This window comes from Ochlerotatus camptorhynchus, unplaced genomic scaffold, assembly GCF_037179485.1.
Source record: "Ochlerotatus camptorhynchus isolate MF236.1 unplaced genomic scaffold, CSIRO-AGI_Acam_v1.1 ptg000295l, whole genome shotgun sequence".
NCBI classification, from domain to species: Eukaryota; Metazoa; Arthropoda; class Insecta; order Diptera; family Culicidae; genus Ochlerotatus; species Ochlerotatus camptorhynchus.
The window spans coordinates 95,060-239,238 of NW_027040784.1; the positions used below are offsets into that span (position 1 = coordinate 95,060).

Here is a 144,179-nt window from a genome sequence, read left to right on the forward strand (position 1 = left end):
GCAGCAGAGTTCGTTTTGGCAAACGATAAGCTGAATTGATGTCCTAACAATCATATAACGCGAAGGAGCTTGGGATTGAACCCACGGTCTTCTGCTCAGTAAGCAAAAACGTTTGCCACTAGGCAGACGAGCTCTTTTTTATCATCGAGTTGCTGTTATTACCATGTAGTAATGTTAACAAATAAAACGATTGACGAATCTTGAATGTGGATGGGCTTGAGATTAGACTCATGATATTCTGCTCAGTAAGCAAAACCGGTTGTTCTAAGGCCACCGAGCCCCTCATATCACATTATAGCGTTACTCAAGTTTTTATGACTATTCAGACCCGGCACCGACGACAACGAAAAGTTTTACGAAATACACGATAAACAAGCGATCTAATCATACATTTTTAATATGAAAGGATCTGGGACCGCGTTTTTCTGCTCAATAAGCAAGCCACTGCAACCGACGATCTTTGAAATCCGAAAACTAAAAGCTATGAAAGAGGCCTTCATTAAGATCCATTTTCACTCGACCTGGTTGAACAAGCTATTCAAATGAAATTACGTTCTCGAATTTTACTTGGCATGTAATGAACAACAGAAATACGCGATAATTCATATTTTCAGCGGTTGGTGGTTAATTTTAAATATACACACTTAAAATTTTTCGCCGAAATTCCAACAGCCGAGTAGTTCTGCAATTTATTTTGCTGAAATTCAGTAAAACAATTGCCGAGACTCAGCTAACAAATATCATTATGCTGAGATATCAGCTAACAAACAGATGTTTTGCAGATATATCAGCAAAAGTAAATGCCGAGGTAATCGGCTGTTGGAGATTTTACCGAGCTAGATTAAGTGTGACTAACGGTACTGCCTACGACTACGACGGCGATTACGACAGCGACTACGACGGCGCCTACGACAACGACAACAGTGAATTTGTAACTTACCATTTGTCTAGGATAAACTTGCCCGGCACCTCCACTGGTACTTCATGTCTGCTATCTGTCACTGTTTACAAAATATCTAATAGCAATTACCTTCCAATACCAATACTTCCTGTATTGCCATGGTCATCTGGGAGGAGGGTCGCATCTAGTGCTTTCCCCAGGAACCGTTCACGGCCACCAGCTACTGCCCGTCCAGTCTTGGGCGTATATAGCGAGGCATCCTTCAGATTACTTACAATCTCCGACACTCAATGCAAATCGCAGGCACACTTACGCTAGTTACAAAAAAACACATCCGTGCAAAGAAACGGATCAAATATACGTCACTCTCGCGAAAGCACACCCGTCGTCGTCGAACGGCAAAAAAACATACCCAACTACGAAACACGTTCAGAAGCACTTTTGGTACACTTTCGTTCGAAAACGCTTATTTTTTTTTCAAAAATAGTTGCGAGTGAACCAACATCATCACCGCGTAAATAAACTAAAATTAAAATTATCGCTCACGATGCCCCAAATTTCTGGACCGGGAGAAAAAATCAAACAACGCAGATAGCCTTTTGCCTCAATACCGGGGTTCAGCCCAATAACCCAAATTTGAGTAAATCGCATATAGTAGTTTCCATTTAACACCAGCAAAAAAAATACCTATTCTACCCAAAATTAAGTTTAATTAACGTAAACTTGAGAATATGCAATTTACTCAAAAGTAACTTATTGGGCTGAACTATATCGTTGGGTAGAATCTCTCGTTTCTTTTTTGACAACAATAAAGAGTGCAAGTGAGAGGATGAAGTCAATATTAAGTAAAAAGAACTCAAATTTTGGGTTCAATGTTTTTCTCCGTGTCCAATGCAATGTTCAGTTTGACATGATGCGTGAATACTGTGGCCTTATCGATACACGCTATTTCAAACTCCCCAAGTTTGGGTAGAATCCATCCAGATCGGTCAATACTGAACCTACCCAAAAATGGGTAAACTATGTTGCGAGTTTACAAATGAACAAAGTTGATCGGATTCATGTCGATGTTGTCCATTTGTCAACTTGTCACTCAAAACATAGTTTACCAATTTTTCGGTAGGTTTAGTTTTGACCGATCTGGGTGGCTTCTACTCAAATTTGGGGAGTTTTGAAAAAGCATGTAAGTCGACTGTGAACTAATCGAGCTGTCGCTTTTATTCAAGTCGTGAAAATCAGTGTGAGAAATGGCGGAGGACAGCGGCAACAAGAAAATCACGATTAACGTGAAAACTCCGAAGGATAAGAAATCCATCGAGATAGCAGAGGATGCCGAAATCAAAGAGGTAAGCTATGAAGATATTTTCCTGCTGCTTCCGGCGTGATATAGCGTCTGATTACTTGGATCAAAATCGGCTACTACATGACTGTCGGAAATCGAATAAAAACATGAAAAAGTGACTCACACAAACACACGGACGACGTGTAAATTTATGCCGCAGCAGCACCAGCAAAATACACGTAAGAGGAGGAGGTTGCTGATGCTGCTGCTCGGTGGTTCTGGAAACCTTCGTTTCGTGTTGTGAAATTCAAGGCAATTTCACTCTCAGTTACGACAGCTGCTGGAATTGCAATGAGCGATCGGTGTGTGATGCAATACCTAGGTGATACTAATTTTGAATTGCTTGTTTCGTTCATTTTTAACAGCTTCGGGCCACTGTTGCGGAGAGGTTCGAATCGGATCCGGATTTAGTATGTCTGATTTTCGCCGGAAAGATTATGAAGGATACGGATACGTTGAAGACCCACAACATCAAAGATGGTCTTACGGTGCATTTAGTCATAAAAGCTGCGCCGAAAAACGAACCGGAAGGTCCGAGTCGTCCGCCGGCTGATGTAAGCCAAACTCCGTTCGGTTTGAACCAATTGGGAGGATTAAGCGCCCTGGGAGCACTTGGTGGAAATCAGACCAATTTCATGGATCTACAATCGCGCATGCAGCATGAGTTGTTGGGCAATCCGGAATTGATGCGCACTGTTCTGGATAATCCACTAGTGCAGCAGATGATGAATAATCCGGACACGATGCGCCAGATTATTACTTCTAACCCACAGATGCAAGATCTGATGCAGAGAAATCCGGAAATTTCCCATATGTTGAACAATCCGGAACTGCTGCGCCAGACTATGGAATTGGCTCGCAATCCATCGATGTTGCAGGAACTGATGAGATCACATGATCGTGCCATGTCCAATCTGGAGAGCGTTCCGGGAGGATACAGCGCATTGCAACGAATCTATCGGGATATCCAAGAACCAATGTTGAATGCAACCGCTAGGAATCCTTTCTCCGGAACATCGGATTCGGGAAGTGCTGGTAAGTTGTTTTTGAACATTTAGTTTTGATTATTATTTATTTAACCTTGATGTATGCAAATGCAGAAAATCCCCAGCAGGGATCGGAGAACCGTAGCCCTTTGCCAAATCCCTGGGGCGGTAACCAAAGCGATAACAATCGATCATCCACAGACAACCCACCGCAGAACGTCTTGAATACGCCTAGCATGCAAAGTTTACTGCAGCAAATAGGCGATAATCCGTCTTTGATGTCCAACATGATGAGTGCGCCTTACACGCGCAATATGCTGGAAGCATTGTCTGCGGATCCGAACATGGCTGCTAATGTATTAGTAACAAATAATGTTATTTTTTATCCAAATATTCAACGAATTTCTTCCGCACTTTCAGTTGATGAGTCAAAACCCACTCTTGGCTAACAACCCGGCAATGCAGGAACAAATGCGCACGATGATGCCGCAGTTTCTGCAACAGTTACAAAATCCGGAAATGCAACAGATGATGTCTAATCCGCAAGCGATTGAGGCGATTCTGCAGATCCAGCAAGGTATGGAACAACTTCGTACGGTCGCCCCGGGCTTGGTCAACACGATGGGAATTCCTCCGCCGCCTCCGGGTGCTGCGACAACTTCTGCTGGCTCTGGAACTACTACAACGACCAACACCAATACACCGGCTCAGTCGAATCCAGCGTTGTTTTCCGATTTCATGTCACGCATGGTCAACGGAATGGCCACTGGATCGAACACAAATATTCCTCCGGAGGAACGCTACCGATCGCAGTTGGAGCAGCTGGCCTCTATGGGATTCGTCAACCGTGAAGCCAATTTGCAAGGTGAGTTGAATATTTTTCTTTAAATATTTGTGTACCGTAAACCGAGGGGAGGAGCGGGGTTTTTGATAATGAACTAGACTATTTTGTTAACCATATGTTCGATAATCGCACAAATACTTCGATCATGTACTGGCAAATGACGTTCTAATGTATGTTGGTAAATTTTTAAGACGACGTCATCAGCAAAGCCAACGATGTCTAAACCTTTGACGAAGACAACATATCAATAAGACTGGTAACTTTGCCTGCATTCAAGCGACAGACATAGCAGCGTTGCGCTCTAGCGAAGGTGGAAGCAACGCCTAGAAAAATGAGAAAATACACAAACCTTTCTTCTGAGGATGGAACCTTTGCTATCCAATCCGTTCGGAGCATTTACCTTTGAGCGCTCGTTGAGAAAATGGAAGAGTTGCCAGTCTTCTTGATATGTTGTCTTCGCCTTTGGGCAGCTGAAGCGTGAACACGCTGTTTAACATCCCGTTCCATAGCGTTCGATAAAGGATAGAGTCTTGTAGAACACCTGACGTAATTCTAATCTATCTCTGTCCCATTTCTGTGCCGTAGACCAGTACCCGGTTCTGAAAGTAACTGCTCAGAATTCTACAAAGGTGGTCAGGGACCCTCATTCTGTGCAACACATCGGCACTGGCTTCCCAGCTAGCGGTATTGAATGCATTCATGACGTCTATCGAAATCGAAAAATCGATTTCCCCTTCGTTTCTGTGTGGACGGTTTGGCTCTCTCGATCACTGTCCGGAGTTTCGTTCACCGTAGATCTTTCTTCCAGAATCCTAACTGCATCTTCGACAATCTATGCTCACTCTCCGTACATTCCGTTAGGCTGCTGAGGATAATCCTCTCCATTAGTTTTACAAGTGTATCCAGCAAGCATATAGGCCTATAGGATAGGACGCTGGATCACTTGGAGGTTTTCCTGGTTTCGGCGGCAATACTAGTTTCTCAGCGATACTGATTATTTTTATTTTTTTATTAATTAATTTATTTGTACAGGCTCAATCGAATAAACTTTACAGAGCCAAGTTATCATTTGCGTTATACATAATTGATGTCTTAAGTCTAGATTTAAAGGAACTGAACCGATTACTCGCGGTCATCTCGAGGTTAGTAGAGATTTACAGTTTTATGGATGGGGAGAGGGAGGAGGAGGTTTGAGTTATGATTTACGATACAAATATTTCATTATTCCTAAAACATGAACTTATTACTATTCAATTTGGTATCCACAGTGTAATTATACAATTATTACAGAAACAAACATAAAAAAAAAACCCACACGAACAAAACAAAAACTAAACCCAAGGTTAGTCAAACTTACAATCTAAGGTTAATATTCTTGAAGAAAACATATATAAGTTTCATAAACTCCAGATCGCGTCTACCCAAAATATCTCGAACTGGAACATTAGGTTGTCTACCTCGAGCCCGAAGGGAATCGTACAGTTCAGATCTGACTCCACGATGCTCAGCACAAGACCAAATAATGTGATCTGCGTCCTGGTAACCTTGTCCACATTCACAGAGATTGCTGTCCCCCAGCCCAACACGGAACAAGTGAGCGTTTAACGAGTAGTGATTGGACATGAGGCGAGACATCATACGAATGAAGTCTCGACCCCCATCCAACCCCTTGAACCAAGGACTCTTCGACACCTTAGGGATGATCGAATATAGCCATCGTCCCAAACTTCCTTCGCTCCATTTATTCTGCCAGCTGACGAGTGACTGTTGACGATAAATGAAGAAAAATTCATCGTAGGCGATTTGGCGATCGTAAATATCGCCTTGCATAGCGCCCACCTTAGCAAGTGAGTCCCCCATCTCATTGCCCGGAATCGAGCAATGAGATGGGACCCATGCAAAGGTAATGACAAAAGATCTTAAAGATAAAGCACTTAGATGCTCTCGTATTTTCATAAGAAAATACGAGGAGTGCTTTACCGGCCTCATGGAGCGAATAGCCTCGACAGAACTGAGACTATCCGTAAAAATAAAATAGTGATCTGGTGGAAGTGAGGCGATCGTTTCTAGCGTATAGTATATAGCCGCCAACTCAGCAATATATACGGAACAGGGAGCTTGAAGCATTCGAGAGGGGCTATGAAATTCGTTAAAAATACCAAAACCAGCGGACGCCTCTATTAATGATCCATCTGTGAAGAACGATCTTGCGGAATCAACTTGGCCAAACTTTGCAGCATAAATTGACGGAACAATCATGGAACGATGATGTTCTGGGATCCCACGAATCTCCCGCGTCATAGATAAATCAAAACTAACTGAATTGCCGAAGTCGGAGAAACATACACGATGAGGATTATGCTGTGAAGGGCTGACATCCAGTGTTATGTACACGTATTACAATGACATAAAACGAGTTTGAGGGTTCAGCTCGAGAAGCTTTTCAAAGTTTTCGATTACCAGTGGGTTCATAACTTCGCAACGGGTGAGGAGCCTGAGGGACAATTCCGAAAACCGATCCGATAGTGGCAACATGCCCGCCAACACTTCTAGACTCATCGTATGAGTCGAGTGCATGCATCCTAACGCGATACGAAGACAACGATACTGGATACGTTCCAGTTTGATGATGTGAGTTTTAGCCGCCGACTGGAAACAAAAACTACCGTACTCTAAAACCGATAAAATCGTTGTCCGGTACAACGTTAGAAGATCTTGCGGATGAGCTCCCCACCACGTTCCGGTAATTGTTCGGAGAAAATTGATCCTTTGTTGGCATTTTCGTCTCAAATACTCAATGTGGGATCTCCAGGTGCATTTTGAATCGAACCAGACCCCAAGATATTTGAAGGACATAGAATGAGTGATCGGTTTACCCAAAAGTTGAAGCTTTGGTTGTGCTGGGCTATGCTTCCTAGAAAAAACGACCAACTCAGTTTTCTCCGTGGAGAATTCGATACCTAGCTGAATAGCCCAAGTAGACAAATTGTCTAAGGTATCCTGTAAGGGTCCTTGCAGGTCGACCCCTTTGGGCCCTGTCATAGACACTACGCCGTCATCTGCAAGTTGTCTCAACGTGCAGTTGTCACTTAGACAAATACTAGTTTCTGTATCTCTCATCTGTCGGGAAGTGACCTTTATTCAGACATTTATGTAGCACCACGAACATGACCGGGAACGCCATGCAGATGGGGCTGACTTGCGATAACCGGCAGTACAGCCCAGTTGAAGAATTTCCGATTCTTCCTTGCAGAGTATCGGCGACGGTTAAGGCTCTGAAAATATCTCTTCGGATACGTAAGGGCTCGATATATTTCAATTGGCAGCGATTCTCGTAGCTTGGAAGACGAAGTGGGTATCTCCAGGAGCGCGAAGCGAAGAAAACGTCGTTGCACAGATTCAATTCGCTCGACCCCATTATTGTAGTTCGGGCTCTAGACTGCAAAGCAGTATTCCAACGTACTTTGGAGGCAAACCAGCCCAAGGCTGAAAGCCTCCCTAATAAAGATAAATAATAATAATAATATTCCAACGTAGATCGTACGAGAGAGCAATAGAGCGACTTCAAGCAGTAAATGTCTGTGAAGTTCTTAGTAATCTTTGCGGACTTAGCGCAGAAGCTTGCTGAGCTACAAGTACCCAAAGTTACTGTCAGTTGACGCTCCGTGAGGTATGAACGAAACCATCTCAAAAGATTTCCACTGATCCCTAGCCTATCAAGCTTAGCGATCGCAATTTCGTGGTTCAGCTTATCGAAGGTTACCGTGAGATCTGTGTAAATAACGTCCGTTTGGGTCCGAGCAATCAAACTGTCTGTGATGTAAGACGTTAGGCACAGCAGGTTCGTAGTTGTGTAACGCACAGTTATGAATCCGTGTTGATCTATACTTAGATATTGCTTGATATAGTTGTTTACGTCGCGTTTGCTTCCCTTCTCATGAACAGGAAACATATCCGCAGTCTTCCAGTAAGTTGACAATGTTGACGTCTACAGCATCTAGAATATGCTCCCAATCTATGTTAGACAGCACATGGACAATACTGCGATGGTCAGCTCTACGGAAGTCATATGACACAGCGTTTGGAGTGCTCATGAAATCATGGATAATATTATTTTCTATCACGATAACTAAAGCAGGGTGATGATGCACTTCCTTGACTAAAGGTTCGGGTGCCGTGGAGAGGAAAGGAGCCGTATCACGAGCACTCACAAAGCAGAGATCCAGGGTGCGCTTGTTTTCATTCAACATGCCATTGATTTGTGACAGCATTGCAGTACTATAACTATCCAGGAGCTTGATGGTTCCAACGTGGAAAGATGAACGCTCGTGATCAGGGCAAAAGAAACCACTATGGGTTGGTGTCCATGCAATGTCCGGTAGGTTAAAATCGCCAAGAACAATAACTTCGTCGGAAGGGCCTGCTTTGTCTGAAGCGACCAAGACGGATCAACGATGTGCGTCAATAAACTCCAAGTCACGGGTTCGATCTGGAGGGATGTACACTGCACAGAGAAGCAATTGACGGTCACCAAGTTGAATAGCCATCCAGACTTGTTCAACCGTGTTCCAGGAATCGTCCTCGATAACTTCTGCTTTCAGCTTGGAATTAACTGCGATAAGGACGCCTCCCCCAGTAGTTTTCCAACTATTATTCGTGTTTCTATCACAGCGAAATATTTCGTAGCCAGCACCAAAGACATAATTTGAAATGTTTCGATAATTGAGCCATGTTTCGGTCAAAACTATAATGTTGTAACAGTGATCCACGACGGCCAGATGATGATCATTCACGATGCCGTTCATACCGCCTACGTTCTGATAGTAAATCGTTATGTCCGACCTCCGCTGTTCAAGAACAATGGAAGGTTCAGCGTGTGGTTTTATTTAGGAGCTGGTAGATGTCACTTGACGGAGGAAGGATGTTCGAATAGGGCTGCTGGAAACCAAGATACTTTCAGGCGATAATAAATTCGTCGGTTGAACATACTTGCCAATAACAGCAGTGTGGAAACCCCTTTCTCCCATCTCAAACGCAGGGCCGGGACCACTACTGGTCGCTGGCAGGAGGGGCTCGACTGCGATGAGCGGAATAGGGGCTTGCTCAGGGCAGACGGCAACAATGCGTCCCGGAGAGCAGTTTACTGTGATGGCTCTGGAGAGCAGTTGACTGTGAAGGCACTGGAATTATGATCATCATCAGGCAGTGAAAGTTCGCTATTAAGTGTGTACTTGCCTAATATAGCAAGCTGGGAGACCCTCAATCCACATCTAAACTCAGGGCCAGGACGACTTGGATAAACGTTGACTGCAATAGGCACGACTGATTTAGAGGAACTGGGGACTTCTAAAATGCTTTCTACTACCAGGACGGTAGATAAGTAATTTGGCTCAAGAGATTTTCAGAAGGCGTCACCGAAAATTCGGTTTGGTCAGAATAACCTGAGTATGGGAGAACTCATCACGCAACGATAAACTTAAATCACAGAGGTACTTGTCTATGCAAGCATGGTGGAAGACCCCCTTTTCACCACCAACTACAGGACCGAGACGGATTGTTTAACATTCCACAGAATACCATTTCCCAGAAAACCATTCCCCAGAATTCCATTCCCCAGAATTCCATTCCCCAGAATTCCATTCCCCAGAATGCACAATTCCCCAGAATGCATCATTCCTCAGAAAAGCCTTTCCCAGAATGTACCATTCCCCAGAAAAGGTGATGAAATTAGTAATTTATTACTTTTTTTTTGGTCATTTGATATTATATTTCTGTTTTATATTACAAAACAGCCGTCCATAAATAAACAGGTCCGCAAGTATCTTGCACACTGAATAATACATCTTCTGAATACCAATTTTGTCGATAAATTTTACACATTTGATTTAATATATTTTTCATGATAAAACTCTCTGATTAGTTTCACTTTACTATTGATGATACACTTCAAGCTTTCGAGCACTTCGTTCATCATTTAAAAAGTCAAAGGGTCTATTATGCAACCCAATTCAACCAGTCGGAAACTGTTAAACCTTATCGAAGAATTGTTCGACCTGTGTTGAAGAATTTCTCGTGATGGATTAAAAAATCGGTGCATGGAACGTTGAACTACCGATTACAAATTTATAACATTATTCCACACGTTATTATCCCAAATGGTCATTATCCCGAATCCCTAACAAATTAAGAAGTTCTTCGAAAGAAGATTCCAGGAGTGACTATAATAAACAAAAAAAGACAATCTAATACATTGCATACTTTTCTGGGGAATGGTGCATTCTGGGGAATGGTTTTCTGGGGAATGTTATAGAATCCATAGGATCATTTCGACATGATAACATGATGAATAACGGTTAATCGATTTTCTGATGATTTTTCTTCCTTTAGGATTCTATATATTGCACTAAACTCACTGAACATAATTATGAATACTAAATGATGCAAACATAATTTCCAATATAACCTTGCAAAAACATGACAAAATTGCATTAATAGTATCGGAACATCGATGAAGCTTATGTTCTTCCAGTTAATGACGAGTTTACTATTAAAACATTTTTTTTTAACACGAACCCGATAAAACCTTATCAACCAACTTCTTAGCTTAGGCAGATGAAATCTGACGCATTTGACAGATGCAAAAAAGACTATCCACAAACAGTTTTTCGTGGCGAATGTAAAGGTTGACTGTTTATAAAAACTAGTGGTTGATTATTGGGAACTATTTCGGGAAATAATTCTCTGAGTTCGAAAAATAGTACAAAAGTGGCCAAGTTTGGACCTGCGTCAAATGTGGTGCCTTCACGGTATATCATTTAATGGTTTCAATATTCCCTAAAACATTTTTTTATATAGCTATTGAATGGCAGCAACCCTGCCTGATCCAGAAATGGTTTTGATGTTCAAACGTTTTTTTTCCATGCTTCGTTGCTAGTCAGTGGCAGGAAAGTTATGAAGAACTTGTTCTTAGTTCGAAGTTCTTAGAAACTTCGAGAGGAATTTACAAGAAATTCCCTGGAGAAATTGGAAGAATTTTGCGGACGAAGGTGCAAAAAGTTTCAGAAAAATGAATTATTTTCATTCTTTTTCTAGTAAAAGTAAATGTTAATAAAAAATTTAAAATTTTTACCGTATTATCTGCCTATAATATTCATTAATTTTGAGATCACAACGCTATCCACTATTAGCATCTACTTTCATATTTTGTCATAAAAGGCTTTGATCGTGCGAAATGTGATAATAACATCAAGTCAGCCATCAAGTAAAGTAATCGTATATCAGTCCCATTCTGAAGTTCTATTGTCCGGAAGCCAAGTTATAGTTCTACTTTTCGAATTAACATATTTTTAAACAATGCAAAATTTTTAGGCCATCAACATTTGGAAGCGCTTTTCTCGATATGGTGATTTTGGAATTCCGCCCTTTTCAAATGTTAGTCTAGATATATTACACCTTTTAATTAATTGTTTCTCTTGTTTCAGCTTTGATTGCATCCTTTGGCGACATCAACGGAGCTGTCGAAAGGCTTTTAGCCCTAGGACAGCTTTCATTGAGTTAACGCGTTTGAGATGGATGGTTCATGACGCGGAATAACAACCATATATTTGTAATACTTTCCTACTTTGGCTAGATGATAAAAAAAGAAAAGCAAGAATCATTGTAAAATTAGGTAACCTCCGTATGATAAAAAAAAATAATAAAATGTAAAGTCTCCAAATTCTATACTCTAGATAACTTTCTAGGTGGAACCGTCTTCTTGCAAAGAACAAAGAACGATAATAGTTGGGCCAGTTTTCAGTATTGCACCGTCGTGCGTGGCCTCAGTGTTCTCGGAAGTCATTGAGCATTTGTCGAAAGTACTGTTCCACAGTTTGTTTGTAACTTCGTATAAGTAGATTGTGCAGCGTGTGTGGAGGTGACGCCTGAAAAAAAAGAGCAAAAATGGTCTGAAGTAGATGCAAAGCATAGGATTCTTATTCAACTCTAATACATTACCTAATACATATACATGTTGACGTATGATCAGATCAATGCGACTACGATGCATTGTGGCAAAGCAAAAATAAATAGAAATAAAGTAGACGGAAAATAAAGTGAACTATACTTTAGTAGTCAGTTACAAACAGCATAACAAAGACACACACTAGATATCAGGCTTAGCTTCGATGATGATCGATAGTCTACGATCGGAAAGCATTAGATTACTGTGGCGTTTATGATAAAAAAAGGAAAATTTATCTTTACAGTTTTCTGCGAACAGGTTTACCCATTCAAGACAGGATATATAATAAAGGTGGTATAAAGCTAAAGAACTTGGGATCCGCTGATTGTATGCTTGTAGAACTTAGGCCCCTGGCAGAGTGAAAGCTGGCGACCGAGCGGACAATTTTTTTTATTAACAATTGTTATTCAGTCTGCCAGGCGCCTTATCACGTTCTGTTATGATGACATAATCATTGGTTTACTGGCTAAGCAAGTCTGTCCTCACTATTTTTAAATAAATGATAATAGAATTATCAAGTCTCCGGCAATGCTGTATATAGGAAAAGCATCACAAGTATTTGGCGAGTATCGGTTTGGGCGTCGGCTAACTCTACCCGCAGAGAAATGATTTTTAAATTCAAATGGATATATTTTTGGCTCAGGGCCTAATATATTTTTGGTATTGATTCAAATATATTATTCGGTTAATTCAAAGAAACCGGTTGTAGAGTCAATAATCTGTTTGTTGATTCTAAAAACCATTTTGTTGATTCAAAAATATGTTTTGTTGAAATAGTGATACAATATGTTTGAATCAATAACAAAATACATTAGGCCCTGAAACAAAAATCAATTTTTCTGCGTGTATAAGGCCTAATTGGATATGCAGAATATTCAGTTTCCCTTCTATAGCAAAAAATTGCCGAGTTGGGAGCGTTAAGTACGTAAGCAGTTTTGAGATTTTCAATCCACCCCGTCCCTCCATTGTAAGACTTAGTCAAGCCTATTATATGCGGTGTGTGAGGTGAGGTGACAGTGAAGTGACAATTGTCACCTTCATTTGATTTGCATGGAGAGTCACCTCACCCGAGGTGACAATTGTCACTTCACTAGTGACAGCGAGTCACCTCACCTCACACGCCGCGCAGAATAGGCCTAAGTAATATTTAATTAAAAAAAAAAAACATCCCGGGGCTTATTACGGATGTTACTTCACGGTGAAAACTTGTCACTTGTCGTTACGGTGAAGTGATTCCCATTTGATTTGCACGGCAATCACGGCTCTTATTCTGAATATCACTTCCTTATCACCGTGTAGTGATACCCGTAATAAGCCCCCTTCTTCCCTTGCTAATACCATAGAGGTAAGGGGCTGTTCATAAACTACGTAGACAGCTTATGGGGGGGGGGATGGGGGGTTGACAACTATGCACGGTCCATACAAATTTTAAAATATTTGTATGGACAATTGTCTACGCAGGGGGAGGGGGGGTGTCAAGAATCCCAAAAAACCGTCTACGTAGTTAATGAACAGCCCCTAACTCTAGGACCAGAAGGTTCCGAAGAAACGTGCTCAACTTTTTGGCTCAGCTCTGGTACTCTCTTCGGTCCCAAGCTAATCGATGCATCCCTCGAAACATAGGAAAATCGACGAACCCCTCATTTTATCTGTCAAATTTTCATAAAGAATCAAAACGAACCTAGTGTCGTACTAGGATTTCGACTAGAATGGGATACGTTAATCGATTTGCGTGGGACCAATAGGCTAGTCAAGTAGTGAGCTAATTTAAAATCGTTAGTTTCCACCGGTTGTTAATACCATGTTCAGGCTAAAGAGCCTGAATTTATAAAGAGACGACTTGTCAAAATGGGAACAATCGATTATCTGTCAAAGTCATAAGAAAAGTTATTCCAATCGATCAGAAGACCTGTCAAATGGATAAGATGTTCACCCTTATTCTGTATTTCGTTTCGAACGAAATTCTCATACAAAAAAATATTTTTTTGTATGAGAATTTCGTTTGAAACGAAATACAGAATAGGGGTGGTTGTCTCTATATAAATTTAGGGTCTTGAGTTCAGACTACATAGTTATAAGCAGCGTTGCCAGATTTTACAGATTTTTTGTCATCTTTCTAGGTACACAGACAGAGAACGTTACTTTCCAGATTTTTGAAAAATGTTCCAGATGTTCCCAAGTTTTTCAAACATATTGTTTTCAAAATATAACTGTTCTTAATTCACCCTCTCATCCAAGAAAAATTGCATACACCTAAACTTATATGTTTTTAGATTTGAACACTGTCTTGCAGTACCACTTCTTACTTCCTATGAATTAAATCTCAGACAATACTTGCGAACGATTTTGTAAAATATTGCGCTTTTGAAGTTGGGAAATGGTAAGGTCTCCACAGCGTTTCAACCAGGCTTCCGGAAATCTCACGCGTACACAAATGCGACAGCGAGCTGTGAGACGGAGCGTCGCATGACTCTCAAATCCATGGTGTGCTACATTAATTGTACAAAAGAGAGACCAGAACGATGCGCGCGACAAGCTTCACGCTCTCAACAAATTCGAGCGTTTCAATTTGTTTTTGTCTCATCGCATTGCTCTCTCAATGTGACGCATGTATTCAATCATATGCGACTGTTTCATTGAAACATCTCAATGCGCTCTCTCAGGGTGCCATCGTCGTGCGCTGTTTCGCATGCCTTGACTCTCGCGGTCCAATCAGATGTGATGTTGTCGGGTGACGAGAGAAGGGACTGCAAGGGTTTGTTCACAGAAGACTTGTGTGCCCTTTTCACATGTGGCTTTTGAAATGGGGTGAAGTTTTTAGATGGTTCCAGAAATATCTTCTAGTATAGATTCAAGCAGACTCAACACATGGTTCCAGAGATCTATTGGAATCACCGAAGATCACCACTAATGCTCATAGGAAGACACAATTGCTTGTCGAAAGGATGCTAAAGGAAGGTAAAGGAAGACTGTGAGCGGTGGATGGCAACCTTACGGTAGTTGGGATACCGTTAGCATGTTAGCAAACCACATAATACCGGAATATCTCTGGAACTATGTGTCCTTCAACAAGTCTTTTAAAATACATTTTTTGGAAGCCTCTGAGCCCATTTGGTGGAAAAATAAACATGTTATTGCGCATTTGCACCAAATTGGACTCAGAATCCCTCAGAATACTTTTACTCAGACCAGTAAAAATATAAATTGACGATTTTGAATGTAAAACAGCACTACATTTTACTATACAAGATCATATGGTCGGCGTTAAGTCAGAAGGGACTAAGTAGCAAAATAAAAACAAAAAATGAGCTAATAATATCATAAGATCAAGAATTCCCTCTGCTACATTTACATAAGAAACAATATTGAACAGCCAACTTTAAATTCGGTTTTCTCGAAATCAAAAAAAAAAAAAAACGTCACTTAGTTCGGTCTGACTTGACCGATCATATCGACACGCTTTTTTTTTTTTTTCCTCTTTTCGGGACCTAACTCTACTGCGACCAGTAAATTGATCTATTGTAGTATATCCCGTGTCCTTAGTTTAGTGCATGTCGTATTACTCCATCACTATTGAGAAATGATGAAGTATTCGATTTTTTTACAGTTGCCACTCTTGCATTTATCGCAAGGATCCGACTCTAATTGAAAGGTCCCGCTATTTATACCCTTCGGAGTGTTGAAACACCCTCCAAAGGCGCGCCCCTTTGTCAGTCAAAATTGGATTCCTTAGCAACAAAATTAAGGTATGACACCGATAATGACCATGCATCAGAAACCTAGTCTTAACCACTTCAAACTAGGGAACAATGATTAGAAGATTAGGAATCACATAGATGAAGACAACTAACTCACTTTTTCCTTGTTTCAAGATCATCCTCGGTAGACAAAACCGAGTCTTGTCACTATGAACAAGGCATAAAAAGTAACAAGGACTAAGATGTGTTCCTTGGATTACTGAAAAATTCTATTCCCCTAGTTTGAAGTAGTCAGGAACTAGGGAACAACGAATAGAAGATTAGGAATCACATAGATGAAGACAACTAACTAATTTTTTCCTTGTTTCAAGATCATCCTCGGTAGACAAAGCCGAGTCTTGTCACTATCAACAAGGCATAAAAAGTAACAAGGACTAAGATGTGTTCCTTGCATTACTGAAAAATCCTGTTCCTTTAGTTTGAAGTAGTCAGGACTAGGAATCGGTGGTAGATCTTACATCCCGTAACGTACCACGAAAAGGTGATCTACCCACGTTACGGGGAAAAAAAAATTCACACGCTAGTAATGATAGAACTCTAAAGATTAATATTTGTATTCTGTCTGGCTTGAGTTAACACTATTTTAAGGGATTATTTTCAACGCAGAAGTGTACTTTGCTGCAAAAACGTTGGTGGTGACTTCTCATTACATACACACAAGTCTACACTTAAAAATTAACCAAGTTTAACATGTTGTAAATTTGTTCTGTTATGATCCATTGAGCTGAAATTTTGACTCAAAACTTGCTTTTCCATTGACCTTTGTCCGATCAGCTATGCACAAATTTTATTTTTATTGTCACCTTCCAGCAGGTGCTTCAAAAAATTTGGTGTTTCTTACACGTGAAATTCAACATATCTGTAGTTTTGCGTCAACATTTCAGCTCAATTGATCATAACAGAACACATTTACAACACGTTAAACTTGGCTAGTTTGTATGAAAACGACCTTTGTCCGATCAAGTTTGCACCACAGTGTACGTAGGTACAAAATGCTGGATTAAGGTTAATGTAATAAATTTAGGAAAAAGTTGTGTCATATCTTTATTACGGATTGTTGCTAAGCTTCTTGCTTCAGGAATTGTATTGAATACCTGTCAATCAACAAAACTTGCTATGGCAGCATCTGAATTCTTCAGATGTGTTAGTGCTCACAGGATAGTTCATACCAGCCACCATGATGCTGAATTGCAACAATCAATTTACGACAACAGATTTCCAAAAAGTCCTAGTGTTAGTACCGTGGACCCTCGGTGACATTAAAAAAAAGTATATTAACGAGCAAATAAACCACAACTTGATAGTACATTTCGCTTACCAAAGCCACATCTCTTCCTTCGTTCGTTATGAATGGGCTATTTTTCAAGTTAATCCTTTAATCAACGAAAATTGTCGCTAGGAAAACTTTGTTGGTCATAGCCATCTGACACCTCTTCTCCATGTTCGGTAAGAGTGTAGTAGCTAGGTCACTTTCCATCGTTTTCAAAACAAAACAACACTTTTCCCACATCAAGAACACGAGTTGGGTTTCCAGTTGAGTTTGTTATTTCGATGTCGCATTGAGACGTCGCTCTCTTTGAGAAAAGCGCGTGAGCTTCGCCTCATGAATCATGCTCGTTCTCATGAAACGTTCTCGATACTCGTTCTCATGAAACGCATACATCCGGAAATGTGCTGTGCTTACAAAACAGTGCGACACACAGACATTATGAGAATGTGAGATGCGACAAAACTGAAGAGAGAGAAACAAAGTGCTACAAATCTCTTGCGCACGAGACTGCTATGACTATGAGACTATTCTTATTGCGTCTCGCATACGGTAGCGCGCGCACTGGAAGCCTGGTTTCAACTTAAAATTTTTGCATGATGTGAAAATTCCATTACTTTTGGTATTATAAAAAAAAGGTTACTCGAGTAATATTTAGAAATTTGACTTTTATTTAATTTACCTAAAATCTACTTGAATGGTATGTATTATTCCCCTTTATCTGCGCCAACAAAAGTCACCGCGAATGAGGTGACTCTCCGTTTGATTTGCACGGAAAGTCACGTCATTCGCGGTGACTTTTGTCCCCTCACTAGTGACAGAGAGTCATCTCACCTCGCTCGCGGCGCAGAATAAGGGGTATTGTTTTAAACGACATGGACGTAGTCAGAGTGAGGTTGGCAAGAGCACATGCCTCATAATTTTAAATTTTTCAACTTCCGTGAAAATTTGTTAGGCTCTAATATGCAACTAATTCTACTAATCTAAGAATTTAGCCATATTTTCAAAGACAAAAATCTAAAAAAATAAACTACAAGGGATAGCCCAATGGGGTTGTAAGAACTGTTGATGTAGGATTACGCTACTAAACTATTTTGAGTAAAACATTATTTCTTGTAAGATTCCTCTAAGATTGGTGATTGGTTAATTGCATCATCCAATCAGGTTGCAGCACGTAGCGGGTGATTACTAGAATTTTTCATGACTTCGACTCTCGGAATAATCCTTTGTTTAGTTTTTCATCGTTACGGAAAGCCAACAGCACTTGACGAGGGATAATGTTTGTCTTCTTGTTGTCACAGCCGGCGTTTCTTGCCAACTCAGATATTTCAGCAGTCAAGTAGACTGGACCGGTACCATCAGGCTCGGCGTAGTTGCCCTTCCTGGTGATCTCTATGCAAGAAGCAGCCAACTAGGTTGGAATAAACCCTATCCTGTGGGTGAGTAGAGTTAAGGTGATCCGTTCGCCGTGCGATCCAATGCAAGAATGAGCGCGAGTCGCCGACATCACTTTCTTTAAAAGAGGCTGCTGGTTGTCTGCAGCCATGCCAAAAAATGATTGGTACAGTATATTGAGGTCTCAGGTTAGGAATACACTTTAGACCTAACATAATTTTAAATCCCTCGTAAGTATTTTTAAGTATTATAAACCAAGATTTAGTTTTCATTGCAGTAACACTTGGTTTTTTATGACGGGTTGCTTGTGTAGTATTTGTTGTTCACTTGTTGTATGCTAGGTCGAGTCATTTGTAACCTCATGTTAATGGGTAAGTATTTTTATTATGTCTAGTAATAGAAACTTAATTTAAATTTTCTAGTGATTCACAATGTAAAAGTGAGGAATTAAAAACGTGTCGCAGAATCTTCCAAAAGAATTCAAACTGACCAAGCGAAGTCTTCGTGGAGGATGTGCTGATAAATCGTCAGGAGCGCGAAAACGTCTGATCGAAAGCAGGAAGAAAGTTTGTCGATCTGAAGTGACAAAAATGTTCCATTTATATTATAATAAATAATTTACAATACATTGTATAGCTTTTTTTTTATTCTACGTACGAAAACATAAAAATTAAATCCGATTATTTGAATCATTCCCATAATAGTTTCATGTTATCGTTTGACCATACCGTTAACGTTGTCTCGAATACCTCTTGAGCCAACTAACAATTGCAGATTAGAATATACAGCAAAAAATAGGCTTATACAGGAAATGTTTGCCTGTATAAGCCAGTCTGCAGCTAACATTGTTTGTTGCGTAGCCAATGATCATATCATAAGACCAAACCATTTTTTTTAGCAATAAAAGTATTAAGAGAATATGGAGTCCAAAATCACCTTCAGTGAAAACATACACGCTATTTCAAAACTACCAAAATTTGGGTAGAATTCACCCATATCCGTCAAAACTGACATGAATCCGATCGACGTTGTTCATTTGTCAACTTGTCACTTCCAACACAGTTTACCCATTTTTGGGTAGGTTCAGTTTTGACGGATCTGGGTGGATTCTACCCAAATTTGGGTAGTTTTAAAATAGCGTGTAGAGTGTGGCTCTGTGGTACATTTTGCATTTTGATAGGGAGATAAATAGCACTAAGCTATCTATATTTCGATGGGGTAACTGATAATTCAATTGGATTTATTCTATATCAAAAAGTAATGAAAAAGTCCCAAAAGAGCGATCTATCCCTGGTTCTAAGTAAATCATCAATCGCCGCGCAGAATTGTCCTGTTTATCAATCTAGAAAATCGATACAGGCTTTTGCATACATTTCGGCGCAATATCTGGTGCCGTTTCGAGCTTTATTAGAATGTTAAGAAGTAGCAAGGCACTTGGCACACTGCTCGAATAATGAAATGGATGCTCGGCAATGCCAACGATGTTCCTCCTAAAAATACAAAACTGAATTTTTATCCGTTGGCGCACGAGGCATGAATCTACAAAAATTGGTAATGCGTCTCGGTTGGTTGTAAACGAATAAACCCTTTTCCTAATCTCATCCTTTTATAACACTTCTTCCTGAAGGATGATTAGGCTTTCTGTTGAGAAGATGAGCACTGATAATTGATAGCCGGTACCGTACCTGCTCTTTTGGTACTATAATCTCTACTTATGCTTCGGTGGTTGATTTATGTTTTCACCAATACAGCCGATCGGTGTTGTAACGACACTATCCGTGATGCTTCGCTTATGCTTTTTGAATTAAATTCCTTTCAGTTGTTACTTGTTCCGTGCTTTTCTCTACTCTCTTCTCCTTGCAATGCCAAAAGCAAAGCAGGTTTTGGTTAGGGGGAGCGCATTTAGTTGCACAGTGGACGTTGATCGAGCAGCGTCGCTCGCATTTCTGATGGCCGCGGTTAGGTGGTAGTTTCATCGTTGCCACTTTTTTGTTGATGTTTTGGTTAGTTTCCGTTGGACGATACTTAGCTTCGGAAGTGGAACAATATTTCGGTTGTGTTGCGACGGTCTGAATTGTTCATTCATGATTGTGTGATGCGTTGAACATAAACCAATATTTTCAAGCATGTCAACGAAGTGATTGTGAGTTGAAATCAGAATTATGATATAAACTGTATGAAATTTAGTTTTAACAGTTCAGATGTGTACCTGTGTTGGCTTAGTGCTTGGACCGCAAGAAAAAAAAAAAGAATCATGTTTATCCAATTCATTGTCCATCATAGTACTATGGAATATAAATAAAGTCACGGAGTTTGAAGACGTATATGTTTTGGGTGAGTAAATCTACCTTATAATGCTATATATCATGAATCTTATCTGAAAATAGAGGGTAAAGATGCCACTGTTGTACATATTGCGTGCCATTGTGATCGGTTTCGTCTCGTTGGATAATTTGCCTCTGTTCTACGGTACCGTTTTGTTTAGCGGTCTAAACAGTATCAAAATCCAAATTCCACAATTTCTTACCCTGATGAACCAAAGTGGTTTGTATTTTTTTTTCGAGCTCTAAATGATGAAAACATTCGTCATAAGAAAACCTGTAAAGATGTTAAGGGAAATTAGACTTCATCTGCTGTACAATGTTACGCAAACTGACTGTTTGTCTGCAGTTTCTTGAGCGTCCCATACTTTCTCGATGGAGCAAGATTTTGATCTAACCACCTAGCTCGCTCGCACCTACACAAATTCATCCACCATCACGAGCTCATCTCCGTTGATTATCACACTTCTGCCTAAACGGTTCATCCAACCAACAGATACTTTGTCTTCGACGTATTCACCTTTAATCCAACCTTTTATGCTTCACATTTGAACCTGATCGACTGCTCTGCCATCACCTGGATCGTTCTTCCGACAATATTCACGTCAGTAGCGAAGCAGATGAATTGCCTGAATTTATTGCAGATCGTGCCTCGCATGTTAAAGCCGGTGCTTTTCATAATATCTTCTAGCGCAATGTTGAACTGAAGGCAGGAATGACCATATTTGCTGGTTTCAACCGAGTCCAACGTCCCCGATATCTTCACACGGCACTGTACACCATCCATCGTAGCCCTGATCAGCCTGGTTAGTTTCCCGGGATAACCGTTCACGTCCATACACTTCCATAGCTGTTGACGACTTTGGCGTAGCTAATGTGGGTGTTTAGGTTGCCTGGCCCCCTCCAGATTGTTTTGGTGATTCTAATACCGAAAATTTAAATTATGATAATCTTTAAAAAAAAATCTGGGCGGGGCCTAGATCATTCTGGAGGAGGCCTGGCCCCTAGGCATCCCCATTAGTGAGAGGTAATTACGCTTACCACTACACAACTCCTTATGTCTCGCAAATAAATAAAAAATCAAAGATGTTCACTAAAATTCTTGAGATTTTCTTGAAGTTCATGAAACCCCTCTTCACTAATTCATAATTTTTCCAATATTCTAGACTTTCCTGATGTTATTGAATTTGTCCAAAATATTTCTGAATTTCCTTAAAGTTCTCTAGACTGCACTGAATTTCTCAGTAGTTTTTAAAAATTACTCGCAATTTTACTAAAGTTAATTGAATTGTCTTTAATTTTCCATAATTTTCCAAATGTTTTGTAAACTTCATAAACGCTCACGGAACTTTGCCTTAAATCATTAATTTTACCTGAACTTCTGTGGACATTACTGAAGTTTTCTATGCTTCTCTGAGGTCAATAATAAAGTCAGTCCAGATCCGAGAAGCTTCCCTATAGCTCATAATTCTACAATATCTTGGTTCTGTTCTGAAATAATTTCTCTGAAGGTTTCATAAGTACTCTGAAGGTCTCTGTACTTCCCTGAAATTCTCGGCACATCTAAAAGGTTCTCGTATTTTTTTTTCTTGAAGTACATGGAGCTGCTCTGAATTTATCTAATCTCACGTTTATAGATTATTAAACTCATCAAAAAGTCTGGACTTTCCTGCTGTTACGGGAACTGCCCTTAAGATCTATGAAATTCACTAAAGATCTCTAGATCTAGCATTTCTGAGGTACTTAGAACTTCTCAAAGTTTCCACAGTTTTTCCAAAATTTTCTCCACATCTTTGAGTTTATTTTGACTTACATTAAGTTCTCTGAATGTTCATGAAAATATTTTTTTTTGGCTAATCGAGCCGCTTTGCTGGTTTAAGGCTTCCATGAAGTTCCCAATATTTTCAAAATGTTTTAAGAACTTTCCTTATGTTTCCGCAGCTTGTTTATTAAGGTTTACTGAAATTCTTACCATTTTCTTTAATTCTTCAGATCTTCTGCATTCCTACAAGTTCCTACAAATGAAGTTAATGGTACTTCACTGAACATCTTTAATATTTCATAAAGTTAAATGCAAACTTGAAATAAATATTTTTTTCCATAATTATGGCACTTTATTTTCTTCAATATACTTAAATACTTGTACTTGAAATACAAAACTTCAAGACATTGCATATTTTGAGATCATCGAGTTACTATAATTAAGTTATTGTTAAACTTCAACATTCAATGGATTTGATTGTAAAGCTGTTTCTTTAAAACTGTTTGTCATAAAAACGATTACGTTAATTGCAGTTGTGGATGTTTTACCAAAAATATTATATTTTTAACTCAAAAAATAGCTTTCTTATTGTAAACCTCCATTAAAGTTCTGTAAAACTCATTTATTTAGCTAACTGAGAAAACACCATGTATGAAATAATAGACGGTATTCATAGAATGTGTTTGAGGTTAATGTTTTAATAAATTTATTCCTAATGCTTGATTACATTCTTTTAGTGTTAATCAGGATATAAATACCACGCATCAGTGCAATAGATAATTTATTGGTTTTTTTTTATTGATTTTAGTGCTTAGTAGTCAATAGCTTCCCGCGACCACCCCCAGGACTGTAGTGATCAGGACTATTTTCTGATAGTTGGATTGAAGCATTAAATATGTTTCGTCAATAAATTATTATCTCTTTCAGATTTCCCCCGGAATATTTTTCCGACATCTTGTTTTTTATTCTGAAAAAAGGTGGTTATGACTTCTCTCGGAAGTTTCTTCCAACTTATCTGAGGAGATTTTTCCATTTTATCCCGAATTTAGCGGAAGTTTTTTTTTTCTACTCTAACAAAGTTTTTCAGAAGTTTCATTAACCTATCTTTCAGAAGTCCTACTGGCTTCCTGTGGAAGTGGAAATGGAATCCTATTTCACCCGTAAATTCCTTCTGGCTTTTTTCGGATGACTCTTCTGATTTCTTCTGAAGGCTTGCTTCACAAAAAAAAAACATATACTAGAAGTAGTGGTTCTGACGTTCCTGCCTGCTTATGGAAGTGATTACTGCTTTTTCAGAGCTCCACCTGAAATCGCTTCCAAATTCTCAAAAGTATCTTCTAACTTCTTTGGGAATTTTTCTCAGCTTTTTCACAGAAGTTTCTACCCATTTTCCATGGACGATTCTTTGGCTTCTGGCGGACAAGTTCATCTTACTTCCCATGGAAGATTCTATGTTTGCATATGTTTGAACTTTCTTTAAAGTTCCTCTAGCTTCTCTGAAATTTAACGAGTAGTTTTTTTTTAAGTTCTCCTTAAACATTGTTTTCGACTTTTCTTTGACGTTTTCTCAATATGCCCCATAATTACTGCCAGCTTCTTTCTAATGTCTCCAAGTAAATCTTCAGGGTGGCGTGGTCTATTTTAGTGGAAATGTTTGTTTAGCATATCATCTGTATAATAAAGCTGGTTACCAGGTAGCTACAGCAGTTTCTTGAGAATCAGGACAACTGGATTTTGGTGAATTTCGTTCACCGGCTTCCTGAGATTTCCCGGGTATGAAACACTACTAGGTTGATATTCAATCTGATCTTCCACAACTTTTTTTATGTAATCCGAGATATGACAGGTTTCTTTTTGTCCATGCAAGGCTTTCTTCAGAGGTCTTTTTAAAATTTTATTAATTTATTTTAGGATTCTTCCCTTCAAGCTTTCTCCACATCTTTTTTTTTTAATTTTTTTCTGCAGGAAACTCTAGAAATCGCCACGTGAAAAAAAGGCAAGTTGCTTCAATCTTGGGATCAAATATGTTATGTAGTATTTTGGACGTTTATTTTTCAAACAGCGCCTAGTCCGTTCTCTGCCTCACTTATATCAATAAGTCCCTCGAAACCTAATGAAGAGGTCTGCGCATGCCTAAGCTTGCTTTAACTTGCGACCTCGACTAGATAGAAGTTGGCGGTATTGAACAAAGTTGTTGAGATGAATAAGACCTATTGGATGGTAGACAGCTCAGATCAGAATTCACCCACCAGGTGACGCTAATGTGCAATTTGACATCTTATTGCTTGTCAAGTTAAAAGACAGCACGACTAGATAGAAGTTTTGCTGTCTTTAGTAAAGTTGATATGTATGATTAGATCTATCGTATGGTGGGCATCTCAGGCAACACTATTGCCATTTGATTCTAATGGCTTGTTTAAGTTATCATCTTGACTAGATAGAAGGTTGCCGTCTTCAGTAAAATTCTTCAGATGATCAAGATTTATTGTATAGTGGGTAGTCTAGTTCAGAATTCTCATACCAGGAGCGGGAGTGTACGATTTGAATTGAAATGGAGGCAAAATAGGTCAAAATGTCAGTTAGCATATATCTGCCTAAGTTGAAACCATTTTTATTGGATTCTTGATATATTTTTTTGATTGAAAACCAAATAAGAATAATTGTTATCATCACGATTTAAAATTTTAAGAGTTATGCAAACCACAACTTGTACTATCCTGTCCAAGATGAAATCACTTCCATTCGATTCCTGAGACTATTTCAGTGTGAACAAGAGTTATTGAATTTTGATAATTTTTTACGTTTTTGTCCCCAACGTGCGCCGGGAGGTTGAATGTACAAAGTTTTCGGTTATCACAAGTACCTATAATACAGAATTTCCAGTTGATATCAGCCTGCATTCATTTAGCATTTCTATCAAACGTTAGCAAAACAGCTCGGTGAGAAACATGAACCTCATTCAACAGCGAAATTCTCGCGCAACACTAGAAAAGGGCCTAATATAAATTTTATCGATTCCCTTTAGCGAATAACCCGACTGCAAATGTATTTTCCATTGAGTGTGTTGTTTCAGGTGCAAGCTAACACCATCTTCTGTCGAACTGTGCTGCGAGCTTAGCAAGAAATTCGTTTATGTAGCCGTGGTAAACCAAATAGAAAGTCAATTAAGAGAATCGATCAACGAGGATAGGCCCTTTTCAAATGTTACGCGAGAATTGTCATTTCATATCTGCAATATACCTGGGCCGTTGGAGTGTCGGATTGGGTGATTTGGAGACGAGGCATAACATATGCGAACGAAAGGTACAAACGGGAGAAAATAATGAGAAACAGTCTCTTTTTCTTATAGTTCTCTAGCTGCACGAACCTGACACAAACACATGCGGATTTGGGACGCTAGAGTCAACTGGAACCGGGCATCGCAGGCCATATCATGACGTTCATGTCTTTTGAGCCGGTTCATGAAAGATTCCAGTCACGTCCGAGTTTCATAACTTTGTTATTTGTATTTATCGTTCTATACTGTAAACACCGTAAACACATTACCTATTTCAAATCAAGGATGATAACCGAGAGATTACACAAATTAGAGTGGTGGCAAGCTAACTGTGTAAAAAGGGCACCACACGAGGAATAATATTGTCCATGCCCAAATGTATTGTCAATTGATGTAGCAAGAGCAAAATGAAAATATTTATGCAACTATTGATGCAGAATCAAAAAGCTTGATTTCGTGTTTCAATATTTTTGTTGTGATTTTAAATGGAAGTGGACCTATATTGATTACCCCACCGAAATCTAGATAAACATTTCAAAAGGTCCAATATGCTTTGATCGATTCTCTTCATAGAATTTCGTTAATAACTCAGCTGCGAGCTCTCCTTTCCCTGTTGTATTTGACGTTTTGGACGCTAGATAAGAACCTCCTTTATCAAACTATGAGGTATAATGAGCACAAAATCTGTTTGCATAGCAGTGGTAAACAAAAGAGAAAGGCGATGAAGAGAATCGATCAAAGCAGATAGGATCATTTTAAATGTTCATCGAGAAATATTGTTGACTCTGTAGGCTTTAAAATATTGAGGGAAATGTTCACAAAATTTCTGTTGTTTGGGGTGTGAGGTTAACTTAAGTGGTTTCTAGACCTGTATGTGAAATGTTAGTAAGCTTTCGGATCATTAGCAGTAATATGGAAAAGTGAGATCAATATACATACGTAGTTTGTTTTGCACTTGTAGCAACGTCCTCATCCCATATTCTTCTAGTTCTTTTCCCGACCTGTAGTAACAATACATTTGTTTTGTGTTGTGAACCAGTCTACCATACATTCCTACCACCACTGTTCCGCTGGCCATTGGACAGGGCGAAAAATCTTTTTCATCTCTTCAGCATGAAGTCTCACCAGCTCAACCCAGTTGGCTTGACTCAAACAGGTTCACGTGGGAAGAGCTGCTCCCTCCCGTGGATCGCCTTCTGGTGTTCAAAATATTTATTCATTTAATCTTTGATGGCGTGCTTTTTTCCCTTCTACTGCAGAACCGCTATTATGTATGTTGTTCAAGCTTAGCTCTACTCCTTTTTGTATCATCAAAGCCTGAGAGACTGATTTCTCAGTGGGATTGTTTTATTATTCTTTCCTATGCTGTTATCTTTCGCGAATCTATACATGTTGTAGTCAGTTGAGTCAGTTGGCGTGGCAGTCGTGTAGTATAGTGAAGATGCTCCGGAATGTCTGAAGGCCGTCCCATAGTTAGACATTTCCTATGGGAGAACGGCATTTGTCACACTTCGCTGATTTTTTGTGAGCCTGAGTAGTGAAAAAAAAAAAAGAAATAGTAAAATCCAAGCTGAAATGCATTGTGTTATCAATTAGTGACCAGATTGAAGTTTTTATTATGTTAAATAAAACATTGATTGTTGTATATAGGCCCGGTCAGTAAAGGGACGGTATTATCCAGCCCGAGGTAGTGGACTCGATTCCCGATCCGGTCGTGGACATATGCCGGGCTGGATATTTTCTCGACTTCCGTGGACATAGAGCAGAAGCGGCAACTTATTTAATTTATACGATGTTTTTGAAAATAATAAAAAAAAGAGGATCTAGTTAGCCTGACAGAACTGATGTGGTTTTTTTTTCAATAACGGTTAGGTTACTATTTTCTGTCACTCTTGTATCTAAAAAACAGTTCATGAAACGGCGTGTATGATGTTTTGTAGTAACATAGAGTGAAAACATCTAAGGCTATCGTTGTGGCGAACCCTTTTTTATTTATTTATTTATTGTCGTCAATCAGATTTAGACTGGTTTGTTATAATAATAATTACATTCTTTGTTTTTAAAATACTAAATGAATAAAAAGAAAAACGACATAAAATAAATTAAGCAGTGTTTACCTTGATAATATTCAATTTTTACGGGTTAAAATTCGAATTAAATTGAAGTGTTGTTTCAATTTGGTTTTTGTCCTTGTAAAGTCAATGTTGTAAGAAGTCATCATTTGATTTAAGGGTCCAAATTTAGCATACGACGGTGGTTTTTAAAAAAAATATTCCGATTGCACAGTTCTCGAGAAGGTACATACAAATTTAGTTTTGATAAGAGTTCTACTAAATCATTACGATGCGAAACGGTGTCGTTTACAAATGAGACTATTGAAAATTCACGACGATCTTTGAATTGTTTTTGTGCTGATTCTATTCGTTCTTCGTACGTTATTGAATAAGGTGACCAAACTGTGCTGCAATATTCCAGTATTGACCTTAATGTACAGCGTTGTAATTGTGTATGGATCATGACAATTACAGCTAAATCGTTTAATAAAACGAATCACCCAAAAAACAATCGCCTATTGAAGAAACGACTTCTTGACGATTTTATTAAACTGCATGCTTAATAATAGTTGTACAATTTTTAATAATAACTTCTGTTCAGCCTTTGTTCACACACATCTGGAGAATTAACTCAACTTAACTCATGGTGTTGACTAAAAAGTATGTCTTGAAGCTCTTTTATTTCACTTCCATGAGTTGTAACAGAGCTCTTTATGTAATGTATACGCTTGATTATCATGTGAAGTAACGTTTAAATTAGATTCTATTAAACATTTATTAGACGATTATTCAACTGCAGGAAAATTAACCAATTAAACCAATTAAAAAAAATTGGGGGCCTCCCTTAGCTCAGTCGGTAAAGGCGCAGCTACAAAGCAAGACCATGCTGTAGGTGGCTGGGTTCAATTCCCGGTCCGGTCTAGGAATTTTTCGGGTTGGAAAATTTCTCGACTTCCCTGGGCATAGAAGTATGATTGGACTTGCCACACAATTATACCAATGCAAAAATGGTACAGGCATCGAAAGCTCTCAATTAATAACTGTGGAAGTGCATCTAGAACACTAAGTTGAGAGCACGCAATAAGCTAATATGCGATATGCAATAAGCTTGAAATGCGAAGAAGAAGAAGAAGAAGAAGAAGAAGAAGAAGAAGGAAAATTAACCGGAAAATAAAGAACGGTAGAGACACAGATAGAGGTGTCTTTTCCTTTAGTGATTCTGACGAAGCACGAAACCACACAGAACTAGAAAAATTTATTACATACATATAAACATATATACAATATTCAATAAAAGCTTGCTTGAAACAGAATACCTATCAGCACTCCCGATCGTCCCAAGGTCCAGTGGGAATCATTAATTCATTCATCGTTGTTTTACATGAGACCTATTCTATCTCTTCACCTCTCCAATTTTCAAGGAAAGGATGCTGGGTAAATAAATTAAACCATATCAATGAATTTGCTGCCTCGATATTTGTGTGATCGAATTGAAAGAGAAAGTGACTTTCATAGATATAATACTAGAAACGCGGTTGAAATAAGAACACCACATTTCTTGACTTGTGCTTCACAAAATTCATTATATTATAAAGGAATAAATGTTTTCAATTCGATGCCTAGACATATCAAACGTTTAGCAACACTTACAGAATTTAAAAGACACTGCATTTCACACGTTAAAACTGTCTTTTGAACAGTTATCCAGTGATTTTTTTTATGAATTGACAAATTATGTATCTTGACGAAGTTATCTCTAACGGATTATTTTATATGGATAGCTGTCATAACGACTTTTTAATAATTATTGTAGCACTGTAAAAACTATTTCTGTTCGCCACGAGGGTGATGATGGGTTTAATATTTGATTTAATAGTAGATTAATTAAAAAAAAAGTAGTCTACAAAGGTTTGAGCCTCGCGCGCGTATTACGGATATAAAGGACTGAATTTAATATTTGATAAAAAAAAATGCAGTTTTGAAGCTTATTTGAAAGATACCTTGAGTTAGTAGTAAGTTTTCTGGCAAATGTTGGGGGTTCGTGAGCATTCCTGACATTGCTGAAAATTATGATAGCATCAGATTGCGGGGTTGCTAGTGTAATAGGATGCTTTGTTGATTGTTCATTAACTCTTGATTGCTTGTAATACTTATGAATATTTTAGGTGGACAAAAAGGCGAACTAAGAGGTGGACGCCTGAGCTTTTCCACATTTATATCGCTGTGAAGCAACTGTAAACTCTAGAGGGAATTTATATCTGTAACTGAAACCAGTTCGATTTTGTTTGCCAACCTGGTTAAAATGTCATATATAATTATCTTAAAGATAAATCGTCCAGCTCAAACCTTTGTAGGGGTAAGAGGTGGGACCATAATTATATTTGTTGTTGTTAGCTATGTGATCCATGATTAAGATTTAGAACACAAATAAAGAAAGAGTTGTGCTTGGCATTTAACTCCCGACCTTCTACTTGGAAAGCAAAAACGGTAACCACTACTTACTGACTTTGTCTTGTTGTTAGACTGAACTAGTGTTGTGGAATAATGAATCTAATACGTCGTTTATAAAGCATTTACAAAGCATGCAATTAAAAATTGGACGCATAGTGGCATAAGAGCTATTTTTGCAGACTGTACTCATCTTTTTACAGCAATATTGTAAAGCAATGAAATGAAATCTAATAATGGAGCTAGAAAACATTTATAAAACGTCTAATAAAGCATTTTATTAAATCAATTGAAAACAGTCGCATTAAAGCGTCAATGTATGTGCAAATTACACTTACTCAGTTGCTGCTGGGTCTGAATCACGAAGACAGTCAACGTTTTTAAAGATTTAATAAGTAAATTAATTATATCAGAGCAAACAGTGGAATAAAGGCGCATCTTTCGATCTCAATGAGCTTTCTTTCAATTTGATTCAGATTTTCAAAACTTCTAGTTCAAACAATGAGTAACAACGTTGCTGAAGACTACATTATAAATCCGGTTAGTTTTATTGAGATATTCGCTTTTGAATGTTGCCAGTCTTTTTGATTTGTTGTCTTCGCTTTTATTCAGTTTTGGAAAGAGCTTTCCAAATGTTACATATTTATGATGATTTCAATGAAATAAGTTGTGTTTTTTGATTAAATATGATTTTTTACAATAAAAATCGTATTTTATATTTGTAGACGCTACCTCATTGACCAATAAAATTACCCTTCTACTCGCCATAATACCACTTGTTTTCTATATAATCTTGAGGCTTTCAACAACAAGTCAACATTTACCTATTTGAAGCCATTTTTTGTGTAGATGTTTGTATGGAAAAATGTATAAAGAAACACAATTATTTAAGTTTTGCCGATAGGTGACGTTGCAAACGTCCCAAACACAAAAAATCTTATAAGAATGTATATGCTCAACAACTTTGTCAAAGACCAGAAAGCGATCAGAGTTGATCCTGAAAAGTTATTAGAATTTATTGAACCAAGCAATTATTTAACTCTTTATTTGTTCCAAATTCAAAATTAATTACATTTCATTTTTACCAAGAAAGACAAGGTACTATCTGGGAGTTTTTTTGATGAGGATATTGAAAATTCCATCATCACCTGGAGCTTTCATATTATGAAATTTTTTAGTTATAGATCTTACTTCGTCCAAATCAGTCCCCCAGGAATCATCAAAAATATTTTCCCGAGAGAAAATATTCAGATAATCCTGAGCAACCTGATTCTCAATAGGACTAGTAAGATCCAAACTGAAATTATGGGAACTCTCGAATTGCTTAGCAAGTTTCTGAGCTTTTTCCAAATTTGTGATCAAAATTTTACCACCTTCTTTAAGCGCTGGAATAGGCTTTTGAGGTTTTTTCAAAAAATTTGTGAGTTTCCAAAAGGGCTCTAATTTAGAAACATTATTTTCAAAAGTTTTGTTCCTCAGGACAGAGAATCGCTTTTTAATTTGTTTTTGCAAATCCCGCCAGATAACTTTCATGGTAGGATCGCGTGTTCTTTGATATTGTCTTCACGGACATTTTTAAGACGGATCAAGAGCTGAAGATCGTCGTCTATTATATTTGACTTGAATTTAACCTCGCATTTTGGTACTGAGGCAGCTCTTGCTTCAACTATAGAAGTAGTCAGAGATTCAAGAGCATAATTAATTTCATCTTTGGTTTGCAAAGGAATGTTTGGATCGAAGTTATATTCCATAAATGTTCGATATTGCTCCCAATCAGCTCTATGGTAATTGAAAGTAGAGCTGTTGGGATTAGAAATTATTTATTACGATATTTCAAAAGTTACTGGAAGGTGATTAGAACCGAAGTCAGCATGGGTAACCAATTGACTCCGAAGTTGCCATGAATCAGTTAAGACCAAATCAATAGTTGAGGGATTTCTTGCTGAAGAAAAGCATGTTGGGCTGTTTGGATATTGAATAGTGTAATAACCGGCAGAACAATCATCAAACAGAATATTACCATTGGAATTGCTTTGAGCATTATTCCATGAGCGGTGTTGTGCATTAAAATCACCAATATGAAGAATTTAGACCTATGACGGGTAAGTTTCTGAAGGTCACCTTTGAGAAAATTCTTTTGCTGACCTACGCATTGGAATGGCAAATAGGCAGCTATAAACATAATTTGTCCAAATTTTGTTTCAACAGAAACTTCCAAAGTTTCAAAAACTTTGGTTTCAAATGAAGAAAGAATTTTATGTTTGATTCGTCTATGAACAATGATGGCAACGCCACCACAGGCTCCATCAAGATGACATGACTGACGTTTATTATTATTATTTCCCCAGCTTCGTTATTAAAAATAAAAATCAGTCAGTATCGCTTCCATAAAATCAAAGACAACAAATCAAGAAGACTGATAACTCTTTCATTTTCTCATACGAACGCTATGAGACAGGTACAATCGCGTCATCTGCCGCTCAAAGGAAAATGCTTGGAACGAATTTGATAGCGAGGATTACATCCTCAGAAGAAAGGTTTGCGTATTTGCTCATTATTCTATGCGTTGTTTCAACCTAACTCAAGCGCAGCGCTATTGTATCTGTCGCTTGGATTCTGGCAAAGTTGCCAGTCTTCTTGATACGATGTCTAATAACTTTTAAGGGTCAACTCGGATCGTCTTCAAGTATTTGACACAGTTGTTGAGCATATAATTTCCTATAAGAATATTGGATTTGGTTCCCGAGCAGGAGAAAATATCTAATGAATATCTAATTCTGTTCTGATACCAAAATTTGGTGTTGATAAGCATGACATAAGAAGTAAAATACCAAAGAATAATACCAAAAAAATGCATACAAAATACTTTGTAAATATAAAAAAATGATATTTGGATACCAAAAGAATAGTTGAGTGGTATTGTTTTGTTATTGCACTATCATAATTTGGTATTGGAATGGTATTGTGGGAACATTTTTTTGGAATTTTACCTCTTATACCAGGCTCATCCATACCAATTTAAGGTATCGAGATATTCGTTCCTGCTCGGGTCACAGCAGGTCACTTAAAAAGTTATTTTTTTATTTGTAGCACTGTGTTTTTATTGTAAGTTTACATGGCAGCATATAGATATCCTAGCCGGTAAATGCACGGTATTATCAAGTGGGTTTTCTCTTCCGTGGGCATAGAGTATATTTGTTCTTGCCACACAATATACAAATTCATTAATTGGTTGCCATAGAAAGCTCTCAATTAATGATTATGGAAGTGCATCTTAGAACATTAAGTTGAGAACCGGCAAAACGCTCGCTACGGAAACGTAAAAAGACTCAAAGCACCAATTTGTGAATGCCGCTCTGGAGGTAATCACAAATTAAAGGCAGATCATCAACACAACTAACGAATTGAAAAATCCGCATGGCGTACCAAATTAGAGAGTCATTTACGAAAAAGCTGCATGCCAGGTAAATAAGTTTTGTTCAAGACTTGTCGAGTTGTTAGGGGCACACTCCCACACACAACTCAATTTTCAAAAAAAATGAACTTGGATCGTTCGTTTGGCCAACGCCTCCTCAACCAATACCGGAAGAAGTTAATTCTTCATCTCACACATCATGTGAAGTAGGCGATGATATCTCATCCAAACATCTTAACAGTAAATCAGTAGGAATTTTTCTCTCTTACCTTTCCTCACTATATGGTAACATGCGGCATCAAAGTTAGTACTTGCTGCCCACGTGCAACATCAGATTATGGTTTTTCAAATGCAATACAGCATATTTTCCAATCAAATCGATCGACTGGTAATGATTTGATTTGCCAATTAAAAATTAAGCCGATGGAGCCAAATTATACTGAAGCTCATTTTCGCTTCGCTTGCACCATCAGCGCATATAGCCATAGCCATACTGTGGCGGTTAGCCTCGGATTGAGCGTGAAATACAAAACCAAAATACAGTTTAAGCAGCATTTCACACCTTGCACAAATCATAGACAACCACGAGGTTCTCAGGTTCTCAAGTGGATGTGCTTTTCGGCAATATGTATTTTGGTTTAAAAAATACATACAATAACACGCTTGATTATGATTTCTTTAACAAATTCAATGCAAGCTAGATGAAAATGAAATATTTTCAGCTAAAATCGGCATTTTCAAATATAAATATTGCACCCGTTTCATATAGCAGTCAAGCTTTTTTACAGAAATACTTTTGCACGCTATTTCGTTGTCAAAGCAAACACTGCACTAATCTTTTCAGTGCAAGCCATTCGATAATAATCCATTTACCGCGAGTACCTACTTTTGACGAGGGCCTATCTGTATTATGAATTTAATCATACTTCAGAGGTCAAACGGAAATTTATACACACCACGGATAATCTAATTATGACACTCGATAGCAATGATTAAAAGAATAGTATAAAAGATATATGACTACAGCGTTGATTATTCTGATGAATACATAAAATTTTCCTGATGGAAACAAATCACTGATACAATCACATTTTAGCAATCTCTATAGGAAAATCCAGAACATAACATCTGGATATATCCACCTATGGTTCGTTAAAGTAAAATTTAATAACACAAAGAGCGTTTATCGTATTACCTCCCAACCAACAGACTTAAGAACTTAATACATTCAAAAATTGTTTTCCCTAGATCATATATGTATGATAAGTTTAGATTACGCATTGATGCAATTCAATGTACTAAATTTTGTTTTTTTAAGAATTAAAAAAGTTATTTTTTACACCGTTTTCAAACACCCCGGGGCAAGATGAGCTCCCTGCGGTGGAAGACGTGCAGTCACAGCAGAATTAGTTTTTGTATGATATTATTTAGATTTTAAGAATTATATTCCTTAGTTAGTCAAAACAAAATACCAGCCCCAGGTTGAAAAAATAATTGAAAGTTGTATTTAGTGAAACAAAAACAGGGTTTTAAGTTATTACAAATTCTTATCACAAAGAGAGATTTTTTTTGTTCGACAAAAGTTCTTCAATTTCATGAAAATTATTGAATATTATTGAATCATTTTTGGCACGTTGCATCTTTGGACCATGGTTGAAAAGTACGTGTGTGCAGTTTACAAAAACACAAGATTTTTTGTATGTAAACTTAAAGGGCGATCTTGCCCGTCTACCCCTATGTACCGTTTTTTAAATCGATATCAAGGCCATGTAGCACACTCAAATCATTTATATTTTTCTTTTGTTAATTGTTTTTAATGTTACAAACATTCAATTATTTATACTTCAGTCACTATGGTAAACATGTAAAAAACAATGAAATATATGATTTACGTATATATATATATATATATATATATATATATATATATATATATATATATATATATATATATATGGTTCCATATATTTCTGATATTTTACCTCTTTTATATCAATCAAACTATTAGCTATTGCTGATGTTCTATTCCCCAAGTTCAATAGTAAAACTTGCTTTTGATTTGATATTCTCGTCCACTCGGGAACAGCACCGGAACTATAGACGTCTGCCGTTGAAACACACAAAAGGCAGCTGATTCGAATCGGTCACCACCAGAGGGCAGCAAACCTGCAGCGATGAGCGACCGAGATCTGATTTTTATTTATTTATTTATTTATGTCGTCAATCAATCGTAGACCAATTACAATGAATGCTTATTAACTATGTCTTAAATATTATTGCCTGGCTAACCTTGAAAAGAATGCTTTTTTTAGTGTTATTTTATTCATTGTTACATCAATTGATTGGGAATATGCGTTATAGCAGGTCATAATTCTATTCAAAGGCCCATTTTTAGCATAGTTTGTTCTTTGATTGTTAATGTAAAACAAATTCCTAATCCTCAGAGAGCGAGTGGGAGCATAAAAATTTATATTTTCTAAAATTTTCGGAACATTAACTTTTTGAGCAATAACGTCGTTTATAAATGTTACCATGGCAAAGTCTCTTCGTTTTTTCAGTCCATCTAAACTTATTAACAAACATCGCGATTCATAAGATGGAAGTGGTAATCTCGTCCAACCTAATTTTCGAAGGGCAAACAACAAAAACTGTTTTTGAACAGACTCAATGCGGTTTATATATGTATCCTGATACGGAGCCCACACTACGCTACAGTATTCAAGAAGAGGTCTCACATAGGCCACATACAATGTTTTAATAGTGTAAGGATCTTTGAAGTGCAGACTAAATCTTTTGATAAACCCTAGCATGTTACTTGCTTTATATATAATGTTATTGTAGTGATCAACAAATGACAACTTAGAGTCGAGAATAATGCCTAAGTCCCTTACTTGATTACACCTTTCAACTGTTTTCTCACCAAGGGAAATTGTGTCATTTACTATGGCATGCTTTCTTGTAAACGATATAGAATTACATTTACTAACGTTAATCTCTAACAAATTCTTCTTACACCAAGTGTAAAAAATGTCAACTTCTTGCTGAAATACTGCATATCAGATGCTTTAGATATTTCCATGAAAAGTTTCATGTCGTCTGCATATATTGAAACATGAAGCAGCTTCAAAATGTATTCTATATCATTGACAAATAAGATGAATAGTAGTGGACCAAGATGCGAACCTTGTGGCACACCAGATGTTACATGAACGACAGACGACAATTTTCCTTCAAATCTTACTCTTTGCGTTCTCCATGACAAGTATGACTCGATCCATTGCAGTAGCCTGGTATTAAAACCTAACTTGGACAACTTGAAAATCAACAGTGGTATATCCACTCTATCGAATGCTTTACTAAAATCAGTATATAATGTTTCTACGTAATTTTCCTTATCCATTACATTTAAAGCATATGTTACAAAATGTATCAAATTAGTGGCTGTAGATCGACCTTTAACAAATCCATGTTGTTTACTAGTAATGAGAGATTTAACTTGGGAAAATATGTTGGCATTAATGATGGACTCGAAAAGTTTAGGAATAGTAGATAATATAGGAATCCCGCGATAGTTTGTGATATCCGATTTTTTCCCGTTTTTAAAAATAGGGATTAAGAAAGATTCCTTCCAAATTGGAGGCAGCATACTGGCGTTTAACGATGAATTAAACAACCAAAATAAAGGCTTTACTAATTCATTTGAAAGTGTTTTTAGAAGAATAGGTGGTAAACCATTTGGACCAGCGCCTTTTGACGTATCCAAGGACTCAAGAGCATGCAAGATTTCTTTGAGGGATAAATTGTTAACTGTAATATCCGTCATTGGCTCCGGAAGGTATGAAAGATATTCATAATCGCGATCATTCTCGTCATGAGTTGTGTAAATGTTCTGAAAAAAGTCCGCAAATAAATTACTGATCTCACCAGATGTGTTCCCGGTTCTGTTATCTAACTGCATTTTAGAAGGAAAGTTCTTCGATTTTTGTCTCTCTTTAACATAGTTAAAAAATGATTTTGGATCTGTTTTAATATTATTTTCTACCTTGGTATTATGTTCTTCATATGCATTTTTCATTTCTTCATTCAGTTGATCGCAGACTTCTAGATAAAATGTAAGATTTTCTTCACTATGATTTCTTTTATAAATCTTATGTGCTTTCTGTTTCCTATTTTTAAGATTGATAACCTTTTTATTGTACCAAACTGGTGTCTTGGACTTTGTGGGTTTCCTCTGCTTCAAGGGTACCGTCTGTTGCAGAATTTTATAAATAATTTGATAAAATGTGTCCACTGCCTGTTCTATGTCAAGCTTACGTATTGTAGTTTGCCAGTCAATACAGGCTAATTTTTCTTTGAGAAGTACATAGTTTGTTTTATGAAAGTCGAAGTATGTTTCAGATAAATTGTTATCCAACGTTACCGTTTTTTCATGTATGAATATGGAGTATTCAATAGCAGTGTGGAACACTTCGTTTTTCCAAAGAGGGGTGGGTGGCTCTGATACCCAGAAATCATCAGTCATATTAGTGAATAACAAATCTAAGTAGCAGTTATTTTGATTTTTTATGTGATTTATTTGGTTGAGTCCAATTTCTGCACTTTTGTCGAACAGAGTACGAAGTGTTTCATTTTCTCCTATAATCGGTATCAACAAAGATTCGTTGTCGTCATCAACAATAAAATTCACTGAGCGTTGGTTAAAATCTCCGTATATGTGAACATTTGCTTCCGCCTCACATTTCGAAATAATATTTTCAGCTAGTTTAAAAAAAATTTCGTATGAATCTTGCTTTGCATATTCTGGAGGAAAATATACTGTCGCAAAAATATGAACTTCATCTCCAATGAAACATTTGACCCAAACGTGATCAAACTCCTTACACTTACAAGATGATATTTGTTCAGATTCATAGTCAACACTAACTGCTACTATGACACCACCACCACTTTTTTTGTTGGATAACGTTTTATCACGATCATCCCTAAACACATTGAATCGATCACCGAAAACTTCTTCGTTCTTTACTCCAGCATCCCAGCTGGTTTTCGTTGCTAAAATTGCATGAAAATTGCATGCTGATACTTGTTTATAAATTTCGTTCACTTTGAAAGCACTTTTCATTTGCTTTCATTTGTACATTGCGATGTTGTATTCCCTGAACACTTAAAACTATTAAAATTAATTACCTCTTCTTCTTGGTCCTGAGAGGTCGTTAAATCTTGAAAATCGGTCGGTTCTGCAACACTGTTGTCATCTACTTCCTCTGGAGAGAGCGTCAATTTCGACGAAAACACGAATGTCTACATAGACACGCTTCGTTCGATGTAGAGGGGTTAGCCAGCCAATGTGAATTCGCAGTACCGCTGACCGGGTAAGGGTTTAATATTTCACCTTTTTCAAATCGCATCGACGGTGTATAGTTAACCGGAGGTTTGGAGAAGCGATCCTTTTCCACAGTTAGAAGCTCTCGGCAACTTCCCATAGGATCATGATTGCGAGATATATAGCCCCCCTTCATAAGTAATATAAAATTGAAGTGCCTCTAGCGGCCTCGTTCCCAATAAAACATGTATTTTTTCATATGTTCTGCACTATGTATTGAACCTAGTATTGAATATTTCCTCGCCTTTTCCAGAGTGTCTATTAAGCTTTCGGTGGTGTGGTGCATCAAATTCTATATGGATATAATTTTAATTCTATGAGTGGAAATATGAACTCCGACATATCTGCTGCTCCTTTTTTCGCACAACTATTTCTGCAATTAAAACATGATTTGGCCTTTTTGTTGACTTTGACATGAAAATTTGTTTTTACCTGTTAAACTACTTTGTGTGAGATATGTTTGCTAATTCGCACTTGAATTTATTCGGAGGGGTATTTGAGAATGATTTTATGAACACTGGTTATCACTATAGTATTGAACTTATTTGGATGAGTGTAAGAAGTTGGAACTATTATAAAAATACAATCAACCAAATTTAATAAAATTTTGCCCATTTGTAGTCATAACGAAGAGCTTTCATATGCCGCAAATTTGACAAGCAAGTTCGGGTGTGGAGAATAGGATCCTGAGCACCTACCTAATATGACAGCTTGTGGTTGCATTTTCATGTGATTTGGTGTGTTGTATGAAGGTATTGATCTTCTCCCAGGAGGCACCTTGAAAATGAATATAAAATGACATTAGCTCAAATGACATTAGCTCAATTGTTAGGTATACAAGACTCGGTTCCTAAGCATTTCCCTGTAAAAGGTAAAAAATAAATTTATAAAAAAAAAAATACATGGCAACGATACATTTATAATCGTCTGCAACGATATAAAAAAACCCAACACCATATGTCATAGTGGCCACGTGCTACAAACGGTTTTTATAAAAAGGGACGCAATTCGTTTATGAATATCACATTCATGGGCAGGCGTGATCATTGGAGCGGAAATCAGGTGTAACAATGAGTATCCTATTGGCGTTGTTTCCATGTTGCTTCCCTTTTTAAGCGCGCACCAGTCAGGATGTAGGACAACATGTGTCTTTACTTTACGCTCGTAAGGGAGAAGCGCAATGCGTTTTATATCATATTTCGGACTTATTTTCGAAACCATCCACCTGCTGCTAGTCTGGAAGAAAGAACGCTATGATGTACCTAGCTATACATATGATTCATATAGTGAAAACGTAAACATACGGCAGATAGTTTAAAGGGCAATCGGTAAACAAGTTTTTCATTTTGCTATTCATTGCAAACACTTAGGGGCGATCCATTTAGTACGTCACGCTCCAAGAAGGAAGGTGGGTTTAGAAATCTGTGACAAGCAATGCATAAGGCATAGTAAAAAGTGACGAAAATGGGGAGTAATTTTCCTCAATTATGCATGACGTACTTAATGGATGCTGCCTTAATAGTTAGCTGGAAGGGATAGGCAGATGTACTAGTTATGGCTTATGAAAATTCCAACCGGTGGGATTTGAACCAACAAATCCCATTATTCTGTGAGTTCAAAAAATCAACCATAGAAAATATCAAATTAGATACCCTTACCCTTAGATTGTTAGCGGCTATCATTGAGGTGGATATTTTTTTGCATGTGGTGGTTCCTTTTTCGAATTTATGACGTGATAGTAAAGAGATTTTTATCCAGAAATTTTTCGCATTCATCAAGCTTACGTTCGAAGCATAACATAATTTGTTTGCTAACAAAATTTAAAACTTCAACAATCAATTCCTAGGGCCTACGATTTTTGATTTTCATGCACCATAATGGCCATGCTAATCCTCAGAGATAATCTCATTACGTTCGTTGTGCATAGTAAGAGGCAGAGGTAGATACTAAGTACTTTCTATCCAACTCATACCATAAGCGCAGACCAGTGACACCCTGACCAACATTTCCACCATACCAACGTGACAATGCCACTGGCATGACAAACATCTCGCGCTGTGTGGATTAACAACTCTTTTATAAGCTATGATAATTACCTCGGCTTCTTAATTACATAATTGGTCCCTGTAATTCATCCACTGCAGCGTACCTTGACCGTGGCTGTATTTCTCATGCTCGACAGAGCTACCGTTCCAATAGGTACATAGGCCTAAGACACGGTGATGGCTTGTATACTTATGTGTGAAATTTCCTCCGGTTGGAGCTCATCCGTCTTGCTAGTCATTCTTTTTGGTCTAACGGTTAACACGACGTTGGCTGCTGGGCAGTTCATCCCGGCACGCAATTTGGCCTAATATCTAGGTGATGTATGATTAGTTTTCCCAGTAGATCATTTCGACTGATTTACGGACAGAAAAGTTAGTAAAACGAATGAACGAATAAAAAATAGGCTCAAGCGAGAGATGATGCAGCGTTGGGGTTGGCCAGAGTCCGAGAGAAAAAAAGTACATAGGTACGTCGAGCAAAGTGTGTTAATCCACAATTCATCAGTGAACTCACGTTCCCAGCTGCAGCCATGGCTAAACCTGCGGAAAGTAGATGCAGCTATATAAAACGTCTATATCCGGCGAGAGCAGATTCAAAATTATGTTCCATAAAAAAGCAATGTCCATTGTTTTCCGGAAGCACAAAAACAGGTTCGAGGTTCAACAATAGTGGGACCATTTCTTCCAACCAGACAGTGGGTCGTGGTGGGAACAAATGTGAATCTTGAATTCATCGGCCCGAGCGATTTCCCACATTAGTTTTAAGAACTTCATTCTGGTTTGAACTATAGCTTGTTCGCGACAAAATCTGGACACAGAAATTTTGGAATAAAACAAATATTGTTGTTTATGTAGTTTATTTGTCGTCAATCAGTCGGTCATTTAGAATAGTGCTGTTGCCTAACATGCTATTTTAAAACATACGTTTTATTTGAAATTGTCAAATAAGATTTAGATTTTAAGGGGGGTGAACAGTGCTTGCAGGAAAACCAAGATTCTTGGCAAGTTTTCTGATCGAGAGATCTGGATTTTCATTGTGGTCGAACACAATTGCTTTTCTGACTTACTCTTATTTCGACGCTTTTTTCGACTAAGCTCTTCTAATGTAAACAAAGGTTGTATTTTCACGAACGCGAAATGTTTCACTCGTTGATTAGATATTTCAGGAGATTTATGTGCTTAGGGATTTTGTCGCGAACAAGCCTTACTTGGCTTCGATTTAGACTTTAGATTGCTGACGTTTATCGTACCCACACAACGTCACATATCGGAAAATTTTCCTGATGAAAACAAATCACTGACACAATCACGCTTTAGCAATCTCTATTGTGGCAGCAAGTTTTTTTTTAATTCATTAGATCCTAATGTACACAGGTAAATTTTAGTTAGTTCAAATTGGGAGAAAAATAATTTCAAAGGTCTCGAGTAGCTGTATTGACATTATCCCACACGTTAATAAAGTCACCCTTCAGGTAATGTTACTGCAATCACCCCCAGATGAAATTGGCTACATTATTAAATATCGTATACATCTCATCAAACAGCTTGTATGTATGTACCTTGCAATTATGTTCTCTTGTTTCAAATGATACAGAAGTACATTAGCGAAGTTAGGATTTTTTTCTGGAGGTGGCCTAGAGAGTTCCTATTAAATTGTTTTTTGTTAAACTACCTTTTAGATAAAAATTCATGAACATGTTATTCATTCAGTTGTGTAAATTTCCACTGTGACCAATTTTTTTGGGATCTATTGTAGGTGATGCTTATTTATTTATTAATGGTATCGGAGAGGGAGCAAATCATCGAACACAGTAAAAAATAATGAATTTTACATATCATGTAAACGGGAAGCATTTAAAATACATAGCTTTAAACTATCAATCGCGTTAGCTTTACGAAGCCGATAATTCATTGTTCATTGTTTGTAACAAAATTAACTAAATTCTATGTCTAGTAGGAATTGGGCCGAATACTCGCGGCTTACCCGAGGTTAGAGGGGTACATTGTCGAAGGATAGGATCTTTGTTGTCTCATCAGAGCGTTGTCGCCAGTATGAACAGTAGTGCGGTTCTAGATTCGTCTGGAGTTTGGCCGGCTATGGGTGAGCAGGGGGCGACGATGAGACTCATTAAGACGAGATTAAGACAAACAAAAACTAATAAAGAGGGAAAAAAGGCATTCTATGGAGATGCGCATCTAGCGAGTAGTGGTTGGACATAAGTCTACTGATCATGCGAATGAAATCACAGCTTAAGTCCAAGCCTTTAAACAACGCCTTCGAAGAAACATGAGGAATAATTAAATGTTTTCATCGTTCAATATTTCCAATCGGTTTGCCAACTTGAAAGCGTACTTTGACGCACTAAATTGTAAAATTCATCATGTGAAATTTGTCTGTCATAAAATTCGCCTTCCTGAGCGCCTTGGTTTCATCGATCGAATAGCCTCAATCGAACTAAGACTATCCGAGAAGATGAAGTAATGGTCTACAAGCATGTTGGAAATCATCCCCAATGCGAAGTTGATTGCTGTCAGCTCTTGGTTTGCGGAAGGTGCTAGAGTTTTCATTGAAGATATCGAAGCCACTGAGACGAGACCCGTCTGTAAAATAACTCTTCACGCAATTGAAAAAAAGAGAACTTCCCTACTCACTGGAACAGGAATTGATCACTCATTCCGTGGCACACAAAATACATCTTGATTATGTCCAATGTCGCTAAACATAAAGCCACGATTGTTTTTGGAGATATTCAGTCTCTGAGTTTGGGATCTAGAACATTTTGATAGCTCAATTTGATATCTTAGAAATTATTTATGCTAAATATTTAATAATCAGTGCTGAATTCTCTGCTCTTAACCTTATAAAATTGAAATAATTTTGAAAAATAATCATAAATTTTTGACCGGTTTGCTGATATTATAATGATATCTTACGCAGGTGTGGAAGCTGCCTTCCTGCACATTCTGCCGTCAATGGATGGCAATCGATGTCCGTCGGTGATTGGCACTTCAGGGGGGGGGGGGGGGGAGGTGGCTGTCAAATATGAACAATCGTCGCCTACCTCGCATAACTGGTTCCAAACGTAAACAAGCCATAAGAAACCAACAGCGTTTGTTTACGTTTGGAACCAGTTTCATACAAGAATGATCAGTAGGCTGATTTGACAGAACGTCCCTCCCCCAGTTGGCACTAGATTGCGAAACAGAGATCGACGTTACATAAAGGAATGCACTCCACTTTTAACGAAATTGAAATGGAAAAAAGAGAGTAATAGTACGTTCAGACTACAGAGTTATAACATGTTACAGCGCTACCTTGATGGTGGTTTCTGTGTTGCAATTATTTGACAACCGTTATAACATGTTATAACTCTCCAGTCTAGACAGCGTTTAAGTCAACTTGAATCTATCTCTGAGTTACTTTCAACGGGTGTGTGTCGGTTTTAAAATCACCGAAAAACCGGGGGAGGCCCCCCTAGCTACGTTAATGCAGCAGCAGCAGCAGCAGGAGGGCAAAGGTTCGACCAAAGCAAACGTAACGGAACCCGCTTTGATAGTAAAAATTAAACACTGCAACGCGATCCCAGTAGGCTCTGTATGTAGCAATAATTTAATAGAGACAGTCGCCTCTTCTACCTAAATGGGTGTTGCAGTCCCTTCGTTCGTTACTGCAATCTGTAGCACGGATAGCCGGCGGGAAATTATTCAATGAGATGTTTCACTCCCGTATGATTTTTTTTTTTCATTCAACCATTTATCCTATGCTTTTCTTAAGAAAACTCGTTTTTGTTTAATATGCATAGCCTACCTGTTTCGCTTGTTTCCACACAAAATTACTCCTAATTATTAGCAGAGAGTGCTGCTCGTCCATCAATACTGTGTCGTTGTTGTTGCTGTCCAGTCGATTACTTCTTCGTTGCAATGGATATTGAGTTATGTATATGGACACTGGGCAGGGCAGTGATGAAGAAAGAAGAAACTGTCATTATGTAAATACGGTTCTTGTCAGCAGCATCCATGCATGTCTATAAAAGTGCAGAAACATGATGAAACTTGAGAAAATTCCATGTGAGTTAATGTTAATGCAATTCTAAACTATTTTTAATTTTAAAGGTTTTGGAAACATATGATTTTAAATAACCGATATTTATGTTCCATGATATTTCCGGTGGACGAAAGAGAAAAGCTAAACATCGATTTCAACACACATCTTGGCTCATCAATGGGGTCATCTTGCCATGTGCGCCTGCACTCGGTTTCGATGGTTGAGCTAGCTCTTTTGAATGAAAGTCACGAATCTGACAAAACATGGTTACAGTTTACAACGTATAATAATAGTTTTTAGCTCAAGAAAACAAACAGCAACATATTCGACTCAAATTGGCAGCTGTGGCATCCACGCTCTGGGAATAATTCGCAGATAGCGTACGATATCGATCTATCTACCAGTCAAGTTCAATCGATTCCTCGCAACATCAGCGACAAAAATCTCGTGGTTTGCGTGCCTTTCTCTCTAAATATAACTGTAGTTGTATATTGACATTTTATTCCAACTTCTTCATTCGTCTCTGTTTCTCTCTCAATTCCAGTTTTTCCACATCGTAAAAACAAGATTTCAACCACATTCTTCAGTCGCTAGAACCGGCGCGGAACGATCTTTGGAGAGCATATTGTGAACGTCGCCGCGCGTAGTAGGCAGGCAGGGCTCGGAAGATCAACAGGCAGTATTGGCGTAACCATGGTGAGGTGGCAGTATTATTCACAGCATCGCGTCGTAGCTTGCTGAGAAGGACGGATGCGAGCAGTTTGAAAATGTGAGCGCACGCAATTAGGCGTGGAACGGTCTCTTCTTTCAGTATATACCATCACCTGAACGTGCAAGTGTGAATGGGCTTCTGCAGGAAATAGGTGTAACTGAATTTAGTATCTTTTCCTACTGATGAGCTGAAGAATTTCGAGAAGCCGGAAGAATAACACATTTATTGTGGTGTCCACAAAAAGGTGGAAATCCGTCACAATTATATTGAGAGAAGCATTGGTGGTTGATGGTTTTAAAAAATATGAAATTGTTTGTGATGAAGGTGTGTTTGAGTGAAGCAAAAGAAGTTCCGTGTCGTCATAAATGAGTTCAAGAAGACGTAGAAAACCAAATGTGCTAAAGTTTTCCAAATGTGCTCATTAGTGGAGATGAAAGCGCTTAATATGAGTGTAGTTGGAGTAGCAATATTACTAGCTAAAAGCGAGCAACAGTGGCAGCATCAGTACTTCAAGTGCCGTTATAGTGAAAATGTAATCCACTGGGAACTGGAACACGTTAAATGCTGAAACACATACACTCTGGCCCCGTGTCTGGTCAAAATAGATCTTCACGGGGTCTTAACCGGGCGGCTCAACCACTGAATGTGTCGACCGTGTCGGCCAATTCAGTGACACCGTGCTCAGCGAAACATATGAATGGTGGACCTCCTAGGTTGTTGTCATCATTCATAACTCCTTTACCGTCGGTCTCGTCGAATAGCAATAACCTTAATGCAACCAACAATAACAACTCAACAACGAACAACAACATCCTGAGTAGCACTACTGTAAATATCAATAAAAATAGACTAGGTGCGCGAGAAGCTTTAACAAGCTTAGGATTATTATGTCTAGGTGAGTACGGTTCTAGCTTTCTATTGAAATAAATCGATTCGATCTTTTTCTGGAAGGTTAATATTTAAAATACGGGCTTCATCACTTAAGGTGATACTCTAAGGAAGCCTTAGCGTGAAACTTTAAAGGCACAAATGTCAGCTTCCACAAAACATACAAATTTGAAATTGCTACTCTCTGTTTGTAGTAGCACTGTTTGTATTTAAAGATATTTGTAAGAAAAATTATATGATAATTTTAATGGGAATTCCAAGGGTGCCGGAGGATAAGCCAAGGAGTATTTCGAGAATAATTTAAATTTTTATTTGTGTCGAATTCAAAAGAATTTTAACCACAAATCACAATTCCAACCGCAAAGAAATCCAGACCTACAGGAATTGGGCAAAATAATCGGGACTCTCTGTGCCTAACTTAAAGTAAAGATTTTTATTATTGTCGGACAAAATGGGCCGGGTCTCATAATTTTATAAAATTTTGCCCACAGATAAATTAATATGAACGAAAACAAATTTCAAAATATTAGGAGTGGTTAATTTTCCCGGAAAATTTTAGTTGACGTTTTCAGATTTTCCCTACTTTGAAAATTTATAACTCATCGTAGAAACAGAATGAAAGTTGCGCAGTGAAATGATAAGGAAATTATTTCAGCAACCTGTAAAACATATAATCTGAAAAATATTTTCCACGAATATTTTCAATTTTGGAAAAATCATTCACAGGATAATGTCCATTTTTCAAATGAATTTTTATCAGGTTTGAAAGCTTCTTATCTTTCACTGGTGAAAATTTCAGAGTGGTGTCTCTTACCGTTTTTTAAGATATGACCGAAAAACGAACGATCAGTCATAGGAAAGCTATGAAAATGTTCGTTTTCATGTTTGTTTTATGAATTTCTTAGAGTGGCGCGTAACCGGTCATTAGTTTTTCGGTAAATACTCTAAAACGTTGAATTTTCACCAGCGAAAGATGAGAATTATTCAAGTAAGAGAAAAGTTATTGAAGAAACATCACTCGGAATATGGTTTTCCCAGTTTTTCTTTGCAATTTTCATCCACCATGATTACTTTCAAGGAAAACATTTTTCAGTTTATATTTTTTATCCTTATCATTTCACCAAAGAAGTTTTTTCTACGGTACTTTGTTCATATGTTATGAATTTTCAAATTATTTCAATTTCATAACATTCAGAGAAGTTGAACCAAAATTTTCCGGGCCGTTAGTTTTTTGGTCATAACTCAAAACCGGTAAGAGAGACCACTCTGAAATTTTATCCTTGCAGATAAGAAATATTGAATCCTTGCTTATACAAGAAGTTTGATTTTGTATTTGTTCCAATTTGGCAATGATGTAGGTTTGTTAGATCATCACCAATATCTGGAGAAGTCTGGTCTGTTTCCGTATGGAACCATGCACTTATTACGAATGATTTTAAATATAAATTAGAAGAGAGGCAGGGAATCTCAGAAATACCATAAGAAATCATGAAGAATACATAACATGTTAAGGTGAAATGGGACGTCAATAATTAGTTGGTTAGTTATCTTTATTGAGGAGACGTTCAGAGGTAATTAATTAAAAACAAGTTTTTTTTTAAATTTAAAACCGAAATTTTGTCAATGAAAATATGTTCACTGCGTTCCGGTAGGCAAGTAGAATGGTTTTTAGCCTTGAAACTGATGGAAAGAAACGTTTGGTGGGTCTTTTAAAGGTCTTTTAGAATTTTGTTCAGTTTTTGTTAGGAGTCACCCACAGTTCATTATTGTCGACTTCTTGCCTACACAGCAAAAAAATAATTTTGATATCACATCAAAGTGGATGCACTACAATCATGTCGAAAATTTCATGTAATTTTTATGACCACATAAATAAACAAATGCAGTAAAAGCAGCGTAATGTCAGTTCATGCATTGTATTAATGATAATTTTGTCCTTTTTAGCAAGTAATATTACACCATATTTTCGACATGATTGTAGTGCATCCACTTTGACGTGATATCAAAATTATTTTTTTGCTGTGTATTACATTTTAATTGGAGCTTTTTGCTATGTTCAGACTGGCGAGTTATAGCATGGCTATCTTGATTTGTTTCACTGTAATAGAGTCAAGAGAAAAACAGTGGAACTCGCATCACGGTTTTCGAAAGATTCCTTTCCCTATCATTTGACAACTGAGGACTTCTGCACCAACTTCTAATGGATTTTCGCGGGAAAGTAAATTAATGGCTCTAGTAAATTAATTATAAATAGCACTGATTTAGACGAATTATCTTATCAACAAATCAAGTCGAACAATGCATTAGCGTTCATCGATTCTCTTTATCGACTTTCTTTTCATCGACTTTCTTTAACGAAAACTTGGCTATACAATCGATTCTTGTCGTGTTTAGCGTATTAGACGCTAGATAATAGATTTTTTCACGAACTGTGTGTTGAAAATAACTGTAAATGTCTTTCAATGGCCATGGGGATGCAAACAAAAAATCGACGAAGATAATCTGTCAATGTAACTTAGGACCTAATCCATTGTTCGGCTTGAACTATTACAAATTCTCTTTATTGATCACTAGCTGAGCGTGGGTGTTACTTGATACTGCCCAACCGGATCATATATCCTTGGAAGCACCGGAATGTGATTCACGAGTGGAAATCCACCTCCTGCCGTGGAGTTTGCTGGGTACCCCGGAAAGGGTAGAGTTTGCTGTCCATCACCTGTTACTACGCTACCGGGATTCATTACGGGTGCCAATTCACCTCATGCATGCTATGATGTTTATAACGTATCTGGAAAAGGGTAGTGGTTGCTGTCTACCACATGTTGCACCGCTGTTCATCGCTCGCCCATGAAAAGCTGGTGAGGCGGAAACTGCCGACTGTACCCCTGGTTGACTCACGTTTGTTGCCACCCCCAGATAAGGCTGTAATTGTGGTAGCAAAGTCGATGGCTGACTAACTACTCCCATGTTGATTGGTAACCCCTGGTATGGTGAAGGAAAACTCACCGTTGGGAGTGTAGGACAGGCCATCACAACATTCGTTTGAGTGGTTCTACCTAGTCGTGGCAATATTGGTACTTGACTAACCAAACCTTTTGGTATTGCCCCAGCTAGACGAAAGCGATCGATTTTGGATTGTAAACCCGTGAGCGATTGTGAGTATGCTGAACTGGAGAAATAGTCACCGAATGAAGGTTTGCCGACCCACCTATCGCTCCTTGAAGAGTTGACGACAGAATCGGGTCGAACGTATTCGCTACAGCACCTGCAGTCGTCGAAGTGTAGCTGATGTCGTAAGTGGGCACGACCGACGATGCCACCTCTGCCAACACGCACCTTGGAGCGATCGAAAGGCAAGGTTGCAAAGACTCATTTCAGCTAAAATAATGTTTTTCGGAATAATAAAACCAAAAGATGGTATGATGGCATGTTTTACTTGTAACTTACAAGAAGAGGTTACAAAGTATGCGTTGGAAACATAAAACCTGCAAATTTTGCTTTCTATGAGTCACAATCAGCGATTTGCTGATCGCTGAGTGAGTGAGTGAGTGAGTGAGTGAGTTTGTGAAAAATCGCTGATTGTGACTCTCATGAAGTGAAATAAACAGGTTTAATATGTCAAACACATTCTTTGCAACCTCTTCTTGTATCCTACCAATTCAAAATGTGATCATGGCATCTAATTATTTCATAATTTAGAAAAACATTGTTTTAGCTGAAATGAGTCTTTGCAACCTTGTCGAAAGGTTCTTCATCCCTCCGACCATCCCTTGCATCCAGTTCTGCACCCTATTGACGCCTGCCACGACTGATTGCTCGTTCAAGCTGTTGTTGCCAAGATCTACCCAACATTCTTGGTAGTTGAAAACTAACAGTAATGTGTGTTTCTAGTGTTTCATTGAGCAGCATGACATTATTGACTGCTCTGCAACAGCCGTTGTATATTGATCCCATTAACTGTCACCGCAATTTGCAAACATGATTCCAGGTTCTCATCTGGCAAAGATGAACGACTATTATTTTCCAATGTTTTCATTTTTGAACTCTCACAGATTCCGAGCGAAGAAAACATCATGAAACTTCAATGTAAACTTAACCCTGCATTGTAGGTCGATAACTTACATTTGAAATTTGTGTTTCTGGTAATCTTCTAAGTGAATTCCTTCTGAAGGGCTATAGTTTTTTCCTGAATATTTTGCGACGAAAGAAATAGGAAAAATTGTACATTCAGGGTGGATTTATTCACCTACCCTTCCAAATTTAAACATATGGGCTCATGATTTAAGCACAGTTAATAAAAATCAGTAATTTATTATTATTATTATTTATTGGGTATCAAGCTGGAGCTGCGTGACAGCTTAGTTTTCAAGACTTGATCCATTTGAATAAATTTTGCTTCTATCTTTGACAATACAGCAGAAGGACTAGCCTATGGTGGCCGCTTGAACACTGGATTCCGTGTGTATTGTTTCAAGATGGTTATAGAAAAAATGCTGTGACGTGTGCGCGTAGATTCATCCGCGTAGTAAACCGATTGACTAAGTAAATCCGTTTCGAACGAAATATCTAAATTATGTATGTTACGAAAACCGCGCGAATTCCGATAGCCGTGCGAGACAACCGAAGCGAGAAAAAATCAATTATCATTTAAAGAGTGCCACCAAAATAAATGTGATAGCCTATGTTGGCAAGTTGATTAATTTTGGTTTCCTCCCTAGATATTCTACTTATTTTACTATTGAGCTTTGTTTCAATTTAGTTATTTCATCAATTTAGTATCAATCATTTCGCGACCGTACCGAACAAATTCTAAACTACATAAGCTCAAAACACTTTCGGCAAGCTCTACCGAATTGCGAATCACTTCTGCGTAAGCTCCGTAGACGTAGGCGCGTTGAATCCGACAGCCGCGAAAAGTTAAACATGCATCGATGCGGCAATACCACATAAGAAAAGCTCGATTTTACAGTCACGTAGGGTTTAGTTCATAGATTAACATTGACTGCTGTTTACAAATGTAAGTACTTGAACATGAAGAAATAAGTTAACTCAGCTGCTTTAACCGCATATATCAGAGATTTCGCGTATTGAGAGAATAATATAGTTATCGAGTACAATAAACTCAGGGGGAAACAATACCTACAAAAGATTGAAAGTTCATCAATTATCACGTACCTCTACTTTTACTTATTTCCTAAACTATTCCTTTCCTTGTTAATTTGCTAAATGCTATTGGTTTGCTTGCTTTTTCTTTTTGAAGTTCAAGACTAAATAGGAAGATTTATCCTACAACTTTAAAGGTTAGCTGCCTCCCTAAGCGGACCCCCACATCCTAATTCTTTCGCCAGTATCGCACCCAACGTCAGTGCCTATACGTAAGCGTACTACAACGCGGCTCTCAAACAAAGGAGTAACAAGTGTGATACTATCACTGCTGAACTAGATCTTTAGTTTTCTCATGCAGTGGTTCATCAGAGAGGGGAAGCTTAGTAATCCCCATTGCCTGCCCATGACGCCATTCTATCGCGGCATGAGCCAGCAACGCCGGCCCTAAACCTACCGTCTCCAACACTCCACTATAAAGCATGAAATTAAGAACGCCCACCAACAGCAAGGTGCAAAAACTAGCCAAGGGGAGGGAAACATCATTCATTTAGTCAGTTATTATTTCAAGGTTTTTTGAAAAAGCTAACATCCCTTAAGTCGACAACATAATTTTTAACACATTCTGGCCTTGCCTCTTCATTGGGATTCATGAGCTGTGTAGTACAGTCTGTGGGTCGGATACGAGTAATTTATCCAAACTCATCGTGAGCCTGCTTGAGGGGGGCGACTCTATCTACTATGCAGGAAAAATGTGTTTTGCTGTGGTTAGCTGAGTAGATATAAAGAAAATTGAAGACGATTCTGAACATTTCATGCAAAATTATGAATAGTGATGCAAGTAGATGCGAGAAATAAAAGAAGATTCCATCTAGAATTGAGATTTTGATCTGTCGCCTCCCTGCCCAAGGGCCAAAAAACTGGAGCACTAGTGCCAAAACTGGCACACTTACCCTAGCTGGAAACAATTATGTAACAGTCAGTCAGTCTAAAGAGTGTTAATCAAATGGGCGGTTACTGAATGATGAAAACTTAATGTTCGAAAGCGTTACTATCGCAATAATATAAAAATATAATGTTTGATCTGAGCAAGCATTATTTCGATTAATTTATCGACGATATTTCTATGTTAAGTTGCCTCCATAACTCAGTATTCTTGATTTTAATTTTTTCTCTCTTTCACGTTTCAGTGTCTCTTTTGTTAGCTTTATTATCGTTAATATTTTTGTTGAAAATTTCTCCCGGTGGACGCGAGCCACCACCACCGACTGTTGGACCTGCAGTATTGGAGGACTACGCGATCGTTTACGATGTGACGCTGGCGCTATGTGCCCTTTCGCTGTCGTTGAACCTGTGCTGCCTGCTGGTGTGTGCCATCCAGTTTTTGTTTGCTGTTAAATTAGTTCGTGCACCTGCAACCACCGGAAGGTAAGAAGAGCCTGATCACCAAAAAGTACGATAAAGATAAAGAATGCGCGTCCCTTGCACACTGGAAAATTGTATGCCCATGATACATACTTTCCCTTCATTCATCTTGCTGACCTGTTTTGAATGTCTGCTGGATTGCTTCTTCTGCTACTAAGTGACTTTTTAACGGAAAACAATTCATTCATCAACGACTAATATTTTCTACAACGTATGTAAAATTTATGTAAATTTCTGCTATATATAGCGCACACGTAATTAACACTAGATTTGGCGTAAATTTACATGATATTTCACGCAATAACGCCTATACTAGTAATGTTTGTTAATAAGCTTGTAAACAATTTCGATGTTTATGCCAATTATAGCTCAGTATTATGGGAGGGGAGATTTTACACAACTCCAAGCTGTGATGATTTGCTGCACCATTGAATTTGAATGTAGTTTATTTATGCAGTGTAATTTTAGATTGCAACCTTATATTTTGAGAAGATTTCAATCAAGATTTGATTGGGAAGCGATGGCAATGTGTGGAGCAAAATGGTTAATTTGATCCCGTTTGTTGGAGATAACTACAGTAAACATTAATTGCTGACACAAAGGATTTCCAGTGCGAATAAAGTAAACCTTTCGGGCTACCGACCTAACGGTAGTTCAAGGTAACTTTAGAAGTAAGCCTATAGCCTATAAATATGGGAACATATTCAAAAACCATAAGCATTCGTCTATAGTCTTAAATTAGCTTCAATTCAGTACTGGTTATCCTATGAGCTCAGTCGCAGCTACAAAGCAAGACCATGCTGGATGAAGGTGGCTGAATTTTTCGGGTTGGAAAATTTCTCGGCTTCCCTGGGCATAGAGTATGATTATACTTGTCATACAATTATACTTATGCAAAAATGGTACAGGCATAAAAAGCTCACAATTAATAACTGTGGAAGTGCATCTAGAACACTAAGTTCAGAGCACGCAATAAGTTTGAAATGTCAAGAAGAAGAAGAAGAAGAATTAGAAGAAGCCAGCACTGGTATACTTTTTATTTATAATTATAGTCACTTTAACGCTCTTGGGTCATTCGTGACTTGTCCGGGGGTGAGATTTGAACTCGTGACTTTGGCGTGAGAGGTATGGATGCTAACCACTACGCTGGGGTCGCCCCCACTGGTATACTAAGAAGCAGCACTTCAGACGCTAAAAAACATTTAATTAGCACTGATAATGCTAACAAGCCTTTAATATGAATTATTCAGTACTGACAAAAATAATGATGCTTTAGGCCACAGAAAGGTATGTAAGTTTTAACTTTTTATCATCCATAGTATCAATGTTTTTTTTACATTCTTACCATGTTGCTTTGTTTTTCTTTCTGTGATTATTTGACATGTAATTTTACTATTATTATTTTTATGATTAGTATTATTAACATCATTTGGGCTACAGCCAGCCTGTTGATGTATGGCAACAATAAACAATAAACAATAAAATTTATTCAAAATACTTAATTCGAAAATAGAGTCGCTTTTAGATTTCACATTATGATAAAAAATATGGTTTTCATTATGAACCTAGGTATAATACATTAATTTTCTACATACCTACCATCCAAAAACCGTTTGATAATTTGACCAAGTTTAACGAAATGTTTTCAAAAAAGCCTGATATATTTCAGAAACGAGATATTGTTATTTACTGCATTCAGTTCCAACCTTGCGATATAGCACATCCCATCCAAAAGTGGCCGTCTTACCCCGGTACAAGTCTTGTAATAGCTTTTGTAATACCTAATAATTTAAAGAAAACTTTCTATTTTGTTCTGTAAGTACATCGAGCAGACATATAACATTAAATTCCGTAAACACAAAATAACAAGTGACGGCTGTCGCCAACCATAATGTTTATTTTTGTTGTTCATTTTGACTTTTCACCTTGATAATCAAATGTGTTTTACAACATCAACTGTACTATAACAAAGAACTCTACATCATTTTTTTCAAGAGTTGATTGCTTCAATAATCCAAAGGGTGGCCGTCTTACCCCGGGTGGCCGCCTACCCTCATTGCCCCTATAGGTTGGTTGGTTGAATTGTACTTTAAGCTTAGGGCGACCGCCTTACCCTGTCTTACCCTAAAACAGTCGTCTGTAGTTGATATTTGTTTATAGTAGTTAGACATGTTGTGCTAGGAACTTGTTGCTGGGTTTTTTTTTTTTTTTTTTTTTTTTTAATTCTTTATTAAAGAGATTTTTAGCCTTAGGCTAGTTCATCTCTAACTTGTTGTTGGGGTTAGACCTCGGGTTAGACCTAATTGTGGGCCGATTAAACATAACCTGACCTTTCCCGCTATTTTTCGAGTGGATTTTGTCCCAAAATGGTATGTTGGAAACATCTAAAACACTTCTTCGAATGATAGGTGCAACCGGATGATGGTTGTTTTGAAATCAAATGATTTTCCTCTCGAATATAGAATGAACATTGTTATGAGAAGGTATAGGGCTTTTAGTTGAAATGCGTAATGCTCTCTGCAGAATGATTGTCATCTTAAATTGAAATGTATATGGTATTCGTTGAGCCTCATTCAAAACGATGATGTAAATAATTCTATCGAACGTCATTAAAGAAGAATATCAACTTTCTAATTAATTTATAACTAAATATCCTTCAGATTTTCAGCAGATTTTGTAGCTGAGAAAATTTCATATTAGTTCAGATAGCAAGCTAACACGTATATTATTATGACTACGACTACGACTAGAAGAACAAAAAGTTCACTTTTCCCATTGTAATTTCCTTATAAACGTCAAAGGGATAGTGCAGTGCGAGATCGCAACCAAATGAGCTCAAATTTTGGGAGAAAGATCAGGACCTGATAAAGAATCGATTGAGCTTGGCAGAGCAAAACCGATTTTGAACAACCCTAGAAAAAAACGAAAACTATTTGACGTCTGATAATGAGAAAAATTAAATGTATAAATCTGTGTTATGGGATTATTTTGACAAGGTTTAAAGGGTGGAACGAGCAAATAGTAGTCAGTCCAGTATTGGAAAAATATTAAAAGATCAAATCTCACCAATGAGCCTAATCTCATTTGAGTATCGTAAACAAAAATCAACATTCAGATAACAGCGGATGATATTACAAGCTGTGATACGGTTGCTCTAATATCATGCTAACAAAACTCACCAGCTACAATTCTCACCAATCCGTGGTGAGTTTGAGTTTCAAGATTTTTGCTGTACACCCTAACACCAACCGAAACTTCCATCACTGCTGACAGCAGTAACTTCGTGTCTGCTATCTGTGAAGAGTAAAGCGAACCCCACACGTAAAAATATTGACGCGGAGGGGAATTATTGACAATTATATTGATGATGTGAATACAGAATTATTGTCAATACGGATGTATTGACGTCAATATATTGACAATACGATTATTGTCAATAAAAACAATCGTGTAGGGTCCACTTAAAGAGAGATTGCAAACTATGCTTTGTCTAGAGTCGGTGTATAATGAGTCACGCCAAGAGAAAAACAGTTGAACTCGCATCACGGTTTCCGAAGGATTCCCTTTCTTTTCACTTGGCAACAGAGGACTTCTACATCAACTTTAAATGACTTCTAGCGAGAACCAAAAATAACGGCTGTAGTGAATCATAATATCAGTGATTTTGTCAAATTATCTTATCAAAAAATAGTAGAAATTCTCATTACTGATCAAAACCAAACGTATCCCATGACCATTTAATGCTCGCTGCGTGTTTACGATGATTTCTTCAATTTTATTTTATATTTCATTGCAATACCTTTCGTAGACCTTTCATAGCATCGTAATGTTTATTTACTTTGCACGATAGGTAGCCGATTTGACAGTTCAATAGGTAGACTTGGCTTCACTCTTGGCGTGACTCATTATACACCGACTCTAGCTTTGTCTTTCTAAGAAAACGATGTGCAACAGAATCATTGTTGTAGTACACTCAAAAAATAAATCACATTTCCAATGGAAAATATCCATTAGAATTCCACATAATTTTCATGTGATCCCATAATTGGGAATCGCACTACAAAATCACATGAACCTTATGTGTCAAATGAAATTTATGTGATTTATCACATAGAATTCATGTGATCATATGAATGTTATGTGAATTTCAGATACGAATCATTCATTTTGTTATTGGAAAAATATCATGTGCGTTCCCAATGGAAACTATATGAAAACTTATTTTGGTGTAAGTCAACTCGTAGCCGCAATTTTGCATGTTATGAATAGTCTCGCAATAGCAAAGGAGCTTGTAAAATCAATATCAAGCTTGATATTTTATTCCAATATCACACGTGATATTGGGAGCCCTTGAGAGCAAAACAAAATCATTTGAGTGAGGATAATGCCATCACTGGAGTCACGCAAAATTGAGTGTAGAAAATTATGTTTATTTGTTTCTTTGTTTATATGTATATTTGGTTCTACATCAACAGACTGGGTTTAGTCCTAATGATGGATTAAGCAATACTAGGAAATTCAATATAGTCAAGAAGTAACAAGCTGCAAAGGCCGTGAAGTCCAACTTAATTCCTAATTCTTGAAAATATATCACGGAATCTCTGACGCAGCGTCTCGCGTACCAAGTGAAAATCAAATAAGGAAGCAACACGATTGAAAACCCTTTGTAGCCCATTGATAGCACCATACGAACTATAGTTTGTACGACGAAAAGGTATCCTCAGCATTGCGTTGTTACGGAGTGCTCGTGGTTGAACGTTAACGTCGATTTGTTGTAGCTTTCGTAGCTTGGAAGGCTATGAGGATCCCTCCAAGGCAATCGTCGAAGGGCAAACCAGATGAATCGTCGTTGGATAGGCTCTGCTCTTTGTACACTGTTTTGGTAATTGGGATTCCATACAGGGCAGCAGTATTCTAACACCGACCAGACGAAGGAACAGTAAAGCGACTTCAAACAGTAGATGTCCGTGAAACTTTTAGCTATCCTGAAAATGAAGCCGAGCGTTCTGGATGCCTTGTCGATCACGTATCATGGTGGAATGACCTCAGAAATTTGGTTACAAAAAGTGCAATAACTTAAGGAGGATGGTGTGGAACAGTCTTTATCAACGGATAACCAGCCATAGACAAATGCCGAGCAGTATCCTGAGCGGTGACGAAGCAAAGGTCTAAGCTACGATTGTTCTCATTAACCACGTGGTTGATTTGCTTGCTTCAGAGTGGCGATACTGTAATGATCCAAAAGGCTTACAGCTCCAGAGTGAAATGTAGAACGGTCATGGTCCAGCTACATTAATCATCTATTTGATGTTATTTTGGCAGCTTACTCGCACATGAAGCCCCGATATTGTTGAGTCCACTCTGTGATAAGCAATCATATCACATTCACTTAGTGTTCTAGATGCTTTGCCAAATACCAATACACGAACTTCACGGTTGATTTAGTTTTGCACAACTTTATTGTATTGTTAAATTAAGTTATTTGACAATGTACGCCATTTTATTTGGATTTTTTTCACATTATCAACTTATTCTGGGTCTTTCTTGAGGTTTCTCTTGATGATTGTTCATGAAAATTTCATTTGATTTTTTGCCTAAGTTGTCCTGAACTAGTTCTGATCCGATTGCAGTATAACATTCTTGACCAGGAAACTGTTTAAAATCAGCCTTCACAAAGAAAGATTTGAATTTAACGAATATGTGTGCAGAACTTTAAAATGCTGGTTCTCTTGTTTGGAAGTCATCTTAAAAACTGAATGCAAAATTCCAAACCCAAAAATGACAAGGGATTTCGTAGACACACACCTTCGAAAATCAACGATTGTTATTTTTTAAAGTGCACACTAAACAGAAATGCACTATATTTGAGTTGACTATTTTTTGTTTGTTGCACCCTTTATACATATCATATGAATTACGCTTAAACTCTACACGGTTAGAAAAAAGTACCCAAAAGTAAGTTATTTTCACTCATCTCGGCACTATAGTGCAGGAACCTAAAAGTAGGTAAAGCGGGTCGAAGTAGTTTTCATTTACTTGTGTGCAATTCGTATGGAATTTTCCACTAGCTTTCAACGCAAAAATAAGTTAGTTGTACCCAACAGTAGGAAAATATAATTATACTCAACGTTGGGTTCCCACACTTTACTGCCCCTGTTGGGTGGTTTTGCTCCTCCGTTTTTGACAACATTAGAAGGAGAAAAGGAGACAAACTAGTCAACTAGAAGGTAAAAGTGAACTGGCCGTTGGGTACTTTTTTCTTACCATGTATATTAAGATAAAAATGAAAAAAAAATCTTGCTCGTGTCGCAGTGTTCCAAAAATCACTCTCAAATCTCATTCTTTGCGCCCTTCTGAGAGAATAAACTCGCGTTTGAATCTGCAAACCAAAACTCACGCATTCACATAGCTAAACATTCATTCCAATGTATAGTTCATTAAAAACAACTAAAACGTATACTACACGCAATCAAAAAATCTATTACAATGAATGTTAGTTCCGTTTCCTATCATCCTCTGTTCATGAACATCGCAACGAATGTTAGAAATTGACCATGCAGGCGATGTAATGGTTTTTTGTCTTTTTTTATTTCGTGTTCCATCTACGCTTTCGACTATACCAGTAAGCTTGTAGAACGACGCACATTGTAGAACATTGTAGAACGACGCACACACTTGTCTCGAATCTCTCCAACAGGAAAAGCATACGAAGCCGAGCATGCGAGAAAATGAGCGCTTCATGTTTGCTTTTAGGCTAACCATATTCAGAAGCATGGAGAGAGCAGAGGAGAAAGCACAGGTCTGATAGTCGCAACGTCCGTGGTTCGAGTCCAGTCGGTAACCTTTTTTCTATTTTTTTTCGACATAATTAATTTCACTCACTAATACACTCCACATTTTTCGGTCTCCAATTTTCTTACATCGGACCGCAGCTAGCTATATCGCATCCTCGGTTCATGCGGTCTCCACTAACATCCTCTGATGATGAATCACACATAATTGTAAGCGAATCTTACATCCCCGGTTGGGTGTAGCTATCAGAATAGTATCAAAACACGGTTTGTTTACGTTTCAGACATAGGCCTGTTTCAAATGTTACTCGAGATATCGCAAAAAGGGTAATTAATGGGCTTGTTGGCTACTTGGGATATGCTATGTGGACTCAATAATTTTGGTTGCATTGTTATTTAATTGGAAGAATACTGCATAATTTCTGATTATAAGCATTTATGGGCGATTTTGTCCGTGACTAGTTTTTTACTGGTTTTAAATTTCTCAATACCGAAAAACCAGTTTTCGAAAATAAACAAGACATAAGACAACTGTAAGCGAAATGACCTACTCCAGTGCACATGATAAATCTTTTTAGATAATATCAAAACTTCAGAAAACAACTTTTTTATGTGGGGCCTTCTGAATAGCTGACCTCTATGAATACATTAAATTAAATACAAATTTTGTGCTGTACACTCAAAAAATATTGGAAGCTAAATAGTATAAAAGTTACGCTAAATCGCAACTCTCCGTGCCGACGCAAAGGTCGGTATAAAGGGAGAGAATACAGACTTAGTATAAAAATGATTTATGCCTGCCATAGTATAAAATCGAAATATGCTTGCAATGCATACATACGGTTTATTCGAGGGAATGTATTTTCTGCTTCTTTTTCGTTTAATGCTTAATATGATTGTTTTAAAATAAAAATTAAAGTTTCAATTAAAGCAAAAGCAGTACCATAAAATTATCATTATCGAAACCCAGGTTTATCATTACCCAACGTTTTGATCTTTGATAGGCGGCTAAAACTTTGGTCCACCCGGAATGGTCATATTCAGCGCTTTGGCCATTAAGTCGAACAGATAGAAGAAATTACTGTGCATCAGCAGATTATTGGCTAATCGATACAGGGTTGCCATTGATGGCAGGCTCTGATTCCACTTCCGGCAGGCTTATATGCTTCTTTCGATCAATGAGCGGACGATGTTTGCAGAACCATTTGAGAACGTTACCACCTTCAACGTGAACTGAAAAACGACTACGAGTGCCATCGTGTTTAAAAATTGTCATTTTTGATCGTTTTTATATACACTGATCGAATTCCACTCCGATAATCGCACTTAGTATAGTTTTGAAGAAAATATTAATCGGACCAATGTATAAATTTTGATTAATAATAAAATGCATAAAATTTAATCAATATTAGTTTTGTAATATTTTTGAGTGTATGAGATTCCTTAAAATACACGCTTTCAACTCTTGCAATAGTCTCAATGTTGTAAACTTGTTCCTCATCACATTTTTCGTTTTCTTTTCCAGGGGTAACAAATATCTTCAGAAATCGAGCGTCAGCCGAGTGTGTGCTGTTGGTGGATTTTTCATTTCAATTCCAATTTTCTTAACAGGTAGGCAATTTCATTCTAAATAGTAGGTCTCAATATCTAAAGTTTTCCGTATTTTCAGGAATCATTCTCTACACCTTTACACAGTTTCACTCAACACCGGCAATAGTGACAAGCATTCTGATCGGCGTGGGTATCGTATTTTGTGGTGGTGCCATGGTGCACAACGTTTTCGTGTGGCAACGTGAAAAAACCATCAGTGTCCGCCAGTCTCCGATGAACTTGAATCTAACGCTTTCGCCGCAGATTAGCACGATTTCGCACCCAATGCAATATCTCAATCAAAACGGGCACGCGACCCACATGGCACTGCATCATAGCCACGCGAATCACAATCACACGCCAGTGACCCAGCTGACTCCGGTGACTCCGCTCTCGGGGAATCATTCCCATATAAGCTTCAACCACTCGGCGTATCTGCCATCTTACGGAGGCATGCGGGCAGCAACGGCAACACCACCGACTCCTAAGGTTAATGCATTGATGGGTCGAGATGCGACCGGATCTGTTAGTCCGGGAATGCCGACTAATCTCAATGCGACCACTCTCGATATAAGTAACGTAACTGCCACGAACTCACCGCACGAGCTCTCTACGCTGGTGTGAGACTGATGTCGCTCTCATGTGATTGGAATTATGAATGCAAAGCTGAAGGTTACATTCGAACGGAATGCTTTTCCAGCAGATCAGTTCCTTAAAAAGGATCAGTTTAAAATTGAGGATGGAAGTTGCATTTTATCTCCGATAAGACGCCGTAACAATACAAATTTGAGCATGTTTTACACATCATCCGTATTTTTTAAAACTCAGCGGTAGGATACCGATAAACGTAATGTACAAAGTACCATCGTAAGACGTCGACTTAGTGATATCTCATAAGTGTACAGCTCGATGTGTAAAGACATTTTAAAGTAGCTATTTATTTATCATATGAATGTTCTCTGTACCGCAGCTCGAGATAGGTTTTCAATTTTAAGGTTGATCGCCGTACAGGACAATTTTTAGTACGAATGTTTGGGCAAGTGATTGTGTATCAAAAATACAGAAATGCTGAAATAAACGTTACATTTTTACTATTTTATTTTCGGTAATTTGTGTGATAATTGTGAAAAAACCCATTTCTAGCTGAACTAGCATTTATGCTTGATAACATTACATATAAGGGATCTTTTGATCCTCCAGCACTCTTTTAACAATTTAATAATCCAGAATATTTTTCCAACCATATTTTTTACTTTATTTGTACAAGCTCAATCGAATAAACTTTACAGAGCCAAATTATCATTTTCAATTTACATTATTTATGTCTTATATTTAAAGTTAAAGGAACTGGATCGAATACGAGGTTAGTGAAGATTTACAATTTTTTGATGAGAAAAGGAAGAATGAGGTTTGAAATGTGGCTTACGATACAAATATTTAATTAATCCTAAAACATGCACTTATTTCTATTCATCTAGAAAACAAAAAAATACACAAAAAAACCCACACGTACAAAATACAAACAAAACACAAGGTTAATCAAACTTACAATCTAAGGTTAATATTCTTAAAGTAAACATATATGAGTTTCATAAACTCCAGATCGCGTCTAGCCAAAATAACCCGAACTGGAACATTAGGTTGTCTACCTCGAGCCCGAAGGGAATCGTACAGCTCAGATCTGACTCCACGGTGCTCGGCACATGACCAAATAATGTGATCTGCGTCCTGGTAACCTTGTCCACATTCACAGAGATTGCTGTCCCCCAGGCCAACACGGAACAAGTGAGCGTTTAACGAGTAGTGATTGGACATGAGGCGAGACGTCATACGAATGAAGTCTCGACCCACATCCAACCCCTTGAACCATGGACTCTTTGACACCTTAGGGATGATCGAATATAGCCATCGTCCCAAACTTCCTTCGCTCCATTTATTCTGCCAGCTGACGAGTGACTGTTGACGATAAATGAAGAAAAATTCATCGTAGGCGATTTGCCGATCGTAAATATCGCCTTCCACCGCCGCCCACCTTAGCAGCACTTGCTAAGGCCCACCTTTGCATGGGTCCCATCTCATTGCTCGATTCCGGGCAATGAGATGGGACCCATGCAAAGGTGTTGACAAAAGATCTTAAAGATAAAGCACTTAGAAGCTTTCGTATTTTCATGAGAAAATACGAGAAGTGCTTTACCGGCCTCATGAAGTGAACTGAGACTATCCGTAAAAATAAAATAATGATCTGGTGCAAGTGAACGATGATGCTCTGAGATTCCGCGAATCTCTTGCGTCATAGATAAATCAAAACTAACTGAATTGCCGAAGTCGGAGAAGCATATACGATGAGGATCATACTGTGAAGGGCTGACATCCTGTGTTATGTACACGTAGTACAATGACATAAAACGAGTTGGAGGATTTAGCTCAAGAAGCTTCTCAAAGTTTGCAATTACCAGTGGGTTCATAACTTCGGGTGAGGAGCCTGCGGGACAATTCCGAAAACCGATCAGAGAGTGGCAACATGCCCGCCAACACTTCAAGACTCATCGTATGAGTCGAGTGCATGCATCCTAACGCGATACGAAGACAACGATACTGGATACGGCCCAGTTTGATGATATGTGTTTTAGCCGCCGACTGGAAGTAAAAACTACCGTACTCTAAAACGGTAGATCTTGCGTATTAGCTCCCCACCACGTTCCGGAGAAAATTGATCCTTTGTTGGCATTTTCGTCTCAGATACTCAATGTGGGATCTCCAGGTGCATTTGGAATCGAACCAGACCCCAAGATATTTGAAAGACATGGAATGAGTGATCGGCTTACCCAAAAGTTGAAGCTTCGGTTGTGCTGGGCTATGCTTCCTAGAGAAAACGACCAGCTCAGTTTTCTCCGTGGAGAATTCGATACCTAGCTGGGATAGCCCAAGTAGATGCAGGTTGACCTTTTTGTGCCCTGTCATAGACACTACGCCGTCGTCTGCAAGTTGTCAGACGATTGTCAAAAGGGGGCTGAAACATGAGCCCTGGGGGAGACCCATGTAACTAAATAGAGAAGCTGTAGAGTTTCCATGAGAAAACCTCATATGTTTCTCTGACAGCAAATTGTACAAAAAGTTATTAATTAATGGAGAAAGGGCACAAGCGTGGAGTTTGTCTGAAAGGACTTCAACCGATACTGAATCAAAAGCCCCACAGAAGCCATTTGCTCTTTTTTAGCAAAAGCCAACTGAATTTCTGTGGAAATCAACGCGAGACAGTCGTTCGTTCCCTTGCCCCTATGGAAACCAAAATGAGTATCAGAGAGTAGATGGTTCATCTCAATCCATTTGTCGAGGCGAAAAAGGATCATTTTCTCCAACAATTCTCGAATGCACGATAACATCGCGATGGGACGATACGAGTTATGATCTGACGCGGGTTTTCCAGGCTTTTTAATGGCTAAAATCTCACTTGCCTCCAATCATCCGGAACAATATTGAGCTCCAGGAACTGACAAAACAAGTTCAACATGCGCCTCTTAGCGACGTCTGGGAGGTTCTTCAACAAGTTGAACTTGATCCTATCAGCCCCCGGAGCCGAATTGCGACACGAAAGAGTGAGAGCTCCATCATTGTAAAAGGTTGGCTGATCTCGTCTACTGGATTCGTCGTTTCGTGAGGAATCATCTGTGCCGGTACGGAATCTGGACATACTTTTCGCGCGAACTTGAGAATCTAACGATCCAAGTACTCCTCGCTCTCGTTGTTTGGAGACCGGTTACGCATCCTTCGCACCGCGTTCCAAAGCGTATTCATCGACGTTTCGAGCGATAATCCGTCCACGAATTGCCTCCAGTATCCGCGTTTCTTGGCTTTGATGACGCTCTTGAGTTCGCGTTCAAGAGCCGAGTACGCTTCGAAATGCTTGGGTGTTCCACGTTTCCGGAAAAGCTTAAACGCGTCGGACTTTTCACGATAAACCTCTGTGCATTGCTGGACCCACCAAGGGGAAGGAGGTTTCCTACGAAAAGACGTTCCTGGAAACGGCTGAGTTTGAGCTTGAAGCGCGCTGTCCAAGATCAGATTGGATAGAAAGTTATATTCCTCCAACGGTGAAAGCCCTTCTACCGACGTTAGGGCTTCATCGATCACAGTCTTGAACTTTGTCCAATCTATATTACGGGTGAGATCGTACGCGACGTTAACGGGTTCCGACGGACTGAACACACTGGCAATCGAAATTTTGATCGGCAATTGATCATTACCCGGGGGATCCTGGATTACAGTCCACGTGCAATCCAACGATAATGAATTAGAGCAAAATGTGAGGTCAAATCTGCTACCATTCGAGGATGGTCCAGCCATACGTGTTACTTCTCCATTGCTAAGAATTGTCATATTGAAGTTTTCACAGAGTTCATATATCAAAGTAGAAAGGTTGTCATCATACAGTTCTCTCCAGCCTGTACCGTGGAAATTAAAATCTCCCATAATCAACCGTGGAGTGGGAAGAACTGAACAGATATCTGAAAGTTGTTTTCGATTAACCGAAAATCGGAGAGGAATATACACAGAAGCAATACAAAGGCTCTTGCCTTTAACAATACCCTGACATGCGACAACTTCAATACCTGAAAGTTGTGGAAGATTCACTCTATAGAAGGAATGGCATTTTTTGATCCCCAAAAGCAGGGTGCCTTCCATTCATTTTGACTAAAAAAATGTTTTATGAAATTATGGAATAATAAGATAATATGATGATATTTTGTATGTGTAAGTAATAAGAAAAGATTGATAAGTTTGTGTTTGACACATCAAACCTGCAAATTTAGCTTTGAAAGAGTCACAATGAGCGTTTTTCTGATCGCCTCTTCGCGAAGATTGAAGAGCGAAGAGTGGGTGAGATAAATTACAAAATCGCTTATCGCGACTCTCATGTAGCAAAATTGGCAGGTATTATGTGTCAAATACAAACTTTACAATCTTTTCTTGTTGTTCACACAATCAAATTTTTTTCATAATATCTTATTATTCCATAATTTGTTAAACCCTTTTGTTGATTCAAAATGAATGGAAGGCACCCTGCCCAAAAGTACCCCTCCTCCACGCGAATCCTCACGATCCAGTCGAATAATGTTAAAATCATAAAAAGGAAGATCTATACACAGACAAACAGACATAACACTCGCAAATTGCTCATCGAACAAGCATATAACGGTAAATTTAAAAGTATCGTAGTTGGTAGTACCGCCACCTGTGTCGTAGTCAATTCCCTTGCGTTTGACGTTTACCCACTACTGCCATCTGTTCAGCGTACTACCCACCACAGTGTACTCAACAGAAATATTCAATATGTTATGTCTGTTTGTTTGTGATCTATATATGAAGAGAGCCAAGTTTCACAAAGAGCAAATGCATCACAATCATTATTGTGAACTAAAATCTTAAAAGGATCTAATTTAGGAATAAGACTTCGACAATTCCACTGTAGAACAGTGATCAAATCCCCGACCTCGTTTGGAAAATTATCCATCGAAGGAAATGATTGCTGCAAGGAGGGGCCACTTCAATGTCAATTGCTTCAAGAGTGTCTTCACAGTAAGAAGCATTGCAAGAATAATGCTTTTCAGAGGATCAGAAATATCAAGGTACTTGAGGATATCATCATAGAGGTAACTCTAAGACTAGAAGGTCCCGAAATAACGTGCTCAACTTTTTGGCTCAGCTCTGGTACTCTCTTCGGTCCAAAGCTAATTGATTCACCCCTCGAAACATAGGGAAAACCAATAACCCCTCTTTTTATCTGTCAAACTTTCATAGCGAATCAAAACAAACATTGCGTAGTACTAGAATTTCGACTAGAATAGGGTACGTTAATCGTTTGCTTGGGAGCAATAGGCTAGTCAAGTGGTGAGCCAATTTAAAATCGTTAGTTTCGTATTGATTGTTGATATCATAGGATACCGTCCACAATGTTATCAAATCAGAACAACCCAGATGAAGAAGGGGCTTCTGTTCTTCAAAATTGATCATCAGGGGTTTTGGATGTCCCCGGAAGTGGTAAAAAATAATGGGTATAGTCAGTTCTTTGGAAACCAGGAGGAGTTGAAACTTCCTTTTTTCCACCACTCCTTGATTTGTGCAAGCTGATTTGAGGTATCAGCGACTATCCGTGAACGGATGCGTCTTCGTTTCCGTGAAAAAAATTCCGGAAAACTTAAAGGAATTCCCTCCTTAGCCAAGTCAGAATCAGACTCGTCGTCTAACAAAAGAGCGAAGCAATTTGCATCGTTGGTCGATGGCTTGGCTGTCTTAAGCATTTCTGCAAAATACCGCCTGGAACATTCCTTAAGAGAGCGTACTAGTTTCTCCCCACGGTGTTTGTACACCGGGCACGACGAGAGACCATGAGGAGGAGATCATTTGCAGTACACGCATTTTAGTACAGTAGCTGCACAGGCGCCATCCTCATGCTTCTTCCCGCATTTGGAACAGCGTGCCTTGCTGCTGGAAATCCTATGTATGAGTACTCATTGCAAGACAGCCTATATTACGTGATATAGGCTGTAATGTGAACGGGGTATTATATAAGGTCCTGCCAACAGGTTAATTGATGTTAGTGAAATGTTCAAATGTTTAGTGGTGTTCGTATTTCATTGCAATGTTAATCCTTTTTACACGAAACAGCTGTTGCCAGTGACGTAAATCTCACTGTTCGTAGTATGGAATGTTATGGTGGAGTGACGTCGTCACTTGAGTGCTCAGTAACCCTAATAAAAATAACCATGCAAGAGAGCTTAACGAGGTGTTCGGGGTATCGTCCAAACCGTTGGATAGTTTACCCAACCCAAGTTCGTTATGGTAATTATTTATTAGGGAATGTTTACAATATTTTTGCTTCTAACACCAGCAGCTTGCCTGTTGGCGCGGACCTAATCGCATACTATTACAACTATTATTGTCGCGCTTATGTTAAATTCTCATTTGGTGACGGTCGAAACGCGCCGCTCATAAGTGCGATGCAACCCCGCCCATAAGAATTATACACAGGTGTGTAACTTAGATAGTATTTTATGGCAGCGGCTTGAGGAGCGAATCCTGGATAAATAGCCGTCGTGTGTAAAATCAATGGGCCCAGTCGTACGGCCATAAACAGAAAGCAGATGGTATTATCCCATTTTTAGAAATTATCCTGCAATACCACTCGCATACTATTATAATTTTGTTTCCAACAGATGGCAGGATATCTTCCCAGGTTCACAATAACACAGTGGTCGTGGTTATGCAATAGATGGAGTATCAATGTAATAGCCACACGACCACCTATATGTGATCTTCTATAGTTAACAACAACTGGAAACAAAATTGTAAGATATTTTCTATAGTTTCCTTTCGTCTTCTTTCCGAACGTTTCGAGCCCGAAATAAAAGTTGTAATCAGCCCAGTGGCAGGCGCGTAGGCAACATGTTATACAGTGACAGCGGGCCCAGCACAGCAAAATAAATTATTTGAGCCCGGGACATGCTGCCTACTGTCAAACGCTGCTGTTGGTATAGGCCTTGTCACTGGCCTGGTTGTAATCGAGTGATGCTCCTGTGGTTGCGGATTTCATCAAAAATTGGGTCATAATTAATTATATGATTTGAGTAGTAGCTATACTGAAGATCCGAGAGATGTCGCCCCTTCAGTGGTAGGAAAATCATTTTTGCAGTATGGAGAATATCAGAAAATCCACGATTTGTGACTAAACATGCTTTCACAGAAGGAAACAAATAAACGAGTGTTTACCTTATCACCATTGTAATGTACTCGTGCAATTTTTGTGCATCTAAAACTGCCCATTAAGACGATAATAAATAAAAACTGAAAATTCTCATGCATTTCCAAATGGTTTCCTACCATTCCCATTCATTCAAAGTGACTGGCCCTCTGGATGTGGATGATGTCAAAAACAACAAAACATGATTAATTGTTACTTACGAGTGAGAGAGGTGAAGCAGATCGTGAATTATTGTTGAAACCAAAAACAAACGTAAGCGGTAAGTATCGGTTTCACTCACACAACTTAACCGATTGCTTTACATCGGTAATCCAGCTCATTGTGATATAGCTACCGCGTTCATCGGGTTAAGTCCACAAATTTTAAACAGAGGAGAAATTAGTATTGTAAAGTAAAACTGCCAGGCCTTTTTTTACACGGGGGATACTTCTATACGGCAATTTGTGATCAACTCAACATAGGGGAAATGGCTCTAATGTCTCCTGCTATTTATCAATTTTATCTAGATGAACATAACATTGGGACGGTACTAACGAAACTAACTCAGAGTGTTACTTTTAATCATTCGTTCATTCGATTGAGGCACTATTAGAAATTTCTCCATACGTTCGCGCACGTTTTTACACGGCTAGTAAATATCACTCAGATGAACGAGAAATCTATCTTCTATCTATCTCTATATATATATATATATATATAAGTGGATGTATGTTTGTATGTTGATATGTTTGTATGTTTGTATGTTTGTATGTATGTTCCAGCATAACTCTGGAACGCATGGACCGATTTCTACCAAACTTGGCATATGTATTCCTCACTTTAAGAAGGTGTATACAGTGTACAGAAGACGGGGGGGGTCCGAAGATTAAGCCGAGGGGCTATCTAAAGTATAGCGTGCTTCGATTTTTTTGCATTTTTGGTACCTTTACACCACATGTAAAATGTTACAAGACATGAAAAATGTTGCATGACATAAAAATGTTGCACGACATAAAAATGTTGCGTAACATGAAGAATGTTGCACGACATGAAAAATGTTGCGCAACACGAAAAATGTTGCACGACATGAAAAATGTTGCACGACATGAAAAATGTTGCATGACATCAAAAATGTTGCACGACATCAAAAATGTTGCACGACATCAAAAATGTTGCACGACATCGAAAATGTTGCACGATATGGAAAATGTTGCACGATATGAAAAATGTTGCATGACATGAAAACTGTTGCGCAACACGAAAAATGTTGCGCAACACGACATGAAAAATTTTGCGCAACAAGAAAAATGTTGCACGACATGAAAAATGTTGCACGACATGAAAAATATTGTGCGACACGAAAAATGTTGCACGACATGAAAAATGTTGCGCGACACGAAAAATGTTGCACGACATCAAAAATGTTGCACGACATCGAAAATGTTGCATAACATGAAAACTGTTGCGCAACACGAAAAATGTTGCGCAACACGACATGAAAAATTTTGCACGACATGAAAAATGTTGCGCGACACGAAAAATTTTGCACGACATGAAAAATGTTGCATGACATGAAAAATGTTGCACTACATGAAAAATGTTGCACGACAAGAAAAATGTTGCACGACATGAAAAATGTTGCACGACATGAGAAATGTTGCGCGACAAGAAAAATGTTGCACGACCTGAAAAATGTTGCACGTCGCAACAAGAAAAATGTTTTACGACCTGAAAAATGTTGCACGACATGAACAATGTTGCACGACATGAAAAATATTGTGCGACACGAAAAATGTTGCACGACACGAAAAATGTTGCATGACATGAAAAATGTTGCATGACATGAAAAATGTTGCGCGACACGAAAAATTTTGTAAGACACGTTGCGTGATACGAGAAATGTTGCGTGACATGAAAAATGTTGTATGATATGATATGGAAAATGTTTCAGTGATTCACCGGACTTAGAATTTTTTTCGAAAAAATATTTTTGATGTTTCGAGTTTTCATTTAAAAAATAACGAGGAAATAGGCGATGAAAAGAAAAATTATTGAAAAAATCCTAAGTCAGTACCACCAAACTGTCAAAATTTGAGGTTAGCCGCCGACGGTGCAGTACCTAATAACATAAAACACTTGAGTATCCGTCGATAATTTTAAAATCACGTATGCAATGTTATAGACACGGTTCAGTTGTGTTGGGGGCCGTTCACGTAACGTGAAATATTTCATTTTCCATACAAAATGAAATGTTTCACCATACAAAATGAAATATTTCGCGTTACGTATCCTTGTGTGTGAACCCGATAATTAGCTTATTTGATATTTGATGCGTTTGCTTATAGAGAACTAATAACAGCAAGATTCGTAATAACAGCAAGCTACAAAAGATACTAGAAGCATGTTAATTTATTGATTCCTTTACAATTAACAAAGATGATAAAGTCTCGCAGTTGCTAATTAATTATATGATTTGAGTAGTAGCTATACTAAAGATCCGATAGAAGTCGCCCCTTCAGTGGTAGGAAAATCATTTTTGCAGTATGGAGAATATCAGAAAATCCACGATTTGTGACTAAACATGCTTTCACAGAAGGAAACAAATAAACGAGTGTTTACCTTATCACCATAGTAATGTACTCGTGCAATTTTTGTGCACCTAAAACTGCCCATAAAAACGATAATGAATAAAAACTGAAAATTTTCATGCATTTCCAAATGGTTTCCTACCATTCCCATACATTCGAAGTGACTGGCCCTCTGGATGTGGATGATGTCAAAAACAACAAAACATGATTAATTAATTTAACTAGCATGATTCGTATTGCTTGCGACTAAGAGGATAGGATTTTTTTTAGTCAGAACATGAACTTAAGGAAATATGGAATCCCGAGCAAAGCCGGGTACACTGAGCTAGTTTAAAATAAAACTTAGGTTACACTTATGTCGTTTTCGTTTTTGCGGTGTAGCTACACCGGTGCTACACTGCCGTACACCGAAATATTTTACGGTGTAGATATAGGATGCACCTTTGTTTACAAACAAACGATGTTGAGCTGTCATAGTCTCGCGCTTATTCCTGCTTACACTACACCAGTGCTACACCGCAAAAACGAAAACGACATTAGAGAGTGATTGATTTCGTTTTCATCTGAGCAGAAGTTTCTCTCTCTCTCTCTCTATCTCTCTCTCTCTCTCTCTGAGTGAGCTGAATTTGAGTGCTCGTGTGTAAGATAATTTATGCAATAGATGGAGCATCAATGTGTTAGCCACACGGCCAACTTTTCCTAACAATGCCATCTACCGGAAACCAAATTGTATTGGTATGCGAGTACATACTTGCACGGCCACTTGTGCTCATCTCGATTTGCAAAATGCAGGTTATTGCACTGCACTGCTAACGGAACTAGCTTGTGAGTCACTTTACCCTGAAAACGAATCTGGCGAATTTCAATGTAAAATTCCACATGATTTGCGCTATATATCGCTGAAATTTACACGATTTTTCAAATAATACAATCATCAATAAATTATCTCAACATTCAGTGGAAGTATATTAATAAATTATGGTAAATCAAGCTGGACATTGCATTAGGTCCTAAGTAACATTGACAGATTCTCTTCGTTGACTTTCTCTTTGTATTCCCACGGCCATGTAAAGACATTCCCAGTTATTTTCAGCACACAGATCGATAAAAGAAGCTTTTATCTAGCATCTAATACGACAAACACAACAAGAAACGGTTATATGCTCAAGTTATTAACGAAAGAGAAAGTCGACGAAGAGAATCGATCAATGTTAATACAATGTTCAGCTTGAAATAACATATACTCCATACATAATTTCTTATGCAAACGCTGATCGCTACGAGTGTATTGGAGCGTAGGAAAGAAGGAAAAATAAACTGCCCTTCGATTCTACAACAAAACCCACGCTTTTAGAAATATCTCCATACGAATGGATAACCGTACCTCACTCTCTGAGCTAGTTTCGTTTATATTTTGCAAATTGAGTGAGTTGATCACAAGTAGCCGTGTACAAGTGCGTTACACGTAATAGGCACAATTTTGTTACCAACAGATGAATAACTTCCCTAGTTCAGTGGTCGTCAACATAATTTATGCAATAGATGGAGTGTCAATAAAATAGCCATACGGCCACCTATATGTGAACTACGGAAGCTATCAATACAATTTCAAAATTTATCATGTTTTGTTGTTTTTGACAACAATCACATCCAGAGGGCCAGTCACTTTCGAATGGTAGGAAACCATTTGGAAATGCATGAAAATTTTCAGTTTTTATTCGTTATCGTCTTTATGAGCAGATTTAGATGCACAAAAATTGCACGAGTACATTACTATGGTGATAAGGTAATTATTTGTTTCCTTTCACAGAAATGTTTAGGCACAAATCAGCATGTTTAGGCACAAATCGTGGATTGTCTGGAGTATTGGAGAATGATTTTCCTACCACTGAAGGGGCGACATCTCTCGGATCTTCAGTATAGCTACTACTCAAATCATATAATTAATTATATGATTTGAGTAGTAGCTATACTGAAGATCCGAGAGATGTCGCCCCTTCAGTGGTAGGAAAATCATTTTTGCAGTATGAAGAATATCAGAAAATCCACGATTTGTGACTAAACATGCTTTTACAGAAGGAAACAAATAATCGAGTGTTTACCTTATCACTATAGTAATGTACTCGTGCAATTTTTGTGCACCTAAAACTGCCCATAAAGACGATAATGAATAAAAACTGAAAATGTTCATGCATTTCCAAATGGTTTCCTACCATTCCCATACATTCGAAGTGACTGGCCCTCTGGATGTGGATGATGTCAAAAACAACAAAACATGATTAATTGATTGTAATGCGAGATTTTTTTTTCCGAACGTTTCGAGCCCATTCGGGATATTTTTATATTTTTTTCCCTCTTCTTTCCGAACGTTTCGAGCCCATTCGAGATATTTTTCTTTCCTCTGCTTGTTGAACGTTTCGAGCCTGGATCACGGAATCACGTACACGGAGAAAAAATAATACCCAAAATTTGAGTTCTTTTTACTTAATTTTGAGTTGAGCTTCTCACTTTCAACCGTTATTGTTGTCAAAAAAGGGACGAGGGATATAATAATAAGTTACTTTTGAGTAAATTGCATATCCTCAAATTTACGTGAATAAAACTCAATTTTGGGTAGAATATACTTAAGTGTATAAGAAGACAACAAATCAAGAAGACTGGCAACTTTGCCAGAATCCAAGCGACAGATACAACGGCAATGGTGGAAGCAACCCATAGAAAAATGAGCAAATACACAAACCCTTCTTCTGAGGATGTAATCTTTGCTATCAAATTCGTTCGAAGCATTTGCCTTTAAGCGGCAGATGACGCGATTGTACCTGTCACATAGCGTTCGTATGAGAAAATGGAAGAGTTGCCAGTCTTCTTGATTTGTTTTCTTCGGAAAAATCCTTATTCTGATGTAAGCAAACGGTTTAGTTGACGATTCCTCTCGAAGTCGTCTGGTGGTGCATTAAAAAGGCCTATCAACTAAAACCCTATACTAAAAGCACAGAGAACAGACGTTTAGCCACGAACAAAATTTCTCTAAAAACTAGTGTAAAGATTTCTATTCGACTTAAGCGCCACTAACGGCGACTTCCAAGGGCGTAGCCAGGTTTCGAGCTAGGGACACAGAGAACAGACGTCCAACTTCGGTCAGAAACTTGTGTAAAGATAAGTGGGAACGTCGACTTTACGTGGCGCTAGCATCTCCTGAATTCCTCTATAAATTTTCCACTTGGCGCTACCAGCACTTAGTAAGTTGTGCAACGCCAGCGCCTTCAGGTTGTCAAAGAGAGTTTTCAAGAGGGGAAGTCACCGTTAGTAGCACTTAAGTTGAATAGGAATCTTTACACACGTTTTTACAGAAATATTGTTCGAGCCTCAACAACGTTTGTTCTCTGTGCTAGGGAGGGGCGAAAAAAAAATTTACTACACAGTTCGAAAAAGTAGTGTAAATTTCTGTTCAGTATGATGCACAGAAATGGAGCATCACATATCCTATAAGTTTACATTATATATCATGTAAAGTTCTGAGACATTTCATGCAATGTAGTAAATATTGTAAAAAATACCCATTGTTGTAAACAACATTGTTTACAAGTTGCTCGGATGCGTGAAATGAAATACAAGTTTACGTGAATGAATGTTTAAATATATGGAAAATTTGGTCGAATGCCATTTCACCGAACGCCTTTTCACCGAAAGTCTTTGTGTTGCTGAGTTTAGGGGAGCAGTGTTTGTTGTGTACTTACGAAAAATATAGTAGATCCTTACGTCGTCCCTTTGCACTTGATCAAGAACTTGATACATTATTCCGCGACTCAAATCCGATTTTGATTCACAAGACGAAAAATGACGGGTGAAAAAAGTGACAGCTGTATTACCGAAATTCGACAATGGATGCGGTCAATATCAACATCTCAGTAAACGCGATGGTTGATTTCTGTATCATCTCTATTTACTTCTACTACTACAAAAAATCTAAGTGCTATGAGGACTTCATCATTAGAGTGATTCAAAATTTGAAATTTTCGCTCCACAATACTTAAACGATTCCAAATCTAATCCTGACTAACCTCACAAAATTTGAACCCATTTGGTGAGAAACTGAGATGACACAAACCATTTGTAGTTTGTATGGGAATAACTATGGTAAAACTAAGACTTTTGTTCATGTCTATCTAATAATTCACCATATCGGTCTGCTTCAAAAGCTTTCAACTGTACTTGTAGGAAGTTTTCCCAGCTACAACTTTGCTCAAGACCACTTTTTGATTAAATGCAAGGATAGAAAGTTATCAATGGTTCAACGCGCTGATGTCTTATGATCATGCTCAATCAACTGTTCAGCAGGCAACATTGGTGTTTCTGGGGCGTTGAATAGGACACAAAAATCATGGCTACTATGTCACACTTCAAAATACAGTGTTGCCTACAGAGCAGCTGCTTGATCATGTCATAAGTTTACCAATCTCTTAAATAATTAATAACTTTTTCCTGTCTCGTTTTACATAGAAATGATCTTGAGCAAAGTTGTAGCTGAGAAAATTTTCTATAAGAATGGCTATCGAACTGTTTCGCAGCTCAATATGGCAAAAGACTAGAAGGCAATGAACAAAAAATTGAGATTTCCCATAGTAATTTACATGCTAACTTCAAATGGTTTGTGCGAAGTCTGTTTCTAACCAAATGAGTTGTAACTTTTGGAGGCTAATCAGGACCCGATTTGAAACCATTTAAGCACTGTGGAGCGAAAAAGTCAAATTTTGCATCAGTCTACTGCATCATCCTGCAAGATTGTTAATTTTATTGATAATTTTAAAATCTAAAATTTTAATATCGATATGCAGTGAAATTGATCAACCCCTAAAATTACGTCCTAGTGCATTTCTGATCTAATTTTCATCCTATTAAGCACAAACCGAGGTTTACCTCTCTTTTTCGAACGGATATGAACTGTAAAAGCAAGGAATGATTCCTCTATAAATGGCTTCTAAATGTATTTATCTACCGTTGAATTTGATAAAGAATCACAAATTGTTGAGATATTGTTAAACGTATAACACTGCTTCTTGATTCCAAATTCGTTCTACGAGTTTCAAAACCGTTCAAACGCATTGGAACGCCATTGGGTTTTCATCATCCAACGGATGAAGGTATATAAATTGGATTCGCTAGGAGTGCTTCTTTTGTTTTTTAGAAAAATGTGTGCAAATATTCATACAGGCCGCTCTAATATGCTTTGCGTTGTAGCTTTGGCCGGCGTTGAAGGTGTAGTGCTAAGCGTGGTCTCTGTTCCGCAACCGAGTGCCAATCACCGACGGACATCGAACTTGACTTCGGTGTTCCCCGAACAAATTGCACTACACTTTCTTTTAGCGGTGGAAACTATTGGTTCCAGATCAGCTCAAGCTGGAATATTTATTTCTTGATTTCCACTAGTAGGGTATACTTTAAGATTTAGCAACTAATTAAGTTCGAACGCTACGAGAATCCGTACAATCACCATGATTCAATAATTGCCTGTTTGGATCAGTTTTAGGTTAAGTTCAGCATAGAAATAGAATAATCAATTTATAGCTTACGTTTAGAGATTAGGTAGTTCTGTATGTAAATAATAACTAGTATTAGGAATTCACTTGTTGAATAATTAATTTTAACAAATTTTAGAGGTATTTTTCCAATTAAATTAACGTTTTTGTATATGAGACACCAGTCCAGCAGTGAATCCACTTCAGTTCGCCGTTCACACGAGCTTTTTCCTTTTCCTCCTATTAACTGTCATTCGTCACTCCTGTCATCGGCCGCCACTGTCAAGGTTCACCGGTGCTATCGGTTAGATGACCAGCGTTGCTAGTTAGCGTAGCAACATTCTCGCCCCCGTAACACTGCGTATCAGGAGTAGTTTTACCTGTATCGTTGACGTCCAACACGGCCAGCTTGCTGACTGCTCTTCGTAAGAATCCTGAGCTCGTCTGAACGGTGGCTCGTCGTATCCGGCCGTCGGATCCCGGCTGCACTTCCACTATTCGCCCCCGTATCCAGTTGTTCCGTTTGCAGCTATCCGCAATGACCACTAGGTCTCCTACTTCTATTTGCTTCGTATCGCTGAACCATTTCGTCCTTCTACAAATCGTTGGTAGATACTCTCTCAGCCAACGACGCCAGAAGATGTCTAACTGATGTCGGATCTGCTTCCAGCTGCTTACGACTGCCTCCCGGTGATTTGTGGGATTTGCGACTGGTTGCTTGACCCCACTGGAGCTCCCAAGCAGAAAGTGATTTGGCGTTAGGGCTTCTTGCTCTTCTGACTCCACAGGCAGATAGGTTAACGGTCTAGAATTGACCATACTTTCCACTTCGACTAACAATGTTTGGAATCCTTCGTCGTCAAGCTTTCTTCCGGTGTCGATACTTTCTATGGCGGATTTTATAGAGCGGACCATCCTCTCCCAAGATCCACCCATATGTGGAGCTGAGGGTGGGTTGAACAACCATTTGGTATTGGCATTGGTAAATGTTTCTGACAGGCCGTTGCAGATCTGTTCTCTAAGCACTCTCTCAGCACCTTGGAAGTTGGTGCCGTTGTCGCTGTACACTTCCAAGGGGGCTCCACGCCGCCCGACGAATCGGCGAAAGCACGTTATGCAGCTCTCCGTGGTCAGGCTATGCGCAACTTCGAGGTGAACTGCGCGAGTCGTCAGACACGTAAACAATGACACCCAGCGCTTTGCGTGGGTGCGCCCAATCTTCACAAGCATTGGGCCGAAATAGTCCACTACAACATATGAGAAAGGACGTTCAAAAGATGCTAATCTGGCGAACGGCAGAGGTGCCATTTTCGGCGTTGACGGTTTTGATCTGTAGACCTTACACTTTTGGCAAAGTTGTGAAGTCTTCCGTACGGCTGCCCGAAGATGAGAAATATAGAAATTCTGTCTTACCTCATTCACCACCGTCGGCACCGTCTCAGGATTCGCATGATGGTTTCTACGGTGATAGTAATCCAGAATCAGAGTTGTCATTCGGTGTGACTTCGGTAAGATTATCGGAAACTTTGCATTGAAGCCTGTGTTTTCTGCTGCTCCAATCCGTCCATCCTGCCTTAGAACTCCACACTCATCGATGTATGGAGACAGCTTATAGATTGGTGATGATTTGTCGACATTTTTCTTACCCGCCTTCAGTTGGGCGATCTCGTCCGGATAACTCTCCTCCTGACAGCAATGCCAAAGAATGTTTTCCGCTCTTCGAATTTCGTCAGAGTTCAATGGCGCTATGTCTCGCTGCCCTCTACTTCGTCGAGCATTTTGGATGAACCGGAGTGTGTAACCCATTGCTCGGAGAAGACGCATCCATCGAGAGAATCGTTCAAATTTCACTAGAGGCTCCAACGTCGAGCCTCCATGTACGAAACACGGCCGAAGTTCCTCCTCTGTACAGACCTTCTGCTTGAAATTCTGTTCTGGCCACTGCTCCTCAGGATGGTAGAGAAACTCTGGGCCCCGGAACCACTTCCCTTCCGTCGATAAGCAGGGTCCGTTTCCCCACTTCGTTGCCTCGTCGGCGCTGTTCATCTTGGTAGGCACCCATCTCCATTCGCTGCTTTCTGATAGGGTGAGAATCTCTCCGATGCGGCACGCTACATATTGTCGGTATCTTCGGGCGTCTGACCGAATCCAGGCTAAGACGGTGCTAGAGTCTGACCAGAAAACCCTTTTTTCGGCGGATCGAGTATGGGTATCTTTGACGAACGATGCAAGTCGAACCCCAAGGACGGCCGCTTGTAGTTCCAAGCGAGGTATAGATAGTGGCTTAAGAGGCGCCACTTTCGTCTTCGCCGATATTAGGCTGCAGATGATGGTCCCATTGACCAGAATGAAACGAAAATAAGTCGCTGCGCTGTACGCTTCTTCGCTGGCGTCTACAAATACGTGCAGCTCGACGGAACGCAGTGATGTAGAAGCAGTTGAACCAACGTAACAACGAGGAATGCGAATATTATCGACCTGCTTCAAGATTTCGATCCATTTCAGCCAACGGTTGAATGCTTCCTCTCCGATTTCCTCATCCCAGTCCGATCCCGAGCGCCATATCGATTGGATCAAGATCTTTCCGTGCACTGTGTACACGGCCAGCAAGCCCAGGGGGTCAAACAATGACATGACACACCGAAGAACTTGGCGCTTGGTCGGTCGTCGGCCTTCATCGATAATCGCAGCAATATCTTTTCGCATTTGAGTTGAGAATCCCAGTACATCCTCTATTGGGAGCCACAACATACCAAGAACTCTTTCTACTCCTTCGGTTTTATCCAGGTTCAGGTCCTTCACTTCCGAAGCCACCGTTTCACCTAGATGTCTGAGCACATCGTGGGAATTGGAGTGCCAACCTCGAATTTCGAAACCACCCTTTCCGTGGATCATTTTCACCTCTGCTGCCACTCGTTGAGCTTCTTCGATGGTGTCGAAGCTGTCCAAGTAGTCGTCCACGTAATGACACTTGATTATCGCCTCTGCTGCCCTGGGATAGTCGACAGCAAATTCGTCTGCGTTACGGTTCTTGATGAACTGGGCACTACACGGCGAGCAACTGGAGCCAAAGGTGGCTACGTCCATGAAGTACACATCTGGTTTTTTACTGGGGTCTGTTCGCATCAGAAAGCTTTGGGCAGAACGATCTGCAAGTCGTATACGAAACTGGTGAAACATTTCGCGTATGTCACCGCTTACCCCTGCAGGCTTCTCTCGAAAACGGCATAGAACCCCTGGCAGACAAGACAGCAGATCCGGTCCTTTAAGAAGAACCATGTTGAGAGATATGCCGTCCACTTTGGCCGCAGCATCCCAAATCAACCGGACCTTACCAGGTTTTTTTGGGGTTGGTCACAACGCCGAGTGGTAAATACCATGTTCTGCGTGGGTCAGCATTTTTCAGCTCCTCCTCAGAAGCGCGATGCGCGTAATATTTCATCTGGTAGTCTTCAATCTGTCGAAGGACATTTGTCTTCAGTTCGGGCTCACGAAACATCCTACGTTCCAAGCACTCCAATCGACGAAGAGCCATGTGGTAACTATCTGGAAACTCGAAATGATCGTATCTCCAGAGGAGTCCGGTTTCAAATCTACCGTCCACCCGAACCGTGGTATTGGCTAGAATCTTCCTTGCTCTCGTGTCCTCCGCTGATTCCAGTTTCATCATCGGCTTGGTTCCTGTATCTTCCTGCTCGAAATACCGCTTGACTACCTCGTGAAGATCCTTTTCTGGCTGAACTTCCGAGATATGGCAACTGACCCCTACGGACTTCGCATTATTACCTCCGCCGTATACACACCACCCGAGTCGCGTTTTTGTGGCTACTGGTTCGCCTTTGTGCCCTTCTCGGCATTTCAGCGGCATTGACAAGTTCAACTGGTCCAAACCAATAAGCACGCGAGGCACGGCGTCTTCGTATCGAGCTATCGGTAATCCTTTGAGGTGAGTGTATTGCAGCGAAAGTTGTTCGGGCTTCAGCGACTGAATTGGAAGGTTCAGCTCAGATACCGTTCTAGCTGACTTGACTTGGAATGATTTCCCACTGGATACTCCTGAAATGTGGAATGATATTTCTTGAGAATCCGCTTCACACCGGGTTACATTGCTGGTCCAATTTAGGTACAAGGCTCCTTTTGATCCGGACTCTCCCAATCGCTCAGCTACCGATTTTTCCACCAACGTTAGTGAAGAACCATCGTCCAAGAAAGCGAATGTGCTAACACTTCCACTTCTCCCCGTCAGAGTTACGGGAACAACTCGGAACAACGTTTTCGTTTCTTGGTCTCGATGTGAATGGTTTTCGGCAGTAACTGGCTTGACCTTGTTTTCCGTTTGGGAGTGTAACAGCGGATGGTGCTTGAACTCACACCCATCAATCCCGCACTTCGTAGACAATCGACAACGATTTCTTCCGTGCTGGTTGAGACAAGTCCGGCAAAGCTTCAAGTTGTGTATTCTTCGCCAACGATTTTCTACGTCGAGTTCTAAAAATTGCTTGCACTCCTTGACTCGATGATCCGGTTGACTACAGACTGCACAATTCCGTCCTTTAGAATCTGGATTCAAGTGGCCACCAGATGTACTTTCTACACTGTTCGAACCGAGGTTCGAACTGTGAGTGTACACCCGCGCTTTCTCCTTTTGCGTTCCCCTTTTGTGATCGCTTGTCCGGCGGTCACTAGAGCAATGAACTAATTTGGTCACTTGGCTCGCCGCAGTAACCATTTGTGACATGTACGTTGCGAAGGTCTTCAGCGTCACATCAGTCACGGTTTGTTTATGGATAGCCCATTGAAGTTTCAGCTGTGAAGGTAGCTTGTCTTCTAGCTCCTGTAACAACGAGGGATTGTTTAAATGAGCTATTTCTCCCACAGCTACTAGGTGATCGCAGAGCCCCTGCAGTTCCATCCCGAACTCAATCAGCGTCTCAAGGCGTTCCATCTTCGGCGCCGGTGCAGAACGCATTCTGTTCAACAGAGCATTTATAAGTAACCCGGGTCGGCCGTAGAGCATCTTGAGTGTAGTTATTACTTGAGGGACGGACGCGGGAAGAAGTAATCGGCTGCGAACCGATTCTCGAGCATGGCCCTTCAGGCATCGTTGCAGCCGAACAAGGTTTTTGGCATCGCTGAACCCACAACATTCCGTGGTGATGTTGTACTGGCTAATAAATATGGGCCAGTCTACAGGTTTCCCATCAAAATCTGGGAGATCCCGTGACATCACCCGACGAGCTGCAATTTGCACTGAAGAGGGTCCCTGTCCCTGTGCTAAAGTTTCATCTTCCGTATACGGTGTTGGACCAGCTCGGGGATTTGCATATCTCACGTTCGCCCGTGGCGGTATTTGCGACGCAGACGTACTTTGGCCAATAATATCCAGAGGCTGGGAATTTCGTACTGATGGCTGTGCACGTCTAACTCTGTCAACACCGTGATTAATACGAGGGGGAAGGTCAGCTTCCACCTCAGAAGGAACGTACTCGAAAGACATTGGCGGAATAATGATACTGGCGTCCTCATTCGTAGCGCTGCTAGGTGGAACTGATGGCACTGCTGGGGTAGTTAACCTTACACGTGATGGTTTGTACGGTACGAGTTTCTGATTTACCGGGGCGGATGCAGGATTTCGAGAATACATACGGCTACTCGAAGCAATATGCTGTTGAAGTGTCATAGATTGGTTGACTGCTGAACGTGACGAAACTAAATTTCTGCTGCGAGAGTGTTCACCCTGGAGAGTGATTTCCGGATTTGGTGCCATCCCGGTTTCATTTGGTGTACTGGCTTTAGGCTCCTTTGATCCGTCATTCCTCATCCAGTCGATAATTTTCTCCCGGCTAACACGACAGCGACTCCTATGACTTGCAACGCTCTTTTCATCGTCTGCGTCTTGTTCCGCCAACAAAGCGTACTTCTCAAGAAGGAAGGTCATCTCCATCTCTTCTTCTTCCACTATCCGCCTTTTCTCTCGGTCAATCAGCTCCTTCTCAAGATCCATTTCCTTCAGGAATCGATTACGATGGATTTTCTGTTCCTCCTCCAATCGCTGCTGCGCCAGCGACTTACTGATGGTGTTTCGGGTTGATTGGCTGCTGACACTGATTGGTAAACAATCGCTACACGCCCAGTGGCGGAGTTCGACAGACCGTGTTACACTGACGCATTTAAAATGGTACCAACCTTCGCATTCTTCGCATTGGACCATGTCGTCAACCCAGTCTGGTTGATCACAGGCCAAGCAGGCATTAGCATAGTTGTTCGAGGCAGTGTTGTTGTTATTGGCCATCTCCGTAAATTCTTGAGGTTTGTTCCCCGAACAAATTGCACTACACTTTCTTTTAGCGGTGGAAACTATTGGTTCCAGATCAGCTCAAGCTGGAATATTTATTTCTTGTTTAGTGTGTGCACGTTTTAACTATTTAAGGTAGATCAACTTACAATTTAGTGTAGGCTTCGTAGTTTTAGATTATATCCAATTTGATTTCCACTAGTAGGGTATACTTTAAGATTTAGCAACTAATTAAGTTCGAACGCTACGAGAATCCGTACAATCACCATGATTCAATAATTGCCTGTTTGGATCAGTTTTAGGTTAAGTTCAGCATAGAAATAGAATAATCAATTTATAGCTTACGTTTAGAGATTAGGTAGTTCTGTATGTAAATAATAACTAGTATTAGGAATTCACTTGTTGAATAATTAATTTTAACAAATTTTAGAGGTATTTTTCCAATTAAATTAACGTTTTTGTATATGAGACACCAGTCCAGCAGTGAATCCACTTCAGTTCGCCGTTCACACGAGCTTTTTCCTTTTCCTCCTATTAACTGTCATTCGTCACTCCTGTCATCGGCCGCCACTGTCAAGGTTCACCGGTGCTATCGGTTAGATGACCAGCGTTGCTAGTTAGCGTAGCAACATTGGACTTGACGGCAATCGAGTAGTCAGCTTCTCGAGCAGCTTCTACACCTGGGTAAATTTCGCACTGTCAACTACATGGGTCGGAGCCAACGGCTTTCCTTCCCCCTTCCGTAGGAAGACGTGACCAGAGATTTTTATGCCTTGAAACATCCCGGCGGTGCCGACTGGTTTTGAACCCAGGCCTGCTGGGGTGAGAGATAAGAAGCAGAAGAAGTTGTAGTTTATGAACTAACGCATCGAAACAAACGTATTTTTTAATTTGTGCATGGAGAAATCATTGATATTATAGGAACATAGGAAAATCCACTAGCCCCTCATTTTATCTGTCAAACTTTCATAGCGAATCAAAACAAACATTGTGTAGTACTAGAATTTTGACTAGAATAGGGTACGTTAATCGTTGGCTTGGGACCAATAGGCTAGTCAAGTAGTGAGCCAATTTAAAATCGTTAGTTTCGTATTGATTGTTGATCCAACTACTTCGCATAGCGGCGCCGGCGGTGTAGTAGGTAAGCGTGATTGCCTCTTACTCCAGCAGGCCTTGGTGCAATCTTAGTCGGTGCCACCGGGATGTTCTGAGGCATAATATCTCTGATCACGCCTTCCTTCGAAAGGAAATTAAAGCCGTTGGTCCCCGGTTCATGAGTTCATGAGTCAATAGGAAGGGGCCAGGTGTGGGAGCTGCCTCCCTGGCGTCGGTAGCATTGGTGCTCAGCATGGAAAACAAGATCGACGGAAAACAAACCAAGGAAAAAAGTAGAAGGGTCTGTGCCTAGGGGCACGAACGGAAGCTTGACGTAGGACCGCTAGTGGACGGAATAAATGTGAAGAGCATTAAGTTCTTTTAATTGATCAAATCAGGCATAACATTTGATATCGGCACAAAAGCATTTGTAAACAAACATTCTAAGGCCCTTTACACGCGAACTAAAGTACGCCCACGCAAACCAATACCACTTACAGAAAGGTGATAGTTGCCCCTATGCGATGATGTTGTTGGTTTGCGTGGGCGTACTTTGGTTCGCGTGTAAAGGGCCTAAGAAGGTTTGTTTACAAATGCTTTTGTGCCGTTATCAAATGTTATGCCTGAAATATCTATTATCTCAACTCTTTCCGGTTTTGAATTGTAGGCGATCCAAATTTGTAGTAATCTTTTTCAAAAAGAAAGTTGATTACGAGAATCAATCAGGGTGGCCAGTGAATTTTCATTTTGAAAATCCCGGTTTTCCCGGTTCAAATCTTAAAAATTCCCGGTTGTTAATATGCAACAAAAAAAAAAAAAAAACAAAATTTACTGATAGGATAAAAAAAATGTGATTTAAGAAGATTCCCAAGATTCTGGAGCTTTGAAATTTGTGTAGAGTCTGAAACTAGAACTTTTCTTCAAAATTTGTGATTAATAACATGCTTCGTGATGCAAGATTTGGAAAAACAATAATTAAAATGTGAAATTTTGAATTTTTTTCAAGAACACAGATTTATAAAAAAAAAACATCATACTTATGAGTCGTGGAGTCAGAATTGTCACGCTCTGAGACTTGGAAGCATTTTAAGGGTAATAACAAATTACATAGCAATCTGTAGAATCTGGCGGACAAACCCTGGAATTTTTAGTAAAATTCAAAAGAATTCAAAGTGTTGATTAAAAACAAATATTGAGAAGAGCAGATTTCCAGAATTATTTATGAAATCCATAGAAATTGTTAGATGAATTTGGAAGGATTTCTTTGGAGAAGAATGCAAGTTCTAAATTAAACTGTTAGGTAATTTTATTAGATTTAAAAAAGAATTGTGAAAATAAAAATAAAACATTGCAGAAAATTCCTACGTGGTTCTGATGAGATTTGTATGGGCATCGTGAGGAACATGACAGATGAATTTTAAGAAGAATTCCAAGAGAATTATGATCGGAATTCAACAAGAAACAGAGTTCTTAAAATGTTCTGGCAATAATTTCAACCCTAGTGCGAATGATTCCAAAAAATTTGCTGATAATTAGAAAGAAATTCTTTAAAATACTCCAAGGGGTTTATAAATTAATTTTCGAAAGATTTCTTTTGTTTTGAATAGAGTTAAAAGAAATGTTTGAAAAGATTTTTAAAGGAATCAAAGTCTCCGGATAGGCGGGAACGGGAATTATATGAAGGATTCCAATAAATTCTTAGAAGGGGTTGGAAAAAAATTCCTAAAAGAATTCAACAGTAATTATTACGCGGAGTGTTTTCTGGTTTATTTCAGAACAATTTCAAGATAATTCAGAGCAGAATTCCAAGTTAATTCTGGAATTCATCATGAGAATTTTGAACAACGAAAAATTAAAACCCCGGAAAAGAATAATTCAGTTTCGGTTTTTACAAATATTTGTTTCCAAACTCCAGCATCTTCAATATTTTCTTTAGAGGACCATGCACTTTACACCTGAAATTGAAACGACAAAAATCAATTTGCAATATTGCTGAGTGATTAAATTCTAAAAACAATAAGACGGTATACTGAAGAAAATTATGCAACAAATAGAGCAAGACATTCATTTGCTAAAGAATCACTCTGTTATAATGGTTTATTCTGAAATTCTGATGTAATAATTTGTTCCTGATATGGTTAATTTATTTTCCCGGTTCTCTTGCAGAATTCACGGGTTTTTCCCGGTTACTTTGCAAATTCCCGGATATTTCCCGGTATTCCCGGATTTTCCGGTTTGCTGGCCACCATGAATCAATCAATCAGAATCACTTGCACCCCTGCTTCCAAGTTTGTGTGGTCGTTGGGGGCTTGTGGTTCTGAATATGGACAAACAAGCATAGATAAATTCTATTCCAACTCTTTACTGATGTAAGCTTGATGGCCCTGAAAAGAGCCGTTTTATTGAAGAGGACATCCATGGCCATTTACGCTTGGCGTGTTTAGTGTAGGTGACAGCATCACGGACCTCATTTTTCACGAACACCTTCAGCATACCTCGTAGATCAGACCGGACATACGTCAGACACTGCGACGGCGAGCCAGACGACGGATGGTGGTTACCTCGAAGAATTTGCGATGACGATTGGCACCTCCTTTGCCACGACCAGCCACGACCTACTGCTACTGTTGCTCACCACGCCGTCCGAAGCGAAAATGAGCTGATACCACACAGCAGCGCTGCTTTATATCTTTTTAAGTTAAAGCAGAATGATGTGCAACCAAGTGGTATAAAAGCTACAAAGACTCCTCCCATTATGTGTAGTTTGCTATCAAGTAGCGACACTGGCTATTTTCTTTTTGCGTACACGGCGAATGAGAACGACCCAAATTTGAGTTTAGTCGCCAAAAGGGTAGGAGCTCAGCGACGAGAAAATTTGTCCCATGGTTTCCTGTGGAAAACCTAAAAATCTGCCAGAAAATGAGGAAATTGACGAAAATTTTATTCAGTCTCGGAGTAGTACCAATAGACTGAGTGAATCCAATCTTTACTTTTCTCAAATTCGGGAATTTTTTCCTGGAAAATCCTGGAAAAACTTGGGAAAACATGAGGCAAATTTACTCATCGCTGAGTTCCTGCACTTTAATTCTTATTTCTGAGATAAGTAAACTCAAATTTGGGTCGTTCTCATTCGCCGTGATAGATATCGGCACCGGTGGTTAGCGTGATTAACTCTCATCCCAGCAGGCCTGGGTCCAATCTCAGTCGGTAGCATTGGAGCTCAGTACGGAAAACAAATCTCGCGTCACTTTTCAATAGGTCCTATCTACATTGATCGATTCTCTTCATAGACACTCTCTTTTGTAAATAACTTGGCTTCACAAATCTGGATCACCAATAGAACAGGGCCCATCAGCATTTGTAAACAAACCGTTCCAAAGCCCATTCCTCATAAAGCGAAGGCCACCCACACAAACCAACACCATCATCGGATAGGGGAAACTTCTACCTACACGATGATGGTGTTGGTTTGTGTGAGCGGCCTTCGATTTGTTAGGAATGGGCTTTGGAACGGTTTGTTTACAAATGCTGATGGGCCCTTTTCTATTGTTGATCCAGAAATGTTTCCTGCCGTCTTCGTCGAATTAGATGCTAGATTGTTGCTTCTTCCATCGAAAATATCCGGCCGTGGCGATTCAAAGATGATCAAGGTTGATCAAAATAATTTGTACCCCTGCTTCCAGTTTGATTACACGAGCATTTTGTGTGATCGTTGGTTCTGAATATGGACAAACAGGCAGATGAATTCTATTCCTACTCTTTACTGTAATAAGCTTGGTGGCCCTGAAAAGAGCCGTTTTGTTTCCAATGTTGATGATTTAACCTCTGAAACCAAACAGAGTGCGTTTCTGTCACTTCAAAAACGTAGATGACATCCATGGCCGCTTACGCTTGGCGTGTGTACGTCAGACACCGCCATGGCAATCCAGACAACGGATGGTGGTTATCTTGAAGAATTTGCGTTTGGTTCTGAATATGGTGATGAGTGTGCAAAATATTACGCAATTCCATCTTCCCTATTCGCACGCGCCCGAGGATCGGAGGCGAATGCCACTTCGACTTGTTTCGTCTACTTACTACTCTCTGACGACTGTGCTGGGGAAACAGCATATGCATGTAGGTAATTGGTCAATTTGATAGTTAATTTGACGCTTTTGGACAATGCTGGACATTTACCAGTTTTTCAATAGTTTCTTGTTGAAAATCAACATTTGGAAGCATTGTTTTCGATGCGTAGCCATATTTCTGATCGATTGGTGATAAAATTATTGAAATTGGACCTGGGGCAGCTGAGTTATTAACGTTCAAAATCTTTCTAAATTTGTTACATGTTCCATTTTCAGTTTTCACAAAGTGTACCCCCATATAGAAATCAAAGACGTAGTCCTACGTCAAAAAATCTGCTGCGCATGTAGCGAAAAACATGTAATTACTCAGTGTCCAACGTTCGCTAATCTTCCGGTAAATAAACGGCTGCAGCTTACCAACTCCAAGCGGCTTTGCAGCAAATGCCTGGGCCGGAATCACTTAACGTGAGATTGTCCTTCAAAATATCGTTGCAGAACGTGCTTGAAGAAACACCGGTCGTTGCGAGGTTCGTTGCTGCATCCTGGTTTCCCTGGATCCGGTTCTAATCCCACTCATACTTCGACACAGATATTCTGTTCCAGAGACCTCTCGCTTCGACCTCCCGCTTCGACCCCTCGCTTCGATCTCTCGCTTCGACCGCTCGGAAATTTAGTTATGGCAATTCTTATTATTTTTTACGGTACTTCATCCATTAGGTATGGCAATTATTTTTCAAATTTTATTCAGCCATCCATCAGGTCATGGCTATTCTTATCTACGATGCATCAGGTCATGTAATAATTTTTCAAAAAAATTCTCCGGTTTTTTTTTCACTATACTTACTTTTACACTAAGCCGGCGCCGGTGGTGTAGTGGTAAGCGTGACTGTTTTATCCCCCCCCCCCCAATGGGTCTGGGTTCAATCCCAGCCGAGGTCAGTGGGATTTTTCTGAGGCATGAAAATCTCTGGTCACGTCTTCCTTCGGAAGGGAAGTAAAGCCGTTGGTCCCGGCCCATGTGTGTTTGAATGGGTGCGATATCCTACGCAGGTGTGGAAGCTGCCTTCCTGTACATTCGATTGCCAATTCGAAATGAACATCAACATAAAATATTTTCGATTCCGGCACAATAACTCATGCGAACGCATCACTTTTATGCATGAATGGCGTCTTTATTTAGATTTGAATTCCTATGCTAAATGGGTTTGACTTGATGTCACACACTTTAAACGTGCTATTGATTCTCTTTGGCGAGTTAAACTACACATCCTTGCTCCAAACCATGACAGAGCAATAAAAAGCTGTATTTGGGGAATATACATGGAAATTGGCATCGCATTTATGCTCCAGGCGATTGAAGCATCTTCATTTATAGAAACTTTTTTCCCTTCATTGTGTTCTGTATATACCATCACGCATCACTAACGCAGTTCGAGGGGGAATACATCACGTTCCTGATGGGATATGAGACTAAAGGATTTACTGACTCGTTTGGAGAAAAAAAAATAGACAGCGGAAAATTGCCGATGCTTGTTAAATTCTTTGATTCGATGGATGCCTTGCCATGAAAAGAGGGGAATAGATACATAAATAAATCCTTCAAGTCATGATGGAAATAAACACCCTTTTAACGATGTTAGAGCTGAAAGTTTTTTTTTCATATACATTAACATCGTAGATAACAAATCATATTTCTAAGGATCATAATATGTTTGTTTATTTGCAATATTCTTTATTGGATAAAAAACATATCCTTTTTCAGACATTTGCAATTCATGAGCTTTTTCAGTAAATGATAGTAATAAAAGTATCAAGGCAACAACCTTCACCGACGAACATATTCTTTCCCTTGACGTCTGAATTTGAAACCACACTATTTATGAGCATCGCCTTAGATACCTAAACCTCGTAGCATGTACAAATGGATTTAAAAGAAGCGGATTGCGAACAGAAAAGGCTCTCTATGCTTCATCTGAATCACAGTCCTTTGCATTCAAATGGGGCATAGAAATTTGCGAGGATGGTTTTCTTTGTATTCAAGGTGGTTGCAGCTTGAGTAGTTCTATTTACAACATGTGTGACTTATGAATAAATTATACCGATCGAACTTCAGCAGGTATGCAACAAGTGAATAAAAATATAGAATAATTCTTGTTAAGTTACTATTTTGAAGATTGTTAATCATAACGTGCTACCTTAAAAGAGTACCAACTCACTGGAAGTGCACTTCTTGCTTTATTTTTTTGCAATTACGTTCCAACTGGAATCATGCGTGTGGCTATAACTTTTTTTGTAACCATAAAATGTGGGACAAGCACAGTGATACCAACAATCAATTCGAAACTAACGATTTTAAATTGGCTCACTACTTGACTAGCCTATTGGTCCCAAGCAAATCGATTAACGTATCCCATTCTAGTATAAATTCCAGTACTACACTATGTTTGTTTTGATTCGGGACCTTCTTGTCTTAGATTTACCTCTATGCTTATACGGTTATACTCTATGCCCACCCAAGTAACAATTTTGGTTTTATGAGGGTTCTGTAGACTATGATTCAGACTTGTAGCATGTTTTAAAACCACTATAAAATTTGAAATGTTAATTGGGCTCGTAAGTTGCGAAAATTTACCAACCCGGAAGATTCCTTGACCATACTGGACATTTTATTTTATTTACTTATTTATTTGTTTATTTATTTGTCGTCAATCACTGTAGACCGTTTTACAATTGTTGTCTTAAGTGCTATTTTTACAATTATGTCTTAAGAACAAGTTAAAACATTACTTCTAGTTGACGTTGAATTTGGTTTTTGTCATTGTAAAGTCAATGTTATCGCAGTGCTTATTATATGTATCCATCATTTGGTTCAAGGGTCCAAATTTGGTATAATTCGTACGATGACGATTTGTAGCAAATATATGTCTATTTCGTAAATGCCTAGATGGTGTATATAAATTTAAGGATGACAACAGTTCTATTGAATCAATGCGATGTGATACGATATTGTTCACGAAAGAAATCATAGCAAATTTACGACGCTCTTTTAATTTTTGGATATTTATGAGCATACACCGAGCTGTGTAAGATGGCAGAGGAAATACAGTCCAACCTAACTTGCGGAGTGCATACAATAGAAACTGCTTTTGAACGAACTCTATTCTTTCTTCGTGTGGGATTGAAAAAGGAGACCAAACTATGCTGCAATATTCTAATATCGACCTTACATAAGCAATGTACAATGTTTTTATCGTATACGGATCGTGAAAGTTATAGCAGAAACGTTTTATGAAACCAAGCATGTTGTTAGCTCTGTTAATAATTGTGTTATAATGATCGGTAAAAGTAAGTTTTGAGTCCAAAATAACACCTAGATCCCTGACTCTATCACACTTTTCTACGATCTGTTTTCCTAAAGTGATTGTTATATCGGGTAGGATTCGTTTTCTACTAATGGTAATTGAGTGACATATTTTTATATTTAATTGTAGCAGGCTTTTTTGACACCAAGTATGGAATATCTGAATTTCCTCTTTGAATGTGATGATGTCTTTGGCATCTTTTATTTCCAGCATATGGTCAGCATATATTAAAACTTTCAATTTCTTAATAATGAAAGATATGTCATTGACGAAGAGAATAAATAAAAGTGGTCCTAAATGGGAGCCTTGAGGAACTCCTGAAGTAACATCCACGGGATTTGATATCTTTCCTTTGTATTTTACTATTTGATGGCGGTCAGTTAAATATGATTCAAGCCACATGAGGAGAGCGTAATGAATTCCCATTTTTTGAAGTTTAAAAAGAAGCATGGGTATGTCAATTCGATCAAACGCTTTGCTGAAATCTGTATACAACACTTCTACATGGTTTCCGTTGAACCCGCTACCTCCGGTGCAGCGCCTTTAATGACTTTAGGCTATCATGACACCCCGGAAGCGCATTTATAATGAAGCATAATTTGCAAAGGAGAGAAGGTTAAGTGTTCGTGAGAGAAAATGCAAATAGAAGCTTCACTTGCTTTCCTTCATAAATACCGCTATCCGGGGGCAAATTGATCGCTATAATAAATTTGTATAAATTTCTATTTTAACCGAAATTGACAAACTAATGGTATTACAATCAGAAGCTACAAGGTCTGTATCTGCATGATTGCTTATCATATAGAGTATTTTGTTCATTTTAAGGAAATTTTTGTAATGTCAAATTTTAAAATATCCGTATGGGGTGAAATTGATCAACCCTCAAATGACTTTCGAGTAATTTCCTAGTTATTCTTATTACATTTAGGTTCCCTGAATCCAAATCAGATGCTAAAATCCAGGCACCGGGTAACATCTATTCCAAAATTCGTGAACCACAAGTCACGAGTTGTAGAACAAGTCCATTTTTCGTTTACGAAAGTACACCGTAAATAAAAAGCATGAAATCGTGAACATTGTTTCACAAAATAAACGCCTGCGTTGTGATGTACCGGGCAATTAAGCAAGAAATAAGTGCTCCGAAGACAACAAAACCATGTAAGATATACCACCGATTCCTAGTCCAGACTACTGCAAACTAGGGGAACAGGATTTTTCTGTAATCAAAGGAACACATCTTAGTAATTTTTATTTTTTATGCACCGCCGATGATGATCTTGAAAAAAGGAAAAAATGAGTTAGTTAGTCTTCATCTATGTGATTCCTAATCTTCTATTCGTTGTTCCCTAGTTTGAAGTGGTTAAGACTAGGGTTCTGATGCATGGTCATTATCGGTGTCATACCTTATTTTTTTTGCTAAGGAATCCAATTTTGACTGACAAAGGGGCGCGCCTTTTGAGGTTGTTTCAACAATCCGAAGGGTATAAATAGCGGGACCTTTCAATTAGAGTCGGATCCTTGCGATAAATGCAAGAGTGGCAACTGTTAACAAATCGAATACTTCATCATTTCTCAATAGTGATGGAGTAATACGACATGCGTTAAACTAAGGACACGGGATATACTACAATAGATCAAATTACTAATCGCACTGGTGTTAAGTCCCAAACAGAGAAAAAAAATCACACGTTTTGCATTTTTGGAGCAGTTTACACAGTTCGAAAAAGTAGTGTAAATTTCTGTTCAATATGATGCACATAAATGGAGCGTCACATATCATATAAGTTTAATTTATAAATCATGTAAAGTTCTGAGACATTTCATGCAATGTAGAAAATATTGTTTACAAGAGCCCATCTTTGTAAACAACATTGTTTACAAGTCGCTCGGTTGCATGAAATGAAATACAAGTTTACGTGAATGAATGTTTACATCACAATTAAAATTCAGAATTTTTATCTGTGTAGTTTTAGATGCAACCAACAATATGTTTCATCCTATCTTTTTTATCTTTATTTGTTCTACATTTTTACGCAATACAGTATATTGATATTTTTGGGGATTTTCACAATTATTTTATTCAGTTTAACTGAGACAAAAACGTTTAAAAATGATCATATGTCCATTTAAAAAATGTTTTTTTCTGTGGAAAATTGAAAAAAATGTTTTTTAGTAGATTTATAATGTAATATCCTATCGATTGGCGAATTTGGATATTATTATCATTTATAAATGACAAAGTTACAAGTGTTCAAAACCTAACACTATTTCAATACACATATTTTTTGATTTGCACCCCAGTATAGTCGACAAAGACGTAGTTCTACGTCAAAATATTTACTGTGATTTTTTTGTTAATGCTAATTTGTGGATAAAGTGGATGTGGAACAAGGATATGTCGGTCTTCCTGGTCATTAATTGTTTTACAAGTCTTCTACAGAACAGTTTCTCTAAAAAAATATAAACGAAAAGAGCTAGAAAAATAAAATTACTTGATTTGGCCAACGGTCATTTCGCAGAACGTCGTGTTTCCGAAGGTAATTTTGTCGAATTTACATTATGAATGATGTATGGAATACATTGGAATAGGGCCTCCCTTAGCTTAGTCGGTATACACACAAAATTTTTTTTACAGTACACTGTAATTTTTCTACCGAATACGGCACAGCAGAACATTCGGTAATCGGTTCGGTAATTTTTTGTTGTTTTACAGTACATTCAGTAAATTTATTTTCGCTTTTCACCTGTCAAAATATACTGAACCACATTGTAAACTTTGCTGAATGATTGGTAAAGTGTACAGTGTAAATTTTCTACCGACCATTTTGTTAAAGTTTATTGTTTTTTTTGTGTTTTCTTTAAATTTGATGATAAAAACAATGCAATATGCATTATATTAGTTGTTTTTTCATGGTAGTTGAAGACTTTCGGTTGCTTATCGTCCATGATGACTGGTGACTAGAAGTTCTCGACTTCCCTGGGCATAGAGTATGATTATACTTGCCACGCAATAAATACTAATGCAAAAATTGTACTGGTAGCGACTTGTGTTACACTGTTATACTGATTTTCTTTAACAACGTTATAACAACCGTTGTTGGATGAGGCAGAATGTTGTGAAATATATCAATTTATAACAAAAATTACTTTAGTCCTAACAAAAAATAAAATCTTTTATAACAATTCTGTAATAAAACTATCAAACCAAATTATATTATTTTGAAATATTATAACTAGTTTATAACAGACTTCGAACACCCTGAGTTACCGAAAATATGATACTTTAGAACAACATCATAAATTATTAATTCTAAAATCAGTTTTGTGTAATAGTTTATAGTATAACTCATAAATAAATAGAAGCGCGTTTATAGTAGTTAACTGTTGGTATTTATTCTTAACATGGTTAAGGCCATCATGTTTACAAATTAAAATATAGTCATAAATAAGTAAAAAGCACATTAAATGACGAAGCAAGATAAAATACGATTCTACCCAAATTAGAAGGATTTCGTAAATAAACTTAAACAATTTCTTTAAAATTCAAATTCAAATATATAAAATATTGCTAAAATCAATCAATTATTGTCGTAGTAGGAAATAACCTGGGTCATAAGCCCACGGCAACCCTTCGCTTTGATTCCTCGACATTCAATATACGTAGATTTATTTGGATCGAGGCGAACCTTCTCTGAATACTCCTTTTCTTGAGATTGTTCACCTCCTTTAACTGCCGCTATTGGCATAACAGTCCCGTGTAGATTTTTTATCGATTTTGTTTTTTTACGTGAATAAGTTTAACTTTACCTGCAGTTTAAGAAGAACTGATAAAATAGTAGAAATATTCAAAAACAAACCCTACTTCTTTTGTCCCATGTTGACAATATCCGCATAACAGTTACACTTATGTCCGCTCGATATGCTAGGACACAAAAAGTTGGAATAAAGGCTTTTTTATCAAATTATTCTATCTTATCTTACACACTTAGAAATACCTAATTTTACACGTGACGGAATCCATCTTTGACATAAACGATGAGACGTAAACAAACATGTCATGTAAAATTAAGTGCTCCGAGACTGAAAAGTTCGTTACTCGACGAAAAGTACGTTTGATTGAGCTGAGTTTTGCGTCTATTACGACTCAATTTTGTGTCAAAAATGACGCTCGTATATGTCAGTCTCAGAGCACCTAAATTTACATGAATTTTTTTAAGTGTGTAGTAAGAGACCTCTAATTCGTGTCATCACGTATTTTGATTTGTTTCATGGGGTGCTCACACGAAATGGAGAGTATGGGTGGAGACATACGAGGTTACAATTGTCACCTGACTAGTGACTGAGAGACCCGACTCGAAAAAGAAGTCAGAGTGTGATTTTATTTTTGGAAAGTGGTGTTAAACTTAAATTTATTGAGTTTATTTTGAAGAATTTCTGTTCCCTTCCGTTCAGGGAGATTAGTCCAACATTGCTTTTGGTCATCTTTGATTGCGGGCAAAATTGCATTCAGTAGCGCTTGTTTGCGATCATTATATATGGTGACCGGATCGTTTCGACGTGTAAGGATGCTTTCAATACCAAAATCACTGTCAGTGTCCGTCTTCAGCTGTTTCTTGGAAAGGATGCAGCAAGTTTTCATTTCTTCGCTGTCATCCACTGATTTTCCTTATGCTCTCTATATACTGGCGTGGCTTACAGTGATTCAATGTGTACCGAGAAACTGTTAACTTTATCTCGAAGAAATCGGTATTTGCAATATCCACCGCAAGAACATTCTTCTTCGCTTTCTGGACCACATCGCTAAACTCTGAGAACGTTGATGTAGGTGGACCGTGACGCATGGCTTTCCCGACAGCCGGGTGAAAACTGTCGGCTGACATAAACGCACGTCTTCTTCTCCTTCTTCGTCTTCTTCTTCTTCTTCTTCGCCTTCTTCTTCTTCTTCGCCTTCTTCTTCTTCGCCTTCTTCTTTTTCGCCTGCTTCGCCTTCTTCTTCTTCTTCGTATTTCAAGCTTATTGCACGGCGAATGAGAACGACTCAAATTTAAGTTTAGTTCACTCATCATCGCCAAAAGTGCAGGAACTCAGCGATGAGTTAATTTGCCTCATGTTTTTCCAGGTTTTTCCAGGATTTTCCAGGGAAAAATTCCTGAATTTGAGAAAAGTAAAGATTGGATTCACTCAGTCTATTGGTACTACTCCGAGACTGAATAAAATTTTCGTCAATTTCCTCATTTTCCGGCAGATTTTTTAGGTTTTCCACAGGAAACCATGAGACAAATTTTACTCATCGCTGAGTTCCTGCACTTTTGGCGATTATGAGTGAACTAAACTCAAATTTGAGTCGTTCTCATTCGCCGTGTGCATATCGCATATTAGCGTGCTCTCAACTTAGTGTTCTAGATGCACTTCCACAGTTATTAATTAAGAGCTTTCGATGCCTGCACGCTATTTCAAAACTACCCAAATTTGGGTAGAATCCACCCAGATCTGTCGAAACTGAACCTACCCAAAAATATGTAAACTGTGTTGGCAGCTACAAGTTGATAAATTAACAACGTCGATCAGATTCATGTCGATGTTGTTCATTTGTCAACTTGTAACTGCCTACACAGTTTACACATTTTTGGGTAGGTTCAGTTTTGACAGATCTGGGTGGATTCTACCCAAATTTGGGTAGTTTTGAAATAGCGTGTGTACCATTTTTGCATTGGTATAATTGTGTGGCCAATCATACTTCTATGACCAGGGAAGTCGAGAAATTTTCTTACCCGAAAAATTCCTAATCCGGACCAGGAACTGAACCCAGCCACACCTTTACCGACTGAACTAAGGGAGGCCCCCATAAACGCATGGCCAGACTCGAAAATTTGAGGAAAACTTCCTTCACTTTAGTTTCCTTCGTATTGAGGAAGATAATTAAATAAAGGAATAGTAAATAGAAAAAATTGAAAAAAATCATATAATTTCTATATAAAAAATCACTTCTTGGAGGTCCACAGCAAATACGAGCTCTTTAGATCGAATTTCGTCTTCATCACTTCGGTAAGCTGATCGTGAAAGTGTTGCCAACCGTAAATGTTCAACATGCGACTTACAAGCAGAGCATATGCCGCGGATACACTTGTATGACAAACTATGATCATAAGCATAATAAATTATGAGCAAATCCATGGTCACACTTGTATAGTTTGTGAATAGTAGTTGTATAGTGATTATAATTATTATACTCATGGTCATAATAGGTCATATTATTTTGCTCATGCTCATAATAGGTCATACAAGTGTATCCGCGGCAATATAGTCATGAAACGATCTTCTTCCGTGTGTCCAGATGGCTCTGATGTAATGCCGCAGTAACACAAACCTCGCATAGTAGAATCCAAGTGAAATTTATGCGTCACTAGTGGCGGGAAATAGTACTAGTCAATGGCGATAAATTTATGACAGCCGGTTCAAATTCCAGAGTTCGAATGTAAATTATTTTAAAAAAAAAGTTCAAAATAGTGAGGTACGATAATTATTCTTAATGATACATGTAGAAAATTTGTCGAATAATGTAATGTTGCATGGTCATTGAAAGATAATACATAATGATGCACCGATATTATGTAGGTTATGTATGGTATGATTGCAGATTCCCATCCAGAACTCGACGTCCAAGTCAGTCTGCTGGATATACTGGACTATGTTGGGAACTCTGTGCTAGTGGATACAGAGACCTAGCATATTTTGTGCTTGGGCTACACCAGTAGATTAGCAGCAAAGCAAGAATTGAGGGAAATGGGTTTGTGCTGCAAAGTTCCATCCCGGGGAGCGGCCACATGAAAGTAATCTCAAATTACCCCTCAAAACAAACTATGGGACTTATATTCTAAAAAGTCTGCTTGAACAAAATGATGGGAGCATATCCGCTCTGTCTCTGTTCCGTAAACAGGGGCAACCTTTCTCTACTGCGTAAATTTATTGCTCCCCGAGTTCGGAACCCGAAAAAGTGGAAATTTGTTCTCGTTGCATCCGGGATAATGCACGATCCTGTAACAACAACGAAAATGTTAAGTGGTGAAGCTTTCTCTTACGTACACACTTAGAAATACCTAATTTTACACGTGACGGAATCCATCTTTGACATCAAGGATGAGACGTAAACAAACATGTCATATAAAATTAAGTGCTCCGAGACTAAAAAATTCGGTACTCAACGAAAAGTACGTTTGATTGAGCTGAGTTTTGCGTCTATTACGACTCAATTTTATGTCAAAAATGACGCTCGTATATGTCAGTCTCAGAACACTTAAATTTACATGAACTTTTTTAAGTGTGTAGTCTGAAAATCAACACTTTTTTCCTGATTGCAAGCGATTATATTATTGAAGCCACTTACCATTTTGAAGAAGACCACTTTTCCTAAAATTGGATAAGCTTTTTGATCACCAAAACGTTCAAAAAAAGGCAAATTTTAAATTTCAAAAGTGAAAATTTTGATGCGAGTCGCGTTTGACAGCTGTTTACATTTGTTATCACCGCTACGACAACAGTGCCACGGGTGTCCGGTGGATGGTTGGATTTCACTATATCTAATCTTTCTTAAACGGATTTGTATTAAAAAAAATGTGATGTTTCGTATAAGATTGAATTCTAATTCATGGAACGGGCACGAAAATCGATATCCAAAATACCCAACCGACAACTGCAATCGATTTCGAAATGGATTCCGTTCCGATAATACCCATCATTCTAAATTGAAATTCGCTTGGAAAATTCTCAAATGTGGATGTGCACTAAAAACACTTAGTTAAGGGTATCCTTAAAATTCCAATTGGAACATAAAACTAAATCAAAATAAAAACAAAAATATCGATATTCTATCGTTCGACCTTTCGACGACGTTCACTGATAAAATAAATACCTACCCCGCCGTCGGTGGGTGATTTTGAATTTGTAGGCAAAGTGTTGCCTGTCTATTAGACCTGTTCATTTTAAACAAAATGTTCGGAATGTAACGGGTCAACCGTGATTCCTGTTCGTCATGTCAATTTGAACTTTTGTGCAAATTTTCAGCAAAATCGGTGTTGATTTAGAGGTGCTTCAAGTTAATTTTATGTTTTCAAGGTAATTTACGGCTTATAATATTTGTATCTCGAGACTGAAACAACGAAAGCTGCTGTAACAGCTTTCATAGCAAAGCTTAATGTGTTATCTACCAACTTTGTGGCCAAAGGTTGACTATTCGAAGTGATTTTATTGAATTTTGACTTAGTTTCATGCTCGAAGATATCTTAAAATGTGAAGAATTTTAAAGTATTTGTTCTACGAATTTTCCACCCCATATGATATAAAAATGTGTAGTGTACGGCATAATGTTCCTCATATTGTTCTAGAAGTTTCGTTCCAACATAGTTTTCGTGTATATTTCATAGATTGAGAGATAAAAATCAGAAAAGAGGCCGTTTTAGCTAAAATTCACAAGACAACAGAATCAATAAAAGTCAATTAGATTGACAGAACATAGTTGCATTGCTTTTCAATGACGACCGATGACTGTTTCATTGATAGGTATATGATTTTTTTCATAAATATGAATCCTCAGTAGACGTGTTTTTTTATCAAAGGCAAGCGTCACTCGAACCATAACAGCAATTTATAAAATAACGAACATTTGAATGGCTCGAGTGACACTTGCCTTTGATAAAAAAAACACGTCTACTGAGGATTCATATTTATGAAAAAATCATATATCAATGAAACAGTCATCGGTCGTCATTGAAAAGCAATGCAACTATGTTCTGTCTATCTAATTGACTTTTATTGGTTCTGTTGTCTTGTGAATTTTAGCTAAAACGGCCTCTTTTCTGATTTTTATCTCTCAATCTATGAAATATACACGAAAACTATGTTGGAACGAAACTTCTAGAACAATATGAGGAACATTATGCCGTACACTACACATTTTTATATCATATGGGTGGAAAATTCGTAGAACAAATACTTTAAAATTCTTCACATTTTAAGATATCTTCGAGCATGAAACTAAGTCAAAATTCAATAAAATCACTTCGAATAGTCAACCTTTGGCCACAAAGTTGGTAGATAACACATTAAGCTTTGCTATGAAAGCTGTTACAGCAGCTTTCGTTGTTTCAGTCTCGAGATACAAATATTATAAGCCGTAAATTACCTTGAAAACATAAAATTAACTTGAAGCACCTCTAAATCAACACCGATTTTGCTGAAAATTTGCACAAAAGTTCAAATTAACATGACGAACAGTAATCACGGTTGACCCGTTACATTCCGAACATTTCGTTTAAAATGAGCAGGTCTACTGTCTATACACATATACCTATATTATCAATGTTGGCTACCTGGCATCAAAATCTCAGGATTGAATTCATTAAGGGGGGTGAAATGCCTTTGGCAAATTGTGGCCGTACTGTATGCGCTCCGAAAAGATAAGAGAGTTAGTCAAATACCTTCTACTAGAGGAATCAGACTGCCTACGTGAAGATTGCATACGAAGTGGATCTTCCATATTTGTCGTATTTTCCTCTGAAAATTCCATCAATGTTGATGACGAGGATTGTCAAAACAAACTTGGCGAGACATCCACTCACTTTCAACAAGCTCGAAATGCTTTTAAAGGAGATAGGTGTTATCAGTGATGTATGTAGTCCTAAAATTTGAGCCAGTAGTCGCACTAAAATTGATATCCGTCTATCGAAGATAAGTCCACCTCCCATAGCAATGCGCCACATTGAAGTCCAATTTAAAGTAAAATCAACGCCTAATCAAACACGAACAAAATAACGACACCATAAGGGTTACTGTGCACTATGGGGAATCTCCACACAAGGAGATGACCAAAAATATTTTCATGAATTTGCCTCAGTGTACCGAAAGGCTATAATACCTATCACTTGAAAAGACACATTTTGGATCCGAGCCGGAGGCTGAAGTATCATACCAATCAATTCATCTCGACGAGATCGGAAAATGTCTGTGTGTATGTTCGTGTGTGTGTAACAAACACTCGATTTTTTCGGCGACAGTTGAACCTATTTGAGTGGAATGAAATTTAGTTTGTGTATTTCTGGCATCCACAGAATGCTATTGAATTTTATCCCGATAGGACAAACAGTTCCGGAGATATGAACATAAGCGTGAATTATAGGTACCTCCGGGGAAGTGGCCAGACTCTGAAATGAGTGAAAACCAGTGGGAAGCGAACAACAGTATTTTGCCTATGCATCATAGATTTAACGTGGCATCTAATGTTTTTGTTTTGATTATTTTGATGATCGTAAAATACCAGTAAAATATTTTATTGGGCTTCCAATCAATCAGTTTAATGTTCCTCAGTACTCATTTTCTTGAAAAAGCACTGAAAACACATTGAAATTTTTATTTTTATATTGATTTTCCAAACAAAGTTCATTGATCTCGATGAGTCCTTTGCCCCATTGCACCAGATTTGGGGTAAACCAACCAGAAAATGGGTACCAAAATGCAAAGTATCGAAATCAATGTAAGCTAGATGCGTTATATATTGGATTTGATAGCCATGCATACTCCTGGTGAAAACCCATCATGCAATACATCAAATCACATGTGAATGCAAAAATAACTTCATGAAGTATCCAGGAGGGCCACATCCGAACATGTTCAACGTGGCCCCGGGGAAGTGTCCCGAAAATGACTAGAGCCCAAATCCATCATCCGACACATATATAACATCACATCAGAATGCGAAAACAATATCATTGGAGGCAAGATAAAGTATCCAGGATCACATTGGTCAGGTCACATCCGGACATGTTCCGGTACCCTCGGACTTAAACCAAAACCTATCATGCGGCATATCAACTCACTTAAGAATACTAAAACATTATCATTGGCGGTTAGATGAAGTATTCAGGATCACATTGGCTTCATTCGAATATGTACCAGGTACCCTCGGGGAAGGAACTAGAGTTTGATCTGCGCAAAAACATCATAGCAACACATTAAATCACACTAAAATTCAAAAACAATGACACTGTCACCGGGCTTTTTCCAAGTACCTTTAAGATTATTGCGTTCAAAATATGTGCCCATTGGCCACATCTGGATACCGTCAGGAAAGTGACTAGTATGTATCAGTGTATCAAATCGCATGAGGATACAAGAACAAGAAATCAAGGAATATTAGTGGTTGAGTTCAAGATTATTCCATTTAGGAGGTTAAACAGAATCTTCAATTTGATGGCAAAAGCAGCATGGGAATGAGGAGGAAAAAAAAACTCGACTAGTGCTTTGGATTTGATTATATTGGATTACATTGGAAACGAGACCATTTAAAGGGACATCGTGGGATTCCTTGAATTTCTTGTAAACAAAATAAAAACTGTCTATGGGGCCGCTCAATACGATTGAATATCCTCTAAGCTGGAATAATCTAGGTTGTGTCCCCAGTATTACATCGGCCATACTCTGGTTTCCTTTCTGGATACTCGCTTGGATATTGATAGAAACTGACACGATTCAAAACTTATCACGCGATATTTTACATTAAATCACATCAGAATTCAAAAACAAGCCTTTTGGCAGTCAAGCTGAGCGTCCAGGACCATATTTATTTATGTATTTAGCCACATCGGTGTATGATTTCGGCACCCTCGGGGAAGTGGTTGGAATCTGATATGATTACAAAATTATCATGTGAAACACCCAGTTGCATTGCACTTGATCAAAGGTTGAAACAACGGATAGAAGAATGGGGAAATATGCAAATTTTGACGCATTTTCCTTTGAGTGGAAGATTACGCAATGGTCCTGTCTCATAGTGGGTGATAGGATGCTAATTGCTTAAGAAAATTGAACTCGCCAGACTGCATAACCGAAACTCTCATATCCCATCAACGAATAGTCGGGAATTCAAATAGGTAAAAAAAGAGATTCATATTATTTTGGGGGTGTTCTATCTAATCTTAAATTGGAGCTTGGGGCAACGGATTTTGTTTTTGTTCCTTTATTAAAGAGGTTGTCAGCTTAAAGGTTGGTTCGCCTCTGAGGGCCACGGATTAATTATGGCATAGGAAATTGAGGAAAAATTTAAACCCCCACTTCCAATCAGTTTTTCCATTAGCTAATGCATTGCTTGTCACCACTCCCTCCCCTCATAGAGTATGACATAATAAATAGATCAACCGAATTTTAGTCATATTGATTAATTTTACCAAAACAATTAAGGATTGTTCCCGAAAAACAAGTGCACTCACATAAACAGCTGTAACATTTGTTTATATACCGGCAAGCTTGCAAATGCTCACTACAGCTAAAATGCTACTTTTGAAAATATGGAACTATGAGATTTTTTTTATGTAAGATGCAAGAAGAAGAGGTTATGTTTGTGTATGACACATACAATCAGTCAATTTTGGGGGAAATTTTCATTTTTTTTTTCAAATGGTCAGGCCCTAGATTTGTGCATTCATCCTCGTGTCTTTTGGTGCGATAACCACTCTCTAATTGTTTCAGATCTTTTTGATGTTACACGGGCTGGCGCTTTTGGTTTAATATTCATATAGGACATTTGGTCGACATTTTCATATACAAAATGCTCATATACATTCAAACGCGAATCTACAGTATGCAAAAAAAGTTTATCCACCCCCTACCAATTTACATTTTTTTTTTGTTTTTCTGGTGAAAATCAGTTTAATTTTATGAGTGTTCCTCCATGATTTATCAATTTATGTTTATTTATCACATTGCCATTGAAAATACGGCTTTTATAACTTTTCTTGAGATTTCATGTGATAAATTATGAAAAATGGTGAAAAATTACGCAAAAAAAGTTTATCCACCCCCAAACGGATACTATGATTTAAGTGTGTTTTACAGAGTTTTAGTGTGTATTCTGCAACTTTATCGAATGTAAACATTGTGCCTATCTGTCATTTAGTGCTCTTGAAGCTTTCGTGCTCAAAATTTCAGTTTTGTGTTCAAAATTGGAAGTTATTTGTTTCAAAATGCCCAAAAAAGACCAAATTTCGATCAGTATCCGAAATGTGATTATTGAACATCACAAAACTGACAAAAGCTACCGTGATATTGCTGATATTGTCCAGCTTCACAAAGATACGGTCGCTAGAATTGTGCAGATGTACAAAAAGCGTGGTTCTATCTCGCCAGCTAAGCGATCGGGGCGTCCTTCAAAGACAACTGACCGAATTGACAGAGCTATCGTGAAGAAGGCGGAGCTGGACCGGGGACTATCTATTCTGAAAATTGCAAAACAGATTGAAAGCGAGTTTTTTATTCAACTGACATCACAATCCGTACGAAATCGTCTTCATAAGAAAAGTCTTAAGGGCAGAGTAGCTCTTAAGAAGCCATGGTTGTCCGCAAAAAAATTAAAAAAAAGATTGAAGTGGGCCCAGGACCACATTTCATGGACCAAAATTTTATGGTATCTGATGGTATGGTCTGATGGTATCAATGGTGAACCAAATAGCATTACTTTCGTCTCGTCTAACCAGATAACCTTATTCCAGTCATCACTGGTCCAGGAAATGTGGTCCTGGGCCCACTTCAATCTTTTTTTTAATTTTTTTGCGGACAACCATGGCTTCTTAAGAGCTACTCTGCCCTTAAGACTTTTCTTATGAAGACGATTTCGTACGGATTGTGATGTCAGTTGAATGAAAAACTCGCTTTCAATCTGTTTTGCAATTTTCAGAATAGATAGTCCCCGGTCCAGCTCCGCCTTCTTCACGATAGCTCTGTCAATTCGGTCAGTTGACTTTGAAGGACGCCCCGATCGCTTAGCTGACGAGATAGAACCACGCTTTTTGTACATCTGCACAATTCTAGCGACCGTATCTTTGTGAAGCTGGACAATATCAGCAATATCACGGTAGCTTTTGTCAGTTTTGTGATGTTCAATAATCAAATTTCGGATACTGTAAGGGGGGGCTCCCATACAAATGAAACAGAAATTTCTGCATAACTCGAGAACTAATCAAGCAAATGGAACCAAATTAGGCATGTGGGGGCGAGTGTGGGGGTATAAGGAGATAATCATAGGGGGTAGCCCCTTAGATAATAGGGGGGGGGGGCTACGTACAAAATAGCATCCTTTTTTTTAAAATCGGCGCATAAACTCAAGCTAATATTGAATCCCGAGCAAGACCGGGCACACTCAGCTAGTATTTCAATAAAAATAACTGGATTTATGATGCAATTTTCAGCAAAGTTGTTGCTCATTAATTGAAAATCTGAATCAAATCGAGAATAATCATGTAGGTATTTTATCCAAATTCCTCATACAAAATTCAAATTAAAAGTGACAGCTCGTGTTACATCCGAATGAGCTGAAATTTTCAGAAAGTGGTTTTCTCACCTAATGGCACAAGTCTAGGGGTTGGCCCGTGGAAAATTAGAACTTTTATTTTTGTGGACCAGTCTACTGCCGTACTCTAACGGAACTATCAATCTTTCCTTTTCAGAACTTTCTCTAGCTAATAAATTATCGCACTTAAACTTCATGTTGATATTAGTATAGTATTTTCTCCCGATTCTGTAATCGTAAACTTCACGTATGAAGTAACAAACATAGTAACAAGTAACAAAGTAACCGCGAAGCTCAAGAAAGGCCCTTGACAACATGTACATTAGACTGGCCCAAAATTATATGAGAGAATTTCGTTTATCAATTTTTTAATTGGCAGATTTGTTTCTTTAGTTGAGAAAATCACTATCTAAAAGTTTCAGCTCATTTGGAGGAAACAACAGCTAGTCCTTTTAGTTGATTGTTAATATGGGGATTTTGTTTGAAATGGAGAAATAATGTTTCTTCACCCTTTCGTGCATGTAACTTGTTTAGTATACTTGATAAAGCTCAGAATTTTAGCACTTGCAGCCCAAATTATTAAGAACAGCTTTGATGCAGACTATTGCATTACCATTTAAATTAGTTTGTCTGAATATTTTAGGAAAATAGAGGTAGTTTGCATCGTATTATCTAGATTGCCCCAAAATAATAAAAGTCCATATTTGTGTATTAAGGTGAGAAAACTCCGCTAAATGTTTCAGCTGTTTTTGATGCAGGGTCGGCGCTATTGGTTTAATGTTTAAATAGAGTTTTTGGTTGAAGTGTAAGCTCATAAAAAATCAAAAGCGAATATCTCAATAAAACTAATTGTATCCATGATGCAGTCTTGAGCAAAGTTGTTGCTCATTGTTTGAACAAGTTTTGAAAATATGAGTTGAATCTTATATATAAAGCAATTTTTAAGATCGAAGGAGTTTAGGGGTGTAATTTATTCATTAATTTTTGACCAAAATCCCCATATAAAATTTAAACTAAAAGCGCTAGCTCACCTTACAACCAATTGAGCTGAAAGTTTCACAGAATGGTTTTGTCACCTAATGGAAGTGGGTGGCACGTCGAAAATTTAAACTTTTTTTGGGCCTGTCTATAACATAAGACTAATGCAAAATTTTCGGTGCATAGTGCTAAAACGGTTCGCAATCGGTTCATGGCCGTCCTCCCAAAGTTTGAATTCATTTAGTTAAAAACTGTCAGTGCACAAATAATTTGAAGTTTATATAGGAATTAAGGTAAGATTGGGTAATACGCGCCACGGGGTATTATGGCCAACAGTGTTGGTTTACGTATTTTTCAACACCAATTCAAACGTTTTTCTCCCTTAGTTACTAGATGAACTGCTAAACTATCATTTGTTAATTGATTTTTGGAAAATACAAATAAAAAAGCCATTGGTTATATTACCCGTATATATCTGTGAATGTGCACAAGGTTACCAGGACGCAGATCACATTATTTGGTCTTATGCTGAGCATCGTGGAGTCAGATCTGGACGCGATCAGTTTATGAAACTCACATCATGCTGAACATTGCATTAGGTCCTAAGTAACATTGACAGATTCTCTTCCTCGACTTTCTCTTTGTATCCCCACGGCCATACAAAGACATTCCAAGGTATTTTCAGCACACAATTCGATAAAAGAAGCTTTTGTCTAGCATCTAATACGACAAACACAACAATAAACGAACATGTGCTCAAGTTATTAACGAAAGAGAAAGTCGACGAAGAGAATCGATCAATGTTACTTAGGACCTAATGCAATGTTCAGCTTGATATATTTTTCTGAATAATATTAACTTTAGATTATAGTTTAATTAACTTTGTGTTTCGTTTGTATTTTTTGTGATTGGTTTGTTTTAATGGTTGTTTTTGTAATAATTGTGTAATTAATTTCACGATTTCAAGCTGAGTACTGATAAGTTCATGTTTTAGGAATAGTGAAATATTTGTATCGTAAATCATATTTCAAATCTCCTTCTCCCTCTCCCCATCCATAAACATAATAAAAAATTACATTCAGCGCATTCATCAGGAGTGGAGGCACCATCAATGAACACATCATCAGCAAGCAAAGCACACCCGCATAAAATGGTCAAACCAGCTCCTTCCATAGAGTACACCGAAAATAGTTTTCATGTAGCTTCCATTGGAAACGCAAATGATTTTCATCCATAAACAAAATTAATGGAATTCATCTTTTTTTTTTTTTTTTTTTTTTTCTTTATTTTAGAGATTTTTAGCCTGAGGCTAGTTCATCTCTTAACATGGAATTCATCTGAATTTCACATAACATTTATGCGATCACGTTAATTTTATATGATTTTTCATATGAATTTCATCGGCCTCATAATATTCATGTGATTTTGTGGTGGGATTTTTAGCTATGTGATCACATGAAAGCTATGTGAAATTATCATGGTTTTCATCCATTAGATATGTGATACATTTTTTAAGTGTAGGATTTGGAGGATATTGGCAAACACAAAATAACAGTGAAACGAACCATAGCAACATATAGGTACTCAGCGGTCATTTTCCGTTCTGGCAAAGCCTCCTCGAGTTCTTTCTGATGAACTGCACGGGCATTCATTCAACTTGAAGGCAAGTTCAGATCTGTTCACGCTATTTCAAAATAAGCCAAATTTGGGTAGAATCCACCCAGATCGGTCAAAACTGGAACTACGCAAAAATAAGTAAACTATTTTGCGAGTGACAAGTTGACAAATGGAGAACATCGACATGAATCCGATCGACTTTGTAAACTTGTGACTTCCAACATAGTTTAACCATTTTTGGATAGGTTCAGTTTTGACCGATCTGGGTTAATTCTACCCAAATTTGGGTAGTTTTGAAATAGCGTGCAGATCTCGAATTGACCGTGGTTAGGGGCTGTTCATAAACTAAGTAGACTGATTTTTAGAGGTTTCAGACCCCCCTCCCCCGCGTAGACAATAATTCATGCAATTTTTTAGAAATTTATATGGACCGTAGACATTTGTCAACACCCCCCCCCCCCCATTAAAGTGTCTACGTAGTTTATGAACAGCCCCTTAAATGCATCACTGTCTGTTGGGTGTACAAACCTTGAAGCCTCCCTCTTTCTAAACAATCCACATGGTTATGGAATCTTCCAAAACTACAGACAAAAATTTCCCGAATACCTACTACCGAAAGCAATCGAATTGAATGGTTATAAAATTGAAATGAGGAATATGCACACTTAGATTTTTTTTTGCCGAGCGGCGTTTTATTTTGCTGGATCTCAAATAAAAACTTGCTAAGATTCAGCTAACAAACGGGAATTTTGCCGAGATCTCAGCTAACAAACACAAATTTTGTTGAATCTCGGCAAATTTTTCACTGACATCCAGCAAAATAAAATGCCGAGATGCTTGGGGGTGCCCATATCATCAAAAAAACTTAGTGTGTGTGAGATTGAATTTTAAAATTGGAATACAGATTACTTAAATCTTAAACATTAATGGTTTTAATTTTTTTTAAAGGTTCTTAGGTTTGTAAAGATATTAAATTTTGGAACTTTCAATATTCTAAAGAAAATTTTGATTTTGATTAGAATTCCAGTCAAATTTTAAGAAGAAGTTTATGGTTTTCTGATGAGTATTTAAAAGGAATTCTTGAGCAAATATATATCCAGTTCTGATATATATTCTGACTCTGAGTAAGAATTTAAGACCATTTTGAAGTGAATGCTATCTGAACTCTAAGGGACTTGCAGATTTCAATATATTTTTTATACAGAATAACGAAGAGAAATCTAAGCGACTTCTTATCAGCATTATAGAGTGTTTGGATATAATTGTAGCATCAATCAATACGAAGAATTGGAGGAGAATTATGAGGGTCCAAACATTTGCTCCCCTCTGTGCAGAAAGCGGAATATGCATTTGAAAATATATAGCGCCCTCTGCAAAGTTGGTTTTGATAATATTTTCTTTTTTGTTCATTAATTTATTTGATAAGGCTCAACCGAATTAACTTTACAGAGCCGAGGATTCTTGGTAACTATACAATACATCTTAAAAATATAGTCAAAACGTACAACACAATAAACACTTTATCTTCCGCTACCCAAAAAGTCTCCTCCTGGAGCCGCTTCCAGTAGTTTCATTGTATGGCAAATTGTTGTACGCCAACGAGGGTCAGAGCGCGTCCATTGCAGCAATGGACGCAAAACGTGGTCAGCACTCACACACTCATCACGAAACGGTTGCTTTCCAAAGTCGACGACGCATCGACCGAAAGAACTGCTGATGAAGAACAATGAGGAGGACCACACAATGGTTGCTGCCGAGAAAACAGACGATCGCGTAGCACACATCGAGAGTGGTCTGCTTTTGTCGACAGCCGAGTGAACACTGATAATATTTTCTGACTTTTTTTTTTTTTTTGACTTTGAATGATCTATATTTCTTGTATTTGTTTGGTTTACATGTATGCATTTTCAAGTGACACAGATGCGTCTTTTCAACTTTAGTTATTTTGAAATTTTTAATTATTATTTACTGTTCCTAGTCCTATCAGGCCTGTTAAAGTATGACCACCTTAGTGGGATTGGTTTGTTTTGAATTGGAAAAAGGAGACTACTTAAAACTACTATTTACAGCTACAACTAATCTACAACTACTATATACACCTAACCTACTATATACAAATTGCTTATCAAAGCATGTTCTGATGTATTGCATTTCTGTACAAATTTGTTCCTAGTTTCGTTAATTTGAAAATCTACTTTCGGGATGTTAGCCTCTTGATGCAGGTCGGAAATGCGGGTATCGAAAGGACGATCTAGGATCATCCTCAATACCCTGTTCTGCGCTACCTGTATTTTGTTCCTGTGAGTTTGTGCACATGATTCCCACACCGGAGCTGCGTAGAAGATCGCAGGCGCAATGATTTGTTTGTAGACAGCCAGTTTGTTCACCCTAGAGAGACGAGATCTGCGGCAAATAAGTGGATACAAGCACCTAACTAGATTGGAACACTTAACTACTGCCCTATCTATGTGCGAGCGGAAAAGGAGCTTTTCGTCAAATAACATACCAAGATATGTTACTTCGGTGGACCACTCAACCCTTGTGCCATCCATTATTACAGTACAAGAGGGAGCCGGTTTTAGTTTGGGAGATTGTCGATGGAGGAACATTATTGATTGGGTTTTGGAGGCATTGATTTTGATTTTCCACGTGTTGGCATAATCAGCAAAGGCGTCAAGGCATCGTTGAAGTTTGTTTGTTATTTCACGAGGCCTCCTTCCCTTGACGGTTATAGCGGTATCATCTGCGAACAGGAAGAACACGCAACCGTTGCCCAAGGGAGGAATGTCGGAAGTGTAGATGCTGTATAGCAAAGGGCCCAACAGGCTGCCTTGCGGAACACCTGCTGGGATGAAAAAGGTGTTTGAATTGCAACCATTCAACGATACCTTAAACGACCTTTGCTGGAGGTAGTTACGGGTGATTTTTACAAGATGTGGTGGAAAGTTGAAGTTACAAAGCTTGTACACAAGTCCGTCATGCCAAACATTGTCAAACGCCTTTTCAACGTCTAGCAAGGCCATGGCTGTGGACTTGGATACAGCTTTGTTACTTCGAATGTTATTCATCACCCGAACTAGCTGGTGATTTGTGGAATGCCCTTTCCTAAACCCAAACTGTTCAGGTAGGAGAATGTTGTTCTCCTCGACAAACTTGAGCAAACGATTGAGAATTAGTTTCTCGAACAATTTGCTCAGCGCTGAAAGGAGGCTGATTGGTCTATAGCTGGAAGGTAGTGATGGATCTTTACCGGGTTTGCGGATTGGTATGATTTTTGCTATCTTCCAGATACTTGGAAAGTAGTGCAGTTCCAAGCATCTGTTGAAGATAGCAGTCAAAAGCGAGTACACTTTCGTGCTCAGCTTCTTCAATACCAAGTTGAATATACCGTCAAACCCGGGAGCCTTCATGTTCTTGGTGTTTTTCAGCGCTGAGCAAATCTGCTCCACTGTAATATTTTCTGCCGGAGGGACGACACAAGCGGAGGCATCCAAGTTTTGTACGCATTGCGTCACCTGATTTTCGAGCGGACTTTGGATAGTTGAGCCAAGCAAATGCGATGCAGCAATATGATTGCCAATCGCATTTGCTTTCTCTTGTGGGGTAATGAGCCGATTGTCATCATTTCCGACTCTGAGAGGAGGAATGGGTTTGGGATGAGTTTTCAGCACCTTGGCTACCTTCCAGAATGGACGGGAGCGGTCATCCAGATTCTGGACAACACGCCCGAAACTTTCATTTCGGAGTGAGTCCATTCTGGAAGCAATCTGCCTGTTCAGATCGGTCATTTCATGTTTTTTGCTCAGATTTCCAGTCCTCTGAAACTGGCGTCTACGCACATTTCTCAAGCGAATCAGTAACTGGGTGTGGGAATCAATAGCAACAAACTTACCCCTCACAGGAACTTGTCGAACGCATGTCTCGTCAGCCACGGATATGGCCTGGTGGAGTCCTTCCAGAGCCCGGTCGATGTCCTATACGGTGTCAAGCGGCGGATTTTCGTTGATGTTCAGGTCTACCACACGTCCAAACTGGACCTAGTTTACGTGGTGGTAGTCTTTTCGTAGGATTGGAGCAGGAGCTATGTTGATGCCGACGTCAGCCACCACCGGTTGGTGATCGGAGCTTAAGTCGTTGATTGCCACCGGCTTGGATAGCCCGAAGTTCGTCAGGAAGAAGTCCAGCGTGGAAGGGTTTCCCGCCGGAGAGATGAATGTCGGTTCATCCGGAAATTGCACTGTATACAGTCCATGCTGCGAGTGGTCGAAGAGCAGACGTCCATTCTGATTCCGCTGATAGTTCCGCCATGCTTCGTGGCGGGCATTTAGATCGCCCCCAATGACGAATCGTGAGCTCGTGCGAGTGATAGCGGTGAGGTCGTTCTTGAATTTCATCCTTAGTCCGTTGCTGGCAGCACACTGACGAGGGCAGTATACGGCGATGAACCGGACGTTTCCGGTTGATGATTCCACCTCCACACTAAGGGCCTCGATGATAGAAGTGCGGATATGCGGCAGCGTGTAGAACTTTATTCCTTTCTTGATGATGATCGCAACACCACCCCCCCTGGAGTCGATACGATCAAGCCGGATAATGTGGTGATCAGGTAGCCAAAAACTGTCACCGGATTTAAGGTGGGTCTCTGTTAGGAGGCCCACGTCGATACTTTGCTTGCGGAGAAAGTCAGCAAGCTCGAGTCTTTTTGCTCTTACAGAGCATGCGTTCCATGTGACGACAGTTATCGGTTTAGACACCATACTGAATAATAAACTTACCGAGCACTTGGATCTGTTCGGGCTTGCTGCGACACTGACGAAGAGCACCGGTCATGTCGACGAAAATCTTCATCAGCTCATCCGCAGAGAAGAGATCAGGATTGGCGTTTTGTGCTGGTGGTTGTCTCCAGAATCCAGGGGGGGATGGAGAGCTTTGTCCAGCTGAGGCACCAGACGTTTCTTGACGGGGGCCGGATTGCACCCGTGGATTTGCTTGACCGTGTTGCGTATCACGAAGAGGCGGGAAGTCCTCCACCCTGAAAGCCGGAATGTTTTCCTTCTTCCGTCCTGGTTGACTTCTTGTGGACGCCTGCTTTCGGATCCGCTTGAAATCTTCGCGTTTGGGGCACTGTTCGTCGGACCCTTGATGAGCTCCACCACAGTTGGCGCATTTGCACGTGTCCGACTCGTCGACAACGCACTCGGAGGAGACATGATTTTGGGCGCATTTGCCACAGCGCGGCTTGATGTAGCAGTTTCGGGTGCCGTGCCCGAAATTCAGGCAACGCTGACACTGGGTGACGTCGTGACGGCCGCCACGGTATGGCTCCCATCGGACAATGATGGAATTGATGGAGCGGATAGCCTTCAACGCATTAAGCGTCACCGTTCCCTTCTGGAAATGCACCAGGAAAAGGCAATCTGGATATTTATTGACGTTCCCATCCCTCCTTGTCATCCGGAAGACGGCAGTTGGGGCCAGCTTGTAGCGGTTCTTGATTTCCGCTTCGATCAACTTCGGGTCAAAGTTCGGTAGACCCCTGATGACGACCTTGAATGGTTTCTCACCGGGAATGTCATGGGTGAAGAATTCCACCTTGGAAGTCCTCAGGTGGGCGATGACCAAGTCATACTCCGTTTTCGTTCGGAGCACCACCTTGGTGCCGACTCTGCCCAACTTGAATTCGGCTTTGACGCCCAGCGACGCCAGATCCGCGATGAGCTCGTTAAGATGGGCATTTTTCACTACCAGCGGAGGTAGCTTCACTCTTGCCGTGCACCTTTCAGCAGCATTTTCTATTTCGGCAGCGTCACCGAAATCTTCGTTTGTCGCAGAGGCATCCTCGCGACCAATTGTGCCATCGGACTGGCCCCGATTCTTCTTCCTCTTCGTGCTGCGTTTTTCCGTCACAGCTGGTTGGATATTCCCATCCATGGGGAGAACAGCAAACCTGTTGGATGTAGGTACACCCGAACTTCCTTCACCGGGGTTCTTGTCTTTCACCGGGCTTCGCGAGCGATGCTTCCCCATATCGGGGCACGCACACACACAAAAAACACCGCGAAAGAGAGAGAGCGCGAACACTTCACCACGAACTTTTTCGAACAACTCGTCAGAGCGAGCAAGAGCCGAACTATACTGCTTGACGATCAAGCAGAGAATGATAATATTTTCTGAATATAACAATTCTTTATATCGCTTTTGGCAAGGGGCTGTTCATAAACTACGTAGACAGCTTAGGGGGGGGAGGGTTGGCAATCATCCACGGCCACTACAATTTTTTTGTATGTACAATTGTCTACGCAGGGGGAGGGGGTTAAGAATTAAAAAAAAACTGTCTACGTAGTTAATGAACAGCCCCCAAGGTGTAAAATGATGAAGAGCTGTATGGAAACTATCTTAATTCAATGAAAAATTTCCTGGAACATAAATCGAGATATTAAGATTTTGGAGATATGTGCTTCATGCAGAACTAAACTGCATGAATATTCTTAATAGGAACTAACGTAAAATGCTCTTAACTTTTATACCTTGCCCCAACTACCGTTGTGTTTCAAGTTGTTTTTGATGACGCGTTTCAAATGAAAGGAGGTTTTGAAACTACTAATGGAACAATAACTCCGATCTAAAATGGGACAATCTACGTCCCCAGTATCAATTTTCTGGTCATTCCTCCGAATTTATTGTGTTAAGACGTCTATGAGCCAGTGCCGGTGGTGTAGTGATAAGCGTGACTGCTTTCTCACCCCAATGGGTCTGGGTTCAATCATAGCTGAGGTCGGTGGGATTTTTCTGAGCCATAAAAATCTCTGGTCACGTCTTCCTTCGGAAGGGAAGTAAAGCCGTTGGTCCCGCCCCATGTGTGTTTGAATGGGTGCGATATCCTACGCAGGTGTGGAAGTTGCCTTCCTGCACATTCCTGCATATGAACTAAATATATAAAGGACAATTGAACCTTTAAGCTTATTTGGAAGAAGCCTTAAATTGGTAGTATGTTTTCTAGCTGAATGTTGGAGGTTCTTTGAGAATCCTGACATTGATGAAAATTATAATAGCATCAGATTGCGGGGTAAAATCGACTTAAGGTTGCAAATACTCATTTAAACAAAAACAGTGTTTTTGTGAATTATTAAAGCATATTTTGTATCGGTAAGATACAAGAAGAGATTGCAAAGAATGTATTTCACACATTAAACCTGTTTATTTCACTTCACTCATGCACTAACTCACTGCTCAAATTGCTGATTGTGACTGATAGGAAGCAAAATTTACAGGATTCATGTGTCAAACACCTACTTTGTAACTTACAAGTCAAACATGTGATCATACCATCTTTTGGTTTTATTATTCCGAAAAACATTTTTTTAGCTGAAATGAGTAATTGCAAGCTCCTCAGATTGCTTTGTTGATTATTCATGAGTTCTTGATCACTTGAAATACCGTAAGAGGGGTGACATTTGGCCAACATTGAAAAATGTTTATTGATGCAAATATCTTGAATATACAGAAAATGATGACTAGACTATGTTCCTTGAACCCCTGGAGTACAGTGTAGATAACATTAACCAGTTGTTTTATTTAAATGGTGCTGTAAAGTAAAGTGTCATAAATCGTAGCAAAACACGTTTTTAGAATATCCAAAGGCAAACAAAAGTTTGAACACACTTTTATGTCGATAGACGAGGGTTACATGCAATCTTTAGCCATATATGCGAAGTACATTGTGATCATAACTAAGTGTTCTCCTAAAAGCTACGATACATTTACATATTTTAAAATATTACATTTTTAATTTAATTTTAGTAAAATAAGATATTAATTTCAATCAACCATTCCCATGACAGCCATAAATATATCATTGATGAATATATTCACATGCTTAAAATTGTTTTCCTTGTTAAAATGCAAATGTTGTAAGGTAGGGCTCGAACAATTTTAATTTTTTGGCCCAATGTTACCCTCACTTACGGTACTTGTGAATATTTAAGGTGGACAAAATGGTGAACAAAGAGCCTAAGCTTTTTCTCATTCATATCGCTATGAAGCAACTGTAGAGGGAATTTATATCTGTAACTGTAACCGATTCATTCTAATCTGGTTAAGATGTCATACTTAATTATCTTAAAGATAAATCGTCCAGCTCAAACCTTCGTAGGGGCAAGAGGTGAGTCCACCATCATCATCAACCAAACTTATCTTTTCCAAGAGGTTTGACAGGCTTGGCAGATTAATTAGCTTCTTATTCTTACCTACTATTCTCCCGCATAACGTTCGCCTATGGGAGAGTGGTTGGCAAAAAACAAATGCAGCTTTGATCTGATTTTCAAATATTCCTCGACTTACATATTACCATGGGGTAGGGAAAATTCTCCCCTTCCCGATACCACAGAACCTCGTTGATTTAAATAGCTAAAATTGCAATAAAACGGTGCTCATTTAGAATGTGTATCACTGGTACTCTTACGTAGATCCCTTTATATCGTTTTTCTAGATTTGTGTGTTGCCATTAATGATTCAATTAATGTACAATTTTAGCGGTATCACCACTAACTTGAATTTAGTGAATTATCGACTAGCGTTTAGCCAGGTATACGGTTTGTGCGTTAGCTATTATCGTCGCTATGTTGTTGAACTATCGTTCATTCGCCCATGCTACGCACGTGTTGCTACACCGCAGAAATGATACAGACATAAGCATATATCACGTTGTCTTTTTGCTGTTTATTATACAAAAAAAAAGTTGATACATCCCGTTCCGATATGTGTCGTTGATCAATTGCCTGACGAAGCCACATATTTAACATTGAATTTTATTTAAATTTTAATAGATCAGTATTTTGAAAACATTATTAGCTATGATTTTGCGAGGCCCCAAAATTTTTTAATGTATTGAAAATTTGTCAAATGTTTGAAACCCCGAAATCTTTTGCTTCTTCCATGATTTTTAAATGCATGCATAAAAATATAAAGCTGAAAAAACTTATGGTGACTTGAGCCATAGGAATTAGGATGATATTAATTGGGTAAAGTGCATAGATTTACTTCGGTCTTCTATAGTCTATTGAAGAGGCAAAAATTTACATCACCTTCAGAAATCAACATCTTAACTGCGTTCGGAGGGTGGGTTCTCGTGGGCTCTTACGTTTTCTTCGCGGAAATGTTCCGCAGTTTCAAGGTATTCTTGTCGACAGTCACTTTCGATTATGACTGAGTGGATAAATCCGTCGTTAGCAATTTAGTAGATGAGATAAATAATGGCTTCCTATGACTGCTATTTAATAAACTGAACTCTCGATACAAAGGGTTGGTAGATAACTGCTACTAAAACCGATGCTCAACATTTAGTTGCTGACAAGACGTTAAGGGGGGGGGGGGACCTACTGGATATTTCATTTAACTTTTATTGGCATCATATAACGTGAAGTGTTTTGTACGAGGAATGCTGAGCATTGGTTTTAACATCAAAGAAGTGATGATAATATAAGCTGTGAAGAAAATCATAGAAGAAGAATAAACGACTATCGAGTGGCACATCTTATTTACGTCTTCGAGCATACAACCAGCAAGGTTTTTGCAATATCTTCGGTAATTTTAAACGGATTTCTGATGTTTTTATCTTGTTTGAAAGGATAGTTCGTCTTTCTTGTGGTACAATTTTCAAGTGACATTGCAAGTTTTATCGAGGTTCTAAAGCATGCTATAAGCTTGAATAATGGTCTACAGAACGCTCGTAAAACCAAAATTGTTACTTCGGTTGGACATGTCACATGGTGGATGATATGAATGTTAGTTAAATTTTTGGGTTTTCAATTTCTGTTGAGTCGGTAGAAAAGCCGTTTTAGCAGATTTAAACTGATTGATTCCTTTATTTTTCCCTGAAAGCTTATAAAAATATCTAGTACTATAGAAAGCTACATAGTCGATTTTTTTTATTTCACTGCTGAAAGAGTACTTACCTCTGGAAAAATTTGATAAATTGTATCTTAATTTTAATCTGCAATTTTAGAAACAGATAGCTTCACAAACATATTAATGAAAAATTGAGGAGTTAACCATTCCAACGATATAAAAATATTATAAAACTAATTAGAAATCGAAGAGTTAAAGAACCCAATCCTATGAAAAAAAATCTGCTTCACATCGAGAAGGGTGTATTATACAATGTATTATATGCCTGGCCATAGATGTCCTTTAGCTGATATATGTAGCTGATAAAAGAGAAAATACACTCTTGCTACAAAATGACCGAATAATGTTCACGTCAATTCTACGCGAAGGGTTAACTACCCCATTTCCGGCCTATTAAGCACAACCCACTCTTAGTCTTTCTTAATATAGCGCAGTTTAGCACCAAACGGAATTTTATTATTACTGATGGCTTCCAAATGTATTTACCTTTCCGTACGTACCGTAAGATTTGAAAAAGAGAAACCGATCGTTGAGATATTGTCAAAAGTCTAACACTGCTTCTTGACGCCAAACTCGGCTTAGGGATTCTAAACTCGGCCAAACGCATTGAAACGCCATTGAAACGCCAATGAATTCACTTCGGCCTATCGGATGAAGATAAAAATTGATTCGGTCGGAGCGCTTCTTTTCTTTTTGGGAACAATGGGTACAAACCTTCATATCACGCGTTCTCATTGACTTCGTTCGGTAGCTTATTAACTAAAGTATCGTACCAAACGCTTAATTGACTTGGTTTGCGTTATACATAATTGTAATTTATATAAAATTAAATATAATTGTAATTTATCATTTGCGTTATACATAATTGATGTCTTAAATCCAGAGTTAAAGGAACTGAACCGATTACTCGCGGTCGTCTCGAGGTTAGTAGAGATTTACAGTTTTGGGGGACGACTCTATCTACGATGCAGAAAAGATTGTGTTTTGCTGTGGCTAGCTGCACGCACGCTGAGTAGATAGAAGGAAGATTTATGTCTATTTTGAAGATTTCCTGCAAAAAGATGATGAGCGATGCAAGTAGATGCGACAAATGAAAGATGATTTTTCGAAGATTGATTCGCTAGTGTTAGATTTTTTGAGCATCTTGAATTGAGATTTAGATGTGTCGCCCCCCTCGCTTCTACCGACGACACGGCTTCCTCTATCTTGGTCTTGAACGTTGTCCAATCGATATTACGGGTGAGTTCGTACGCGACATTAACGGATTTCGACGGATTGAACCCACTAGCAATTGAAATTTTGATCGGCAAGTGATCACTACCGTGGGGATCTTGGATCACATTTCACGTGCAATCCAACGATAATGAGTTAGAGCAAAGTGTGAGGTCTAATTTACTTCCTTTTGAGGATGGCCAGCTAAACGTGTTACTTCTCCATTGTTAAGAATTGTCATATTGAAGTTGTCACATAGGTCATATATCATAGTAGAACGGTTGTCATCATACAGTTCCCCTCCAGCATGTACCGTGGGAATTAAAATCTCCCATAATCAACCGTAGAGCAGGAATACCGAACAGATATCTGAAAGTTGTTTTCGATTAACAATGGCTCTAGGAGGAATATAAACAGAAGCAATACAAAGGCTCTTACCTTTAATAATAGCCTGACATTCGACAGCTTCAATACCTGGAAATTGTGGAAGATTCACTCTATAGAAGGAATGGCACTTTTTGATCCCCAGAAGGACACCTCCTCCACGCGAATCCTCACGATCCAGTCGAATAACGTTAAAATCATAAAAAGGAAGATCTATATCTGAAGAGAGCCAAGTTTCACAAAGAGCAAATGCATCACAATCATTATTGTGAACTAAAAACTTAAAAGAGTCTAATTTAGGAATAAGGCTTCGGCAATTTCACTGTAGAACAGTGATCAAATCCCCGACCTCGTTTGGAAAATTATCCATCGAAGGAAATGATTGCTGCAAGGAGGGGCCACTTCAATGTCAATTGCTTCAAGGTGGTCTTCACAGAAGGAAGCATTGCCAGAACAATGCTTTTGAGAGGATCAGAAATATTGAGGTACTTGAGGATATCGTCCACAGTGTTATCAAATGAGAACAACTCAGATGAAGAAGGGGCTTCTGTTCTTAAAAATTGGACATCAGGGGTTTTGGACGTCCCCGGGAGAGGTGGAAAATCCTGGGTATAGTTAGTTCTGCGGAATCCAGGAGAAGTAGAAGTCTCTTTTTTTTCACCATTCCTTGATTTGGGCAAGCTGATTTGGGGTTCTTCATTGTCAACTTTCCGCGAACGGATGCGTTTTCGTTTCCGTGCAGAAAAACGGAAAGAAGTTCCCTCCTCAGCCAAGTCAGAGTCAGTCTCGTCATCTGACAAAAGAGAGAATGGATTTTTGTCGTTGGTCGATGGCGTGGCCGTCTTAAGCATTTCTGCAAAAGACTGCCTGGAACGTTCCTTGAGTGAGCGTTGTAATTTCTCTCCACGTTGTTTGTACACCGGGCACGACGAGAGACCATGAGGAGTTCCCTTACAGTACACGCATTTTGGTGCAGTGACTGCGCAGGCGCCATCCTAGTGCTTCTCCCGCATTTGGAACAGCGTGTCTTGCTGCCACAGTGAGATGCCGTATGTCCCAACTGCTTACAGTTTTGGCAGTTCATGACCCGGGTAACGAACAAACGCACAGGTAATCGAAGTTTTCCCAGCTCGATGTAGTGAGGAAGGGCTGAACCAGAAAAGGTCACACGAAACGAGTCTGTGGGGGTAAAACTCTTTTTACCCTCGCTGACAGATACTGAGCCCAGTTTTTGGACATCCAGTATCTTCACCGGGGGAACCAAACGGTTCTTGAAACGGCTAACCGCCTGCTTCTCCAAGATCTCGGGGGTCAGACTCGCTTCGGCGATCACACCTTCGATCTCCACATCACGAGCTGGGATGTAAACTCTATACTCGAGCGTAAAGCGCTGGGAGACAGCAATCTCCTTAGCTTGCTTCAGGTTAGAGACGGACACACGAAGTTTATTATGCCTAACCTTCGTAATTTTGAGATTTGAGATTTAAACAACGTTCAAAGGTCAAGGGCCAGTCGAGTCATCTGGATAGGCTCGCGATCGGGGGTTTTCTGAGCCTGACCTTTGCCAGACTGAGACGACGAACCAGGGATGGCATCATCTGTCTTCTGAGAAGACGTACGTTTTCGACCCTTCTTGCCATCGCGTGGCAAAGTAGTGTCATCTTCCGACAAAACGTCCATTTCGTCTTGCGACAAAATGTCCATTTTGCCGTACTAGGGGGAGCGAAAAACGCTCTACCGCTGAAACGATAATCAAAATTACTTGGACACAATACACAAAAAAAACTACAAACACAGAAACACAAACTTAAATTTAACTGATGGGCGAAAGAAAGAAACAAGAACAAAAACTTATCTGATAATCCTATACTACTACCACCAGACATTGAAATTTTCTCTCAGCTGCTAGATACGCTATACGATGTCAATTATACAAGGTCTGGCCCAACCGGCTTATTGGTATTAGTGAAATGTGGAAATGTCTAGTGGTGGTCGTATTTCATCGCAATGTTTATCTTTTTACACGAAACAGCTGTTTTCTGTGACGACACGTCTCGCGTCACTTTTCAAATAGACCAATGTAACATATCCACCATTTTGAGAAAATCGAAGTTGAAGTTCGACAGATTATTATTTTAACTGTTTAAAAACAATACATTTTGCAATACTATTTTTAATGTAGTCAGTGTATAATAACGTTGAAAATTCAGAAGAAACGGTAAAATCACAATTTTACTTTGAATTTCATGCTACAACATAGAAAAAACCACATAGGACGTTTTGACAAGTCGAGTTGTACATCGGACATGTTACATTGGACGATTTTTCTCAATGACAATGAGTGTTACATTGGACGTTTTGTCTGCATGATACTAGATTCCCTTTCACAGATTTCAGAGTATAGTACCTAACTTTAGATTGGCCCCGCCTTTGGAAAATGAGCACCAATCATATTAGGCAGTCCGAATGACCGAAGTAACAATCATATACCCATCATTTCAAACTGTACATCGGACAATTTTTGATCGATGATCATCTTAAATAAATGAAAGTAAATTTGGATGGGTGTTTTTGTAGCACATACAATGATAGATGAGCAATAGCTTGTATCGCTTAACTCGATTTGTTTACATTTGTTACATTGGTCTATTTGAAAAGTGACGCGAGACGTCTGCTAATCACAGTATGGAATGTTGTGCTGCCGTGACATCGGCATTCGCTTGCTCAGCAATGTTTATAACATTTTTGCTTCTAACACTAGCAATCTGCCTGTTGTTCCAGACCTTGTATGATTGACATCGGATACGCTACGCATCAGTCAAGCTGCTTTTCGCAGAGCTGAACATCGACAATATTTTCATCTCTCATGCTTCAACGATTATTCATTATCCTCTCCCATCCAAACCGTGAAAATATTGCTCTTTCAAAATCGCTGAGAACACTTTTTCATTTCCCATTGGACACCGAAAATATTCGCTCGTGTGTTGCTGGAGACCGAGCAATTCGATTACAACAACCGCTTCTTCTATGTGGTGGTTGGTACCGTCCACCCACCGCTGTTTCTCTGCTGTCCATAGAACAACAATGATTAACCGAAATTGGTGCAATTCGATCAAGTTTGTGCCAGAAATTGATGCCCCAATGTTAATCAGCACCGAAAAACTGCTTACATCCTACGAATAACCATTAGTTTGAGAACAACAAGCTCACCTGCACAAGTGTAAACACCCCAATAATATGCGCTGGTTCATTAGCTGAGCTAGCTCGCACGAATTTCAGTTGCTCCTTAAATCTCATGCTGGTAGGTGCTGACGCTCTGTTTACATAATGCTGACTAGTTACTTTTTAGTATAGTTTTAGTACACTAGCATCAGCACACCAGCACAAGTATTAACACCCCATATTCATTAGCGTGGATGAGTCAGTTTTGGGCACTCCTGAATTTGCAAGCTGACTGATATTTTGGGTTTTCAGCATGATCAGCTTGCTCGCATTGTGTCAACAATACTTCATACTGGTTTTATTTTCGTAATGGGGTGTTTACATCTGTGCTGGTGTGCTGATGCTAGTGAACTAAAACTGTACTAAAAAGTAGTCAGCATAATGTAAACAGGGTGTCAGCATCTACCAGCATGAGAGTTCAGGCTGGCTGTGCTAGTGAACCAGCATATATGTAAACGTGAACAAGTAAATCACATGTTCATGAAATAAATCCCAAATCCATGAACTTAGTTCACGCCTCTTTAGTGCGATTTCATAACGCAACAGGAAACATTAAATAAAATCATGATTTCAAGATCCATGAGCCTAAAAGTGGGATTTTCGTTCCTGAAATAGTGAACTTGTCGTCGAATTTATCCTTACAGAGTACTCGAACCCGTCGAGAATAGCGTGTTGATTTTTTGTGAATGTAGCTGAGCCGTATCATCAGAATTCTGGTCCAATACAATGCCAGTGGCTGGGACGTGTCATCAAACTGACCGTAAACCTCGATTAAAAGGATCCCCTAATGCATCTGGTGTTCTTGATACCGCCGCTCCGATGGAAGTCGATGGTTGTGTTGATTTGTTGACTGGTAGTATGTCCATGCCATCTGCTGGACAGATGCCTGCTTCCGGTTTGGGGGTGTGCATTAAGTCTTCCGTTGTTTTCTTTCCACTTCCTCATTCTACTTAAAATATCAAAAATTCTTATAATGTTTTATATGTTCATTCTTTTTTCCGTCGATCTTTTTTTCCGTACTGAGTACCAATGCTACCGACGCCAGCAGGCAGCTTCCACACCTGGACCCTGCCTATCGACCCACCAACTTGGTGGTGTTGAGTACTTGTCACTGATGAAGTCTGCAAGTAGTAGACGAAATACGCGTATCTGTTGAAAGATAAGCAATTATAACGGAATTTAAAGGAAATAAACCAACACACTCAAAGCTCTTCATGAAGGGATTCCGTTAAGAGGTTCCACAAATTTAAAGAATTGAGCTTTATATTGCAAAAAGGGCCCTTATCGAGCTTGTTGTATACTTGAGAATTATGCTTAACATTTTAAGCTGTTGAGGTACCGTACTCAAGTAATATTGCAAGTTTAATATAGGTTTTAAACTATACAAGTCCAAATAATGAAATACAGAACCCTCATAAAATCAATATTGTTTCTTGGGTAATCACCCTATGCGAGCATTCCACAAAGTAATCTATTGATAAATGCCACATAACGTGTCAGTGTTACTCTTATGGAAAGTGCATATTTAATTTTCTGGAGCATTTTTATGTGTGTATTTTGAATTTTTAAGTATAAAAAGGATCACCCTAATGAAAAATATGAACCACCCTGGTGAAGCATCACGTATTAGATGCTATTGATGATTTAAAATCATATACAAGTGGTTTGGAGATAGTTTTGCACAGCTTTAGAAGCCGATTCATCAATATTCCATATCCCACCAGATTTCATCGTTTAATACATTTTTAAGTCATTTTAAAAATTTAGAAACCCTAAATTTTATGTAGGACCACCTTTGGGTAATAATTAGATTGAAAAAAAACTCAACTTTGACGATTTGGCGTCATCCCTAAACGATGTCCGATTGTACCCAAATTTTGCACAGGGTCTTTTTTCGAGGTGATAAATATTTATATAGGGTCGGTTTAAGAAATTTGTGGGTCACTTTTCCCATAGGGTAGATTAACCAGTTATGGCTATTCGTTCCTATTATGGTGTGTTCAAATTATGGCATATGGGATTTCCATAGATCTTAATTGGAACATATCATAATAGTGACGTATACCCATAACTGTTTCATCTACCCTACATTTATTGTCACCCTAATATTAATAAACTGATTGAAATTTTCGCCGATTTTCTTCAAATTCGAGCAAATGTAGCAAGAGGTGTGTGCAGCAGGTGTTTTTGCGAATTACATACATAAAAGGATCTCAAAAAAATGAGTTGAATTCAACGACCGTGTGGTTTGATTCTTAGTCCGGTCGACGATCTTTTCTTGACTTATATGGATCTATGCCACACAATTCACGAATGTTAAGAGATTCAAGTTTAGACAACTTGCAATGTTCAACGCTGGAAGTTCCAACTACCTAGAGGGTAAGTGTTATGTTTCAGTAGGGACGTAAATAACTAAAACAAAAAATGAGAAAAAAGGGCCCTATTGTTACTTCTGTGGGAGCAGAGCTCTCTCTTATGGCAATCCCCCAGGTCCCTGGTCTAGAGCCACGGGGACCAACGGGGTGGGCTTTCCACCAGCCTCTTTTGTTGGCTTAGCTCACGACTCTTTCCCAGGTCGTATCTCGACAAAGAGTGAGATGGTGAGGCTGATCAGGGCGCAAATAACGTTCTACTCGGTCTTCTTTTAGGCACTTTTTATTTAGGATATCACGTTACTTACGTATAATAGGGTGTGTGTGTGTGTGTGTGGGTGTGTGAATGGCCGGCCGGCGTGCTGGATCGTGGATCACTGGGCGGATGACCCAGCGGATGATCTGCTAGTTTAGGAATGACGCGATCTCGTGTCTCCCGACGCTCGCTTGGTTGACCGCTCCGACGGTCTAGACAGCGTTCGGTTGATCGCCAGTGATTGCGAGGAACTTCACGCTCGCTGGGGGGGGTTGACCGCTCCGACGGTCTAGAAAGCGTTCGGGTTGATCGCCAGTGATTGCGAGGAACTTCACGCTCGCTGGGGGGGTTGACCGCTCCGACGGTCTAGAAAGCGTTCGGTGGCTCAACGCTGAACAGCGGAGACTCAAACTAAGGACAATGGGTCCTTGGGTTAAAACAATGGGAGGTCTTATTATATGGAAACTACTGGGCAGTTGGGTTAGGTATGTTACCTGATTCTTTGATTAACGCGTTCCTGAGGTTTTTATTTCCACTTTACTTAACTGGAAATTCACTTCGACTTGAAATGTTTGAACACTTGGACTATGTTTTAAATATACCGATACTAGTCTGTGAACTATGATCCAAACCTCCTTCGAGAAGAGCTGAAGTGGAAAAGAACTTGCCCATTCGATCTGACCCAGTAGTATCCTCCTATTTGACCATACTCCCTGTTTCCACCCGTCATACTTTTCATTTATTTCCCTCTTTTGTTAACCGATCCTCGTTGTGGTGTCTGTATGGGAAGTGTACCTTATGTTTTACAAATTGTGTTCTGATAATTTTAATTTGACCGTTTCTTTGGAGTGGTATTTTTAATCTGTTCTGCTATTTCTTTACATATTTTCATTTGTTTTTAATAAATTAAGTTTTATAACATAGAACATTAAGTACATAAACAATAACTTTCGGCATAACCGTTAAATAAATAGATTAATATTATAGATAACTCAATAGACTATTGTTAGCAACAGTCGGCCTTGCTCGTTCATACTTAATAGCAGTATGGATTGCCGATACCTACACTCACTCTCATTGCTCAGTGCTGGTGATATAGGGTAAACTACCCAAACGGTAACACTATCACTCGAAAGAAGAATTTCCATGCGTCGAAAAGCTTGGAATATTCCTCCCACCTTCTCATCAAATGAAGGAAGCATGGAAAAGAAGCAAACGGCATCCCTCGAGCGATTCTGTATTTCAAGGATGATTCTAGCAAATATCATATCCTATTTCAATTAGTTAATAATGAGAAGGAATCAGCTCTAATCAACGTAAAGCAAATTGTTGTTTGTTTCGTCCACGTGTCTCTGGTAAAATAGCATTATTATAAAAAATAGAATCGCTGAAACTTCCACCAAACGAAATCTTAGGTGCTGCTCTTTCATTTGAGTATCAAAATGTGATATCTGGTGTCGTTTTCCATACATTTTAGGGCTTCAAAAATAATAAAAATAGTTCTATAGCTCCCGATACAACATTTTCATACATGCCTCATGGAACAAAGGGCGAACGATTGGTGGGTGTTTCAGCGAAACTTATTTTTCTTTTTATTAAGATTTTCTTTCAGAGACATCGTGATGTACAATAGCTTATTTTGAGAAATACTACCTACTCAATTACAGATTGAACATTCAATGGAATCTAAACTCTGACGCAAGATGATGGGATTTTCTCGCAAGTTGCATCTGAGTCTGAGAATATTAGCAGGAATGATTCATTCAAGTAATCTGCTTTAAGTTAGGTGTTTGTGTTATATGATAGACCGAAAATGGCAAATTTCACTAAATAGGATAAGCATTAAGCAACGCGTATCTAATTTGATCCAACGTATGGTGAACTTTTAGCAGAAAGGCTCAAACCGAAGTAGGTACTCAACAGCATCATGTGTGGAGCAACAAGTTTTCCCAAGCATAATTGTATGACACATACGTCTCTGAATTGAAAAGAAACAAACTTTGTTCGTTAGGCAAAAGTGTCACACACAGTTGATTGACAGAATGTGTCACAACAGAATTGATAACTTTTCGGATAAGGTATGATTTCGTTGATAACTTTTGCATTCAGTAATGCATTAAGTCTTCGTCAGATTTAGGAATACTTCTATCGTTAATTACTGAACATAAACAAAACAAACACATTTGAATGATTGTGTTCATTTTTGGGCCTTTAGTTGAGAGGAATACTAACAATTTTTAGTGTTCTTTCAGCACTTCCACAGTTTGAGATGTGGTGTTTGACTACTTGACATACTGTGGAAGTCTGCTGAAGACAGTACAGTATACCTTGATATAACGTAACTGTCACTTTTGACTTCCATCGTCGATATCTCACAAATAACAATTCAGTCGTATAAATTGGTATACCCAATAGATGCACTGAGGAGTATTTGGACAAGAAAGCTGGTCAAAATTGCAAAACTCAAAAAGGTGCCAAGCACATCATTTTGCAAGCCACTGTGTTCCTAACTCTCCAGTGGCAGCCATTTTATTTTCCTATGTTTTGTTTTCATCCCGTTGTTTGCTGTCAAAGTTCTGCTGTTAGTTGCATGTCAAAATATCGTTTGAAAATACGGAAAGTTCTCTAAAAGTTTTTGAATTTTAAGCTAAGTATCATTAAAATGAATTAAAATGGATTTTCAAGATAAAGGTATGTAGAATATTTTGAACTCGAGAAGATATGAATTTCAAAGCGCAAACATAGTAATAGGCTGTTTCTATGCACCACCAATGTAGAGTACGCTAGGCGATTATGAGAGGAAACGTCAACCAAACCGTTTGTTTACATCCAAATTCCATTTTTTTTTTTCATCTCAAATTAACGCATATTGTTATGCGTATCTTGCATATTTCCATCGGAAGGGGCATTGTTTTATTATGTTTCACATATTTGAACGGATTTACAGTTCAAATATCACCACATTAAATATCCGGAAGATCATAACCGCTGGGATAGTTTTATAAATCTTCACTTTTCTTAACAAAAATATGTGGAAGCACAGGCCGGTTCACTCCAAAATCGATACAGAACACAAAATATTCCATGTGGATGATGATTACAAGCACCTGAGATGGATAAATTAACCCGAAAAGGTAAAAACATTTGCCTCTTCCTATGCTTCACGGCAAAAATTTCAGCCCTGGATCACTCTTTTGATGGTTCTCTTATTCACCACCAGAGGCTGAAACGATCGCTTAATTTCCATTGGATTCGCCTATTATCAAGGTAGAATCAAGTCACGATTTTTGCTTATGTGTTTATGTTTGAAAGGTATTTTTGTTAATGTTCCGGGCATTTTCGGGCAGAATGTTTGATACTGTAGGATAAGGGTTCTGACAAATGATCTACGGCAGAAAATTTTGCGAATTTACGATATATTGGTACGTTTCTCTAAAGTAAATATTTCACTTTGCATATGCTTGCATACTATTTTTGAAAGTTTTGTTCATTGCATTCATTGTTTAAGAGTCTAGAACGTCGTATTTGAGTATATTGAGAGCATTTTTTTTATAATCAATGATGGAATAATGTTGCAACATATTATATTTTTTTAGATAAATTATAACCAATAGAGAAAAAATCAAATTGCAATTTTAGGGGGATTATTTATTTTTAATTTTTTCATACAATTTTAAATAAGAACACATTACTATCAAACTTTGAATCAATTTCAACAAAAAATCATCGATTTGTAGCTTTGGCCATTTTTTTGGGTCAAATACTCCTATGTGAGATGGAGGATTGTCTCATATATCCGATGGTGTTATTACTTTGTTTGATTTAATGATTGTTAGCTAGAATTCAGAGATGGAAGTCAAAAGTGACAGTTACGTTATATCGAGGTATACCTGTACTTCAATTGAAGACAGTAGCTAAATATGAGAAAGTTAGTGAATTCAGAAGTCACGCCTGTTCTATTGGGAACACTGAGTTTTTTTGCCTCAGTGTATAATTTCACCACCAGGCAAATCTGATATTTGCACACTTGTAAGAATAGGTTTTTACCTATCATTTGCAACCTCGATTGAAAAAATCGGTCCAACTTTTTTTAAGTTTTTTTTAGCATTTAAACTATGGTTTTACAATGGTTGCTTTTGAATATCCAAGACATTCGTAGTAAGAGCCCCCATCTCCCCCTTTGGTTAAAAAAGCGGTGGAAACATGTAAAGAATCGTAGAGAAATTTTGAGAGAAACCGAGGTAAGTAGAGAATTAGGAAGATAAGTAGGCTTTTTGATTAAATATAATTAAAAGATTGTGTTCAAGTAACAATTTTACGCTAATGCTTACTTGCGTTTAAAGGTGTATTCAAATAACAAATATAGATGAATGATCTGTTGTTCGGGTGTTCTATAGTTTTTACAAATGAGCACTGTTGTATAAAATCACGGAACGGATCAAATGGTCGTCGTAACGTTCTGACGTCTCTGGAACTTTCATCTTCTGCCATGTTAGTCCAAAATCAAAATGGACAGTTTCGCACGCCTGTTCACCATATAGTTCCAACCCTGATCCTACACACTTAACTAATGTTACACGTGACGGAATCTAGCTTTGACATAAAAGATGAGACGTAAACAAACATGTGAGGTACGTTTGATTGAGCTGTATTTCGCGTCTGTTATGACTCAAATTTATGTCAAAATTGACGCTCGTATGTGTCACTCTCAGAGCACCTCATCACTGCAGCACAATGCAGCTTCATCTAGATGCTACAGAATTTGCATCGTCCATGGCTGAAATAACGGATGTGCTTCTTCTGCTTGGTGATTTTAATAAGCCTGGGATTATCTAGTCGCCCTCAGGCCAGGGCTATGCGTTTCCAGATCCGATTGCATCTTCAACTACTCCTGCCAGCCGCTTGCTTGTTGACGGCACGGCTTTTCATGGACTGAGCCAGATAAACCTTGTTCCAAATTTCCAGTCTCGTTTTCTTGACTTGGTTTTTGTTAGCGAAAGTGCACTTCTGGACTGTGTCGTCGCTGAAGTGCCTGACGTCCTCTTCCTCTTGACAATTTCCACCCTGTTTTGGCTATATCTATCGCTAACGGATCTCAAATTTGTTTTGATGAAACCATGACTCAATTTCCGGAAGACCGATTTCCGTTTGCTGAGGCGTTTCTTGTCCCGGATCAACTGGAAGTGTTGAATGACCTTGATATCGATACAGCAGTCGCTCGCTGTAATAGCCTTTTGCTCGACTGTGTTTGTGCTTCAGTACCGAAGTGCCAACCTCCAAAAAAACCGCCTTGGTCTAACGCTACTCTCCGCAACCTGAAACGAGTGCGATCTAGAGCTCTCCGTGCTCTCACTCATCGACGATGTACCCTTACCAAGCGAAATTTTTCAATTGCCAGCAATGATTATCGCCACTACAACAAGCTTCTTTACAAGAGGTATGTAATTCGTACTCAACATAATCTGCAATGCCACCCCAAGGGATTCTGTTCGTTTGTGAATACGAAGAGGAAGGAAACTGGGCTGCCGTCAAAAATGTTTCTCGGCAATGACGTAGCATTGACAACTGAGGACAAATGCAGCCTATTTGCGTTCGAAAAAGTTCTTAATTTGGCATGCGATTTGTACTTGCGGAAAGCGGAGTACACCTTTCGTTACCGCAAGCACCATTAATGGACAGGTGTATTTGGTTTCTCCCTCTCCTGAAGGCTCAAGACGGTCCGACGATCTTCTGGCCGGATTTGGGGGAAACACTCCGGAACTGCGCCAAATAGAAAAATACTGGGCCATTTTTAAGGAGAACCTTCTGAGGTCGTGCAGAATGTTATGGCGAACCAAGGTTCGCGCATTCGAATATAAAGGCAATATAAATTAAATGAATGATGCCAAAACTAACTTTAATTGTCCTTTTTACTCCCTGAACATTTGGTCATAATCGGATAAAAACTCGAATTTTGAAAATGAATTTTGTGTGTGCGGATTTTAAACGGTACACCCTTTATGTACCCATACATGGGTTAACCGTGCCTTACAATTAAATGAGGAGTAGCGCGTTAGCAGAAACTGGTATTTTTACCCACTAAATGAGTTTTCGACAAACACAGTAGGGTACTCGGTAGGGTATATGAACGGAGTGCTACACTCATAAAATAAATCACATAACCAGTGGAAAATATCCACGTACATTTCAAATAACTTTCATGTGATCCCATAATTGGAAATTTTACCAATTTACATAAAATTTATTATATTATGTGATTTTCTTAATAAAATGTTTTTGGAAAAATATTTTGTGCGTTCCTACGTAAATTTTTTTTTTCAGTTTACAATAGGCCTGCTCCCGTACTTGCTTATCTGAAAGCTGCAGCAACCTACAGAGTAACCGCAAAATACCCAATAATGACTACAAAGTAAGAATTTTCTAGGGAAACTGGGACTACTCATTAAATGAGTAAAATTTTACCCATTTATGAGTAATTACAACTACAAAAACAAGTAGTAAGTATTCATTTTTGAATAACAAATACTCATAAATGGGTATTATTTTTACTCATTTAATGGGTAGTCCCAGTCTCCCTCGAAAATGCTTACTTTGTAGTCATCATTGGGTATTTTGCGGTTAACGTATACAGCGAATGCAAAAATGGATAAAAAAAAAAAAAGTAAGTACGGGAACAGACCTAATTTCCGTCCAACAAAAGTACCATTCTGCTTAGTATGCTTCGCCGACCGATGCGACACTGCCCCATATCACGCCGCCACCAACATCATGATCGGCGCTCACGTCTAGTGATAGTCCTTATGTTTTGCTATTTACTTCTTTTGGTCCTGGACCGTCCGACCATCACACAGCATCGGCTGAGAAAGGAAATGATACATATAATGCGTATAAATGAAAAGGGTGCAGAGGTATTTGATTAATGTGTTTCGGGTGAGATTCATTTTTCATCGGGTCTAAGTGGCTGCCTAGTTGGAACTCAAGTTTGGTTTGTACATATCGTTAGATTCTGTATCTGTTTTAGGCCACACGGAACGAAACTATTGATTCACGAATCACGTAGCAAGTTTGGAAGGCAATCGAGACTTACCTGTTTTACTATTTTAGTAACTGTGCGATGTCAGCATTTTGGGGCCTCCCTCAGTCCGATAACAATATGGCAAATTAATCCCAGTTACAGTCCTCCAACGCCTTTAAGGGATCTGTTATTGTAAATATTTTTCATTTATACCGTGATATTTTGGAATGCGTTTCAAATAAACAATTCCATAGAAATAAAAATGCCTTTTTTATGGAACTGACCGTCCACATTATAAAAAATGAAAGTAAATATATGTAGGGTAAACGCACCAATAGTTGCGGTACGTTAGAAGCGTTAGGTTCCTATAGTTGTGTATTGAGTCTCCATACACAACTACAGGAACCTAACGCTTCTAACGTACCGCTACTATAGGAGCGTTTACCCTAGCTTTTACTTGCAACCAGCTTCATCATAATCGGATAAGATATAGATTTTAACAAGGGCGCTGAAGGGTTAAGTAAAATAGACTATGGAGCGGTTTTCTCAATGAAGAAGAGACGCAAAACGAACAGTATACATGCAGTTTTTATTTATTTTTTTGTAAAAAATAAACATTTTATCTAACGTTCTAAACCATATGTGCTGCAAGTTAGATGCACATTTTTATTTTATTTTTATTCTATCGTTATTATGGTTTTGACGCTGGAAATGATCAATGTTGCGCTTTTAGTAATGTAAGTATAAAAGATCAAACTTTTAATCGTTACAACATTTCTGAAACATTGTTTACAATATTTAACTGTATTAAATTGGTACACATATACTTTTTTCTATAAATGTTAACAATGTTAACAATACTTTTTTCTACAAATGTTACAAAAAGTTAGTTTTAAGGTACATATAGTTTGAACAATGGACAGTGGTTTATTCTTGGCATGATATTTCGCATTCTTTTCGTTTACTTCGTTTCAACCAATATCCTCTATGGGCTCATCGAGAGGATATTGGATTACTTCTTCAGGCGATAGTATTCTATATTAAAATTAGTTCTAATTCTTCTCTATTGATAAAATTATTCATTTTAAAAAGTGATTGAAACTGACACAAGGCTACTGAACTTACCTTCATTGTTCATTCCTTTATTTAACGTCGATCTCTGTTCCGCAATCTAGTGCCATTTACCGACGGACATCGATTGCCATCTATTGACGACAATCAAATGTGCTAGAAGGCAGCGTCCACACCTGCGTAGGATATTGTACCCATTAAACACCCATTTTATTCCTCAAAAAAATCCCACCGACGTCGGCTAGGATTGAATCCAGACCCATTGGGGTGAGAACGCAGGCACGCTTACCACTACACATTAGCACCGTTATTCACCTACGCTATACGAATCAAGAAATAAAATATCTTTAGGTGAATCGCTTTGAAAACCTTATTTCTGATTGATCTCATTATCACCCCGAAATTTCAAGCATAGCATAGCATAGCAAACAACGAATACATTTTGCAGAAAATACCCACATATCAATATTTGAAAAACAAGCAACGCATTATACACCTGGCCACATCCTTACAATCGCAGGGTATAGAAGGAAAACTAGTCCAACTTAGTAGCTGTTGGGGCAGGGAATACATACTACCTTCATAGATGTCACGGAGGGAATATTTGTGATATTAGGCGAAATTTAGGCTGACGACATTACATCCATTTCCCCTATCACCTCGAAATTTCAAAACCACAAGTATCAGCTCACACGAAAAAATGAAACTGAAACTCAACGCAGTGCAGCAGTGTGGGAGTTCTAATTTCTCAGTGGTCCAGAATGGGAATTCTGGAAGTTTATTTTCTTATTTTTTCATGATTTGCTTTCCGTCGATTTTGTGTTCCGTACTGAGTACCAATGCTACCGATGCCAGGAAGGCAGCTCCCACACCTGGACCGATTTTCCAAATGCGAACTGTCGGGCGTTTCACACCTTCCATCAGATTATGTACCGCAATTGTATCAACCTTATTTAATGCTGAACGTCAACTTGCTTTGAATTGTTTCGCATTTCAAACTATTTTCTGAGTTTTCTTGAGGTTCCGTTTAACGATTGCCCAATATTTTTCAATTGGGTGCGGCTACGGTGAGTTTAGAGGGTTTTTGTTCTTGGGAACGGCTTGCACGTTGTTGGCGGTATAGCGTTCTTGAGCCATTTTCCCGTAGACAGGAAGCAAGGTCTGGCCAAAACAGCACGGAACAACTGTGTTTCTTCAAAAAGGCAACAACCGTTTTTGCAAACGTGTTCTATTAAACGTATCCGTATAGGGCGTCGTTGTGCTAATTTGGTCGTGGCACATTTCGAGTATGAGAGAGTGATTGCAGTTTGCTCAAAAGTGCCTGAGTAAAATGCAAGTACTTTCGATGATCACCCGTAGTTGTTACAGTGAAGATATACACCCATATTCTCGTTTATGTCTGGACGTGTCCCAAGTAACCAAAAGTGCCGCATTCAACGATTAAAATCACTTCCAAGTTTCATAACGTTCAAATAAAGTTCCGACCAAACCTTCAAGTTCCATAAAGTTCAAATAAAGTTCCGATAGAACTTTCAAGTTCCATAAAGTTCAAATAAAGTTCTGACAGAACTTTCAAGTTCCTTAAAGTTCAAATAAAGTTCCGACAGAACTTTCAAGTTCCATAAAGTTCAAATAAAGTTTCAACAATACTTTCAAGTTCCATAAAGTTCAAATAAAGTACCGATAGAACTTTCAATGGCCCGAATAAATCATAGTTCTTATATTTATGCAGTGCATCAACAGTCTATCCAAATATAAAAATTAAAGAGTAATTTCGTGGATTCGAACCCCGTGTATTCGGCATGCGATCTACGATTGCTAACCACTGCGCCACAAGTGTTTTGGAATATCATGCGGGCAAAGACCAATTTAAAATTCATCAAGGTGTTGTGTTTCGTATTCAAGTCAGTCAGCTGGCACTGAAAACTCCAACAGTAGGCAGGACCAAGGGCAGGACAACAGCTCACTTTAATATATCTCAGATGACGTAGCGGTTCGTGCTGGGGCTCTCACGCAGAAGGACTGGGTTAAATTCTTCAAACAGCTCCAATTCTACTACTAATGCTAATAAATCAATACACATTAATACCTACCATTAGAAATAACTTTCATAAAAGTGCGATCTAAATATAGATTTGGTGTAGAGTTCCGTTCAAGTTCCAGCAGAAGCTGCTTAGAATGCTCTTCAATTATGGTACTGGAACTTTCAAGTGTTTATAACGACTTAAAATTAGGCTGCTTAGAATTCTATAGACCACCTTCAACCAAGCTGCTTAAGCCCCAAATAGCCTTTTATCAGAACTTTTGGTTACTTGGGGTTTGTCATACAGAAACATTTTATATGATTTTGTGTGCTGGATGGGTTTCGGGCGTGGACGGGCATATGGATGTAATATTATCATTTTACGTTACGTTAGGATAACGTTGAAAAATTGAGAAATGTATCGGTTCAGTTTGAGAAGCACTTCACTTCGCAACCGATGAACCATTCTGACGGCCCACATTACCGTGCAGGCGCCGTGTGTTCGCAGGGTTCAATATTGTACAGTTTGATGTTTATAAAGTACCATCAGTTAAAACTGTATTTTGAGCTTTATCTCTATACATTCTTAGGTGTTTCTTAGAAGATTATCATGTCAGTGTACGCTGACTCAAAGAGAAAATGGTATTAACATTGAGCTGTCCATAGTTGGGCGTTGTTGAACTTTTGGTACTTGCACAACATTTCATGTGAGTACCAAAGTAACCATATAATCATGTACATAGGTTCAGAGTGAGACAATGTCTCTGAGATATTATTAGTTGGGTATTCAGATAACTATTACTTTAAAAAACTAATCCTGGTTGTATCTCTTTTTCGTTTGCATGTAACACTGTTTGATATTATTAACCGCACCGATCCTTCATTCCGGGTGGTGAGCGAACCTGAAGAAGAAGAAGATGACCATGAGCCCCTTTTCGGAACGAGTGAATTGTTGATGGACCTGGTCTACGATTCTAGGTTGGATTCTGTGATGATGAGTATCACAAAAAGGTAAAATAAGTAGCACGATATTCATCGAAATGTAAGTATTATTTACAATAATCATAACAATCAACTCATATATGCATTGAAATACATATATAAAAGGGAAGGGACGGTCCAACAGGGCACCCGATCAAAGCGATTTAGACGGGGAAAGTAGGAATGCCAACTCCCTGTTGATAACATTTCGTGGATAAAGGGGCTATTCTCCCCACTCATTGGGGCATCTTCCTGTATTGTTCCGTAGATGCGTGTAGGCGACTTTGCCTATCGATCTACCCAATCCGTTTTTGGCCCTTCATACAGCGACATGTTGAGGACAATCAGAGGTTATTAAGTTTGATCAAGACAAACAGAGAAGAGAGCCTACTGCTGTCGGACTTAGTTTCCGTGCTATCATCACATTTCTCTTCATAAATATCTTGGTTGACAATGCCAGTTGTCACGAAAATTTCGCTTTTCAGCCCACAGGTGCAAATCGCTTGCCAAACTAAGTATTTTTTTCGGGAACTTTGACAACTTTTTCTGTTTAAACTTATCTTGAACCTGCCCTTTTCCGGTAGCTGTGTAAGCTCTTGACCTGGGAGCTGCTTGACAACAGCCTTGACGTATATTTCATCGTTCATTATAACGCAATCAATCTGCGTGAGAATAATTTGGATTTCGCTTACGCGCGAGCAACATTGACCATTTTGACAACTGAATGGAAAATGGCAAAAGCAAAATAGAGGCAACATTCCGTACGTACAAACCTACAAAAAGAGGAGTCTTCAAGTTTTTTAAATGCACGATTAAAAATAATTCCTAAATTTGAGTCCACCAATTTTTGACCGTTCCACCCTTTAATCGACAAAAATTAGTAATGTTTTGGCACTAAATATCATGGCTATGTTGCGGATATACTTGGATGACAAACTATGAGCATGAGCATTATTTGTATAATAGTTATGAGCACTATACAGCAACTATACAAAAACTATACGTGACTATGAATGTGCTCATAATTTATTATACAAATAATGCTTTTTAAGTTTGTCATACAAGTGTATCCGCGGCAGAACAATGACACGAAAATCATTATATTTTTAATGGATTTTTTACGGGCTGAAAACCATCTTTAATCTTTAATCTCTTTTTGTAAAGAAGTTATAATGTGACCTTTGCTGTTGTTGTTTTGTTGTTTTTCTTCTTTCTTGTTTTCTTCTGTGTCCCCAAAAAAGTCACAGGAGATTTTGTTAATAGTTCGTTGGATCAGGATTCACCATGATAAGTGATGCGATCGTGTTTTTGATGTTATGTATTGTTTTGCAAATTTCACACGATTAATATTAGCGTTCTTTTGATGTGAATAATGCGAACCTATCAACTCAGGAATGTAAATGCGCCCGATCATTTGCTCAGTAAGCAAAAACGGTCACCACTAGGCCACCGAGCCCCTTATACATTTAATAACAAACCATCATCAACGACGATCTTTCAAACCCGGCGACATAAAGCTATTCAAATAAAGTGATGTCCTCGGAATGAGATGAAAATCTCAATAATAACGTAATTAAAAAAAAAAACAATAACCTCGGTAGGACCCATGTATGTTTTCATAATATAAAGGAGTTGTTTAAAACAACAAACCATTACATGAAGCTATTCAAATGGAATTGATTTGATACATTCTGTGGTTGTGTTTGAAACAGACGAACGAAGGCATTCACATAGAGTTACCTCCAAGATCAGGATCGAGCATTGCGGCAAACTATATTGCTCATCTTTTAAGTGGTTTCTATTAGATTTTAAATAGGGGCAGATCATGCGACACTCTTCCACTTCATAACCATCGACACAAGGCTCCAGAATTATTTTTTTTAAACTAGTACTATTAAATCAAATAATAAAAATCCATCATCACCATCGATCGTAGCGAACAACATAGTTTTTGCAGTGCTACAATAATGCAACAACTATTTAATTCAATTAGTGAAACTATCGTACACGGGGCCTACAACTAATAAAATCCGATCCGGTTTATTCAGCTGCTTTACATTACAATGCTGGAAAAGTAACCAATAGACACATTCCGTTTTTGACCAACCAGGGTTTGACAATTTTGTGTCAGATTTTGAACTGTAACTGAATCAAATGTAAAAATCACCCCTTAATATTATCGTAGATTTGGCAAGTGCATTGAATTTCGTATAAAAAATGATCAAGAGTTTCTGATCTGAGAGGCAAAAACGGGAATGCATCCTGGTAGAATGTGTCAATAAGTCTTAAGCAGAAAATATTCGAAAAATTACCATATATTTGGCACGGGATTGAACTTCAGAGAAAATGATGATAAAAATCGGTCAGCACAATTCCATCGAAATAAGCTGCTGCAACTTGATTTTGACTGGAATAAGATGCACACAAATAACCACAATTGTTCAGTGTAAATGTTACGCTAGATTTATCTGTCCCAATGTAAATTTGCAAAACATGGACGTCTATCGATTAATGAAATCATTAATGAATCAAAATTCTTGGAAGTGTTGATATCTTGTTTCCTGAACGTTTGAGCCACTTTAGCACGTTTTTGCCATCCCTCACTAAGGCGCTGATTGTATTACAGATGAAGCAATGGCAATGCAAATAAAATCCATTATTAAATGCCAAGATTAGCATTTAGAAGGAAAAGTACCCAATTACGCCAATTCAATGTTAGAATAATAATAGCATGAATACTGTTTATTGTTTAAAATTCCACGGTTCTACAGCGTGCTGGTTTACTTGGAACGTGGGTTTACATTCCGCGACAGGTGGTAGTAAATAAGAAACCTGTGAAATATAAGACACCCGGTTGGAGCTAATAATGCCGTACATACTCCGCGGGTATGTCATCTGTGAAGTATCGTAACCAGTGAAGAACAAAATTATGGTACGCTGGGGAAAACGGGTAACTGAAATCATCGGCATGTTTGTAACAAATCTTATAAATTTTATCTGTTTCCAACTAGAATACTAGGGTACTTTAACACGTACCTTTACCTACGTACTTTTGACGTCCATAAGCCAAAAATATGGTTTTAAGTAAATGGTTAAAGGGTAAGTGAGCAACTTTTTTTCTAATTAATTTATGTGGAAAGCTCAGTCGTGCTAGCTTTACGGATTCAAAATTTCATTGTTTGAAGTTTAACAAGAATAACTTAATACTACGTCTAGTAGGCGTGGATTGATTACTCGAGGTTTACTCGAGGTTGAAAAGGTTAACATTTTGACGTAGACTACGTCTTACGGGAAGGTACTGGGGGTAAATCGAAAATCTAAAATTGCGACCGTCACGAAAAGGTGTAATTTTTTGAACGCTATAAGCTTTGTCATTTATAGATGAAATCGAAATCCGAATACACCGATCGATAGGAAATATCTTTCGTAAGCTGTTGCAATAAACTTTTTTTTTTCAATTTTTCATAAAAAACTGTTTTAAAAATGGACAAAAAAAAGTGGTAATTTTATCACTGTTTTCATGACATAAACGTTCCCCCCAAACCCAGTCCTTATAATCAAGTACAATTTGGTTGTACATCGTGCTGCTTGAATCAGAAAAGTTATAATACAGCGCTGCTAATGTGCCTCAACTCATTTTCGCTTCGGACGGCGGGTAAGCAGGTAGCAGCAGCAGTAGCAGCAGCAGTAGCAGCAGCAGCAGTAGCAGCAGCAACAAAAGAAGCAATAGGAAGGCGGTTCCTGTCAAGCGCGCAGCGTTCGAGTTTTGCACTTTGCGCGTCGTTCCCGTCGTGATCATTGGCTGCTGGTAGCGGCGTCACCTCGATGGCGCAAGCGCTCCTTGCCTGAATGGTAACTACAAATCTCGATTACTTTTCGGAAGGACATATCAGCTTTTGTAAACAACGCATTTTATTGTCGGTTTGGCATAACTAATAGCTCGCCCCACATACTAACACCACTATATCAGGTAGGGGAAAATTTCCTCTATCTCATGGTAGTGTTAGCATGCGTGGGAGACCTACCAGTTACGCCAAATCGACGATCAAATGCGTTGTTTACAAAAGCTTACCCGAGCAAAGTTAGAGATCAAATTGAAATCAGAATTTGCTGTTATGATGTAACTTATTTTGAATACTCCATTTGATCTCATTTTGGTTGACTTAACGGTTAACACAACAAAAATGAGAGCAAAATTTTACACTGTTGAATCAAACGGAAAACTAATCCTGCTTTCAATGAAATCAATTTGATTACTGATTTTGCATTCATAATGTTTGACTGAATACGGGCCTGGTGTAAATGGTTAGCATCCAAGCTTCTCACGCTGAAAGACTTGAGCTCAAATGTCACCTCGGGTTGGTTACGAATGACCTAAAATGTGTTAAACAAAACAATTAAACAATAATCGTTAGTTCAACGACAGATAAGCTTAACTTAAATTTTAAACAAGACGTTAACAGCAGAACTTCAAGTTAAGTTGCTTTCATTTAAAATGTCTTGACTGCATAATGAAAGCACAATATGATATCAGACTAATGTCGTGACAATTGTAATCAAAATGAGTATTCATTATGATAGGAACTGCAATCTTTAATATCGATTTGCTTTCATTTTGTTAACCGACTTTGCTCGGGTATACGTTCCTTCGAAAAAGTAATCGAGAAATACGTCTTGGGCTGTGTACCAATTGCCGAGATAAATTTAACTCGTGGTTATACGTGACATTTCGTAAGTTATTTTCAATGTTCGAATATGCCGGAAATTGATCAGTTTTCAAACAGAACTCAGCCACGGTTACCAAAATTTAACTTCTAGTCGGTCCGAAATAACCACGCTAGTATAGCAGGGTTATTCGATAACTCATCTGTCACTTTTAACCACGAGTTAAATTCAACTTACCCATTGCGAAACAGCCTTGGAAGTAAAATTAGGGGCATCCATAAATTACGTATATTTTTGACCAATTAACCCCCTTCCCCCTCGGAGCGTGTTTTGCAATACACCTAATACATGGCCGGTCCCAACTTCTGAAACCCCTCTCCTCCCTCAACTACTACGTTATTTATGAAAGTTCCCTAATCATTGGGCAACACAGAAAGACAGCAGCACACACCACACGAAATGGGTTGGACATTTATGCGAAATTTCGATATTGATAGTCAATATTTCGCGATCAGAACATTTTAGCTTGAAATCCCTCCATTTAATTCTCGGTACATCTTTAATCTATTGATTGAATTAAAGAAAATCTTAATATGGTTTTTTAAGATTTCGTGCGTTTTGCGAACGCACATTCATTATTTTGCATAAGAAAACGGGAACGGGGTGTTTCTGTGGTGATAAAAAGGATAAATGAGATAAATTATCAGACGGTACCTCTATTTATGCTTTTAGATTAGTTATGAAAGTCCCTCCTACTTGGAAAATTATGCTATAGAACGGTTTATACAACCCCAGTTTTTTTTTTGCATAATTCTTCAAGTAGGAGAGACTTGCAATGCTTATCTCTTAGCATAAATAGAGGTACCGTCGAGTTTATTTTCAGTGCTAGGTTCTGAAATTCTACAGTGAGCGTTCAAAAGGGCCTACTTGTAATGTTCGATTCTCTTCATCGATTTTCTGTTTACAGCTAAGCGAAACAATTCAAGCTGAACATTGCATTAGGTCCTAAGTAACACTGACAAGATTCTCTTCGTCGACTTTCTCCTTGAATCCACTCGGCCCAGGTATTTTCTGCACATATATCGGTAAAAGAAGTTTTTATCTAGCATCTAATACGACAAACACAACAAGAAACGATCCTGTGCTCAAGTTATTAAGGCTGTGTTCCATTTGGTGAATTTTTACTTAAATTTGACAGATGGAAAATGTTCAAATAAACCTGCTATTCCAGCAGACTTATTTCTGACAGACAAGGAATCAATTTGACATACGCTTTCTCGTAAATCGGCCGATCTACAACAGAGGGATTTTGGAACATCTTAATTTATTTTCGAAGTGTCGAATCTAAGTGAAAATTTTCCAAATGGAACACAGCCTTAGTATTTTTTTATTTGTTAAATCGGTAGATAAAAGATGTACCGAGAACTTGTTGGAGGGATTCATGGCTAATTGATATCATCTCGATCAACTATGAAATGCAAAATGCAAAATTGTGCACTCCGTTTTTGTGTGTGCATTTATTTTTAGCGTTTTGAAGTTGAATCGCTGAGGATCAATCTCATTACCATAGAAAAATTTCAAGAGTACAGATATCAGCTCTCACAAAACTTATAACAAAGAAACTGGAACTTCACGTTTGTTGCAGTCCAGTACACAAGGAGTTTCAATTTCATGAGTGATGTCACAACCGTCCAAGATTTATATCCTAGAAATCTTGAAGTGGTAGGGAA

The 144,179-nt window shown here is 38.6% G+C and overlaps 2 protein-coding genes across 2 annotated transcripts; both read left to right on the forward strand.

Moving 5' to 3' along the window:
* Nucleotides 1–2,112: 2,112 nt before the first annotated feature.
* Nucleotides 2,113–12,385, forward strand: Ubqn (ubiquilin). Its single transcript, XM_065228607.1, has 5 exons — nucleotides 2,113–2,247; nucleotides 2,609–3,278; nucleotides 3,344–3,585; nucleotides 3,650–4,094; nucleotides 11,555–12,385. Exons 1-5 carry the CDS (start codon nucleotides 2,149–2,151, stop codon nucleotides 11,629–11,631), a joined length of 1,533 nt encoding a protein of 510 aa, XP_065084679.1. The 5' UTR covers nucleotides 2,113–2,148; the 3' UTR covers nucleotides 11,632–12,385.
* An 8,427-nt stretch (nucleotides 12,386–20,812) lies between these two features.
* On the forward strand, nucleotides 20,813–62,845 carry LOC135706925 (uncharacterized). The gene is made up of 5 exons (XM_065228608.1): nucleotides 20,813–20,829; nucleotides 45,790–46,852; nucleotides 53,139–53,376; nucleotides 61,690–61,775; nucleotides 61,834–62,845. Exons 2-5 carry the CDS (start codon nucleotides 46,519–46,521, stop codon nucleotides 62,376–62,378), a joined length of 1,203 nt encoding a protein of 400 aa, XP_065084680.1. The 5' UTR covers nucleotides 20,813–20,829; nucleotides 45,790–46,518; the 3' UTR covers nucleotides 62,379–62,845.
* Nucleotides 62,846–144,179: the final 81,334 nt, after the last annotated feature.

What these genes read in the sequence shown, in the direction of transcription:
- Ubqn (XM_065228607.1), top strand. Translation starts at nt 2,149, where the DNA reads ATGGCGGAGGACAGCGGCAACAAGAAAATCACGATTAACGTGAAAACT. An exon ending in ATCGGATTCGGGAAGTGCTG is followed by an intron (nt 3,279 to 3,343) that starts GTAAGTTGTTTT and finishes ATGCAAATGCAG; the next exon opens with AAAATCCCCAGCAGGGATCG. An exon ending in CCGTGAAGCCAATTTGCAAG is followed by an intron (nt 4,095 to 11,554) that starts GTGAGTTGAATA and finishes CTCTTGTTTCAG; the next exon opens with CTTTGATTGCATCCTTTGGC.
- LOC135706925 (XM_065228608.1), top strand. Translation starts at nt 46,519, where the DNA reads ATGCTGAAACACATACACTCTGGCCCCGTGTCTGGTCAAAATAGATCT. An exon ending in CTTAGGATTATTATGTCTAG is followed by an intron (nt 46,853 to 53,138) that starts GTGAGTACGGTT and finishes TTCACGTTTCAG; the next exon opens with TGTCTCTTTTGTTAGCTTTA. An exon ending in GCACCTGCAACCACCGGAAG is followed by an intron (nt 53,377 to 61,689) that starts GTAAGAAGAGCC and finishes TTTCTTTTCCAG; the next exon opens with GGGTAACAAATATCTTCAGA.